Source organism: Phyllostomus hastatus, unplaced genomic scaffold, assembly GCF_019186645.2.
Source record: "Phyllostomus hastatus isolate PE091 unplaced genomic scaffold, TTU_PhHast_1.1 phas_scaffold_39, whole genome shotgun sequence".
In the NCBI taxonomy this organism is placed as follows: domain Eukaryota; kingdom Metazoa; phylum Chordata; class Mammalia; order Chiroptera; family Phyllostomidae; genus Phyllostomus; species Phyllostomus hastatus.
In genome coordinates, this window is record NW_025334028.1 from 25509634 (window position 1) to 25653812 (window position 144179).

General features: G+C 37.7%; 3 protein-coding genes across 11 annotated transcripts in view; all 3 read right to left on the minus strand.

Moving 5' to 3' along the window:
• Positions 1 to 247: 247 nt before the first annotated feature.
• Positions 248 to 47777, minus strand: SLC9B2 (solute carrier family 9 member B2). Of its 2 annotated transcripts, none has more exons than XM_045820183.1 (12): positions 47563 to 47777; positions 33613 to 33759; positions 32765 to 32945; positions 27651 to 27821; positions 23921 to 24063; positions 22962 to 23089; positions 21614 to 21789; positions 17258 to 17364; positions 12579 to 12728; positions 9303 to 9411; positions 5555 to 5691; positions 248 to 2541 (listed from the first exon to the last, which is right to left on the minus strand). In XM_045820183.1, exons 2-12 carry the CDS (start codon positions 33697 to 33699, stop codon positions 2320 to 2322), a joined length of 1611 nt encoding a protein of 536 aa, XP_045676139.1. In that variant the 5' UTR covers positions 33700 to 33759; positions 47563 to 47777; the 3' UTR covers positions 248 to 2319. The 2 variants fall into 2 exon arrangements, with proteins under 2 accessions (XP_045676139.1, XP_045676140.1); XM_045820184.1 differs by lacking the exon at positions 47563 to 47777 and adding an exon at positions 43519 to 43649.
• A 2151-nt stretch (positions 47778 to 49928) lies between these two features.
• Positions 49929 to 78769, minus strand: BDH2 (3-hydroxybutyrate dehydrogenase 2). 4 transcript variants are annotated; one of them, XM_045820193.1, is made up of 10 exons: positions 78685 to 78769; positions 75683 to 75762; positions 74737 to 74815; positions 72958 to 73054; positions 71172 to 71280; positions 66169 to 66229; positions 65431 to 65544; positions 61737 to 61795; positions 52964 to 53056; positions 49929 to 50707 (listed from the first exon to the last, which is right to left on the minus strand). In XM_045820193.1, the coding sequence occupies exons 2-10, from the start codon at positions 75752 to 75754 to the stop codon at positions 50654 to 50656; spliced, it is 738 nt and encodes a 245-aa protein (XP_045676149.1). In that variant the 5' UTR covers positions 75755 to 75762; positions 78685 to 78769; the 3' UTR covers positions 49929 to 50653. The 4 variants fall into 4 exon arrangements, with proteins under 4 accessions (XP_045676149.1, XP_045676148.1, XP_045676150.1 ...); XM_045820192.1 differs by lacking the exon at positions 78685 to 78769 and adding an exon at positions 78078 to 78203; XM_045820194.1 differs by lacking the exon at positions 78685 to 78769 and adding an exon at positions 76326 to 76401.
• A 4902-nt stretch (positions 78770 to 83671) lies between these two features.
• CENPE (centromere protein E) overlaps positions 83672 to 144179 on the minus strand; it is a 63185-nt gene continuing 2677 nt past the window's right edge. For 2 of the 5 annotated variants that reach the window (XM_045820411.1, XM_045820412.1), the window contains exons 3-44: positions 142786 to 142875; positions 142551 to 142669; positions 141706 to 141825; positions 140834 to 140915; positions 140593 to 140660; positions 140450 to 140515; positions 136711 to 136762; positions 135002 to 135089; positions 134510 to 134639; positions 133121 to 133240; positions 132112 to 132270; positions 128423 to 128567; positions 124942 to 125030; positions 123550 to 123717; positions 120196 to 120270; positions 119853 to 119972; positions 118429 to 118551; positions 118180 to 118345; positions 117525 to 117679; positions 116784 to 117308; positions 116468 to 116626; positions 114010 to 114300; positions 113694 to 113852; positions 112558 to 112845; positions 112314 to 112466; positions 111836 to 112123; positions 111083 to 111241; positions 110619 to 110900; positions 109054 to 109344; positions 108322 to 108480; positions 107859 to 108149; positions 106291 to 106395; positions 103881 to 104099; positions 101380 to 101577; positions 100344 to 100547; positions 97848 to 98066; positions 93412 to 93597; positions 92119 to 92231; positions 90072 to 90169; positions 88061 to 88244; positions 86578 to 86831; positions 83672 to 84140 (exon numbers count right to left, since the gene is read on the minus strand). In XM_045820411.1, the coding sequence (XP_045676367.1) occupies positions 84046 to 84140; positions 86578 to 86831; positions 88061 to 88244; positions 90072 to 90169; positions 92119 to 92231; positions 93412 to 93597; positions 97848 to 98066; positions 100344 to 100547; positions 101380 to 101577; positions 103881 to 104099; positions 106291 to 106395; positions 107859 to 108149; positions 108322 to 108480; positions 109054 to 109344; positions 110619 to 110900; positions 111083 to 111241; positions 111836 to 112123; positions 112314 to 112466; positions 112558 to 112845; positions 113694 to 113852; positions 114010 to 114300; positions 116468 to 116626; positions 116784 to 117308; positions 117525 to 117679; positions 118180 to 118345; positions 118429 to 118551; positions 119853 to 119972; positions 120196 to 120270; positions 123550 to 123717; positions 124942 to 125030; positions 128423 to 128567; positions 132112 to 132270; positions 133121 to 133240; positions 134510 to 134639; positions 135002 to 135089; positions 136711 to 136762; positions 140450 to 140515; positions 140593 to 140660; positions 140834 to 140915; positions 141706 to 141825; positions 142551 to 142669; positions 142786 to 142875 (7055 nt within the window). In that variant the 3' untranslated portion in view covers positions 83672 to 84045. Of the gene's footprint in view, positions 84141 to 86577; positions 86832 to 88060; positions 88245 to 90071; positions 90170 to 92118; positions 92232 to 93411; positions 93598 to 97847; positions 98067 to 100343; positions 100548 to 101379; positions 101578 to 103880; positions 104100 to 106290; positions 106399 to 107858; positions 108150 to 108321; positions 108481 to 109053; positions 109345 to 110618; positions 110901 to 111082; positions 111242 to 111835; positions 112124 to 112313; positions 112467 to 112557; positions 112846 to 113693; positions 113853 to 114009; positions 114301 to 116467; positions 116627 to 116783; positions 117309 to 117524; positions 117680 to 118179; positions 118346 to 118428; positions 118552 to 119852; positions 119973 to 120195; positions 120271 to 123549; positions 123718 to 124941; positions 125031 to 128422; positions 128568 to 132111; positions 132271 to 133120; positions 133241 to 134509; positions 134640 to 135001; positions 135090 to 136710; positions 136763 to 140449; positions 140516 to 140592; positions 140661 to 140833; positions 140916 to 141705; positions 141826 to 142550; positions 142670 to 142785; positions 142876 to 144179 lie in introns of all 5 variants that reach the window. The other 3 variants (XM_045820414.1, XM_045820413.1, XM_045820415.1) reach the window with 3 other exon arrangements.

Sequence of the window (144179 nt, forward strand, 5' to 3'; positions counted from 1 at the left end):
AGTGTACTTGAATGACTGAATGAATGGATTTTAAAACATAAGCTTCAGCCCTGGCTGGCGTAGCTCAGTGGATTGAGTGTGGGCTGTGAACCAAAGTGTCGGAGGTTCGATTCCCAGTCAGGCCACATAACTGGGTTGCAGGCCATGACCCCCAGCAACCGCACATTGATGTTTCTCTCTCTCTCTCTCCCTCCCTTCCCTCTCTAAAAATAAATAAGTAAAATCTTTAAAAAAAACATAAGCTTCATTATGGCAGGAATTTTTGTTTTATTCATTGTAAAATGACTATTTGAACATTACCATGTGAATAAATAATTTCGGGAAGGTTTAACATTGATTGTATAAAACAAAAATGCTTGAATCTATATATCTTCACAGAATTCAAACATATTTATGTTAACTTTCACCCAACTAATTCAGTAGAGGATATAGCTTTCTGAAAATAAGATATCCCTCAGAAATGCAAGAGTAAAATTTAAAAGAATCATAATAAAATGGGTGTTTACATTAAGAGTAGTTTCAGTTTTCTTCCTTGTATTTTTCTGTATTCTAAATTTTCTGTAATTAAAATATATTATTTTATAATCAGAAAAAATAATCAATACTGTCTTGAAAGACTGTAATGGATGAGACTGTTTGCAAATACAAGTGATTGGCTCAGGAAATTTTGAGGGCACCCAAGTCCAGTCAAGGTTATTTGGTATCAATACCAAAGAGAAAAATGCTGAAATGTGAAAATCACTTAGAGATCTGAAACCTATTCAGCCTATCTAAGAGAAAGAAAAAAAAACTTCTCACAGAGAATATGAATGGCACTGGTCGTAGGAATTAAAAGGGCACTGAAGAACAAGAACTTTCAGTGTTTGTTTAGTATCATCCTTAGAAATATGACATCCTGCTTTGGACTGAACTGTGTCCTCCTCTTTTCCCCACCCCCTTGCTAATTCAATATTTTGAAGCTCTAACCTCCAGTGTGATAGTATTTGGAGTTGGGGCCTTTGGGAGATAATTAGGTTTAGATGAGGTCAGAAGGGCAGGGCCCTGATGATGGGATGAGGACTCTAATAAGAAGAGAAACAAGAGAACTTGCATACTCTCCTCACCATCTCTTTCCTCACCCTGTGAGAACACAGTGAAGAGGAGGCAATGGGCAAGCCAGGAGGACCGCTCTCATCAGCAACCTCGTGTTAGTCTCTCAGCCTCTGAAACTGTGAGAAAATACTCATCTGTTGTTTAAGCTACTCAGTCTATGGTATTTTGTTAGACAGCCTGAGGTGAGTAAGTCAGACTAAGCAGACTAAGGTCTGAACTGTTATGTGCCAGGTAGTTTTCTACAGTGGAAGAAGATCCCCTCACTGATTAGGTCAATAAATGTTTATTAAACACCTACTATCTTCCATGCCCTATGCAAAATGCTGAAGACTCACAGATGACCAAGACAGTGCTCCCACCCATATCTGGCTGATTTAATAGGAGACAAACACATAAAAACAAATAACAAAAAGGGATTATGAGTGCTCTGACAGAAGTATGTGTAGGGTACATATACTCTTCTTTCAGGGACCTGAATGTAAGAAAAATTGTTTCCATCTGTGGTCGGGGTTGAGTAAATTTGGTTGGCCTGACCAATGCTCTGAATGAGGTTAACATCTAGATTCTAGATAGTTGCGAGGGGAAGAACCAAGGAAGATATTTTGTGCACTTTAACATTTTGGTGGGACCAATCAGACATAATAAGAAGAGTAGAAGTGGAGGTGAGGCATATTAGCAGTGAAAGTGAGGGTAGAAACTGATGAGGCACTGGATTATGGTATTTAAAAACAAACAAACAAACAAACAAACAAACAAACAAACAAAAACAGAGGAGCCAAAAAAAAAAGGAGCCAACTCAACACATGAGAGGCTAGGTGACCATGGATCATGAAGCTGTGAGAGTGACAGTTAAATCAGAGAAAGCTGTTGGCTAGCAAAACAGGATTCTGAACCTAGTCTTTCCCATGTGCTTTTTAAATTGTGGTAGTACATTAAAGTGTGTGTGTCCCTATGCAAATCAAGATGTATGATGAAGGGGTGTTTGAAAAAAAAGAGAAGGTAGAGGGGTTAGGTTGAAGATGCAGAACATCACCTCCCACTTATAAAGGATAATGGCTAAAAATGCTGTTTAAAGAAATAGCCACACTTTTGGTTTTATTACATTTTAAGACTAGACATTACATATTTCACTATCCACTTTGATAAAAGTAGTCTCTGCTAGTTGCCAAAAGTAGCCTCTGTTAGCAGCTTTGTAATCATTATATTCAGCATTCTTTCTTTTCACCTCTAAAGTCGTACAGAAATCTCCCCTTGAACTTCTTCATCTTTATGGTGATGTTCAGCTTTCTGGAGAAGTCTGGAGCCAAGCAAACCAATCAAGAGACTTCCAATTGGGGCCGTGATGAGGATGGCCAAAAATGCCACTGTCAACACATCCATTCCATATTCTTCTAACTGTTTGTCTTCATGTGATCTTGCTGTGTCCAAAGCAACAGATCCTATTGCAGCCTATAAGAGTTTAAAGGTAAATTTGGAAACATGCTACAATAAGCACATAGCCATAAGGTGAATTATTTTTAAACAAATTGCTTATTCTTTTCTCAACTAATAAAGTTCTATCAGTCTTCATTCAAAGTATACTGAAGTTGGTTCTGATTGTTTGGAAACTGTCCCTGCCCTCGCATAGGGAAAAATGATGATTCATGTGTACCTATTTGCATAAGATAAGGTTACAAAAATATCAGGCAAATATATTTCAAAACACAGATTCATAATATTAATTAACTACAACATGATTCCATATACTAAATTTCTCCTAAATAAAAATGAAAGTTACTGGTCATCTCATTCTTTCATGTTTAGGAATTTGCACTTAAGAAAGAGCAAGATGAGCCCTGGCCAGTGTGGCTCAGGTGGTTGGAGCATCACCAGGTGCACTGAAGGTTCACTGCTTTGATTCCTGGTCAGTGCACATGCCTCAGTTGTGGGTTTAGTTCTTGGTCAGGAGCATCTGAAAAGCAACCAATCACTGTTTCTCTCTCTCATATTAATGCTTCTCTTCCTTTCTTTCTTCCTCCCTTCCCCTCTCTCTAAAAATAAATAAACAAAATCTTAAAAAGAGAAAAAATAAGATGAGAAATGCAGTGATACTTACTGGAAGAGGGTACACTTTTAAATGAAAACAAAAAAAAGAATATGTATTGCTTTAGAGTCAAAACTAACTTTTAAACATCATGAAACTTGAAAGTGGTGAGAACCTTCAAAACCTGAAGTTAATTTCACTAAGTATTTGGTTTACTCTGTGCCTCTGGAGTTGGTGAAATGTTTCATTTAAAGGTTACCTACTGGGAAATCTTATGAAAATTCTCATTTTCTTTTAGAGGCAAAATACAATATTAGCGCACATGGGAAGATAACATATTAGTCACTTTGGTTATTCTCTTATTCCACAGAACACATTAGCCTCTGGGACAGTGAAACAGAGGAGCAGACATCAGTATGCACATGCTGAGCACAGTGGCCACCCCGCCAGCTCTGCAATGCCCCTGGCGGACTGCTGGTGAGAAGGTGAAGGCTGTCTAATTTAGTCCCTGCACTTAGGCTTCTTCGTTATTGTAGATTACCTGGTATCATAACTAACGGAACATTTCACAAATTCTTGGCAGGAATTGTACATATTACGATATATATTTGACCCTTAAACAACATGGGTTTGAACCATGAAGGTCTACTTATATATGATTTTTTTCAATAAATATACAGTGGACTCTCCCTGTCTCTAGGTTTTGCAGCCATGGATTCAACCAATAGTAGAGTGAAAACAGCATTTTCCATCTGTGACTGGGAATCTGTGCGTGCAGAGGGCTGAATGTATGCATTGTTCAACACCACCTTATAGAAGGGCCTTGAGCACCCTCAGATTTGGGTATCCACAGGTGGGTCCTGGAACCAATCCCCCACTGATACAGAGGGATGCCTGAGTTTGGGGGCAGTCTAAAGTTGTACACAGATTTTCAACTGTGTGGAGCTCAACATCCCTAACTCCTGCATTGTTCATGGGTCAGGCATACATTTCTCTTTTAGTTCTCTGTTATGTGTGTGTGTATATATATTTGGGGGTTTGTATGTATTCTGAGTTCTGATTTTAAAAGTATTTTTGTAGTATCATAGAAACAAAAATGTTTGAAAACAACTAATATAGAAAAATATATAAGAAGTCTTGTTTCTTATACTGTGACAAAAGGAGAAAAAAGAAAATTATATGTAATACTTGTTTCACAGAACATACATTCTTCAACACATCCTCAATAATTTGTCTTTATTTTAAAATTTGCTTTGCAGCAGGAAGGTGCCATTTTTCAAATTTTAATGTTTAGAAATAAATCTTTCATATAAAAGCTATTAGACTGATGCCTTTAATATTCAAAGTTACTAGAGTGATTCTTTTAATATTCACCTCCTAAAGTTACCAGACTTAGTATGGAAGCTGAAGACACTGTGAGGGAGAAACTCTTCCACCTGTTGTAATATATTAACCTCACAGTATTCTTAGTCATTATGTCTCAGGCATCTTTGAAAGTCTAATGGGAAAAAAAACCTTCTCTGGAATAATGTTCAAGTTCACAGCCACACAAAATCTGGCATATAATTACAGAGCATATACATCCTCCAAAGCTTCCTAAATTAAGAATATTTGATTTTCATTTCATGAAATTTGCATACTTAAATGATTGCAATACAATCAGGGATGAAAGAGTTAAATCTCATTTGCTATAATTACTTTAGAAAATATGCAAAACAATCAGGAATATATTACATTGGCAACAAATCATACTCTAAACAGTGCTAATTTAATGAGCAATTATAGGTATTCTACCAAATGTATGGTCAGTGATTTCAAGCACCTATCAGTCAGTGCCTTGTTCATTAGAGTGCACAAATGGTGGGTTACGTGGTAATAACTGTGAATGACAGTTCAGCTAGTCTGAAAAATTTAATATCAACTAATAATCTAGGAAATCAGTAAAGCATTTTCTGAATGTCAATAAATGTTTCTACTTTTTAATATAAAGACCATGATCAAGCATAACCAATCATGAATCATGTTGGCACTGAAGCATTTCTAAATACTAAGAAGAGCCACGCCTTTTGTTTCTCTCTCTTCTTGGAAGAGAATGAGATGAAAAGAATTAACAACTATCTCTCTGGGGGATTTAGAGAGCTCTGACTGATAAAAATTCAAACTCTTTCCTCTTCCTCCTACTGCTTCCCAGTAGTGTAGAGACTTATTGGAATTTTTGATGTACCTTGTTGATCTAAATACATTTAAATGAGCTGTCATATTTAAGAAATCAATATACCAAAAACTAAACTTTTAAGAGTAGATTAGTACAATCTCTTTTCACAGATCAAACTTCAATTACTTATTTTCACCAAATTTGAATAAGCCCTCTTATTTAAAATTTCCAGGTATCAAACAGAAATAGGAGTTAAAAGGCTGAGCCATCCTGGCCATCATTACCTGGACTGTAGCCTTTGGAAGCCATGCAAAAGAGATGAAGATCTTTTCCTTTATGTTAAAACCAGCAAAACACACCATCAGAAATGTAGTCAAAATTCGTATTAAAACTGCAATTCCCAGGGTGGCAACACAAAGGCCTGTTAAGAAATACTCATTTTTTAGACATAATGGAATACTTGGGGAGAAATTGAATCTCATAGTTATTGATTCAAAATACTATCAAAAATACTATCAACAGCAATAATCTAAACCTGTTAAAAATTTAAAAGCTAAAAATCGTTAGGCATAATTTGTCAAAACATCAATACAGCAACTGGCAAAAGTAGGTTTACAGTTGTGTGTGAAACACAGTTTATTGTTTTATTATTATTAATTATTGGTGTTTTGGGGGAGGGGCATATACACTTTACTGTTGTACGTAGCACTTAGAGCAGATGACTAATGAATGTGATGGTTGGTAAGTGTGCTGGTGTATCTCTTAACAACACAGCTCACAAACGCTTCTTACAATGTCATTAAACATTTCTCCTCTACACATCATTGGACTTTAGGTCACTTTGAGTTGCAGTGTGGGACTCTGTTACATAAAGCAGCAGATCATTTACTGTGTCTTTTTTAAACTGAACTAATTGGGGTGACATCGGTTAACAAAATTATATAGGTTTCAGGTGTACAATTCATTAATATTTATCAATTACTGTATTATTTATTTGTATTACATCAGTAAACCTATTTTGTCCATCCCTGTATTAGGATCAATCAGATAATTTATTTAAAGGAAAGTATTTTCCTTAGAATAAAATGAAAAATTAATTAAATGTTTGAATTTCTACAAAGGAGATTTAAATGTTATTTCTCTTATGCTTTAAAGTGAAAAGCATACTTTTTCCCATGTGTTTATTCAACAAGAATTTATTAAGTGCTAACAATGCCTAAGAGTATTTGGACTAGGTACTGGGTGTGCAAAATACATGCAGACTTTGCTTCTATAAACTTCAAAGTCAGAGGAAGACAGAAATATAAACAAGTAATTAATAGACTGTAAGGTAAGTGAAGTATAAACATATTGGTAAGAGAGCAAGAAGAGGGAAAAGTCAGTATTTTCATCAAAATCGGTGAGAAATCTTTTTTTTTTTAGATTTTATTTATTTATTTTTAGAGAGGGAAGGGAGGGAGGGAGAGGGAGAGAGAGAGAGAGAGAGAGAGAGAGAGAGAGAGAGAGAGAGAGAGAGAGAAACATCAATGTGCGGTTGCTGGGGGCCGCGGCCTGCAACCCAGGCATATGCCCTGACTGGGAATCGAACCTGCGACACTTTGGTTCGCAGCCCGCGCTCAGTCCACTGAGCTATGCCAGCCAGGGCGAGAAATCTTACAGAGCCTAAGACCACAAGTGATATACAAAATATTTACCTGCCAGTATGGAGATAAGCAGCCAATCAGAACAGAGCTGGCTGGGCACTGACCAATCAAAATAGACACTGTTAGTGAACCAGTATTTTACCACACTGGCGTTTACACGGACTGCCCATTAGCCCTGGTCCACATTCACAGTACTTCACTCAGTCCTTTAGAATCCTTTGCTGATAAAGATAAGTTCACCCTGATTTGCAAAATAAGGAACTGTGACAAGGGGTGCTGCAGGCTGCCGGACCTGAGAAGCGCACAGTTAAGGTGACTGGTAAATAATAGGGTGATTTTTTTAAAAAGTAACATTCGTTAGGTGTTTACTCTGTGCCACAGTCTGTATTGAGCCTTAAGTGAACTGCTTTACTTAATCTTGACAACCTGTGGGGTAACTGTTCTCATTTTACAGTTGAAAAAACTAAAATTCAGAAAGGATAAATAACTTGCCCACGTTCAAAGGCTGTAAAACCCCGGCAGACATTGCCGGGGGATCTATCGTGAACCTGCAATATGTTTTCTTTATAGAGAAGCCATGTGGCTCTTTGTTGAAGGGCATTCGTCCCTGGTTGGTAAATTTTCAGAAGTATTCATTGCCTAAAATACATGATACAAAAGATGATCTCATTCCCAGGAGGGAACATTAAAAGTTTTAGGAGAGGATGATGAGAAAGTTTCACACACACTGAGTCTGAAATTCTGTAGGAATTACATAAGTGGTGATATCCAATTAGCAATGGTGTGCAGGGTGGAGCAAAGGCAGGTTTACAGTTGTGAGTATGTACAACAGAGTTTATTCTTGTATTATTTATTAATTGTTGTATTATTTTCTACATAAACAACTGTAGATCTGCTTTTGTCCCACCCTGTATATTGAGAGAGGAAAATTTTGGAAGCATACAGTAGTTCATAATCAAAGACACTGAGTGTAGATGAGCTCAGAGATATTATGCAAACAAGTAAGTAGCATACGAGCTTTAGAAAAAACTTAGATGAAGGGCAGCATTTAAGACAATATGTGTGAGTGTAAAGAAGGACTCAGTAAGCTCTGGAAAAGAGAAAGATTCAGAATTCAATGTAGAGAGTGTTTTAAAGGTCTTCCAAATGCTGTTGAGGGCTCACATGAAATAAAGACCGATAGATATTCAGAGAACTCAGCAATATAACCTTCATCAGAGCAGTACTGGTGGTGTCATAGGGCAGGAACTGGGCTGAAATGTATTGGATAAAAGAATAAGAATAAGTTGAAATGGAAAAAGGGCATATGGTTACTTAGTTTTTTGGAAAAGTTTGGAAAGAGGAGAGAGTTAGATTAGCAGGTGAGGAAAGAAGTGAAATGGAGAAAGAATTTTTAATTGTGTTAAAATACACATAAAATTTACCATCTTAACACATTTTTAAGTATAGAGCTAAGTAGTATTAAGGTAAACATTCACATTTTTGTGCAATTAATCACTAGAATCTTTTCATCTTGCAAAACAAACTCTGTACCCATTAAATAAGAACTCTCCATTTCCCCCTCCCCCAAAGCCCTGGTAACTACCATTTTACTTTCTGTCTCTACGAATTTGACTACTCGGGATGTATCAGATAAGGGAAATCATAACAGTGTTCGTCTTTTTGTGACTGGCGGACTTCACTTAGTAGTGTCCTCAAGGTGCATCCATGTTGCCGCATTTATTAGAATGGAAGAATATTATTTTACGATAAGAGAGACTAGACTGTTTAAATTCTGAAGAGGAGAAAACTGACAAGTATGCACACAACAAGTGTATTTAAAGATGTATGAGAAGCATGAATGTGTCAGATGCAGAAGGAAGTGACAGGGGATCAGATCCTGGGATGAACAGAGATGATTGTGATGCCAAAAAAAGGAGGGAAAATAGAGAACATAGTTGCAAATTAACTTTGAGTACAGTGCTATGAGTCAAGAGAGTTTTAATATGATGGCTTTTAGATGCACAAACAAATAAAAGAATGAATGAACAAATATTTCTTTTCCGTGGGTACATATTATGGAATTAGTTAATTTTCTTTAAAATTCTGGCCCTTGATCAGAACAAGGCTAGATGAAAACTCTATTCTTGGAAAAAAATATTTTAAGGCCTGTATTTTTTTATAGTAGTAAACAGTATTTGTTTTCTTTACAAGGAACAGTTTTAAAGATATAAAATTTACTGTCGTAGACTGACAAACATTTTCTAACAAACTACTTAAAAAGACAGATCATTATTAAATTTTTATATGACGTGACAGTGGGAACCACTGAACATACACCTTCTAAAGATATTTCAACTGAATCTAAAAAGAGTTGACTTTAGCCAAAGCACTTCTTTTATGTTCTTACCTACAGTTTCTGGTCTGAGAGATGCAATTGATACCTCTGCCCCAATCAGTCCAAAGAGAAGGGGCTGAAAGATGTCCCAGGCAACGGAAACAATTTTTTCAACCTCTGCCTAAAAGAAACACACACATACATACACACATACACACATTTTTATTATGTCAAGTTACCAGTTCTGAATTTACTAATTTGAAATGGGAGTCAATTTGAGCTGAGATAGACTTTATTTCTGTGACATCTATAAATTAAGAGGTTAGCTGGAGAGAGCAAAGATACTGCATAAAGATATTTCTAACAAAGTTATTAATTATATGAGGTGCTTTAGTGTGGTTTGCAAATGGATCTTAATTATAGACAGTGTTATAATCCTAGGAGAACTTCTACTTCTGAATACACATTTGTGTGTATGTTTACATATTGTTAATACTTAGTTTTATTTCATAGTTTAAAATGTTATGTTCATTTTACCAGTACGATTTAGAGATCTTATAATATTAGTACACATATCCAGATATGCACCTCATTATTGCTGCACAGGAATCTATGGTGTGGAAGTACCACATATATTTAATAATTTCTTTATTGATGGGCCTTTAAGTTGTTTCTAATTTCATTTTATCTTTACAAAAATACTGTTTAAGGTCAATTCAAATTATGCACAAAAATAAAATTCAGGCATAGTAAAGTGCTGTTCCAGTTATTAATTTATCGCCTTGGCTTCTTTCACTACTGCTCTGAAGAAAATGGAGCCTGGCCCCTTAAATTTCTCCTTTGCTAGCTAGCACCATATTAAATCTTGTCAGCAGAGGGTGCAGAAGAGATGTTGCCAGAGGAAGGTGCTCTTCCTGGTTTCAGTGGCTTCTCCAGCTGAGTCCTACAGCACCAGGCTCCTGCAGCCCAAGGGGCTTCTCCAGTGCCAGGATCCTACCTGGTGGCTGGCAGCTTCCTCCAGCCTACTTCTGGGGTGGTTTCATAGCCTACTCCCTTGGCAAGATACCATCCCATGTACCCTAGGCAGTGAATTTCTTGGAAATTTGGAGGGTGGACTTTGAGCCAATTCTGCAGGCAGGGTACCATGGTAACTCCTCTGCCATCCAGTGAACCGAAGTTCTAAACAAGGTCTGGATTCTCAGCTCCTGGGCCAGGATAGGTGGAGTGGGTGGTGGGAAGGGGATGCTCTATTGAGCCCTAGAGGTTTACAGCTGCTATTCCTATATTCTTTAGGGGTCTCTTTACATCTTATAAAATAATATCTAGTTAACAATAAACTTGCCATATTCTAGTTACTATGTGATTTCTTTGTTGTGATAAAACCTGAAGTACTAACTTTATAACACATAATGCAAAAACCCTAGGAAAATATTGACATAATTGACTATAGTATAACTAAAATATCCGTGGCCAAAAAAAAAGGTGATAAACCAGGAGAAACATCTGTACTAAGTATAGCAGAATAAGGAGCAATATCCAGTCAACAAGAAAAAGACATGGATTTGATAGAAAAATGGGAAGTGCCTATGCACAAGTATTTCACAGAAGACACAGAAAGAAACAGAAGTGGCCAAAAAAATGTTAAAATGGAGTAATCAGAGAAACAGAAATTAAAATGATATACCAGATTTTTATGGGGGGGCAATCACATTGGGAAATATACTGAGAAGTTTTAATAATGTCAAGTACTTGTAATATTTTTAAGGAAATTTACTAATTGGTAGGAGAGCAAATTGATAATGCTTTTCTTGGTAGGCAATTTATCAGTACCTATTACAGTGTTAAAGAATTTACATTTAACAGATTTTTTCAATCAACTAATATAAACCCATATTTCTGGGTAACATTTTTTATACTTAAAATTACACATCTTTAAGGATCTGCACTTCCATATATATAGTATTAAGCAGTATGACAAGGAGGATTACATAGTTTCTCTATTTTCTTTGTTTTATTACCTGATATTTTATTAAGTCAAACCATTGTGAATCAGGGTCCCTTTGTAATCAAAACGTGTGTTCTCATCCTGGGTCTGCCACTCACTAGCTTTGCAACCTTGGGCAATCTGTCTGATATTGCCAAGTCTTCATGTCCTCATCTGTATAGCAGGTCAAATATATATATATTCATCAAGGTTATTGTAAAAATAAATGAGATAACATATGTAAGATGTTAAAGGTATTTTTCAGAAAAAAAATGAGTATTGAGGAAAGGTCATAAGAGTCTGCTAGACCTCACCACATGAAAATATAAGATATTTGTGTGTAAAAAATGAACAATATAAAAAGGCATGAAGGGCTAATATCATATATATGTGTATGTATCTGTCTGTATCTTACAGATCAATAATGCATTAAGCTTCAGAAGAAAATTGACAAAAGACAGATCAAAGAAAATGAAAAAATACAAGTAGCTAAATATATGAAAAAGTATTACATTTTGCTGCTAATCAAAGAAACAGAAATCAAGATACCACCTTTTACCTATCAGTATGGTACAGCCTTTTAAAAGGGAAAACTGATACTTACAGAACAACAGTCAATAATATTATAATAACTATGCATGTTGCCAGGTGTGTACTGGAAGTAATGAGGGGAGCACTTTGTGAAATATTGATAGGATTATCTAATCAATATGCTGTACACCTGGAACTAATACAAAATAATATTGAGTATAAACTGTAATTGAAAAATAAAATAAAAAATAATCAATGTGAAACCTCTTTCATAGAGCAATGTTATTTCTAGAAAATTCATCCTATAGATAAACTCAAAGATATGCTATACATTGTTGATTTTATGATATACATTTTCTCACATTTAAACATCTCTGAAATTATGAAGTCATGTCATAATTTGCAACATTCTTTTTCTTTCTTCTTAGTCTTGACAATGCTTAGAGTTTATGACACATGGTATATAAAAGGATATTTTATTGAAGCATCTTTTGTTCAGCAGAAAATGGAAAACAATCTAAATGTGTGTGAGTAGGAGACTGGTTTAATAAAGTACAGTATAGCCATAAAATGTAATACTCTGCAGCCCTTACAAAGAATAAGGAAGGCATCAGAGAACTATGATTATGATATATTTTAAGTGAAGACATCAAGTTACAGATTGGTATATAGTGGAGATAAGAAAGTGTGTCTTTGGGCATCCATTTGTATGTGCATAGAAAATAGCTTTTATGATAAAATAATTTTATTAATCTGATGTTAAGAAAACATCTGAAAGAAAAATTAATCTAATCAGAAAAGGAGTTATGAGAAGGGCTTAAAATGAAACTTACTTTTTGGCCGGCCCACCCCAGGCCTGCGAGAAAAGCCAGGACCAATGTGCACAGTCCTCCGGAGCCAGGGAAGCTGAAGTACGAGCTGCTGAACACTGCAAGCACGGACAGCCCCAAGACGAGGAAGGCTCGTTTCCACATTAGTTTGTCCTTGAGGGGGAAAGAAGTTTAATTACCTCAATTATTTCATATAATGGACCTTTAATTACTGGTGTTTCCATCTTCAAAACTTAGTGGAAAGTCAAAATGCCTGTACCTGTACACATAAATGCATGACACAACATTCCCTTTCCTTTACTCAGCAAAAGCGGAGATAACACAGGTGCAAATATAGCTGCCTCTTTCACGAATAAGAGTTAGCTTCCTGTGCAGTTATCAATGCAGAATTTTACAGGGTTGAATGGAATAGCAGAAAAAAGCACCATGGGCTTTGGAGCTAGACGAGCCAGGTTTATTCTAGCTCTTTCACATCACTGGTATACGTGTGGCACGTTCCTGTGCCTCTCCAAACTTCAGTTCCTCCTCCCTGAACACTGTTACATCACGGGCTTTTGTAAAGGATAAAGATGTGACACCTGTTAGTTTAAGGATCTCTGTTTACTCTTTAATGTTATGCACTTTGGGTTTTTCTTTCTAAATCCTTACATACCAAGAAGATTTAAGAGACTATTGACTGAGTAATTTTTGTTGTTTTATTTTTTTATGTTTTTGATTTTTAATGTCTTAAGAAATGTGTACCTCTTTCCCTTTACTTTTCACTGTTCTGCCTTTAAAAATTCTTGATAACTTTAGAAGGCAGGCATGTCTTTAAGAATGCTGGACTTAAAGGCAGGCAGGATCCGAAAGGGAAATAACTGAGTTCATTTCCAGCTCCACTGCATTCTAGCTATGTGACCTTGGTTCAAGTCACTTCCCTCACCCGAAGTTTGAATTTCCTTATCAGTAAAATGGTTGTGTGAATAGTACTCTCATCATGAGTTATTGTGTGAGTACTACTGGATCAGTGCTTCCCAATAGAAGGGTGAGTGACCATGGAAATTTCTGTATCTGCACTGCCTGTGGAAATGCTCCCTGCTATAGCCACATGTAGCCAGTGGTTGTCCTATTAAACAGAGTGGCACTTCTCTGAACTAACCATATCACTTTACACACATTTTTCTCTTCATTTTTTGTGTAGAAAGATCTTGTCACTTCTTTTATGCATTCAAAAAATTTACAATATATTTCACAATTTTCTTTTATAAGACAATTTTACCTTGAGTTTTATGGAGCATAATGAAAAGTCAAATCAACATACTGGTAATGGATATACTACTTTTCTTAAAGTTCTACTTAAGTTTCTTTCTTAAAGTATATTTTATTGATTATGCTGTTACAGTGGTCTCATTTTTTCTCCCCTTTACCCCCCTCAGCCCTGTGCACCCCCCACCAGCATTCCCCTACCTTAGTTCATGTCCATGGGTCATACACTTAAGTTCTTCAGCTTCTCCATTTCCCATATTATTCTTAACTTCCCCCTGTTTATTTTGTACCTACCATTTATGTTTCTTATTCCCTGTCCCTTTTGCCCCATTCTTCCTTCTCCTCCTCCCTACTGATAACCCTCCATGTGATCTCTATTTCTGTGATTCAGTTCCTGTTCTAGTTGTTTGTTTAGTTTGTTTTTGTTTTCATTGTTTTTTAGGTTCAGTTTGTTGAAAGTTGTGAGTTTGTTGTCATTTTGCTGTTAATAGTTTTGATCTTTTTCTGTTTCTTCAATAAGTCCCTTTAACATTTCATATAATAAGGGCTTGGTGATGATGAACTCCTTTAACTTGACCTTAACTGAGAAGCACTTTATCTGCCCTTCCATCTAAATGAAAGCTTTGCTGGATAGAGTAATTTTGGATGTAGGTCCTTGACTTTCATGACTTGGAATACTTCTTTCCAGCCCCTTCTTGCCTGCAAGATTTCTTTTGGGAAATCAGCTGATAGTCTTATGGGAACTCCTTTGTAGGTAACTGTCTCTTTTTCTCTTGCTGCTTTTAGTGTTCTCTCCTTATCTTTCATCTTGGGTAATGTAATTATGATGTGTCTTGGTGTGTGCTTTCTTGGGTCCAACTTCTTTAGGACTCTTTGGGCTTCCTGAACTTCCTGGAAGTCTATTTCTTTTGCCAGATTGGGGAAGTTCTCCTTCACTATTTTTTCAAGTAAGTTTTCAATTTCTTGCTGCTGTTCTTCTCACACCCCTATGATTTGGATGTTGGAACATTTGCAGTTGTCCCAAAGGTTCCTAAGTCTCTCTGCAGTTTTCAAATTCTTGTTTCTTCATTCTTTTCTGATTGAATGTTTATTTCTTCCTTCTGTTCCATATCATTTATTTGATTCCCAGTTTCCTTCCCTTCACTGTTGGTTCCCTGTATATTTTTCTTTATTTCACTGTGCATAGCCTTCACTTTTCCCTCTATTTAGTGACCATACTCAACCATTTCTGTGAGTATCCTGATTACCAGTGTTTTGAACTCTGCATCTGATAGATTAGCTGTCTCTTTCATCACTTAGTTCTTTTACTGGAGCTTTGATCTGTTCTTTCATTTGGGCCATATTTCTTTGTCTTGTAACATCTGTTATATTGTAAGGGGTAGAGCCTTAGGTATTCACGAGGGCTGGGGCAACCCATGTTGCTGCATTGTGGTGCTGTATATGGGGAGGGGTCAGAGAGGGAACAGCCACTTGCTAGGCTCTTGGCCGGCTTTTAGTCACTTTCCCTGCTTCCCATAAGCACACTGGGCCCTTCGGGTGCTGATTCCTTGGTAGGTGTGTTTGTGTATATCCTAGGACACTGGTTCTCTCCCATGAACTTTCCTGTGAGCCTGGGAGTTTCTCTCGCCACTGCAACCCCTTCCCCCAACTTTTTACTGCCAGAGGTTTTGAGGCTTTCTTTTCTCACTCTGGAACCCTGGGTTGCACCATCTGTCTTGTTTCCGGGTTGTCTGTCCTTGTTTATCCACAGGCAAATGTGGAACCACCAGCCACCAGCTGTCACCTCGCCCACCCAGTCTGCCAGCCACTGCCTTGGCATGCATCCTGTCCACTCTGGCTGTCTCCTCCCCTTCTACCGGTCTGGATGAATTTTTCACCTTTAACTCCTTGGTTGTTGGACTTCCATACAGTTTGATTTTCTGGCAATTCTGGTTGTTTTTTGTTTTTAAAATTTGTTGTTGTCCTTCTTTTGGTTATGCAAAGAGGCAAAGTGTGTCTATCTGTGTCTCCATCATGGCCAGAAATCCCTCTACTTAAGTTTCTAGTCCATTCAAAATGCTCTGAAATCTTCATTATGCCAATTCTTATAGAAAAAAAAACATTTTTATGTTGAGAAAGCATTGTGAACCATGAATAACTTTGATCTTCTGTGGTTAGAAATATTGAACAATATTATAATAAAATATTAAGATGTATGTATAGTATTAGAAAGTATTAGAATCTAAGGTATTTTGATACTAAATAAAAGGCACACAGTCATTTTACATCTTGATTTAGTTGACTATTATGTCTCTGATATTAGTAACATTGAGCATCTTTTCATACGTCTATTGGCCATCTGTCTGTCCTCTTTGGAGTAGTGTCTGTTTAGGTCATTTGCCCATTTTTTAATTGGGTTACTTAGTTATTTGGTGTTGAGTTTTATAAGTGCTTTATAAGTGCTTTGGAGATTAAATCCTTATTAGATGTATTGGTGAATATGTTCTCCCATTCTGTGGGTTGTCTTTTTAGTTTGTTGATGTTTTCCTTTGCTGTGCAAAAACTTTTTAGTTTGATGTAGTCTCATATTTTTATTTTTTCTTTTGTTTCCCTTGCCTGCGAAAATATCTCTGATAAAAAAATTTCTGTGAGAAGTACCTGAGACTTTGCTGCCTATGTTTTCTTCCAGGATTTTTACGATTTCAGGTCTAACATTTAAGTCTTCAATCCATTTTGAATTTATTCTTGTGTGTGATGTAAGAAAGTGGTCTAGCTTCATTTTTCTGCACATACCTGTCCAATTTTCCCAACACCATTTATTCAATAAATTATCGTTAGCCCATTGTATGTGCTTGCTTCCTCTGTTGAATATTAATTGATTATAAAGGTGTGGGTTTATTTCTGGGCTCTCTATTCCGTTCAATTGATCTATGTGCCTGTTTTCATGACAGTACCAGGCTGTTTTGATTACTAATGCCTTGCAGTATAGTTTGATATTAGGTAGAGTGATTCCTACAACTTTGTTCTTTCTCAGGATTGCTGTTGTGTTGTGTTGTGTTGCAGGGCCTTTTGTGATTCCATATAAATTTTTGAAATATTTATTCTAGTTATGTATTATGAATGATTAATAAAAATAAGTAGAAATAATGGAATAAAAATTAATTTAAAAATTTAAAACTTGCATATTGTATTATTTTGTAATCGTTGTTATTCATTTTACAGAGAAATTTGAACTATACAGAATACAAATCAGAGAAAAAACCTTTAGGACTGCATTGAAATCTTATGCATTTAGTTCTCTTCCTACATCTCATAGACAGCACTGTTAGATACGCAGTTCGGACATGGGGTGCCGTTTTCTAAGTTATGTCCCTCACACTGGCTTTGGAGGAAGTGCTCCAGAATGCTTTTCCAGTAACAACGCAGAGCATAACTTTCCCACAGATTATTTCTTTTACCTGGTCACTGCTTGGAAAGTACCGAACAAAAAGTCCAAGAAGAGATCCAGTTGCCACACCAATTACCACCTCCAAAACTCCTTTGAAGACATTAAAAACTGTGGAGCCTTACAAATATACGAAAAAGAAAAACTTTAGACAGAACTCTAAATCCATAAACAAACTTGACTTTAAACATCAACATAAAGCATCAAATTACACTGAAGGAAGAGTTTATAGATGTTGTCTGAGCTCTACATTCTTGAACTTATGACTTAAAATGTCTAATAGACCTATCTTATAAGAAAAGCACATATATATGGGCTATATATTTCAAAACAGACATAAGCTATGACTAGTGTACTCTGTTGTATGTCTACTTCCATAAATATTTACTTAAAGAGCCCAAGAAAACATGAAAGGTAAAAATCATGATTCAGAGATAATTTTTTTTCTGTTATATTCAGAGGCTGGGTACATAGGCAGATCTAGCCTTTAAATTGCCATTTTTAAGTAATAAATGCACACTGATATTGAGTAGCTGTGATATAGATAGAATACAGTAATTTAAGAATTTGGCAATTAAAATCAAGAATCTCTTCTTAGCACAGTGAGTATAGGGGTAAGTCCTAATGTTTATTCTAAAAGTAAATCTGAAAAAAACATTATTTTTGAATAGGGATGTACAGTCACAGGGATGTAAAGTACAGCATAGGGAATACAGTTAGTATTGTAATAACTACATATGGTGCCAGGTGGGTACTTGAAATAATGGGAGGATCACTTTGTGTATTATATCATTGACTAACCACTGGGCTATACACCTGAAACTAATGTAGTTTCTAGTAAAGTGACTAATGAAACTAATAAAGTAACACTGAAAGTCAGTGGTAATTTAAAAAAATTAAATTATTTTTGAAATTGCTCTTGGAAGTCTAGCTTCTTTGAAATATTATAATATAGAGAGGTAAGAAGAACCAGTATATTCCACCTAAGCATAAAAGATTTAGAACACTTGAATGAAGAAAATCTTTGTTAGCACATTGTGCAGAAAATTGTATTAAAATTGTTCAACACATAAAGCCTTTTTATACACTATTGTAAGAGTAAATGTACTAACAAATTATTGTGGTTTCTTCTTATTGTGATGAAGGATGCAGACTATGCCACCTCAAAATATGCTCCTTTGGCATAAGGATTACTTTGAGCTGAAGGCACTTGAGGAAAACAGATACACAAAAAGTTCCCTGCACCCCCTCTGTTTGTTTAAAAGTTGGCTACAAATTTGTAAAGGTGTCCCTATTCTCTCTGGACCAGGAAGGCCAGAAGTTAACCACTGAGACCACCAGGGACCCTCACAGGCTCAGAGATGGCACCAGAAGAATTGACATAGCAGTTTTTCCTAAGACCAGCCATTATCTACCATTAGTTTCTCATATATTTGCCTTGCCAAAATTTGTTGGCCTAAAAGCTCGAAGTCCTTATCCTTTGTCTGGCAATTCTCTACAAAATTACCGTTCTTTGCTAAGATGCCACATAAGCCCAAATTCTAACCACTCCTTTCAGTCACTCCTCCCTGAGTACTTCTTCCATTTGAGTGTGGCACAACACACGTGCTAATAAACTGTTGTTCTGTTAATCTGTCGTTGGTCAGTCTGACTTACAGAGCCCCAGCCAAAGAACCTAAAATGGGTAGAGGTAAACCAGTTTTTCTTGCCCTACAGTTTCAATCATCTCTCTGATTTAAAAGTATAATACCCTTGTAGTCATTTTATTTAATTCAGACAACTCTCTGTTAGACAGAGTATGACTGTCAAAAGTATGTTATAATAGCATATGTCTTGACCTATTATAGTGAATAATTTGCTATAAACATGTAGAAAGTACTAATTACTTTCAGTCTCTTCTATAGTAAGGTATTTTTTGTTTGTTTGTTTGTTTGTTTAAGACTTCTTGGACTCCATCTCTGAAATTCTAATTCAGTAAGTCTGGCAGGGCTTGGGATCCACATTTTTAAGAGGCCCCAGACAGTGCCCATCCAAAGGATGAAGGACCACACGTAGAGGAACAGGCAGAGTGAATGTAGCATTGTCAACAAGGAAGGTTTTTTAACCTATCCATAGCCTTCTCCCCCCTCACCCCACCCCTGATTATGAAAACCGGAGCAAACCTTCCCCACTGCCCTCCCTGCCCCTGCTCTTCCCCCTCCCCCATGATTTTCATGCAAACTCTGATGCCCTTGTTAAAAACAAAACTATGGGACCACAATGGTGTCACTTGTGCTAAAGCCCATGATACCAAACCTAGATTTAATACCTGATTTAACTGCAGTTTCAACATGTCTCAGAAATACAATCTTATTCAAAGTCTTGAATTTCCTGGTCAACATCAAGGAAACATCTTGTCATGTGGACCTTCTCTACCTACCACCCCCCTAGAAAGAAGAGGCATTCTGCATAATACAAATCCTTGTCTTCCCTTCCTGCCTCAAAAGAAAAATACAGTCTGGTCTAAAAATAATCCTTTTTTTTTCTTTTGTCAATGGCTCCCTTGCCTTTCCCTTCTTCCCATAACAATATTCCATTTTTTCCTACCCTTAGAGCAGGGGTGTGAAACTCATTTTCCCCAGGGGCCACATCAGCCTCAAGGTTGCCTTCAAAGGGCCGAATGTATTTTAGGACTGTGTAAATGTAACTACTCCTTAACTGTTATGGAGTTGAAATTACATTTGGCCCTTTGAAGGCAACTTCGAGGCTGATGTGGCCCCCGGTGAAAATGAGTTTGATGCTCCTGCCTTAGAGAGCCCTTCTAGTTGCTAAATGAATGTTGCCCAATTCATGAATCACATAATAAAGCCAATTAGATCTTCAAGTTTACTTGGTTATCTTTTTCAACACTCTATAGCTGTGTTTTCAGTTCCTAAAGGTTTGGCTTTAATTAGTCTAAGGTGGGGCCATATATATATATTTTTTAACCTCCCCACTAGGTAATTCTAGTGTGGACAAAAAAGGACCACATACTAAACCCAACAAGCTCAGGGGTGGCCTGCATGGTGGGCTTTACAAACACAGAGGCTGAAAGTAGCCACATAGGATGGTCTGAATCATAAAAATTCCTAACTAAAAGTGGGTCACTGTGGGTACTCATATCCCCGGCCTGCGGCTTCCTTGGCAGAACCCCTCATTGTTATCTTGTTCTCTGCACACCATCCCTGTATGCTGTAAATGTTAATTGTTAACTACCTTGGATCCACCAATGTAAAAGAAGTATGTGTCTCTCCATTTTACTCTTTATTCGATCTCAGATATTTTGCCTCTTTGTTTTCTCTTGCATCCCTAATCTATCACCAATGAATTTCATGTAACCTCCTGTCTTACAGTTCCTCCTATGATTCTAATGCATAAAATAAGCTGTAAAACTGCTATTCTCCAGAGCAGTTTCCCAATTTGTTCAATTTTGCTTCCCAGACATTATTGTGAGTTTGGCTCATATAAATACATAAAAATTCTCTGCAGGTTTGGATGTTTCTTACCTTGACACTAGAGTGCATCTGAGGCTGAGAATCATTGTTTTAAAGGTGTGGGCCAGGAAAGCAGCGAGAACATAAGTTTGGATAGATACAGTACAGTTAAGACAAAGGCAACAAAGTAGATTTGATTTAATAGGTAATAGGGAATCCTCATTGTTCTTGAAAAGGAAAGTAACATTATGAGAGCCATGCTTTGATAAGATTAATTTACTAGTGAGATACGGAAGGGACTGGATGTTAAGGAAACTGGGGCAATAAGAAGAGATGAGGTTCTAGGTAATCACTATAAATCATATATAACCACAAAATGGTTAAGACAACTACAGGGAACTGTACAGAGAATACATAACCTTCTAAAGTGTTTCTTCTTTATTACTACTTAAAACAAAATATACCCAAATCAGACAATTATCAAGTATTAATAAGACACTCATCTAAATCATTGTTTGTAACCATAAAATATAAAAATGAGAGAACGGAAATTGTTCCTTCCACTCGAACTCTTCTCTGTCATTTTGCTCATTGAAAAATCTACTCAACCTTTGTGTGAGGTCTCCAGATTAAACTTTCCTAGATGGCTCCATGCAAAAGCTGTTCTCCTTTAAATGTTGCTACTTTGCATTCCCCCTTCATTCACTTCCCACACTACTTGAGCAGTGTGTCTAGACAATGAAGGGAGGGAGGGTAGGAAGCTACTAGTTCCCCCTTAGGTAAGGAACTAACTCTTGAGTTGCTTTCTCTATTTGAATTTACCTTAATCAGTCATCAAACAAATATGCCACACTTATTTCATCATAATCTCTCTCTTGAGCTCAAGAGGTCAGCACACTGTGAACTGATCAGTTTACCTGTGGAAAAGGCCATGCCCAAGCATGTGTTGAAGCCAGTGATGGCCAGAATGTCATCAAAGCTGCCAGCAGCCATGAGTAAGGTTGGGACACCCTTTTCAACACCATAGCCTCGTTCCTGCAAAAGGAGCATTGAAGGCACCACGACAGCTGGAGACACAGCACCTAAAACAAAGCTAAGCAGGTAGCACTTTAAACATTTATGATACTATCTTACCCACCCACCATCATCACCATCATTACTAAAATTACAACAACCTCTACTTTTTTTAGAGGATACCCTTTAGATAGTCTTTTAAATGGCAGTGATGCCTCAAACCAGAAACACACATATACAAGTTCTATGGAACACTTTTTTTTTTAAACAAACTGTGGCCATGAACAAGCTGCATTGCAAGCACTTTGCTTGCGTATATATATTTAGGTATGGATGGTCTAGAACAGGGGTCCCTGACCCCTGGGACAAGGACAGGTACTGGTCCTTGGCCTGTTAGGAACTGGGCTGCACAGCAGGAAATAATGGCAGGCAAGTGAGCTTCCCCCCATCTGTGGAAAAATTGTCTTTCATGAAACCGGTCTCTTGTGCCAAAAAGGTTGGGGACTGCTGGTCTAGAAGACCTATGGGGTTAGGACCCAGGCACCTACCTTTAAAAAAAAACATTCACGGCATAAGTTTTAAAAAACACGGCCATGGATTTTTGGATTGGGATCCAGTGATTCTTCTCTCAGGGCTTAGTATGTCAAATGAGACAACAGATCAGAAGGGGAAGGCCACACTGACGGTGATGGTGATACGAAGAATAGAAGCAGTAATAACAGCAAAAGCCTTTATAGTACTTAACACGTGCCAAACACCACTTTAAGCACTTCATATATATTAAATAATTTAATCCCCATAACAACCCATGAGGCAGCTACAGTCATCCTGTTCGTTTTGCAGATGAGGACACTGAGGTACAGAGAGATGGGGTAACTGCCAGAGACCACATCCTGGAGAGTCCCAAGCTAGGACTTGAGTCCAGGCAGTGTAGCTCCAGAGTCTTAACCATGAGAACTCACAACTAACTTCTTGCCTACTTATTAGCCCTAAATTTCTACTAAGCAATTTATATTTATTTTCCTCTCTTGGTCCTTAGCCATTTGAAATAAGAACTGACAGTGGAAGGAAGAGACAGCAGGATCACCTAATCATATGTTGGAATATTAATAGTCATAACACTATGCTGGAATATCCATGTTATATTTTCTGATGTCCTTAAGAAAGTGCTATTATGCATTCTCTTGTATAGAATCAGAGAAAGCCCTAAATGACCATGCATATTTTCACATAACAAGGCAAAATCATTACCCCAGTATAAATGCCCATTGCCACGGTAAACCCATTAGGAAGTGGGCAAGAAGGGCGGACGTGCATGCTTCGACAAGACAAGGACCCATGGATAATCGTACACAGACACCCTTCAACTTCTTCAGGGCCTGAAATATAAAAATAGACATATTAAAATAAGCCTCTGAACACCAACAGAGAAAATGACATTAAATGCTTTTTCTTCAGTATTCAGGCCATGTCTGGATCATCATGAAGTTTGCAGGTACTGAGTCTTACTTCACAAACATTTCAGTGTTCTAAGTGTTTTGGAGATAACTTATTTAGGCCTCATAACAACCTGTAATGTAGGTAATATTATTACCACCATTTTTAGATGTCCTCATCTGAAAAGGTGTAAGTTAGAGTCATTTGCCCAAGATCATGAAACTGGTGAATGGTGGAGTTAGGTTTGAACCCAAGCAGGTTTAATCTTCTCAGTGTTGGCTTTATGCATGATTTGTGGCCCCAGAATGAACCCAGGTTAACGACCTTCATCCCCCCAAATATTCACTCCCATCTTCAAAATCATACATGACTAAAATCATTTTAGAAAAGTATACTTGAGACTCATTCTGTATTCTAGGCAGTTTCCTAAGCTAGTATAGTTAGCCCTGAACCCCTATTTTGGGCTTTGGGCTTCAAATACAGGATGGCTCTCTCATGATCATTATCTATAACTATGGCCTATATCTCTGACAGAGAAAGGGGAGTGCTTTATTCTTGGTGCTGTCCCCAAACAGACAATAACTGTACTTTTCTCCATAAAAAAACATGGGGACATCTCCTGGGGATAGTCCTGCATGAAATAAATTCCACTGCCTTCTTGAGAATGCCATGAAAAGTGTCCATACCCATTTTCTAAAGCTGTGATTCTGATACTTGCAGCATTGGAGGAACAAAATTCATGGTCAAGAGTTAGAATTTTACAACTTCAATACCTTTGAATCCAGCCCAAGGCCAGCACGAACCAATATAATAGACAGGGCTAGGCTTCTCAAAGCAGAAGACCACTTGTGCTTGATCTGCACGTTCTCACTGATGACAGGGATATTTCTTATGAGAAACCCAGCAAGCAGCATGCCTGGAATGGAGGAGTCAAACAACTCTTTAGTTTTCAAACACAGAAAATCTTTTTTGGCATTTTAGATGTGAACGAGATTATTCTATAATCCCAGAAACTACTTCCTTTATGCTTAGTCCTTAGTCCTCATTAAACTTTAATTTAAAAATTAATATGATAAAGAAGCTAACAAAAGGCTTTAATATGCAATAAAAATGATAGACTAAAATAATCATTAGAGTAACTGAAACTGAGAGAAATAGGACAGTATTGTAAAGTGTGATCAAATTCTAAATATGAAATGTTTTAATAAAATATCCAATTCAGTCATCTGTGTGCAAGCAGCAAACAGCTCCTGAAATTACTTGCTATGTCAGATTACCTGAAATATCAATAAATACCTATGTGGGGCTCTATTTTACCTTCAAACCAGATAATTTAATTAAAAAAACACAACCTGCTTTACAAAGGCTTAGAAGTGCCTCCTTTCATTCAACAATTCAACACATACCAACACCTTCAGTATCTGAGACACTAGGGTAGGTATTTGAGATAATAATGGACGAAGACTTGGCATCACACCTCAACAAGCTTGCAGACTGTAGGGGGGCAAGACAACTGGACAGACGCAATATTATAAAACCATAAGCATAAGCTGAGACAGGAGGATGAGTCACAGCAGTTCAAAGGCAGGGAAGGGGGAAGGAGAGGAGATTGGGGGAGTTGAGAAGTTTATGGAAGACACTGAAGTTTCTTCCAAGGTATGACGAGAAAGGGCGACATAATCTGGAATTTGCAAGTAGTTGAGTGTGACTGAGAAAGCTGAGTGGTCGTGAGAGAATTCTGCCCTTGCTGATGTCACACATTCATACCAAGGGGAAGACTGCTCCACCAGGCACTGTGAGGCTCCTGCCCTCCTCTCACTATGTCCTCATAGGCACCACATGTTAAAGGACTAAACACATTTACTGAGGTTGAGATGCTTTGTATGTAAGCTGTGAGAACAGAGACGAATTATAAGCACAGCTTTTAGTAACTTGCTCCAGATACCTCCAGGCAAGAAAGCTGAATTCACCTCTAGGCATCTCTTATCACTGCCATTTAATCTAGAATAAGGTCTCAAAGTCCTGAATTCTGCAGTCATGGTCTTTCTAGAATTTTTGAAAGTATGCAGTAGGGTATAATAGCTCTTTCAAAGATTAGTGATAAGAACATGGTAAAAATTAACACATTACAGGCAGGAGTGAAGTAACAAGTGTATGTCCAACCCCACTGTAACTTTCCACCTTCATTCCCCAAAAGTTTCCACTGTGAAGTGTTTTCTGTGCTCTTCCAGAACGTTTCATTACCTACTTAAGCACAACGTGTGTTTGCATGCATGTGTACTCTGTGTTGGACTCAAATGGGAGCATGTTTTTACACCACTGTGCAATTTAGGTTTTTTTACACTTAACCCATATTCTGAACATATTCCCAATGATGCACATCTATATTTGCCTTATTCTTTTAAAAAGTCATAATAGTACCTCATTGTTTGAAAATATCATAATTTTGGGGCCAATTCATGGACCAGTTCATATATCAGGTACTTATTAAGTGCCTACTACATGCCAGCCTTACGGTACTCTTACGGTTCCCTGGTAACACCGAGGTGAGCTGGACCAACATGGTCCCTGTTCATATGGAGCTTATAGCTTTGCAGGTTTGTGCAAGTATATCCACAGGATAATTCACAGCAGTGGAAATGTTAGGCTCTAGGGTCCAGGTATGTATATCATTTTTATAGATATTGATGAATTACCAGCCAAAAGTGCTACACTAAACTTATATTTCATTAGTATGTCAATAGTTTCTTATTGAAACTTAAAATGTGGATCTAAACCAGTCCTAGATTGATTATAGCACATAATTACCTGAAATCCAGAGAAATAATAATCTTACAAGAACTCAAAAATATGTCAAGAGTTTCTTTAGGAGTTTTAGAGGGGATAAGGGAGCACTTTTTATTCTCCTGATGAACGTAAAAACAATTTCCCTGGGGCCGTGTTTCCTTCGCCAGTGGTCCGGGTTGGTGTGGCCAACTGACTGCCACTCGGCAGGCATCCCCTTCTTGCCTCCATGCCCGCAGGAGCCTCTCCTTGGTTGTGCAGGAAAGAACACCTACTTTCAAAAGGTGTATTCTTTTTTTAAAAATTTGTATTATAAATTTTTAAAAATATTTAAAAACTATCAACAAAAGTCCAGTTTATTTCAAATACTGCCAAGTTATTTTTGAAGCAAGTCCTTAGTGAAAAAGCTTAGCAAAGAAGTCACTCACATCACTGACAAGCGAGTATTGGTGTCACGATAAATGCTGGTGTTTACTTTTGTTTATGTTAATGTTAATGAATAATGAAATTCATAATGAATGAATGTTATGTTAATACAAATGAAAATATGTATGGGAACTTCACTTGTTTGTCAAAGATGTGAGAGACTTAGAGTATATCAAGTCCTTATTTGTAGCATTTGCTGATTTCTGTATTATAAATACTTCCATCCTGGCCCATGTTAAACTATGAACTTGGTGTCACTGAATGTGGAGCTGGAAAGAGATGGGCACTGCCACACCATGATATGGTATTTCCACAATCTCAAGAGCAGAGATAAGGGGAAATGTCATAAAATACTTAGGATCAGTTTTAAGTATTTATTGTTCATGTTTTTAATGCAAGTTACTCAACTCTAAGTACAGTATTCGAGGTCTGTCCAGAAGGTATCCAGCCATGTAATATGAAAAATAGAGACAATAACTGAAGATGCAAGATACAAGAAACACTGTACATAGGACAATGATACCTTAGTCCCCTTCAAAGTAGGGGAGTACCTTGGGACCCCACACAGTTTTCCCAATTGCCATCAGCTGCCCCATCATATTCTTGAGTCTCATCGATTGTCTGAAATCTCTTCCTTTTCAAAGGCGATTTTAGTTTTGGGAAAAGCCGTAAGTTGCAGGGCACCAAATCTGGGCTGTAGCAGGGCTGAGTTACCTGGGTGATTTGATGTTTCTCCAAAAACCTCTGCATGAGACGTGATGCATGAGCAGGTTTGTTGTCTTGATGAAGCTGTCAATCACCAGTTGCCCATAGCTGCATCCTGCTGAATCATCCCAATAGTTTCCACATGGGAATGTTCAAGCTTAATGCAACATTTAATACAGATTCGTTGCTCTACTCAGTCATTTTGAATACGATGGCCACACTGTACACATGCTCACTTAATGGTGTCTACCACCCCCACTGACTAGTACCGTGAAGTCGTCATTGTTCATGCATATGCATTCCAGTCCACTGTCCTCGGCTGCCAGGTTACATCCATGTCACACAAACTGTTCTCCTTATATTAATAATGGCTGGACTTTTTCTGGACAGACCTCGTATATAACTTAATTTTTTGAAATCACCTTTTTCACAAGTGACTCACAAAAATCCTCAAAGTTAAACTATCAGTTTTTAGCTCTAGCACAGAAAATCCAGAAATAGTTTATTCCTTTATTTCCCAAGGTTTCCAAAGTACTACTCCTAAAACATAATTCACTCTGAAGAAGACAGGATGTGTTTAGCACTTACCAAGAAGAGGAGGCAGTGGAGGCAACGTAGGCAACTTAATGAGCCCCATAATTTTACCTCCAATGACGGCACATATGAAAAGGATTATAATTCCAAACAGGTTTCCTCCAGGAAGACATTCGATGCCAGTAATTGACCAAACTACAGCCCATAGAAGAACAACCATGGTAACTGAAACAAACCAGGAAAACTAGTTTCTATTAATAAGTTGTTATATATAGATTTTAATATAATCTAATTTTTAAAATAGACAATATATGCAAGTACTTACAACCATGTGTAAGTTTGAAGACCATTAGTAATATGAACAACCAGGTAATTACCAACATCTCAGGGAGTTGAATGTCACCAAGAGTGGTTTTGAATCCACCTGTGTGACCCCTCCTAATTCCTTCCCAATTTCCTTTCACACTGCTGACAGGAGCTGTTCTGACATTTTTTTTAACATTTCCTTATTTTTCCTTAAAATTTTACAATAAATATCTCACTAGTTAATATTAAAAAGAGAAACAATCACTACCTTTACCCTCTTCGCAGGAACATGAAAACACTTGAACAATCCCATTCCAGTATTTAGTTCTGCCTTGATTTAAACATTACTATTGTTTCTTTCCTACTGTCAATGTTTGTTCAGAATTACCCACATACTTACCTATTTTTTAATCATCATTCATTATGCTATATCATAACCCTCACCTGAGACAACTATCTTGTTGCCTGAAGTATTCCCTTTAGTAGAGGCATTTGTTAAAATGTGAAATGCTTCTGTATTTGAGAACCTTGTGTTCTACACAACTGTACACTGGAAATAGAAAGGCTCATGGGAAAAACAGAGTGATTGATTTTGAGAGAGAGCAAAACATCAATTTGCTATTCCACTTACTTATGCATTTATTGCTTAATTCTTGTAGGTACCCTGACCGGGGATCAAACCCGTAACCCTGGCATATCAGGACCATGTGCTAACCAACTGAGCTACCTGGCCAGGGCCTCGATTCAATTTGTATTCACTTTTACTGCTTGATGATGCAAAGTATTAACGTGCCAGGAAAAATTATGTACAAAAATGCAAATTGCATATTACACTGACACAAGTTCCTACTTACCATTGCAAATGAGTTAATTCATGACACAGAAACACCCTGCAGCCAAGTATGCCATATTTCTTATTAGGATCTGTTGGCAGTCAATTCTGCTTTACTTGTGTGTAATTATTTTTATTTTCATTTTTAAAAGATAGTTCTTCTGGGGGTATACAATCCTAAGTTCAGAGTTCCTTGGAAATATTATTCCTTGTTTTTTCAGGCTTTCACTGGTGCTAATTTTCATTTTAAGTTTAATTTTAGCTCTTTTAGAGAATTTTTCTTTGGCTGTTTTTAAGTATGTTATGTTTAGGTATGGCTTCCTTTGGTTTCCTTAGTTTTTGTTTTTCATTAATTCTTGAAAATTCCCAGTCTTTATTTCTTTAAATACTTCCTCTTCACCATTCTTCCTGTTCTCTTTTTCTGGAACTATGATTAGATAGTCACACTCTTTTCTCCATGTTGCTAACCTAATTTCCATATTATCCATTTTTTCTGTGTGTACTACATTCTAGATAATCTCTTCAGACTTATTTGCTAGTTTACCAATTTTCTTTTTATTACCCTGCTGCCTAATCTAGCCACTAAGTTTTCAATTCCAATTACTGTTCTATATCTTTCATTTCTAGAAATTCAATTTGGTTCTTTATTAAAATAAATTTGTTCATTTTTAAAAGTAGTTACTTATTTTGTACTTATATTTGTATCTCAACTTCAGATATCAAAATATTTTATATTCTATATTTTTAGATAATGCAATGTTTTGAAATGCTTCCTCATGCATGTTGTGATTTTTCTTGTTTGTTTTTGCAATAGTAACCTATTTCTTGAAACTTTATCTTTTAGAATTGTTGAAGCCTTAGGTAGAATGTGAGTTTTTCCAGAAAGGATCTGAATTCACTTCTCCCACATACTCAGAAGCTCATAATCCAGGACCAGTTTTAGACATATTTTCACCTTGATTTTCTTCAGTGACTTTGAAGCATAAATGAGCATGAAGTTATGCATTTTTAGGGGAGACTACTCGCCCTGGCCAGCACCACAATTGAGACTGATAGATTTAGTTGCAGCCCCCATCTGCAGGGCAGGCTTATGTCGAATCAACTATCACACTGAGTCCCAGCTTTGTATGGGTAAGGGAGAATGATTTTTCCTACTATATTTCTTCCAACCCGGGCAGGCTCTAGTGTAGCCTCCCATACTCACGGTTCTTAAAATAAACCTCAGATTCATTGGTGTTTTGCAGAAGCCTCTGGGGTAAAAGTCAGACTGAGTACTTATTTATTTCTTTTACTTATACTTTGTTTTGGTGTATGATGATTTCTTGTTTCCTTGATGGATAAATGGTACATTTAAAAAGACAATATATTTTTTTCAGATGTTTTCATTGGTATTAGTAAAAAGATTGTTGAGGCTTGTCTACCATATTGCTAGAGATTGAATCCAATATTCCATTTTTTAAATCATAACAGAATTGTTCAGAATTTTCTAGGCTTGTGATGCTATTGTAGTGAAATAACTGAGGGGCTTTGGTATTTTCCAATGGCTATATGAGCTGAAATTTCTATGCAGTATTGGGGGTATAATAGGAAAGCAGGAATTGCCAGCTACTAAATTTTACTTTATCACAGCATAAACCCAATTTTATACTAAATTTAGCAAGGTAGAATTAAGAGTTTTCCATTCAATGGAACTTTAATGTCTCATATATCAGATCTGGTTACCCAGTTATTGATGGAAACAAATAACTACTGTATTAATAAGTATATATTGGCAATATACTTGACCAAAAATACACTGGTAACATAAATTATATAATGATGGAAATAAACAAACACTGTCAATAATTAAATTTTTTTCCACTTTAAGACCACTTTTTTAAACCTCTAATTTTCCATATTCAGAATGCAGTTATAGATACATAGCAAATGTACATTTATAAGGTTTCCTTAAATCACATTTAATTTAGTTAATAATTTGCTTCTCATTTTTTATTTTGGAAAATTGAATATTCACATGTAATATTGATATTTACTTATTAATAAGGATAATTATATATACTGAATGGTCACAGGAAATAGTATAGGAAAAACACAATCTTGCAAGCCTCAGGAATAGAAGTAAAGGAAAACAGGTGAAGAGATGTTTATACACTGAGTTAAATTTCTCTGGCACTTTATGGACAGTGATTATAGAATTAAAACATAATGAGTCTTGCCCTGAATGGTGTGGCTCAGTGGGTTGAGCACTAGCTTGCAAACTGAAAGGTTACTGGTTCAATCCCCAGTCAAGGCACATGCCAGTGTTGTGGGCCAGGTCCCCCCACTTGAAGGGATGCGAGAGGCAAACTATTGATGTGTCTTTTGCACATTAATGTATCTCTCCCTCTCCTTCTCCCTCCCTTCTCCTCTCTCTAAAAGTAAATACATTTGTTTAAAAAAATTTAAAATAAAAATACTAAGTCTCAAAATCACAACATTCATCATACCCTTTCCTTATATCAATCTCTATCTGTTTTACTGTACACATTTTAACTAGAAACGTGCCATAATTTGAATGATACAAATTCAGAAAAATAATAATAAGGACAGAAATGATATTAAATTATCTGTAGTCATATAAACTAGTATATATTTTGGAACATGGTTTTTTTCTATGTGTTTTAAATCAAGATTTTTTTCTTATGCTAATTTGGAAACATACCTAATTTCATTGAAAACATGTCTAGAGCCTAAAGCATAATGTATTATACTTGGTGTCCATTGTCGCAACTGAGAATGGTAAAAATGTCTTTTAGAGCTCCCAAATAAAAAAACAACTATAAAGTGAGCCTGACTTCAATAAAGATTACTTCTAGATTAAGTATGTTACATTCTACAACAAACATGTTATATATTTACTCTGGGAGGCAATATATTTATTTCAATGATGCTGTCATTCCTCAATACAATTTTTGAAATTGTCTTTCAATCTGCCTTTATAGATAATTTGCAAACCCCTTCTCCTTTTTCCTGTTATACTGCACATCCTCCAACATGCATAACAAGCCCACACACATTCACACTAACACGTGCACTTCCTTTCTGAACAACAAAAAAGCGTTATTCAATTTGAACGCCCATATATGCACCAAATTGGTATAGGAATAATGTTTGGCTGCTTCGAAAAACCAAATCCGTTCTTCAAAGACAAAAATATCTCAAACCTAACAATATTTAAAATCATGCTGAGATAAATTCCCAAAGTAATATATCCCAAATATTTTAAGTAATAACAGCTTTACTGGAATAAGTTGAACTGCAAACCAAAATCCTTACTCATAAAATGATGTGATTCATTTGGAAGTATAGACTGAGCTGAGTTCGCTCAAACATTAATTGCACTAACTAATGGTAATGACAACCAGCACTTACGTAGTGCTTTTCTATTTTCCAAGTGATTTCTGACACTTTTCTCATTGGAGTCCTAACATAATCCTGCGAAATAACTCAGATACAGAAAAGGAAAAGGTCCTTGGTTCTTGGTCTTTTCCTGGCAGCTGGAATGGTGACCACAGTACTCTTGGAAGTCTGCTGTCCGAGATGGTAGAGCCCTTCAGCCTGGGCCCTTAAATGACTATGTGGATCAGAGCAACTTACCATTGTGAATTGTTTACCTAGTAGTTTTTATTTTACTTTTATAAAGGTTTTATTTATTTATTTTTAGAGGCAGTAGATGAAAGGGAAGAGAGAGGGAGAGAAACATTGATGTGCAAGAGAAACATCAATCAGTTGCCTCTTGGACTTGCCCAACTGGGAACCTGGCCCACAACCCAGTCACGGGCCCTGACAAGAATCAAACAGGCGACCTTTCAGTTTGCAGGGCCATACCCAACCCACTGAGCTACACCAGCCAGAGCTCACCTAGTAGTTTTGATGTGAGAGAGAATTAAACTTCCTTTTGTTCTTTAAACTGTTATTTTAGGATTTCCCATTATATAACAACTCTGTCTTTTGTACTCTGTTTCTGAACTCATCCTTACCATTTACATACCATTCGTTATTACTCTATCCAGTAAGCCATGTGGAGGGCAAGTGAATGTTTGCTTCAGTCTTTGCAAACAATTTGATTCAGATGGTGTTTCCTGCAGGCTTCTTTCACTGGTATTCACAATGCTACTTCCTTCTGTTGGTTCATTTCCATTTATACCTTTGAGGTTCATAACTGTTTCCTCCTATGTTTAAGGCAATTAAAAAAAATCTTTAAAGTTGCATATTTGCTATACATTTTTTTAGTTACTGAGTTATCACATCAAAAATCAAATTTCCATTACTAGAATCAAGGCTAACACCGGGGAAGTACACAGCTTTATTATTAGTTAATTAGCTAATACCTGTAACAAGAATTATCTTGGGCATATTTACCATTGAGTCACTATTTGTATCATTATAAATGCTTAAGTCACATAAAATTTCATTATGTTTTACTATACTGGGCATAAAATTAAGTTATTTAAGATATAATTGAAGGCAATAGTTGGTAAATGTATAAAAGTGGTTCAGGAAAATGTAACTATCTGTGGCAAAAACCAATTCACATTCATTCATTTACTTAAATTTAAGCAATGAAAGAACCATACTAAGGGTTAGGCTGGGAACACAGTGAATTTCACAGGGTTCTTATTTGTCTAGCCTCATATTGGGCCAGCTGCTAATGACCATCTGGGAAAACTGGTAGTCACACCTACCCTGGACTATATGAGTTTGGGGATCAAGAATAGGGAGAATTGTTAACTGAGTGATAGGGAATAAAGAGAGAACACTTGTATCATGGATTTGGAAACATGTAGTCCTTTCCTTAAGGAAAAACTTGGGATGTACTTCATCCAATTACAGGTTTACCTGTGTTTCTTGATACATGCAAGCTGTGTGATTCACCCCTGTTGGTTCCAAATCTTCATGTTCAATTGTTTTATTTTCATCCTCCATGATTTATAATTAAGAATAAGATGATAGAGGAACAACAAACAAGATCCGTTTTTCGGCAAACTGAGATTTAAACAAATAAACAGCAATTTGAGCAATTTAAAAGAATGAATTGTACTTAGTTTTTCCCCCTTAGAACTCTGAATGGTTAAAATATTTGAAATTAGAGTATTCTTAGTTTTCAATTGCTAATCTTTTCTTTGATTACAATAACTTATCCTAATTCCTATTTACCTTTTACTGCTCTTGAAAAAGCCCTTGTTGACCAATATACTTCTTTTAGGGTGCAGCACTTTAAAGATATTATTTACTTACTTTTAGAGAGAGGGGTAGGGAGGGAGAAAGAGAGGGAAACATCTTTGTGAGAGAGAAACATCAGTCGGTTGCCTCTCATACCTGCCTTGACCAGGGACTGAACTCTCAACCAGGCATGTGCACTGACCAAGAATGGAACCGTGACCTTTTGCTTTATAGGACAACTCCCAACCAACTGAACCACACCTGTCCGGTCTGACCAATGTACATTTATATGATTTCTTTCCCACCCTGCTTTTGGAATTTATACTTAAAATATTCCAAGTAATACTACCATTAACTTTTCTTATCTAATGGGCCAACTTGATGAAGCAGAAACGCTGGGTAATTTTCCAATGTTCATACAAGGAAATGAGTCACTAGATAGAAATCTATGGATTCTATCATTTTCAGAGAAACTAGAGTCACTAATTCTTTCCTGGTTGTAATTTCTAAATTAAAGTTAAAAAAATACAACAACAATGATCTGAGTAGCCAAAATGTCTTAGACATTGTAATAAGTATTATGGCATGCTCTTGTTCATTAGTGTGGGCAATTCAAAGATACAAAAACACATTCTTTGTTCTCTGTAGGTTTCCATTATGTCAGAAAAAGTAAACGTATACAAAATAACTGAAAAACCTATAAGGCAGACTTTCCTAAACACTAATTTCAGTCCCTTCACCCGAAGCTTCCTGTGCTATACACATATAGGCTGTGAGCCAAGTACTCCAATGCTTAGCCATTTTGCAGCCAGAGGTGGTCACGTGTCCCAGTTCTTTGTAATGAGATATAAGTGGGGGTCCTTGTGGGGGACTTCCATTCTCAAACAATAAGGCAAGGCTTTCAAGGATCATGCTGCTTACTCTTTGCCCTCTCACATTTCCTTTTCTTTTTCCCCAAAATGTAGGTACACTACATAGAGGGCTAGCAGCCATTTTCAACCACGAGACTAAAAGGTCCTACACCAGAGACAGCAGATAAGTAAAACAGGAGGAGCTGGCTCTTTGGTGGCATCCTTGAGTTGCTACGTCAGTTTTGGGCTGCCAAACTTTGAAGTAATTGTTTACACCACTATTAGAGGTCTGCTGGCTCTGGAGGTGGACAAACCCAGGCCCACAGTTCAGCTCCATCATACAGCAAATTGCTTAGCCCCTTTGTAACTACAGTAATTCCTTATCCATACAGTGGAGGCTAGAGTAGTTCCAACCAGGCATATGGTGATAGTGTTGGTTATCAGCCACTCATACGCCTTCTTTCTAATTATCATAATTCTCTAAGAATCTTTTTGCTTTTCTTATTAAGCTGGACAAGGCCTCAGGAGTCTTCAAGAATTTACAACTTAATCCCACTGATTTCATTTATTATGCTTTCTACCTCTTTCTTTCAAGGCTAACTTCTTGATTAGCATAATTTAATAACACCACTGTCATTTCTTCATCTTTCTCATTAGAACAATTACATAGAACTCTTAGGCAGCATCACTGCAATCACCTCCTTTATGAAATTCCCAATATCACGTAACTCTCACTTATGAAGAATGTTTTTATTTATTTATTTATTTCCTTAAAAAATTATTTTTGTTCAGTTACAGTTGTCCCACCTTTTTCCCCATTGCTCTCCCCTTCTTTGCCCTCCCTCCCACATTCAATCCCAGCCCCATTGTCTGTGCACGTGAGTCCTTATTCATGTTCCTTGACTTGCCCCTTTCCCTTCTTCCCCCCATTATTCACCCCTTCGCCTCGGATCACTGTCAGTTTGTTCTTTATCTCCATGTCTCTGGTGTGAGTAGAAGAAAGGGAACAAGATTAGAGCAGATTTTAATTGACTTAGAGACTAAAAGAATAATTCAAAGGATCAATAAATCCTGAAGACTATTTTTAAATGACCAAAAAGTATAAATGATTATTTCTAACAGACATAAACTATTGGCTAATATGAAGCTTTTACAAATTTATTTGATTAATATTACTGTGGTGTTTTTAATTGAATTTATTGGGGTGACACTGGTTCACTAAACCATGCAGGTTTCAAGTGTACATCTCAATAAAACATCATCTGCACACTGCTTTGTCTACCCATTACCTCAAGCAAAGTCTCTGTCCTCATTTCCACTACTTTTTCCACTTTCAACTATACTCCTCCCTGCCTTTTCCTCTGGCTATCACCACTCTGTTGTCTGTGTCTATGTGTTATGTACAGTATATATGTTTTTTGATTAATCCCTTCATCTTTCATCCAGTTCCCCAACCTCCCTCCATGCTGATAGCTGCCAGTCTTTTCTCTGTGTCCATGAGTGTATCTCCACTATGTTTGTTTATTTTGTTCATTAAATTCCACATATAAGTGAAATCATGTGGTATTAGTCTTTCTCTGACAGGCTTATTTCACTTAGCATAATAATTTCCAGGTCCATCCACACTGTCACAAAAGGTAAGATTTCTTTTTTTATGACTATGTAGTATTCCATTGTATAAATGTACCACAGTTTTTCTTATCCACTCATCTACTGATGGGCACTTGGGCTATTTCCAGATCTTGGCCATTGTAAACAATGAACAGTGAACATAGGGGTGCTTATATTCTTTTGAATTAGTGTTTAAGGTTTCTTAGGATATATTCCGAGAAGTGGAATCACTGGGTCATAAGGCAGTTCCATTTTTAACTTTTGGAGGAAACTCCATATTTTTTCCCACACTGGCTGCACCAGTCTGCATTCTTACCAACAATGCACAAGCGTTCCCTTTTCCCCACATCCTTGCCAGCACTTGTTGTTTGTAGATTTATTAATAATGGCCGTTCTGACCAGTGTGAGGTGATAACTTGTGGTTTTAATTTGCATCTCTCTGATGATGAGTGCAGTTGATCATTTTTTCCTATGTTTATTGGCCATCTGTACATCCTCTTTGGAAAAGTGTCTATTTAGGTCCTTCGCCCATTTTTAAATTGCATTGTTTGTCTTCCTGGTGTTGAGTTGTATGAGTTCTTTATATATTTTGGAAATTAACATCTTATCAGATGTATCACTGGCAAATATGTTCTCCCATTCAGTGGATTCTCTTTTCATTTGTTGGTGATTTTGTTTGCTGTGCAAACCTTTTTAGTTTGATTTACATTGTGGTTCTTTGTAACATAAACAATCAAAACTTGGAACGTTGCACAGTACATGTTACCTGTGGGTGTTTACACAGCTTTGTATTCCAAAAATTTTTTTCCTATTTCCCTACAGTCTCCACTATGGGAGCCAAAGTACTTATTAGAGATCAGAGAGGTATTACAGGGAAAAAACTAAAATAAAATACCAGCATTTTAATAAGCCCAGGAAAAGAACTTAAAACTAACTAGTTAACTCTGTTTATTTTCTATTATGTTTTCATTTCCAAAAGAACACACACCACCATTCTCACTTCAGAAAACCACTTAAATTTAGTAAAATTACAAAATGTAACCTTTACTTAAAGCAACCATGTTCATAATATTTACTATTCATAGTCACTGGGTCTTGATATTACAACAGTACATCCTGTATTAAGGAGGTACTTTTGGCAAAGAGAGAGAGAGAGAGAGAGAGATAGATAGACAGAGAGAGAGAGAGACAGAAAGGGAGAGAATATGTAAAAATGACCTTTGAAGGGTTCTAAGAAATGTCATGAAATCCATTGTAAAGTAGAAAATTTATACTCCTTACTCATAGGTAAACACTTGAGGTCTCACCGCAAAGCCCATTAACTTTTATAGCGACAGCATGGATGGAACTGGAGAGCATTATACTAAGTGAAATAAGACAGGTAGTGGAAGACAAATACCATATGATCTCACCTGTAAGTGGAACCTAATGAACAAAACAAACAAACAAGCCAAACAGAACCAGAGACATGGAAATAAAAAGCAAATTGGCAGTCACCAGAGGGGAGCAAGTAGAGGGATAATGGGGGGAATAACGGGAAGGGTCTAGCCAAAGAACATGTGTAAAGGACCCATGGACAAGGACATCAGGGTGGGGACTGCCTGTGGGAGTGCAGGATGGGTGGGTTGGGGTAGAGCAAAGGGGGAATAATTGGGGCAACTGTAACTGAACCACAATTAAAAAAAAGAAAACAATTCTGATGACTTTGCCCATCTATCTGGTTTCCAAACCTTTGGAAAATAAGATGTTATAAATTAAAATGTAGAAAGAGATTGTGACAGACGCAAACTGACAGCAATGTGAGTGAGAGCCACCAGTGAAAGACACAGAAAAGATAGCAACCTCAGGCTGTAAGTATCTTTTTCCGTAGGGAATCGTTGTAGTTTGGGCCTGCCCTTTTTTGGACTCTGCATCTCCCTGATTCCCTATTGATGTGGTTCATGTGAGACTGTTATCCTCAATCTCCCCAAACCTCATGCTCCACCAATGCCCCAGAGATGAGGACAGGCCTGGCCAATGAGGGAGCTCCTTGCCAATCAAATGATTGTTCCAGTTATGAGAACCTGGCCCATAACTCACCAGAGAGTCAGCTTTAAAGTATTTACTAGAACCACTGGAAGAGCTTTCTTTCTATTGGGGTTGCTGAACTCCAGAGTTGTTAATAATCCTTGTGACATACAAGGAAAGCCCTCCAAAGAGCAAAATGACCACAGAGCAAAGCCGATTCCTAATATAGAAAGGGAGAAAGAGAAAACTCTAAATTAATAACCACACTGTTGGTACACCTGGGAGCATCTCCCCTTCAGTTAGGTGAGCCAATACCTTCCTTACCAGTTTCAGTTCGGTTTCTGCCACTTGCTACCAAATGAATCCTTAGTAATAACCTTTATACCTGAATGGGTCCTGAAAGATGCCCTGCATCATAACAGATGTTTACAAAGGTGATTTTACATCTTCAATAAAATGAGAAGAAAAAAATGATATGGAAATGTTTTGTTTTAAAGGGCATTAAAATATAAAATATAGTTTATAGCCCATTAAAGAGAATGTTAAAATTAAAAAAATTCCATATTCAATATTTTGGCTCCAGAGTGACATCTACTCACAGACTCTTGATCAAGAGAGTCTCCAACTCCATCAAACTGCAGAAGGTCTGGGAAACATAGGAGACCACACACAATATTTCATAGCATTACTTTCTCTGCTACACTAGCACATTATAGGTTGTCAGTAAATATTTTTATTGAATATATGAATGAATAAGTAAGTGATTGCTCATGGCAAACTCTAAAAACTCTACAATGACTCCTGGTCTGTTTCTAGTCCCACCTCACAAGTCTGGTTTCATCAGATTCCTTCTCTAAGCCCCAAGTCATTTGCTTAAGCTTCTATTCAATGCTCATAGTGCCCATGCACACATGAGAACTGACTCTACCAGAGTCTTTGGTATTTACTTGAGAGGTTCTTTAATGGGCTGGGTTACTTTGCTCAAAATTTCCAGTGAGTAAGGTCCTGAAACAAACAAACAAAATCTCAGGTCCAGAATTTGCCAAGGACTTTCAGGCCATGAAAAAAGCAAAGGGTTGAGAAAGTCATTTTCTCCAAGAAAATTCTTCATTATGAAAAATAGCCACAATTATATCTAAAGGCATAAGAGACAGGCAAAAACAGAGAGCAAACCTATTAAACTTGGTTGTCACAATGCACAGTCTAAAGTCCCAAAGAGGTCACTTAAGGACTGAAGCACAGGACATTTCTTGTATAACAGGTGCAAACACATGAAACTACCCTTCTCTGCTTCAGTTTACTAACTTGCCATTTCTGGGGAAATGGTTTTCATTGCCTCTGATTTCTTTAAGAAAATGGTTTTCATTAATCCTCACCTGAGGATATGTTTATTGATTTCAAAGAGAGAAGAAGGGAGAGAAAGAGCGAGAGAGAAACACTGATGTGAGAGAGAAACATAGAATGGTTGCTTCCTGTACGCCCCCGACAGGGGATTAGGTCTGCAACCTAGCTATGTGCTGTGACTGGTAATTGAACCTGAAACATTTTGGTGTATACTCCAACCAACTGAACCACCTGGCTGGGACCATCAGCTCTGATTCTTAATTTTCAAATTTGTTTCCCTCACTAATCCAATTAAGTTAATAGCTGTGCCAACTTGTTGAAGAATGGGTTGAAGGACAGGGAGAGAGAAAATAGAAAATTCTGAAACACACTGAAAGAAATAATCCAAATTCCTGTTCTAGACCTATGTGGCTGCTCACCTCACCCACAGCACTTCAGAGAGAGCTGACTGCCAGAGCAGAGAAAGAACCCATCCAACCTAGTCCACAGTCCCCAGACTGAAGAGGCTCATCCATTGGCTGATCTTCACCTAATGAGATGATATCTCATTTTAAAAAATTGATATTCAGTAAAATAGGTGTCAGTTATCCAGAAAATTAATTTCAGTGAAATTCTTTGTTTTTCAATAATGTTAATTTAGAAATACTGTACTTTATGAACCTTAGTTATTTTTTCCATGGTGTTTATGGAAGTCTTTTAAAATCTTTGCTCCCAGAGATGCTTCAAGAGAACTGTTAAGAATTGATTTGACTTAAAAGTTCTCACCACAAGAAAAAATATTGCAACTATGTGAGATGATAGATATCAACTAAACTTATTGTGTTAATCATTTAACAGTGTATACATGTATCAAATTATTGTGCGTACACCTTAAACTAATACAATGTTATATGTCAATTATATCTCAATAAAACCATGGGGGGAGAGTCAATCTGAGATGTGGGTGTCTGGGATGGAAAAATTAAAAAATGAGAAATATGGAAAAAACAGATGGTTTCAAAATACCTAATAAACACCATTTAATGGAATAATAAAAATTGAAAAGGTCCTATAGGGCCAAGTGGTACAACTTCCTGGTCACCCTGTCTTGGCATCATAGGTGCACCTGCCCCCTCCCCCTGCCCCCTGTGTGAGCTGTGTGTACCCTCTTATCCTAGTTGAGCCTTTTTGGTTTTCCTCTTTTTTAAAATTATATTTTATCAATGATGCTATTACATTGTCCCAATTTTTCCCTCTCTGCCCCCTCTACCCACACCCCTAACACGCTCGGGCAGTCCCCACACCATTCTAACAAAAAGACGTGCAAACACTATGAACCACTTGTGCTTCTTTCTCTTCAGCATTCCCAGTAAACAGAATTTCCCAAAGGATTCCACACACTTAGCAACCATGTTGGCTTAATGTGAGCTTTATTTGCCAGTATTAGGGACATATGCCACCAAAGCCAAAGACCTGTGGACCTCCAAGGAACAGTCTCCTTAGCCTTTCCTCCCAACTTAAAACTACAGATCAAGAACATGAGCAGTGTATATGTGTGTGTGTGTATATATATGTGTGTGTGTGTGTGTGTGCATGTATATGTATATGTATGTACATAGAAAAAAAGTCTGTTAACAGTATTTGCCTTTAGGGAAGAAATGAAATTGGCATGATTTTTATTCTCTATATTCTCATTTTTATTCTCTGTATTTCTGTATTAGGATTTGTATGATAAGATTTTATGTATTAAATAATTTTAAATATATTAAAAAGAATTGTACAATTCTTAAAGTTTTAGAGAATATAAAATGATACAGCTTTCTTTGGCAGTGGTATTTTCCACACGAGATCGGGAGCGTTCAGGGTGGTACGGCCGTAGACAGCGATGGTACTTTCCATGGACAGAATCTGGTAATTGGATTTTAGGTAACTTAATCCCACCAGACACAATTTAAGATCATTTTCTGTTTTGGTGGTTTTCAAAGAAGATGGGGAATGACCTAGAATCTTCAATAGTAGTAATTTTCAAATATTTTTAAGTCAAAAATCTTTTATCAAGTAAAACTTTACCCTGAAATCCAACAAGTGGGACAGATGAAGGTGAATCTCAGCAGCCCTGGCCACTCACCCGTTTCTCCCAGCAAGTGAAGCACACTTGGGAAACCGCCTCTGTGAATAGGCGTTCATATACAGAGTGATGTTTGTGAAACCAGCCTTCTCGTTTTCAGGTTATCTTAGTGATCTAAATGTTTAAAAGCACTTTCTATGATGTTTCAGAGGAAATAAACGAACTATCAATTTGCAAATGTCCATAGGCTTTTGCTCAAGTAAAATATGCTTACTGCTATCAATGGAACTCCTGCTAAGAGGTCATTACATCGATAAAGACTAGTTATTTCTGTTATCTTCTGTTTGTCACAAGGACAAGCTGACATTTAATGGGGAGCTCTTACTGAGAATTCACATGGATTATTGGAGTACTCTATGGGACGGATTCGTGCATTGGAAGGGGGACCTGCCCAACTGTTTATTAAGTGCTCTATAATGATTATAATAACAGACTCTACTGTCTTTGGTGTTCATCCAGTCATGTACTGAAAGTGTAGGTTCTTAGTCTCATACAGTATTTCTATGCAGAACATACAGAAACCTTCCAGGTTCTGGACTCTGTTGATAAACTCTGTTCTAGTGTTCATTTCCCAAGTGGAACCCTGAGTGGTGGGGCTCAGTTGGTTTAACGTCATACCTCCCCAGTAGTGAGGAATTCAGATGAAGCAAAGAGTAGGGCCTTAAAAGTTCCCTGACAATGAAATTACTGAAATGATTAGGAATGTTTTCCTAAATAAGAATAACCTTATTTGTAAGTGTTAGGTATGCCAACCACATGAGACCACATTATCAAGAGCAAACTACTATTCTATTTGTTTAATTGATATAGTAATTTGGTTGAATCATCATGTAGTAAAACACTATGTAATGAGATGTGAATAAAAGAATGCTGCCCTTTGGTGTGGTTCAGTGGATTGAGTCCTGGCCTGTAAACCAAAGGTTTGCCAATTTGGTTCCCAGTGAGGGCGCACGCCTGGGTTGTGGGCCAGGTCCCAAGTAGGGGGCGTGTGAGAGGCAACCACACACTGATGTTTCTCACCCTCTCTTCTTCCTCGCATTCCCCTCTGTCTAAAAATAAATAAATAAAACCTTAAAAAAAAAAAAAGAACACTATACCTAGGTAAGAAAGACGTGATACTGGCTTCTTTCTAATCTCTCTCCTTATGAAGGGCAAGTATTTAATTTTAAGTTTAAAATATTATTTCTTGGTCTACTAAAATCATAATCTCTAGAGATTGAATCTCCCCAAGCATGGCAGACAAGATTTACTGCCTAAATGCCACTGCCCATTTATGCCAGTGGGTCCCTGCTCCAGTACCAACACCAACATCAATCTTTGTAGCACCATTCCTCTTTGCCAGCAGTTGGTTTAGGGCTAAGTGTGATTCATTTCTTGCCAGTGAAATTTGTGGGTAAGGCTATTGAGGCCACTGGGTAAGACTTTATTTACTTCATAATAAAAAGAGGCAAGGGGAAATTTCTCTCTTCTTTTGGTCCTTAAAGGCCCTTGTGTTTGCGTGTGGGGGAGGTGGGGAAAGGTGGAGTTGTGGATGGGGACTGTGTTCTTTGGAACTCTAGCAGCCATCATCTACCCATGAAGAAAAAGTCAAAATTAGCTCATAGTAAGCAACATAGACTCTGATATCATTGGGCTACTGATACAAATCTTGGGTCCACTTACTTTCAGACATATTGTTGTATGAGAAGAGCAGGCTTGTATTTCTAAAGGCAATTTTGGGCAAACGTCCTGTTACTTGCTGCCAAAAGCAACCCAACCAATACAAGAAATGATTTTGATGTGAAGCCAACTCTGCAAAGTTAGGATGAGGAATAATGATGAGGAACCTTTGGCTTACCCAGTACCCCTAGCTTTTTGACGTGGTGAAAATCTTCATAGAAGATGAATGATCAGAACACTGCCTTTGTATTGATAATTCTCAAATATGTTCACAAAATAACATTTTAGTGCCAAGCATTTTAGTGTCATTCTTTTAGTCAACAGAGATGATACAGATTGTAAAGTTATACATTTTCTCTCCCCTACCCTCGAAGTTCAGTTGTGGTATTGGAATACTGAATGAAAAGGAAGTTGAGCTCATGAGCATTTGATTGTTTTCCAAATGTTGTTACTCAAATAACAAACAAAACAACAATAACAACAAAACACCATTACCATTGCTGCCTGTAATTTCATTTTTTTTCCCACTTGGTAAAATTCTACCAGTCATTCAAGATCTAATTCAAATGCCATCATCTCAATTAGTATTTCCAACTATTTTGTAACTCTACATAAACTAACTCTGGTCCTCTTTTCTTTTCTGAGGACTCATTCATTCATTTACTCATTCATTCAACAAACACCTATTAAGTTCTTGCCAAGTTCTAGTCCTTTTGCTGGAATTCAAAAGTGAACAGCTTGCAATGTAATCAAAGAATAATAGATCATTCCTTAAGCAACCATAGTGAAGGGTGGGAACCTTCAATTTCAGGCACATGAGATAGCAACCTCACCCCTTCACAATCAGTGAAGTTCATCAGACTTTTACTGGTTTACTATGGTGTATAAGGAACGAGAGATACAAAGACGACTGAGATGTAGTCTCTCTTCTTCAAGAATGATAGAGATTAATATGTCTTTGCCAAACTAGTTTCCTCTGCTGCCTGGGCACATAGAGAGTTGACATTTCCCAGCCCCCCTTGCAGGTCAGTGTGGCATGTGACTGAGGTGTGGCCAATGGGACATGGGCATAAATAATATATAGCACTTCCATCACCTATAAGAAACCTCTCATGCAACCTGCCACATAGCCTCTCTTTTCCTGATGATTGCCTGGAAACCAAGGACTGCAAGGTCTTAGGGATGGCAAAGCCCTAATGTACGAAAAGTTTGAGTTCCTGCATCACTGAATAGAAGGCCACCAGCTAAACATCATTACATAAGTGAGAAATAGGCTTTACCTGAGAAAGAAATAAGCTTCCACTGCATTGTTACTGATTTTGGAGTTCACCTGTTACAGCTGTTAGTGTTACCTTTAGGTAATATAATCGCAATGTGGGAAGTGTAGGTATAGAGTTAAACAAGGGAAAGGAAGTATTGCCTTGCTTGGCTGGGGTCAAGTGATACTTGAATAAAGCCTTGAAAGATGATGTAGTCTTGCAAAGAAAATCAAGACCATTACAGGCAGAGGACCACATGATTACAGGATGTGAGGTGAAAAGACCATGTAGGGAATTCTGTGCATGGCTATATTAATTAGAGTATTGTGCTCAGGAAGTGTCGTGGTGAGACGAAATGGAGATGAAAACCCTGAGTGTAAATCCTGTGACACCGCGTCCCACTGGGGCGATTTTGGGCAAGTTAACCAGTCTGGTTAAGTTTCTTCATCTGTAAAGCAGTGACAGTGCCTATGTCATAGAAAACCTTAAAAGCAGTACAGGGTACATATTAGCGTCCCTATGGAGTCCTCCCAATGCCTTATCTTCCTTTTATAAGATTTTCCCTGAGAAAGAAGCATGTATCTACTCTACCGAAGAGCACAGATAAGCACAGGTAATTTTGAAACTTCCAGTCCTTCAAATAAACCACAGAAAAGTAAATAAAAGAATAGATTTCTAAAAAGACAAAGAACTTTTATTATGTTGACAAGATGTACTTAATAACTTTATAAGGCTGTTAAACACTCTTTAGAACTTATCATGAGCACCCTCTCATTTAGCAAGTGCACATGTAGGCAGCTCCACTTGCTCCCAGACGTTGTGAAAAATGGATGTAAACCCCTTTCCACAGAGGAAAAATCTCTTATTATTGGGGTCCGGGTGTGGACCAAAGAGTCAGTGGCCTATTGATTATCAGAAGGACTAGCAAATAATTGGTCATGAACCAGATATTCAACAATCTCTTGTGATAGGATATTCTGTAAATGTTTTAAACAAAGAAACATTTTACATTATACTTGTAGAGTAGACTTCACAGATAATCTGGTCTATAGGTAACAAACTGAAGCGCTTTCAGGGCCAAACTCAAACATGGGGTCTGTGGCAATTGGAGAAGGCACAGCCCCACTGAAGGCATTCAAGTCACTGCCAGTCTCTGGATCTACCCTCATGGTTTCATTTCTCATCTAAAAAAAACTAAAGAGATTTAGGTGTAATGCCTCTTAGAGGCTACATACCAAACGTATTAATCGAGTCAAGGAAAGCAGAAAACCAAAACCACTCCTGGTGTTTTAAGCAGAAGGAGATTTTACAGGGAATTAACTGAACCGATGAAAGGGCTAGAAGCACAGGGTCTAGGCTTGGCCTCCAGGAATGATTTCTAGAATATCAGTAACTGAATAACCAAAGTATGTACTATTTTGGTACCATCAGGAGGTCCCTCAGGGACTGCATGGTTCAAGAACACCACTTGTAGCTGTGACCCTGAGAAGCTGCGATCTGGGACCTGCCTGGACAGGGAGCACCGAATATGTTCACACCTCCCTCAACTGCCTTTTGATAGCTACAGAGCTGGTGATTCAACACAACAGTGCGGAACCTGGAAGTCCTAGCCAACACCCACAACTCTGGAGACTGGACACTGGCATCTCCTGGACCTTCCTTGCCCCCAGAGAACAGCCAAAAGTAGCAGGGAGATGGCCTCACCCTTGTCTTCGAAATCTCAGACAAGTCATCTATTTGCCTGACCCTAATTTCACACCCAGAGCGCTAGCTGGAAGGCAGTATGGGAAGTGTGTTTGGCTTCTCAGTGCCTCCAGTACAAGAGCGCACACTAGAAGCAGGCAGAAAAGGATCTGAGTGCCAAACCTCCATACCTGGCACAGTAGATTTAAGTGTAGGCCCCGTACTCAGCCCTACATTACCGACTTCCCCCCCACTTATTCTATAGTGCCTTCTATGGAAACCCTAAAAAATAAAAATAAAAAAGGGCCCCAAACTTAGTCAATAGGATTATAATTCTAAAGATCTTAATAGGCTAGAAAATGTATTGTGTGAATAAGTCACTTTGCTCATATTATTAGTATAGCAGGAATTATACTACCTAATGATTTTTGGTATGGTCAGATCCTTTGGATTCTGAGCTACTGAAAGACAGAAACTGTCTTTGATTCATATTTGTGTCTCCTGTCCCCATGCCTGCCTGTCCCAGAGAAGACACACAGGTATTTGCTGAATTGAAATGTTTCACTCTTGATTTGGAGAGAAACAGTAAGCCAGAATTTTATGAGTACTGTGTAGCAGCAATAATGTCCAGTGGAGACCCCATTACAGGCAGTTTTAGTCTTTCAGTGAAAACAGAGGTTGACCTGGGTAAGAAAGGTCTCTATCTGGGTGCTATCAAAAAATGGTGCCTTTCTGCTATCAATTATTAGGGCCACAAGTTTTACCATAGTCCAGAGAGACAACAAGGATGAGATAACAAGCTGATGCCTGGTATTAAAGTTAAAGGAGCCACAGACATACTCAGCGTGCGCTTTGACAGGTGGTTCTTTTTTCCAGTCAGTACGACCTGACGGTACTTAGCACCTCCGAGTGCTAACCTAGCCCACAACAGCTGCACCCTCTGGTTGATTTCAGACCTAAAACAAAACCAAGAGAAACCCAGCCTAACAACAACACAACAGAAACAGCTGGAGGCTCGCTCCCAGTTCTGGCCTGGCAAAGCCACCAAGGTTCCCGCGGCTGGCGGGTTTTCTTTGCACCCTTTGCGTTCTCCAGGGACACTCACCTCGCAGTCTCTGGTACGGGCAGCCGGCTCTGCCCCGCAACTAGGAAACTGGCTAAAAAGCTCTGCCCGGGAGCCTAGTCCAGCAGCGGCGCGCCGGGCCGCTGGCTCGCACTTCGCGGCAGGCGGAGCGCGGAGCGGTGTCGACTGCGGCGAGCCCGAGGCGCGCCACGTGACAGCGGCCCGGCCTTTTCGAAAGAGCGGTGCGCGGCCTCGCCTCGGGGCTACCGTCTGGGAAGCTGCAGCAGACCCGAGCAACCCGGGGCTGAGGTCCACTATGCGTCTCTGCTGATTTGGGGGTTAGGCGGCGGGGAAGCGGGGCTCGCACTGCAGACCACCGGGAGGCCACTTCCCGGGGACTTCGGAGCGGCCCTGTGTACGTTCCAGTCGTTTGTTCCCGCTGGGCCGCCTGCCACCCCTGGTGCCCCGATGAACGCGGCGTTCCCGGGAGCTTCCTGGAAAGGCCACCCTCAGAGCGCAGAGCCCGGCGCGGACGGCCGTGGCTGGTTGGTGGTTCCCTACACCAACCTCTTTATTCTCGCTGTTAATGCCGCCTTTCAGTTGTATTTTGTAAAGGAGTCTTCCGTGCGCGATGGGAAGACTAAGATTCTTCCATTGATCAGTTAAGCAGGATAAAAGACCGCTTCTTGAGCACGTGCCCTTCTAATTGTTTTAGGTTTTAACCTTTCCATCAGCTATTTTGACTCTTTTTCCCTGCCTTCCCTGCTCTGTATTTTGCTCCTCCAACTAAGTATGTGCATGTGCCCACATGTCCCTTTCGGGGTAATTTTCATTTCCATCTGAAATAAATTTCTTACCTGTTTTTCACTCCTGTAAGCAAGTCCCAGTTTTATCACCTCGTTTCAGGCAAGAACAATGTCAAGTAACAGTGTTCTCCACCAAGCACACGCCTCCACCAGCCAGAAACCACTCATGGCTCAGGTCCTCCTTTGTGGAAAGAATGGATAAACCTACGTTCTGTCTAATAAGCTTTTTCAGAGCATCTAAAATGATGATTTTCCTAAAATGAACCCTTCCTCTTCTAAAGCTCGCTCAAGTTTCTAGTGACATTCAGCTTCCTCTTATTGCAGGAATGAAACATAGTTTTCCATTTCTTTCAGTCATATGAGCTTTATTGATACATCACCTGATTTGATTAGCATGACTTTGGAGAACTTTGAACTACTGGGCTAGATTTTACTTTGCTTTTAATGCTTATAATGTTTTATACCTTATAGTTAACTCTGAGAGAACTATGAGGGAACATTTGTTAAAGTTAGAATGCATTTTGTAGAATCGTCACGTTTTTATTTAGAATTCATTTGTTCACAGCTATACAAATACATGTGTACTCTCTCACAGCGTAAAATACTCCATAACATAAACTTTAGGATTCCGTGCCTCACTTTATAAGAAGTTACAGCATTTTGGTTATGATACACCCAAAAGAAATGCAGGTCATTTGGCCCAATTCCCTAATTTCACAAAGTGGAAAACTAAAATCCAACATAAATTCAGTGACTTGTTCTAGGTGAACCGGTAGAGTAGTACCTGCTCCAGACCCCAAATTGAATCTTATCATCAATGGACTCTGGGAATACCATTCAAAATATCCTTTGCTGTCAGTTTTAACTCACTTTCATCAACTGCAAAATATTCTTCCTGATTCATAAATTATCTGTTCATTGTCCATTTTAATAGTTCCTTTGTTATTATTAAAAGAGAAAAGGCTAAGTATAACCACTTATTTAGAGTAGCTGCTACATATGTGCATCATACCACTTGATCTTTTGAAATAGTAACAAGTAAAATAAAAATAAAACTCTGTAACCGAGAGAACAAGAAAAAACTTCTAATAATCTCTGATAATCATGCATAGATTTACTTAGCATTTTCTCAAAATTTTTATTTTCTTCTTTATTTCTGTTACATGGTTCATTTATATTTATTTGTCTAGAGATTATTTCCAAATTCCACGTCCTCTCATCTGTTATCCTGGAACTTCATGAAGAAAATCTATAATTAATTAAAGAAAATATTTCCCAAACTGACAATACTGCCAAGTTAGTTAACTATATTTATTTAGGCCCATGTCAAATATCGTTGCTTACCGCTTGGACGGAGCTGGAAAGCATTATGCTAAGCGAAACAAGCCAGGCATTGAAAGACAAATACCATATGATCTCACCTTTAACAGAAACCTAAACAACAAAACAAAGAAACAAGCAAAATATAACCAAAGACACTGAAATAGAGGACAGGCTGACAGTGACCACAGGGGAGAGAAGAGGGAATTTCAGGGGACAATGGGAAGGGTTTACAGGAACAAATTTAAAGGACACATGGACAAAAGCTAGAGGGAGGGTGGTAATGGGAGGGAAGAGGGGAGGGTTGGTGGGTGGGCTGGATTGGGAGTAAAAGGGAGAAAACTGTACTTGAACAATGATTAAAATAAAATAAAAAAATATATATCGTTGCTTATTTTAATAAGGATTTTTTAGTTAGAGCAAGAAGTTAAATTGTAAGAAAACAGTACTTAACTGTAAGTGATGATATCCGGTAAGTATAAATACCTGCTCATTATTTTTGTTTTATGTAACAGATCACAATAGTTCTGACTAAACTCCTTTTAATGTAAGTTATTGAAGTCAAACTACTTCTTACCCTTGGTATTCATTTACAAAGGTATAAGATTTTAAACTTAGTTCCCATATACTAACAAATGCAAAACTGTATAAAATACTTGAATATTGGGAAATAGAGGTAAAATAGAAATGAATACCTTTTTTAAAAAAACCCTCCTTTTCCTTCATAGTGACATTTTATGTTATATGCTTATAACTTGCAGTTTATTTTTAAAACTACCCATTTGCAGTGAGTTCATTATCTTTTAGGTCATCTACAATGATTGTAGAGGAGATTAGAAAGAGATTAATATATTTAAAGAACTGGACTTGTGAGCCATGACATCATTAGAAAGGGCTTGTTTTCATTCCTATATGATTAACAAGAAGGACATAATGGTGAGTTTTCTGCACAACCAGCTTCACCGTGGGTAGGAAGGGCCTGCCTTCCCAGTGAGGAGATCCTGAAATCACAAGCTCCAGCCTCCATCGATGATGACAGGATTGCCTGTCATGTAGGCAGACTGTGGTGATAAACACAAGGGGACACAACAATTAACCAGGTTTAACACAGGTTGTGTTTCTTCAATTCTTCTATGACACTTAACAAAGAGAATTTACGTAACTCTGAATTAAATTTTGGATGATTTAAAACTGCCAAGTGTTCTTTTGGTCTGGCTTCTGGCTGGTATTTTAGCACGTGTCACATTCTAAGCAAGGTCTGTCAGGTGTTTGGTCTCAGAATCAGGAAATTAAAAAGTTAGGTGACATATGGTCATTCCCCAAATTAGAATAAAATATAGGCTAGAATAGTACATTTTCATTTTGAAACTCAGAACTATTCTAAAATAGCTGAATTTTATGCCACTAATAAACTTTTTTAATATAACCAAGTGTGTCCGTTATAAAGTGGTCATGTCAATTACCAAACAAAATTGGTTTAAAAAGATACTGTATATACAGTTGATCAATATACACAGGCAATTACAGGAACTGAAACATTTTAAAAATGTGTGTATTTAAAAAATTTGTATGGCCCTGGCCAGTGTGGCTCAGTTGGTTGGAGCATCGTCCTGTGGACCAAAACGTCACAGGTTTGATTTCTGGTCAGGGTGCGTGCCCAAGTTGTAGTTCCAGACCCCATTTGGGGCCTGCCCAAGAAGGCAACCAATCAAAGTTTCTCTCTCTCCTTCTCCCCTCTCTTCTCTTTAAAAGCAATGGAAAGATGTCCTGGGGTGAGGATAAAAATTTTATTTTAAATTTGTATTAAAATAATGATTATAATCTATTAAACTATGAAAAAATTTATACTTGTTTTGGATATAAATCTGTGTTAAACTAAAGGAGTTAAAACAAATAACTTTTTTCCACATAATTTTTTCATTTTCCAAGGAATTAAAGCTAAAATGATTTCTTGTAGTATGGGTTGAAAAATCTCTTTTCACTTAAACATGGATAATAAAGAGTCAAATTTGTGTTTCTAGTTTTAAATTTATCCAAAGCCTGAGACAATGGAAGAGGGAGCAAGGAAAAATATCATAATATAAGCACAGAAATTTAAAAAGTTTATTCTGTGAAAACCAATCGTATAATGTAGATGAACTAGGGCCTTACCAATCATTTTACCAAAAAATGACCCCAATTCTCCCAAGTGTTTTTACAAGGCAAGCTGTCGGTTATACTTATGGACTCCTCGGGGCCCCTTTAAAAGCCCAAAGTTCCTTTCCTTGCACATTTCAAGCCAAACATTTCCAAATATTTGGTAACCTAAGCTCTGGATAAACAAGGGCAATTCAACTAATCAGCTGTATCCTAAAATCAAATGAGCTCTTCTGAAGATATGCATTCAGAGAAATCACAAAGGCCAACATACTTGCTTAATTGATAATTTGTCTAACAAGTTCCCCAGCTATTAACAACTGTTGTTAATAGTTCTCTGAAGTAGTAATTACTTTGTCATTAAAACATTTTAAACCCTATATTTGTCACATTCACCAGCCACCTGGAGTGCAACAAGTTCCTGTAAAGAGGAACTAACTGATTAGTAACACCTCCTCAATCCCACCTACTTACTTCCCTTTCTGTCTCTTTACATACATTGTAGTTCCCCCATCATGTAACATTCAAAGACAAAACAAAGAGGGATGTTCTTGTGCTCTATGCCTTATAAACATAGTTTCTGCTTTTGCACTAGTTTACCATTTTAATGCTGCTGTTAAAGAAGAAACTGGTTCCTAAATAGGTGCAAAGTGGAAAGAGGCAGAATTTGGAATATTCATACACGATGACACGCAAGTAAGAGTTCATAGAAAAAAAAGAGCCAGTGGGAGTCTTTTAAACAAGGGACCAGTAGAATGAAAATGACCAAATGCCAATTTTGTTTCCTACACCTAAACACAATTAAATCTGGTTAACTCTCACTCCATTTCACCTGAAAACTCTCATAATTTTGGATGCTCATTTGTTTGACTTACCCTGAACCAGGGTAGCCCAAGCTGCAATTTTTTTGAAAGCAATTGTCTTTTATAAATTGAGCAATTTTTTTCACTCTATTTATTTGCTACAAGATTTACTGACATGTAAAGTTGAATGAGGAAAAGTTGGCAGCTCAGGTCAAAGTGGCCTTCTTTGAGCAAATTAAATCAGAACAGATCTGTCTAAGTAACTGCAGCATCTTAGCAATATATATGTCATAACTCTCTAAGGCAACATTTTTTGATGAGCAAATAGTGGCTGAATATGATTAAGATAATGAACTCCCTGGGAGGAGGAATGCTTACTTCATCAGAAGCCAAATACACACAAAGCAGGGCTATTTCTTCTGCAGTTGCAAATCTTCCAGTCTTCTGTCTCTTCAGAAAATCACTCAGTGCCTGTGACCAGAAACCATACCAGACATCAGTGACCTGAGCTGAAGTATTATGCACTCACCTGCAATTCCTTCTGAGGGTAAAAAGCAAGGTGAGTCTACAGAGGTACCACTGCTTTGGAACCATAATCATGCATGATACAAAATATGTGAGAATATCATTACTATCATTAATTGTGGACTAAGCAGATCAAGCAGGGCTACGGTGACTACCTATCCACTGAAACTATTTTGTTATACTGTGACCTACAGACATTGTGAAAGATCAGAAAGTTGATATTAAAGAAGAAGGCTTTTTAAAAGTTGTAGTAAAATACACCTAATGTGAACTTTACCAACTCAACCATTTTTATTTATTTATTTATTTTTGTTCAAGTACAATTGTGTCCCTTTCCTCCTACCTCTTCCCAACACCCCACCCACCCCCACCTCCTGCCCTCAATACTACCCTCCTTTGGCTTTGTTCATGGGTCCCTTATACATGTTCCTTGATGACCCTTCTCCAATTTTCTCCCATTATCCCTCTCTCACCTCAACTCTGGTTACTGTCAATTTGTCCTTTACTTCAATGTCTCTGGTTATATTTTGCTTGCTTGTTTGTTTTGTTGATTAGGTTTCATTTATAGGTGAGATCATACAGTATTTGTCTTTCACTGCCTGGCTTATTTCACTTAGCATAATGCTCTCCAGTTCCATCCACGCTGTTGTGAAGGGTAGGAGCTCCTTCTTTCTTTCTGCTGCATGGTATTCCATTGTGTACATGTACCATAGTTTTTTGATCCATTCATTTACTGATGGACACCTTAGGTTGCTTCCAGCACTTGGCTATTGTAAATTGTGCTGCTATGAACATTGGGGTGCATAGGTTCTTTTGAATTGATGTTTCAGTATTCTTAGGGGATAATCCTAGCAGTGGAATTGCTGGTTCAAAAAGCAGTTCTATATTTAATTTTCTGAGAAAATTGCATACTGTTTTCCACAGTGGCTGTCCCAGTCTGCATACTAGGGTTCCCTTTTCTCCACAACCTCACCAGCACTTGTTGTTTGTTGATTTGTTTATGATGGCCATTCTCACTGGCATGAAGTGGTATCTCATTGTGGTTTTAATCTGCATCTCTCTGATGGCCAGTGATGCTGAGCATCCTTTCATATGTTTCTGGTCCCTCTGTACATCCTCCTTGGAGAAATGTCTGTTCAGGTTCTTTGCTCATATTTTAATTGGATTGTTTGTTTTCCTGGAGTGGAATCATGTGAGTTGTTTACGTATTTTGGAGATCACACCCTTTTCTAAGGTATCATTGGCAAATATATTTTCCCATATGGTTGGTTCACTTTTCATTGTGCTGATGTTTTCTTTAGCAGTGCAGAAGCTTTTTATTTTGATGAAGCCCCATTTTATTCTTTCCTTTATGTCCCTTGCTCTAGGGGACACATCAGTGAAAATATTGCTGCATGGAATATCTGAGATTTTCCTCCCAATGTTCTCCTCCAGGACTTTTATGGTGTTGTGACTTATGTTCAAGTCTTTTATCCACCTTGAGTTTATTTTTGTGTATAGTGTAAGTTAGTGGTCGAGTTTCATACTTGTGCGTGTAGCTATCCAGATCTCCCAACACCATTTGTAGAAGAGGCTATTATTACTCCACTTTATGCTTCTGCCTCCTTTGTCAAATATTACTTGACCATAGAGACTTGGGTTTATTTATGGGCTCTCTATTCTGTTCCAGTGATCTATGCGTCTGTTCTTATGCCAGTACTAGGCAGTTTTGATTACAGTGGCCTTGCAATATAGTTTGAAATCAGTTATTGTGATCCCTCCTGCTTTGTTCTCCTTTCTCAAAATTGCTGTGGCTATTCGGGGTCATTTACAGTTCCATATACATTTTTGAAATGTTTGTTCATTATCTGTGAAATACGTCATCAGTATTTTAATAGGAATAGGAATTTAATAGGTATTTTAATAGGAATTGCACTGAATCTATAAATTGCTTTGGGTAGAATGGACATTTTGATGATGTTAATTCTTCCAATCCATGAACATCGTATATGTTTCCATTTGTGTTTTCCTTAATTTCTTTCTTCATTGTTGTGTAGTTTTCTGAGTACAAGTCTTTTACCTCCTTAGTTAGGTTTATTCCTAGGTACTTTATTTTTCTTGTTGCTATATGAAATGGAATTGTTTTTCCTGATTTTTGTTTCTGATATTTCATTGTTAGCATACAAACATGCCTTTGATTTCTGAATATTGACTTTGTATCCCACTGTTTTGCCAAATTCACTTAGTATGTTGACTAGTTTTTTGGTGGAGTCTATAGGGTTTTCTATGTACACTCTTATGTCATCTGCAAACAGTGACAATTTTACTTCCTCCTTTCCAATTTGGATGCCTTTTACTTCTTTTTCTTGTCTGATTGCTGTGGCTAGGACTTTCAACAATATGTTGAATAGAAATGATACAGGCAGATATACTTGTCTTGTTCCTGCTCTTAGTGGGAAAGCTTTTAGTTTTTGCCCATTGAGTATGATGTTGGCTGTAGGTTCCTCATATATGGCCTTTATTATGTTGAGGTATGCTCCCTCTACTCCTACTTTGCTGAGTGTTTTTATCATAAATGGGTGCTGTACCTTATCAAATGTATTTTCTGCATATATTGATATGATCATGTGATTTTTTCTTTCCTTTTGTTTATGTGATGTATTACATTTATTGATTTGCTAATATTGTACCATCCTCACATCCATGTGATGAATCCCACTTGATCATGGTATATGATCTTTTTGATGTACTGCTGGATGTGGTTTGCCAATACTTTGTTGAGGATTTTAACATCTATGTTCATCAGTAATATTGGCCTGTAGTTTTCTTTCTTTGTTATGTCTTTATCTAGTTTTGGGATTAGGATGATGCTGGCCTCATAAAAAGAGTTTGGGAGGCTTCCTTCTTCTTGGATTTTTTGGAATAGTTTGAGAAGGGTAGGGGTTAGTGCTTCCTTAAATGTTTTGTAAAATTCTCCTGTGAAACCATGCAGTCTAGGGTTTGTCTTTGCTGGGAGTTTTTTGATTACTGTTTTGATTTCACTAGGTGTTATTAGTCTGTTCAGGCTTTCTGCTTCTTCTTGATTCAGTTTTGGAAGATTATGTGTTTCTAGAAATTTATCCATTCACCCAGGTTTTCAAATTTCTTGGCGTAGAGTTGTTTGTAGTAATTTCTTACAATCTTTTGTATTTCTGTGGGATCAGTTGTAATCTCTCCCCTTTCATTTCTGACTTTATTTATTTGGGTCCTCTCTCTTTTTGTCTTGATGAACCTGCTTAAAGGCTTGTCAATTTTGTTTATCTTTTCAAAGAACAGCTCCTGGATTTACTGATCCTTTAAATTGTTCTTTTAATCTCTATGTCATTTAATTCTGCTCTGATCTTGGTTATTTCCTTCCTTCTATTCACTCTAGGCTGTCTTTGTTGTTGTTCCTCCAGTTCTTGTAGATGTAGGGTTAGCCTGTTTATTTGAAATGTTTCTACCTTTTCAAGGTAGGCCTGTGTCACTATGAACTTCCCTCCCAGGACTGCCTTTGCTGTGTCCCATAAGTTTTGGACTTTTGTGTGTTTATTTTCATTTGTTTCCAGAAACTTTTTGATTTCTTCCTTGATCTCATTATTAACCCATTCATTGCTTAATAGCATGCTATTCAATCTCCATGAATTTGAGTGTTTTTGAGTTTTTTCCTTGAGGTTGGTTTCTAGTTTCAGGCCCTTGTGGTCTGAGTAAATGCTTGATATAATTTCAATTTTCTTGAATTTGTTGCGACTTTTTTTTGTGTGTTCTAGCATGTTGTCTATCTTTGCAAGTGTTCCGTGTGCATTTGAAAAGAATGTGTATTGTGCTTCTTTGGGATGAAAGGCTCTCTATATATCAGTTAAGTCCATTTGGTCTAGGGCATTGTTTAATGTCACAATATCCTTGATATTTTGTTTGGAAGATGTATCCATTATTGACAGTGGGGTGTTAAACTGCCCTAGTAGAACTGTGTGGCTGTCTTTCTTGAAGTCCTCCAAGATTTTCCTTATGTATTTGGGTGCTCCTATGTTGGGTACATATATGCTTATAATCTTTGTGTATTCTTGATAAATTCTTCCCTTGAGTATTATGAAGCATTTGTTTTAAAATCTATTTTGTTTGATACAGGTATTGCTACACCAGCTTTTTTTTTTTTCCTGTCCATTTGCTTGTAATAATGTTTCTTTCTTCATTTTCAGGTTGTGTGGGTATTCTTTCTTCATTTTCAGGCTGTGTGGGTATTTTTTTCTGAGCTGGGTCTCTTGTAGGCAGCATATGTGTGGGTCATATTTTCTTATCCATTCAGCTTCCCCATGTCTTTGGATGGGAGCATTCAATCCACTAACATTTAAGGTTATTATTGAGAGGTACTTATACATTTTTCTCCCTTCATACCTGTGCTCCTCTATTTCATGCTCTTTTTTCCCTCTTCTTAAAGCAGTCCCTTTAACATATCTTGCAGTGCCAGTTTCATGGAGGTGTGTCCTTTCAGCCTTCTTTTGTCTGAGAAGCTCCTTATTTGGCCTTCCATTTTAATTGAGAGCCTTGCTGGGTACAGTAATAGTCTCAGTTTCAGCCCTTTGATTTTCATGATTTGGAATATTTGATGCCATTCCCTTCCGGCTTGGAGCATTTCCATTGAGAAGTCAGCTGCTAGCCTTATTGGGCCTCCCTTGTATTTTACCTCCTATTTCTCCCCTGCTGCCTTTAATATTCTCTCTTTGTCTTTAAAACTTGGCATTTTAATTATGATGTGTCTTGGAGTGGTCTCTTTGTGTTCATCTTAATTGGGACTCTCTGTGCTTCCTGAATTTGTGTAGCTTTTCTCCTCTTCAGGTTCAGGAAGTTTCTTGTCATTATTTTTTTTCATACAAGTTTTCTATCCCTTGCTCCTTTTCTTCTCCTTCTGGTATTCTTATGATTCAAATGTTGTTGTGTTTCATGTTGCCCTGAAGTTCCCTTAAGCTATCTTCATATTTTTTGAGTCTTTCTTTGTGCAGCTGCTATACCTGGGTATTTCTTTGTACTTTGTCTTCCAGCTCACTAATTCATTCCTCTTCCTCATCCGGCCTGCTTATAATTCCTCCTAGTATATTTTTTATTTCAGAAAATTTATTCTTCATTTTTTCTGGGTTCTTGTTCATACTTTCTACTTCCTTTTTCATGTTGTTGTAGTTCCCACTCAATTCTTTGTCTTTGTCTTTGAGTTCATTGAGTACCCTTATAACCATTCTTTTGAATTCTGTATCTGATAGTTTTCTTCTTCAATTTCACTTAGCTCTTTTACTGAGGAGTCTTCCATTCCTTTTGACTGCAGGTTCTTTCCTTGCCTCCCCATATTAGGTGACTCTTTCTGTTTGTTTCTGAGATTCCACATGCCCTGCTTTGCCAGCTGGCTTTGTTGGGAAAACTTTTGTGGTAGGGTTTCTGTGGGACTCAGTGGTGTGGTCTCTTTGATCTCCTTGTCTGGATGCTCTAGGGTTGCTCTTCCTTCTGTTTGTGTGGGCTCTCTTGCTGTACTTGGGCTTTACCTGTTGGTGGCTCTTTTGTTGGTGGGTTCTCCTTTCCGGCAGGTTTACTGGTGTTCGCAACTCCCACCTTGTCTTGTATGCTTTTGTACAGGCTTTGGTTAACAAAGCAATATTACAAGACCGCCAAACCTACGCCAGCAAACAAAACAAAACAAAAACCCTCTACCACATCAGCAGTCTCTACTGCAATAGAACTAATATTAATAAATGTGAAGAGGGATTACAAATACTATATGATATGACAAAAGGAACATGAGATGACTAGAAGAGAAGAAAATGTGTGGTAAGAGGGAGGAGCATCGACAAGAGTTGGGATAGAACTAAGGTGAAGAAAGGGAGACAGGAAAATTTACAACATAAGTTAAACACAAAAGGGTGTGGGAACAATAGGGTAAGAAGAGGGCAGGGTATACTATGAATTTTGAAGTAAAATTGAAAAGGTACCGGCCAATGGGAGCAAAATTGCAGAAAACCCACAGTAGGGTCCACAGCAATGCCAGTTGAACAAAATTAATAAAGGTGGAATGGGTATAAGAATATTGGAGAAAAGTGAAAAGTGAATTATGAGAGGTTTGCAATAAAGAAAAATGATTTTGAGAGGGTGGGGCAGCAAACTAATAAGGGTGAGGAGTAAAGTCCAGGTTGAGAGAGGGAAAAAAAGAAAGAATAAAAAGGGGGAGAGAGAAAATAATAATGAGATAAAATTTCTTACTCAAGTGGTCAGGGGCAGGGTGAAGGCTAAATGGAGTAAGACAGTAGGAGAGCATTCTGTAGGATTTAAAGTACTAACAAGTAGATAACCGATAGGAGATCCTTTGGAGAAGTATAGCAATAACTGTGATATTGCACCCAACTAGCCACTTTTTATAAAAGGTAAAAAATACATAAGACTCTTATTAGAAGGGAAAAGAATGTGAGCTGACTTTGGAAAGCAGAACACTTATGCGAGGTCAGATAGTGAAATACAGTGAGGGTAAGGAAAAGAAACTTGGCATAGTGTATGAGGGAGCAAAGTTAACCACAACAATAATAAAGCTAAGGAAGATAGTGAAATGGATAAAGACCAGGGAAGGGTACTGTGTGGGATTTGGGGTAACAATAATATGATAAGAAATATATAATCTGAATAAGAATAATAAAAAGTAAAAGCCCAAGAGTAGTGTGTTACTGGAATATGAGTGAAGTGAAAGAAGAAACATTTAAATGCAGTATGAGAGGAAGAATAAAGAAAACCAATCAAACAATGAAATCAAATAAACAAAACAAAAAAATTAATTAAATGGAAAGAAGAGAAATGAAAAATAAAAAGAAAAAAGAAAAGAAAATGCAAGTTCTGAAAGATAGTAAAGTGAAATTTGTTTCAGCTGTTGGTATTCACCTTCTGACTTTTTTCTGGATCTGTCTCTGGTCTTCTCTCAGCTCCAGGTCTTTTTGTTTTACACTTGGAAAAACAAAAAATTCTCCTGCTGACTTTCAACCTGCTAAGCGGGTTTTGCTGGTCTTCCCAGATGCTGCAGGCAGAGTAGGGCTGGGCTTGTATTTTTCCTTTCCTGTGGTTCCCCCAGGATGGGGGCTCAGTCTGGTCCACAATAATCCCAGGTGTCCAGTTTCCAGCCCACACCCTCAGAGCACGGTGTGGCCCATACTGTCCACTCTGCATACATGTGCCAGGCCAGAGCCTCTAACCCACCTCATTGTGCAACCCTTTGATTAGTTTGTGAGGTGCACTGAGTGGGGGCAAATTGCACTCCTCCACCTCCCTCTTTGTTGGCCTGGGCGCTCTGCATATGAAGTCCCTTCGGCTCAGTTCAGTTCTGTTGAATTAAGTCTCTCTGGGCTCTGTTACCTCTCTGAGCCCCTGCTGCTCCCCTTTGATCAATCTGTGTGGTGTCTTGAGTGGGAGCAAATCATGCCCCACTCCTCCCTCTTCACTGACCCGGCTGCTGAGCTCAAGAGTTCCTAGCACAGTGGCTGAGAGCCTCTTTTGAATGAATTCCCCTTGGTTGTGGATGGCCATTCCTAACAAGCACCTGGCTTTCCACACAGACCAACTCCCTTACTAATGCACAGATTATCTGGGTCACAGCCAGTCAAAGCCCATCTCTTCTCTCATCTCCAGATGTCACCTGGCTCCCTGATTTCTCTGGCACTGTCCTGGCCAACAACCACTGTCCCAGCTGGGGTATGCTGCTGGCTGGTACTGTGTCTTTATCCCCTCAGCAACTTTAAGCATCAGGTCTCTCCTGGCTTGGGTCTGTGACTTCCCCACTCTAGGAAGGGAGGGAGCTGTTAAGTTACAATCCCTGACCTGGCTCTCCTCCAAAGCTCCTGCAACAGCCTCGGTCTCCAGCGCAGGGCCTGGGGACCTTCCCGTTGGCCTACAAAATCCCCTTACCGTCTGTTTCCAAGCGTCCTCCTCTACAATGTTTGGCTTCCAAGTTTCATATCCTGAACTATTATTCTTAACAGCACTGCATATAGGAGTTATTCACTTCATGCTTCTGATTATTGGCCAAATTGCCATAGTACAGAAGAAAGAGTATAACTCTGGAGTTGAATGGTCCAAGGACATCCTGTTTCTGTTATACGTTAGCTATGTAGCCTTGGGCATGTTGCATCTCAACCATTTTTAAACATGAAAAAAAAACCCTCACCTGAGGATATGTTCACTTATTTTAAAGGGAGAAGGGAGAAACAGGGAGGGAGGGAGAGACATTGATCAGTTGCCTCCCTTATGCTCCCAGACTGGGGATCAAACCTGCAACCTAGGTACGTGCACTGACCAGGGATCAAACATGCAACCTTTTGGTGCACAGAATGATGCTCTAAACACCGGAGTCACCTGGCCAATGTTCATCTTAACCATTTTTAAATGTGCAGTTCAGTGGTGTTAAGTACAGTACCCTGTTGTGAAACCAATCTCCAGATCTCTCTTCATCTTGCCAAACTCATTGAACGGCAACTCCCCAGTCCCACCCACTCAGCCCCTGGCACGCACCATTCTACTTTCTGACTCTGAATCTGCCTACTTTAGGTAAGGAAGAGGGCATTTTCTCACCAGAAGATTTAAACACACTTAAAAGAATAGATATACCTACCGCTTCAGGATTTGGCCTGGCTTGTATTCTTTCTTGTAGAGATGGGGTATCAACTGTTCCTAAATCAAAGGGAGACATTCAGCTTCATTACTTACTTTAACTGAAAAAAGAAATTGACAATTAAACTTCCTTTCCATGTGATATGACAGTCAGTGAAATCCTTCTCCATGACTTCCTGCACCTGCCTACCTTTTTTATTTAATAGGCTTATAACCTCTTTAATAACATTCCTATGACTTTTTAAAAAAGATTTTATTTATTTATTTCTAGAGAGGGAAGGGAAGGAGAAAGAGAGAGAGAGAGAAACATCAATGTGCGGTTGCTGGGGGCCATGGCCTGCAACCTGGGCATGTGCCCTGACTGGGAATTGAACCTGCGATACCTGGTTCGCAGCCCGCGCTCAATCCATTGAGCTATGCCAGCCAGGGCACATTCCTATGACTTTTAAAACACAGACTATAGTTCTTTGTGATGCTAGGCAAAGACTCTGGGTGAAGAGCCCAGCATTCCCAATATATACGAGTATATACAGGATCCAGCAGAAGTAATGCCTGTTTGAGTGTGGTTGGTAGGGTAATAAAATGGGTGCAATAATTTATAGTTGTAATTTGAACATTTTGCCTAAAATGTCATGTGTTGTGCTTGAGCGTGATATTGTTTTGTTACAGAATTATATGCTTATGACTTTGTAATAAAAAGGGGGCATTATTTGTGCTGGACCCTGTATTTTAGTCACATTGTGTTAACACAATACTTTCTGGATTTTAAGCACTTTTGCATGTATTATCTCAATTAATCCTCACAATCATCCTGAGATGTAGATACAATTGTAGAAGTCCTTCACCAGTACACGGATCCAGACTGCCTTGGTGCTGTCAGAGCCATTCTTGCTGTCAAGTTCACTCTGGAGATCCCAAGGGACAGCTGCATGACTGTCCCAGTACTCCAGAATTCAGGTGTTCTAAATTTTGCTCCTCATCTTGCCTATTTTTATTGGTTTCAAATTCCTATTTTTATCGGGTTCAAATTCCTATTTTTATCACTACCTCATGTTTCTCATCAAAAATATAATTTGAAATTGTTTCACTTAAAAAAATGAATGACAATAAAAAGTTTTAAATTCCACTCAGTTCAAGTTCCTACAGAGCAAGTCTCCCAGACTTTTTTGTTTACTTATGTGTCTGTAAATTCTCTTTGGAGGGCAGTTTTTTTCCCTGCCTGACAGTACTCCAGGGATCACATGATCTAAGATCATAATAAATGATTTTGCAGTAGTATCCTCAGCTTCATCTTTAGACCATGCTCCTGAGAATGCCACAGATTTGATATTTGCCTGGAAACCACTTCTTAATCTTATCATTATTTGCCATTTCTCTGGAGAGGCATCATTTGTCATTTCTTCAAAATCAGCAAATCCTGGCTGTTATTGGTTAACAGCCCCTATTTTAGTTTCTCTTTCTCCTCCCATTTTACTATAAGTGGGCAGCACTTTTGAATACCCTGGGTGGAAATTGCCTTAGCTGGATAACCCAGTTCATTGGAGTGTTTTCTACCTTCCATGTTACTACAGGGAATATTTAATAAACTTTCTGAAATCCGATACCAAAGATCTCCTTGTATCAGTTTTCAATAATATTTCCTCACTTCTCTCATCAATAGCCTCTTTAAAGTATATTCTTCCAACATGTGCTCAAGGCACCTGCATCTTTCACTTAAAGGATTAAACAAAAACAAACAAACAAACAAACAGACAAACAAGCAAACAAACAGCAATTCATGGACACAGACAACAGATTAGTGGTTACCAGAGAGGAGGATGGGGGGTGGCGGGAGGAGGAGGAGGGTGTAGCGGGGATAAATGGTGATGGAAGGAGGCCTGACTTGGGGTGGTGAACACACAGTGCAATATACAGATGATGCATCGTAGCATTGCATGCCTGAAACCCATTTAATTTTATTTGCTGTGTCCATGGCACAGACTGACACACCGTGCCATAGTCTGCATGAGTCCGGTGTTGGAGAGTTGTGACTGCACCGCCTCCGGCGCCATCCCAGACACAACTGTTTCCAGTCAGGTTTTCTTGTGTGACTGGCTCAGTGAGTCACACTGGTTCCTTGTTCCAGAGAGTTTGAAACATATTTTCCAAGCTCCTGGAAAGTCCAGCTGCTAAAACAACCATATTTTCCAAACCATTTTGCCATTTATTCCATTTGGTAAATAGCACCAAAAATAGCTGAAGTCCACATATCAGCAGTATGTAAAACCCAGTGAAACTGTCTCCCGTGTGTACCTGCTTTTATTAGTGTTACCTATTTTTACCTCTCTAGTCCAAGGAAAAGTAAGCAGGACACCTCAATCATGGAAATGCTATAGCTTGCAGGGTATTTGGTAGTTTCACCTCTTTCACCAGTAAGTCGGTGGTGTTCACCCTGAGGGGAGACCTTGACATGTTACATCAGAGTCTCCTGTGGGGCCAGCCAAATCACAGGCATACCTAATTTTATTGCACTTCACTTTAATGTGTTTCACACCTGTTAAGTCTTTTACAAATTGACTGTAAGACCCTCCAGCAAAAAAGATTATGAGTTGCTTTACTGCCATGGTCTGGAACGTACCCACAGTACCTCCGAGGTATGTCGGTACAGTACACAGTTTTCTCCATCAACTGCCTCCCCAAATTCTGGCATGCCCTTTGGGTTTTGAAAGGTACCACAGGTAATTGTGAAACTATATCCCTCTCCAACTCATCAGTACCAGTTTCGAACTACTGAGAGAGACTTTGATCCTGGATATGCAGTGTTTAATTTCTTTTCAGAAAGGAAGTAAATAATTGTTCTTAGGCACCTTGTATTCATTTGGGGTGGGTGGATCCAGGTAAAAGGGCATATCTACTTAATAGACATGCCCATAGTTACTAAGAGGAGAAGTTATTCCCATAAAATGTTATTGAATGCTTTTGTTTAGATAAATTGAATGTCCTTACTACAAATAATGAATTTTGCTTTTCTCCTTTCCTTTATATGAGAGGTCAGCATACTTTTTGGTAAGCAGCCAGATGGGAAACCTTTTTAGCTTTGAGAAACATTTGGTGTGTTACAACCACTCAGCTCTGCCTGAGCATGAGGCTGTCCGGCCAACACGCAGCAGACTGGGTGTGGATGTGCTCCCACAGAACTGTATTTACAAAGCAGGTGGCCACCAGATTTGGCCTACAGGCCTTGTTTGCTGGCCCCCCTTTCTTATAGCACAAAGGAAGGTATTAATCCCTCCCTTTAATTTATGGGCCACCCCAGGTGATTTACAGGACTCAGCGGCTCTCTGTCATCTGGAGGCTCCTCCTACTTTTTTCCCACTGTCCTAACAGTGTGTCTACTTTCCCTCTTTCCCCTGAAAAGGTCATCCTTGCCTGCTTCCAAGACACCAAGACCTGGCCTGTGCTGTCTCTTAACCATGTGGTTTGGAGTTGCCTCATGCACAGAAGTAACTTTAAGCCCTTTGCATCTGTGGCTTATTCCTAACGACTTAGCCTCTCTATCCCAATTATCTTAATAAGCCTATGCTCTTTTCTTTTGAACTTTTCCCGATGACAGGGTACAATAAAACATGGAGTAAACAAGCTTATGTAGATATCTTTCACAGTGGCAACCAGATGTCAGCAAGGACAAGGTCACAGCCCTACAGGGTAGAACTCACCTGGACACACGCAGTTGCACCTGATGCCCTGCTGGATGAAGTCTGCAGCCACGGCCTTGGTGAGGCCAATCACGGCTGCCTTGGTTGTGCTGTACACACATCTGTTCACCACTCCTGGGGCAGGGGGGAGGGTTCGACAATGGAAGGAATAAAAAAAAACAACAGTCTCCTTTAGACAGGGAGCACAGAGAAGTGTCCCAGTAACCATTGTCAGGTTTTCTTCCCCTAGTAGGGCCCAGATCCAGTGTCTGTGAGGCAGTCCCCATAGCCACAGGCAGTCACCTCCCGGCACTGTGATGGCACTTTGGCACTTCGCACGAAGCTCTGTCAGGAGACTGTCACACTGTGGAAGGCATGTGTTTACCTGACACTCGCTCCCATTAGAACTGGGAATTCTTTGGGAGCAGAGGTACTTAGTGGGTGATGCATACAACCTTTTCTGATTAATTGAATGGGTAAATGTTTCCTTCCCCCTCTTGATTCCTTCTTCCCGCTCTTGATTTTCACCTCCATATTCATTAGAAGAAATAAAAGGAGGACAAAGCAAAAATCCTCTAATTTTATTTTATGACTGGTTCACATCTCAGGCAAAAGGACTAGTAATTAAGGAATGCAATACCAATTTTTAAGAAGCGGTGTTGGAGTTAGGTGTTGGGTTTGTGACTTGGACTGTGCTTGCTCCCTTAGCTCTGGATGGTGTGTGGGTGTGTGCATCATCACCCCAGGAGACAGGCCTACCTTTGATGCTGGAAGCCACAGAGGACATGTTGATAATGTTGCCAGATTTCTGAGCAAGCATCTGCCAAAAGAAAACCATTTTTTAAGGAATGCCACTCTGCAGGCTAAAAATACTACCTCGTTTAAAGATCTGCATTTACTTAGGGTTTGTAGAACCATCCTGTTAGCTATTAACACTGAGTGCTTTAAGCAGTTGTAACGCTCTCACCCTATCATTGCTGGGAGCTTATGGCTCAAGCTGCCGTCTCTGGCAGGAACAGTTCCCAGGGGGTTACCACCTTCCTGGGGCATAAGAGCATCAGCAAGACCAAGAATGAACTGTGAGCTAAGTGGAAGGACGGTAATCCTTTCTATGTGTTCCTGATGTCGGAATACTCTCATTTCCATTCAACACAGTATTTGTTGAATTCCCACTGTGGTTGGGCATTGTGCTAGGTCCAGGAGATGCAAAGGCAAATGACACGGTGCCTGCCTGTAGGCAGCTGCCAGTCTGATTGGAGTGGCTGATTTAACCAGCCTCCAGCGACAGCAGAGACCTTCACAGAGAAGAGGGTGGTGGTGGGAAGGGACCACTGATCCAGGCTGCGGGACACCCAGAACTGGCTCTTCAGGAGGAAATATGTGGGTTGATTTTTGGAAACTAGAGTGTTAGAAAAATAAAAGAGAAGTGTGTTTGAAGGAGAGGGAACCCTAAAGGGCTCTGTGGAGGAACTGGGAGGCAGGGATGGGTCTGGCTGCAGTGCAGGGTCAGAGGAACGAAGCTGCAGGGGCCACCAGGGCGAACTGTAGGCATTTGGGCTTCACCCGGAAGGCGAAGCAGTGGTGAGAATGAAGGGTTCAAGGCAGGGGAGGAGCAGTATGTTCAGACTTGGGGTTATAAAGATGGCTCTGGTATCCTGTAGAGGAGACCCCTGGGACCTGAGGCAGTGATTTAGGAAAGGGGCGATAAAAGCAGAAATGTAGAAATGTCTGGACAACAGAGGAGGAGGTGGCTGAGGCAGCAAGGGAAGGACTTGGTGAGTGGTTACGTGCAGCCTGCCCCAACTACAGAAGTGTTTCCTAGGAACACCTCCCTCAGAACTCTTCTGCTAATGCTAACGTTTGCACTTCCTGAAAGGAGGGTCCCTGGCTGTTTTGTTCTTCTAGACAGAGCACACAGTAGGTGGTCAATACAATGATGAACCAAAATAAAGCGCAGACTACTGGGCCCTGACCTAACCCTAAAGGAATATGTAATGAAATAGCTGCTCCAAGTTAAAAAGTTTTCAAATGAACTTTGTATGTTATTAATTATAACACATATGTATGTTTTCAAGATAATACATGTATGGGCAAGGACAGGAGTACCCAAGAATGTTTTGGGGGGAGAAGTAAGATGTGGGGAGAATTCCTGCCTCGTGGGCGCTAACTTCTCACTAAATCAGAGGCTGAGGAAATGACCATAAGGAACCAGGGCAGACAGTGGACAGGAATGTGGTGAAGAGTTCAAATTGGGGGAAATGAAAGAACCAGTGAAAGGCTAGAAGAAAAAACTGCATGTTCTGTATCATGAAAACCAGGAGAAAAGCTTCTAAAAGAAGTCTTCACCGAACACAAACAACTTCCGTGGGGGTGTGTGAATTTCTGCAGCAGCTCTCAGACAAAGAGGTGCAGGCTCAGGGCAGGCGGACGACTGGCTGGGCCCGGGGTGAGGCTGCAAGACTGTGCTTCCTTATGGCATTCTTCCTACGTGGGTACGTAGCTACTGACTGCACCTCAAAGCAGATTCTAAAGCAACCCTAAGGCATTGTGCTGGGTGGACTAACAGGACCCACGGAGAGCCTGAAGTCAAGAAAAATGGCAGAGAGAAAATATTCACCCCAACTTGTCTGTCTATATAATAAAGAATGTAATAATGCAATGAGGTTCACACCAAACGAAATGAAACAAAACAAAACAAAACAAAAACAAACCAAACAAACCTGGACAGTTAGTACAGTACAATGATGTTGAAAACCAAGCCTTGAAGCTATTCTTATCAAAATTAGTAAATAGCATAACCCATTTTTATTCATTTTATTATGCAGTTTTATTGAGCTATCATTGTCTTATAGAACCCATTTTTAATACACATATAATACATACAGCCCAATTTAATATATAAAGATGGGCTATTAAGTAAGTTCACTGTCCAATCCTCTGAAATGCAGTAACTCGGGTAAAACTTTAGGACATGTGGTGCTGCCTCTTGTCCCCTGTATTATCCATTCAACCCAGGTCTCTCTGCTGACTCTGGAGCCCTCAGTCCTTGTCTCCTTCCATTCTGCCTTCTCAGCCAGCTCAGTACCTGCCGCCATTGTTGAACGCTCCTCTCAGCTCCCCATGCATGCAACAGTCCTCTCTGGCAAGGACAGCTCTAACATGAAATGCCTGGTACATACTGATGCCACAATACGTAGGACGGATGTCCCAGAAACTCAGGCAGAAGCTGGAAAGATCTCTAAAGATTCCCTATAGCTTCATCCCACTCTGGCCCAGCCCTTTTCTTCCCCTTGACCAGAGCTCAGCTCCTAAACTAGGCAGATGTTGGCTTTTGGATCTTCAGTGATTCCACGCCTGACTTCCAACTGGACTGACAAGCCAGATTTGTATATTCATTCAACAAAGTCTTCTAAGCACCTCTACCTGCTGGGAGCCCTTCTAAGGTACAGCAAAGGGTTAAAAATTCCACATATGCAAATTATTGCCATAACAGATTTTCCCTTCCATTCCATAGTGGACCTTGGATTGTATATGACCTCTTCTTACAGTATTTTCAGCTTGCTCTCTGCCTTTTGATTGATCTTCCAGTTTTGGAATGGTTTTCTGTCTGTCTATCCATGAACAAGCATTTCCTACAAGAGTTCCTATGTTTTGTCCATCTGATGTTTCAGATCTGCCTAAGCTCCCATCCTGGCCTCCCCTGGAAAGTCCCAACCAGTTCATGTGCCCCGTGGTTACCAAACACAGAGCATCCTAGACAATGAGGTCTGGAAGGGGCTGCCTAATCTATCACCCTCATTAAAAAAAAAAAAAGATGCTGAGAGGGCACAAGTGCTGTATCCCAGTTTACAGAGCGAGTTAGGGGCAAAGGTCAGGCAATACCTAAGGTCTTCTGAGGACAGGGCCAGATTTGACCAGTGGCACTGACTCCTGATTCCCCATTCCTGTCATTAATGTCTCGTGGGATTTTTATTTAAACAAATGAGTGTTACTGGCTCGTGTGGATTATTAAGATGCTTTAAATCATAGACAAACTCATTAATGTACAAGTCAGTATTTGACATTTTAAGTTAACACTTATGTACATGTTTGTATTTCAGCATCACTGCATCTACTCCTGCTTCTTTCACTGACATTTGTCAAGCCTTCCAGACCTTGGGCTGGTTGTACAAACGAGCCCCACCCATGTGGCACAGCCACGCCACGGCTGCCTGAGCTTCCCCCTTGACCACACCTCTGCCTCTCTCCCTATCCAATGCTAAGGATCCAGCTTCCAAAAACACATTCAACTTCCAAATAACACAGATTCTCATGAACTCTAAATGAACAAAACAGGTAATTTATATATATATTTTTAAAAAATTGCTACTTCAACATTCTGTGGATTTAAGCAAAGATCCTGTTCAGGCACTAAATAAGTAGATTAAAAAAATTCCTTTGTTACTAAGTCAATTTTCCTAATTTTCTTTTTAACATTCATCCGGGAAGGAGAAAGAGGGAGAGAAACATCAATGTGTGGTTGCCTCTCACGTGCCTCCTCCTGGGGACCTGACCCACAACCCAGGCATGTGCCCTGACTAGGAATTGAACCAGCAACTGTTTGCATTGCAGACTGGTGCTCAATCCACTGAGCCACACCAGCCAGGGCCATCTGGATCCTTCTTGACATCAGGTGGAATTGTTAGAGCAAAATATCAGCCTCACCGTGTCACTGTAAAGCTCTCTCCGGCCCTGGGTTGGGAAGCTGCAGTATGCCCATTTTCTCATCCAGTGGCGAGGAAGAGAGTGGCTCTCCTCCCTTCACTGTAAGGGTTCAACTTACAGTCCTGAACTGAGCAGGCTCTGCACCCGGTCAGTCCCTTCCACTGTCTGGGCCTCTGACGCCTGCTACTGTGGGCTTAGAAGCTCATTTGAAATTCACGCCTCCCTCTCCCAGAGCACCTAGTGTGGTGCTTTTTGTCAAAAGGTACTTAATGATGGTAAAATAAAATTTAAAATATTGCTGAGTTGTGAAGGCTGGAGAATTCAAGGGTAGCTGACTCAGGAGGAATACTATCTCTTCAGCACACACTGTGTCTTCCCTGTTTGGGGTCTCTGTAGCTTAGCTAAAAACAGGAGTGTTGGCAGAAATCTCAGGGTACAGAGCAGCAATGGGGCACATCCACCTTGAGGATATGTGCCTAGACACCAAAATTCAAGAAGGGGCACAGATTCCAGGGTTCAAACCCTGGCTCCAACCACTTGCTAGTTCTATGACCTTGGCAAGCCACACAGCCCCTCTTCACTCTCCGCACTGCGATGTGGTAGGGTAGTGCCTGCCACGTCAGTGTGCCGCCCCTCGGCCTGCCGGCTGCCCCTGTTCCAGGAACCCCCTTCCCAGGCACTCAGCTGGGCCAACTGATATCCTAGCCTCTGTTTCTTCATGGTACTTACAACCACCCATGATACGTATTTGTTTGATTACATATTATTCTGTCTCACCCCTCAAAAAAGGGGACTCCCTGATGGAGGGACTTTGTCCTGTTCTCTTCTGCACCTAGGATGGAGCCTGGCGTGTAGAACGTGCTTAATATTCCTTGAATGGATAAACCAGAAGGCTCAATGAGTTAATTTATATTAAATGCCTCGATGTAAATGTTCAATACAGGTTAGACATTATGTCAGCTGTCGTCACTCTCTGGCATGTGTGGGGATCCTTTCTAGGTGTTCAGTGAGGAGCCCTAAGTACTCGGCGGGGCTCAGCCTCCTGGAGACGGTCTTACTTTGGGAAGAAATGCCTTGATCATCAGGTACATGCTGCGGACATTGAGGTTCATCGAGAAGTCCCAGTCCTTCTCTTCGCAGTCCAGGATGGTTCCATGGTGGACAAACCTGGAGCAGTGAGCAAACAATGGGGGAATGATCACTTAGCGAGATTTCGAGTCAATTTTCTCATCATTTTTATTACCACATATTAACTGAGACCACTGTCTCATCCCTTACCAAGATTTTTAACAATTCAAACATAAGTATCACTTAGTATATTAGTAACTAGCCCAATAACTTAAACTAAATAAATTTATTCAAAAACAGTATCCTTCTTTTAAAAGAAGAAGGTGAGAGTTTGGGGTCACCAAACCTAAGAAGCTCTATACCAAGTGCACAGGGAACATTGAAAACAAATTTAAATCAGAACAGCACACCTGCCCTGACTCCTATTTCAAGAGCAACAGCGCCCCCACGTGGCAAAGATTTAACATTCTCTGGGGAAAAGAAGAGGTGAGGAAAATAGCATCTCCTGGTAGCAAAGTAACATTGCTACTGTACCCTTCTAACATATGGAGAAAACAGAACAAAATAACACAAAAACCTTAAAATAAACTTCACAAAAGATTCCTTCAGGAATCTTTCTAAAGACTGGAGTCCTAAGTAATTTCACTCTCCCCTGGACCAAAATGATGTAATTAATGATACAATATGACTGGTTATGACTATACTTCCAATTCAATCGAATGACAGAAAGAACCACAAGCTCCATTTCTATACTCTTAGCTGAAAATTTAATAAATGCTCAAAAACTAATTTTTTTCTAGCTGATTTTGTCATGGTTCTGCATATATTCTTATAAGAGGGATGAGCAGGTTGTTTATAAAATAGATCGTCACAAAATGTCACTTTGACTTAATTCCTATACCTTGTAACACATGGTAAACTACATGGTAATACATGATAAACTATGGCCAGATTGAGGCTTCCCCCAGCCCCCCAGGCTCTGAAGCATGGTTAGGAAAAAACACAAATATATATTAGAAGGTTCTAGGATTTTTCTATCAATCCAGCGGCACAAATATAACACTACATGAGAAGAGTGGAATTTCATAATGTATCAACTTAGCTTCTGTGTCAGCCTCAATTGTACTCTTTGCTACTGTCGTGCCCGAGAGGGCACAGTATTAGCTAGCAGTCACTGCATCTACAGGTAGCTGCTCCAGTTCCAGTCTCATCATTCACGTCTAGTGCCACCCTAGGAAGTTTAATGGAGCCATGCCTTTTGTGCTGCATACAAAGGAACAATACGAAACTGCTTGCTGGGATTCATTGTCCTAGTAAGAAACGCTGAGCTTGGAACAGTGTAAAGGACTTGGTGGAATGTTATGCCAAAACTTGGGAACATCTGCATTTCAATAAACTGAGTTCTTGGCTTATAATAAATATGCTTAGTTTTAAAGACTCTCTGCTGGAAAACAGTCTTGCACTTTATTTTATATGTCCTGGTGGAACATCAGTGGCAAGCCCATTGGTGTGAGCTTGTCACCAGACTTAACGATCAACACCTTTCCGTCAGCACCAGCTATCTCGAACAGGCCTCCCTGCCTTCAGTCCCCGAACCCGCGTCTCTTCTCCGGCAGTCTACTTGAAGTAAAAATTCTGTTCCAAAATTAAGCCATGTTTCCCAAGGACTATATTATCGTTCATGATGAATAATTTGGCCATATTATCAAAATTCTTTTAATGAAAGTCACAGAAAACTTTCTGTAAGGACAGTGAAATAAAAAAGTTCTGAATTACCCAGCAACATTAAAGAGAACATCAAGTTTCTCAACTTCTTTGGCAAACTGATCAATTTGTTTTTTCTTCGTGACATCAAGAGCCCGCGTTTGAATACCTGAAAAATAAAACAAGAGGTACTATTTCCCTATACCCAGAAAAAACATCTAGCCTTGGAGACTCAGCTGCTTGGGAGTGTGGAAACCGCGGGCCTGTCCAGTTAGGCTACACGGGGCTGCTGACCATTAGTAGGGTCTGAAGAATCTCAGCAGTCAAAGCCTTAAAGTCTTCCCCACTGGGCCTCCCAGTAACACACCTCTCCCTTCGTTTCTCTCCATTCTCCGAATTGATTAATGAATGTCCTGAGTAAAGACTTTCCAGGGAGGTATAAATGATCCGCCCTAGATGCTTCTCAGTAAGCAAGCAGTAACAACTGCACGTGGGCTCTTCCAGCTTGCTCTATCCTCCAGGGGTTGAGTCGCACGTACAGAAATTCTGAGTTCTGTCTGTGTGTGCAAGGGCAGCGTGGTGGGAAAAGAGATGATTTCTATGTGTGAGTTTAATGTTTATTGCAATCCCATTATTCATTGACCTGACTTTGTTGGTCAAGGGTCTCTTCACATATTTCTGGCCTAAAATGCAGGAGGAAATGAGGCCAGAAGGAGGGATAAAACGTCCGAGGCCTTGAAAGATCTGCCCGGCGGCTGGGAGAGGTGCGCTGTGCTAGTGACTAGAAAATTCCAGACGTTCTCTAATGAGAGCCACCCCATTATTGTTATGTTTTTTTAAACCGACATGGTCTGTTATTCTCTTTTGGATATAAGGAAAAACTATGCATAAACAAAGAAAGGGAAGACTGAAATTGAGGGTCAGGAAGACTCCTTTCCTTTCCCCTTCGTACTTTCCAGTGTAACAGCTAGCTCTGCTTCAAGCTGGAGGAACGGTAACAACGTTCGGAGGCCTTGTTTGTGTTGGTGCGTGTAGCCTTTTTTGTTCTGAGGAGCAGCTAACTGAGGAATGAGGTCTCTGTTCGATTTCTTTCAGAGTGACTCCGATTGGAGTTATTCAATCCAATTGAATTGGGTTGGATTTGGGCTCAGTGAGCTGCAGTAAGGGCTGACAAACACATAAATACTTTGGGCGATCTCTCTGGGTTTCAAATCATGACATGTGATTTAGGGCAGAGCTGTCTCCCATGTGGTAACCACTAGCCAGAGTGGCCGCTGAGCAAGGCAGGTAGCCTGAACTGAAATGTGCTGCCAGAGTGAAATACACGTGGACAGTGAAAGTTTAGTATGAAAAATAAAAGAATGTAAACTATTCCATTAATAATTCTTGACTGAGTATATGGAGTTTAATAAAGTACATTTGTGTAAATGAATTTTCACCTGTCTCATTTTCCTGTTTTAAATGTAGCCACTGGAAAACTTAAAATAACACGTGCAGCCCACGTGGTGTCGCTGAGGGGGCGCCGCTGCTAGAAGGGGCGGGTGCAGAAGTGAATGCAGTCCTAAAGAGTAAACAACTGTTACACTTCCACATACAATTTTCTTATTAGGTACTGAATCCTTCAACATGTTGGATAACTGAAACACTATCTAAACGTTTGTTTACACCTTTAAGTATGCAGATTTTGTCTGTAGGTTCATGGAATCTAAACTTGGTTACCAGAGAGTCAGCTCTAAAAAGCAGGCCAGTGGAGCTGAGCAGCTAAGGAATTCTCTTTCAGAACCTGAGTAGTGTTCCTTGATAATACCCTGTGGACTCTGAATCCCAAGTTCAAGCGGCTGAGTTGCTTACCTGGGTACTTTTCCAGTTCCTGCAGTTTGGACTCATTGATATCTGTGGCTATGACTTTGGCACCTTCTCTTGCAAAAGCCTGGTAGACACAATGCACAAATAAATGCTTTGTTTACTTGGTTAAACTGCTCTCATGAATGGAGAGTCATTCAGCCTTTTCCCTTTTACCCTATTTTCATTGCTACCCCCTCCCCATAAAATATGTGGAATTTTAAACTAACTAGTCTCACCTCACCTTCCCATTGTTGTTTTTATCATTAATTAGAATAGCACAAAATATACTGTGTTTGTCATCTAGCTTTGTCCCCTTAAGTAATGTAAAATCTATGTGTTTTAATAAAACTACACTTCTGTTATTAATACCACTCAAAATACTGCTCTGTGACTTGATAGCCCATTTTTAGCAGGTTTTTATTATATCCCCATTTCTTAGTATGTTCCAAATAATAAGAGAAAAATGGGTCATTTTAACACTTTTCCCCTTGAAAGTATACTTCTATTTTCATAAATGGCAAACCATACCCTGCCATTATCCTTAATGTGTAGGATATTAGCTCAGGTGTGGGGTATGATGTATGACAGTCGCAGTGACTGGACAGGCTGAACTCTGAAGTCCTTTATCTGAACTGGCATAATTTCAGAAAGCTGTGCACTCCTGTAAGGCCCCACAGTGAATTCCCATGGTGCACACTGAGAGAAGTCTGTTTCTCAGAATCAAAGGTTATCTGTAGCGTCACATAACAAACACATGAGGTGTTTATTCTTTCATCTACCTGGGGTCGGGAGTAGCGACATTTTCTTTTTGTAAGTTTAGACAACAGAAGCACAAGAGTCAATAAAACAAAAACAAAAACAAAACAGTAGAGCAGAATTAGCCAACCATGGAATCTGTCTACACACTTCAACACTTCAACAGGGAGCGAGGAAACAAGAGATGGTGACTTACTAAGGCAGCCGCCCGGCCGATCCCCTGAGCAGCGGCTGTGAGGATGATGACTTTCCCATGAAGTCGCTCCATAACGGAACCTGTGGTTTAATCTAAAGTCAGGTTTATTTAATGGCTTACACAATAGCACACGGTTGTGTGCCAGCAGTAACATCCAGAGTGGATAGTTCAATGTACACCTTTAAGAACTTGAAGGCAGTACCTCTGTACAAACAGTCCCATCATCTGATACTTACTCTAAATACTTAGATTTGTATATAAAAAACATTTAGCAGAATCCACTGAAGTGGTAACTGAGGCTGACATTGGACTTGAACCTACCTTTCATTTCTTCAGGACCTGAAGAAGAGGGCCTCTGATGCTGATCGAGCAGGAGTGGAGTCCATCCCCTCACCACCGCCACCATCCTCCCTACTGCTGTGGCTCTGTGTGTGTGTGTGTGTGTGCATGCACGCACCCTGACTACGCAGGAGCTTCTTGCTTTCTCATGTGAGCTCTGGTCAGGGATTGCACTATTAATCGTCTACGGTTTTTCCTTGTCCCTTACAAAGATGTCATGATTGGCCTCAGGGACTCATTGAGCACAAGAGCTGGAAAACCAAATCATGAGCAATACCCTGATTCTGCAGAGGAGGAAACTGACCTGGCCCACTCAGAGTCCTGGAGCAGGTCAACAGCACAGCCGGAGCCAAACTCAGGCCTCCTGGCTCTTCTGCTGTGTGAACTTTCCACCCACAAGGCTGCCAGTCCTCTTTTAAAGTTTAAGCCTACAGCAGTGACACTTTAATGGACACAATCAATCATTTTTAAAAGGCAGGACTGAGAAGTTCTGACATAGGGGAAAGAGAATGTGCATGAGGTATTTGGCCTGTGCTCAGCTTATCGATTTTATGGTGAGGAATGGTTAGTGATGAGGTTGGGGTGGTAAAGAGTCAAATGATGAAATGACACTGTCTTCAGGGAACCAGGTGGCTTCTCTTATGCTGCTGTCTTTAATGTGTGCCTCTGACCTCACACCAAGTCACAGAAAAGCTGCACTGCTTCGTCCCAGTGCATCAGATAGGCATCCAGGCAAAAAAAGGGGCAGGTGGTGGTGAGTTAGGTGGGTGTTGAGTGAACCAACCCAAACAGTGCACGTACAACTAACCTAAACAACCCCTCTGCTCAATTACCTGCTTGATAAAGTACAGGTAGCTAGCTAGTCCGTGTAGAGGGCACACATGATCTATTCCTTTTTTTTAAAAAAAGGATTTTATTTATTTATTTTTAGAGAGAGGGGAAGGGAAGGAGAGAGGGAATGAAACATCAATGTGTAGTTGCCTCTTGTGTGCCCCCTACTGGGGACCTGGCCCGTAACCCAGGCATGTACCCTGACTGTGAATCAAACCAGTGACCCTTTGGCTCACAGGCCAGCACTCAATCCACTGAGCCACAGCAGCCAGGGCTGTTCCTTTCTTTTTGAACTTATCTCTGTTCTCTTCAGCTCTACTTGACTTTTTGCTGTAGTCAGTGGGTGTTTCCATTTCAGGCCTCTACATTAAGAGGGGCTAGTTCCTCCTGTGGGCAGTCAGCACTGAAGGATTTATGGGAGAGTGCGATGGGATCAGAAATGTACTTTAGAAAGATCACTGTGGAGAACAGACCTGGGCAGCGAGAAGGGGTGCATGATGAGACCTAGCCTGGTTACCAATGCACTAACTTCAAAGAGATTATGTGCTTTGCCCAGGGTTTCCCAGCTATGAATTCAAACCCAGGCCTGACTGCAGGTACAAGGGAACCTAGTTTGGGTTGCTCTTCTCAGGAGGACCTCACACACACAGTGGACCCCATGTGGGGCCAGGGCCCTGAGCCTCCTGGACCTGGGTACTGGTGGCTGACCAACAGGCTGCCTGTGCTCTCAAGCCCATGCTGAATCAGTGCTGAAGCCACCTTTCTGTGGGCCAGTGCCTGAGAGTGGCGTGAACACAAAGGCAGACACATTTCTAATAGACACAAGGCTCCTCCCATGGGCCTCGGTGACCCTCCTGCAAAGGCTCCCACACAGCCTGGCGTTTCGCCCCCTCCCCGTTGGTGCTGGCTCTTCCGGCCTTACCTAGCTGTCTCCTCAGATTCTCTCACACCACCATTTCCCCTAATAAAACCCACGCCTGTTCTCTGGTTAAGTGCACATTTGTTATTAGACGGAGAAGCTGAGCTTTTGTGGTACCTGACCTCTGATGCAATGAATTTGCATTGTTGCTTTTCCTTCCTACAGAAGTGATACACTTTCATTTTAAAGACGAAAAGAGTTCAGAGATATATTCAATATATACTTTAGAAAGTAAGAGATTCCAATAATCATTACCCTCCTACAAACCCGGGCTGTCAGTTCACACGGTTGTCATTAGTGACTTACGGCACATGTCGCTGTGAAGGCGACCGAAGTTTCCCGTTGACACCCTGAGAAGCACTTACGGAGCACCTGTTGAAGCACAAGCAGGCCTTCTGCTCCCTGCCTAAACCTTTCCCTGGCTGCCCTCCCTGTCTGTCTGTGACCGGACTTTGGAGTCAAAGCCTCACTGTTAGATAAAACTGCACAATCAAACTGAAACAGATTTATCTGGGAGAATGAGAGCAAACATGGCCCGCGGTGGAGAATGAGGCAACTTTCAATACATCCAACGGGAAAACCACACATCATACCTTTCCTACTGTAAATACTAAAGTCAAAATGTTAATTTCTGACTCACAGAGACACAAACAGAATTTTCAAAAACTCTATCTTGATGAACCAGAAAGAAAAAAGTTCACCTAAGACACTGTGAAATTCCCTCTTCTTTGACTATTTGGGAAAACTTACTAGTACACCAGAGTTTCAAACTCTTTAAAAACCCACACTTATCCAGATCTAACTGCTAAAATTAATCCTGAAATAGATAAGGTACAGAACAAAGCAACATGTAAAAATTCAACCTTCTGTTTCCCAGTCCAAAGTTTCATTAAAATACTTTAGGAACTCTTACTTTACAGCAGCAATGGATGGCGTCCTCCTGCTCACTCAGCCAGCAACAAACTTGAGAACTTCGTGCAGAAGAAAGTCAGGCGCTTAACAGTGCATGCTGGGATTGTAGTTCAGGTTCCTTCAGTTTTTAAGAGGAGTCTCCCATTCATACACTGTATTTGTGTAAGTGCTGCCATCTAGTGGAGATCAGGTAGAATTGTGAAGTCCAGGTACAACAGAAGGTGCAAAGTGGAAAAGCACCTTACAGCTTACTCAGAATGGGGAAATCATTTCCTTCACTGTAATCACTCTTAGTCCTTGTCATTTGTTTGCACCTACTATGTGCTGTGCTGGGGGTACTCAAGATTGAATTAGCCAGGAATCACCTGTGGAAGATAGCAGAGCAACAAAATAGAAGGAACTCAAGTCATTGAAGATACTGGAGCCTCCCTTCCTGGCCTTTAACCTAGATTGTTCTGAGGGAGGGAAATAAAAATTCTCTCATGTTGAATGTATAGTTGTGGTTATTTTGTCACACTCAGTCTATTCTAACACTAATACATGTTTAGTGGCAGAAGGCAGCCATCCCGACTACACTGAGGGGCTGGGTGGGGGAATTTGGATGAGAAAAAAATCAAGGCTGGCTACAGAGAACAGATTGAAACGAAAGTACCCTTTCTTTTCATGTCATATGAACCCTCTATGCTAGGCTCAATAACTTGCATTTCATTGGGCATGTAGTTGGGCAGGGTGTCACGCATGTAGCACTTAAGTTGGCTTACTCAGCATTCAGCCAACACACTCTCCCCTGCCTTTCACTTTAGAAAAGCCAGAGAGCGCAACTCTGAATTCCTAGTATACAGTGTCTGAATTCCTAGCCTCCTTCGCTGCCAGAGCTGGCTGCCAGTGAAACGTTATCTGGAATTTCGGAGGGCTTTTCTCTTGCAAAGCTGAGGCCTCTCTGAAGGGCTTTTGACTTTTGCTCTATCCCTTCTTTTCTCCCGGGTTGTGGATACGCTGCCTTGGGACAGAGCCGTGAGACTTGGAATGAGGTCAGAGGCATACATTAGTGACAGTGGAGTAAGAAAAGGGACCTGGTTTTTGAAGATGGCCCCAAGATAGTAGCCCTAGATTAACTCCCCTGGACTTCTTATGTGAGAAAAATAAACTTCAGAGTACTTTTTTCTTTAGTTTTTTTTTTTTGTTGTTGTTCTTCTTAGTGCTAAGTGTATTCACAACCATCACAGTGGTGAAGAACAAACACTGTGGGGTCAGGGGGATGAAGGTAGGTCCCGTATCTTTCCCTCACTAGTTAAGTCACTTAACTTCCCAAACCTGTCTTCTCATCTGTGACATAAAGGTAAGTTTCTCATCTCTGACATCTACCTCGGGGATGTTTCAAGGAGGAAGGACTGAGCATGTGGGACCATCAGCACAATGTGTTACTAAATGTCAATAAAGATCACAAATTCAATTATAATGGATAGCAAAATTGTACTTAAAAAACTTTTTAAAACCCTGACCTTAGTTTGTGCATGTGCCCACGTGAGGTCTTTGCTAAAACTGAACCTCGTTACCATACTGTAGTCTCTAGTGTTGGGTGCAGTGAACTGGAGTGATATTCAGCTGTGCCCCTTGCTTCAACAATGCTTTCCTTTTTGACTTTTGAGAATTTTTAAAAATTTAATCTTTATATTTTTTCCATTCCCATTTAGTCTCCTTATACCCCCATCTCCCCAGCAATCATCACACTGTTGTCCATGACCATGAGTCCTTATTACATTTTACTCAATCCTCCCATCCTCTAACATTGCACTAGCTGTCACCCTGCTCTCCATCTATGAGTCTGTCCCCATTTTTGCTAGTTCAGTTTGTTCATTAGATTCCACATATGAGTGAAATTGTATGGTATTTGTTTTTCTCCGGCTTATTGCACTTAGCATAATGTTCTCCAGGTCCACCCATACTGTCGCAAAGGGTAAAATATTCCTTTTTTATGGCCGAGTAGTATTCCATTGTGTAAATGGAACAGACATATAATGGGTATGAGAATTTTCTAATCCAGGGCAAGTCTGACACTTTTTTGGATGCAGTTTTCTTCAGCCTCCTTTCGTCCACTGATCTTCAACACTAAGGCTGACTCTCCAGCAGCCTAAGCCACGTGGTACTGCAGATATTTGCTTACCCGTCTATACTGTCAGTGGACTACATTTCTTCAAGGCTAAGGTCCGTGTCTTTTTCACCGTTACATTTTATCAGCTCCAATTAAAAGTACATCATTGGTTTGTTTTCTAAACACAGTATGATTTCCACAAAGGCAGTGCCTTTTGGTGCTTAGACTGATGATCTGCACCCCAGTAGGTGGTCACTTAATATTGCTGAGTATGAATGGCAGCCTCTTAAAAAGTTTCCTGAATATAATTCTGTCAGACTCTCAAGAAAATGTTTCCTATGAATAAATATATTTTGTCTTTTCTGGGCCTGACTTTACTTTCAAGGCCATTTAATATTGTCTGACCATATCCTTTTCAATACTTTTGACAGTTTCCATTGCTGATGTTCATCATCGTTCCTTCACAATCATATGTCACGGTATTAAAACTCAGATCATAAGACTTAAGAAACATTCTGAGGGAGATGGCAACAAGATGGAGGCATAAGAAGTTCCAGCTCTTTCCCCCACAGAGACACCAGCTTAACAATACATGGACTGAAAGACCTTTCTGAGAACTTCAGAATCAGGTAAGAAGTTGCAGCACCCCAGGCACGGGCAAAGCTGAGAACAGGCACACTGAAACAGGTAAGGGCTGATTCACTGTACCTGCCACCACCCCTGCCCCAAACTAGCACAGCTCAGCCCCTGTGCCATGATTTCTCCACTGTGGGAAGTAAGGGGAGGGGAAGGGAAAGTTCACCCAAAGTCCAACAGTTTGGGAGGCTGCCCAGTGACTGGTTTCCGTCTTGCCTCACTTGGAGCACCGCTGGGACTGGCAGTTTGACAGCCAGAGGGTCTGTAGTGCTCCAGGCCAAGGCTGGTGTGGCTTGGCACAGTCAGGAGGAAGTGCTCAACTCGGAGCGTCATCCTCAGTGGGGAGAGAGCAGAGCGTGTCTCTGCTGTTTCAGCTTTTTGGAGGGTTGCCCAAGGGACTGGTACCCGCCTTGCTTTACTTGGGGTGCTGGCGCGAAGCAGGTGTACTTTGGATGCCTGGGGCCAATGAGAACAAAGGAAAGTAGGGTGGCTTCCTTGTGCAGCACCAGAGAACCAGCAGAACTGCTGAGACCACAGAGGGAGCAGGAGCTTATGAGCCCCTGAAAAATAATTGGCAAAACTCTCTAAATAGCAAATTACACACTCAAGCCCAGACAAGTCACATCCTCCCAAAAAGGTTTCAGACGCCCCCAGAATCTCTAACTAGGCTGACGGTGCAGGTCTTCCCCTCCACTAAACTGACCATATAGATTGAAGAGAAAGCTAATTTTTTGAATGCATAAAACTCAGCAAAAACTCAGAAGGCACACAAAGAAACAGAGAAACATGGCCCAATAAGAGGAAAAAAATAAATCTCCAGAAACAAACTCCAAAGAAATGGTGATCTCTGAATTGCCTGAAGAATTCAAAATAAGTGTTAAAGAAGCTCAATAACATACACAAGAACACAAACGACTCAGTGAAACCAGGCAAATAAAGCATGAACAAAGTCAGAGCAGCAACAAAGAGACAGAAACTATAAAAAAGAACTGAATAGAAATTCTGGAGCTGTGGAAACTGAAAAAATACACTAGAGGGGCTCACAGCAGACTTGATCAAGCAGAAGAATCAACAAAGTTGAAGACAGGTCATTTGAAATGATTCAGAGAAGAAAAAAAGTGAAAAGCTGAAGGTACTTAGATGACACCAGCAAGTGGACCATATCATGCACAATAGTGCTCTGAGGGAGAAAATGGACATTCAAATCCGAGTTAAGCAACTTTCTACTAGACTGGGTACCTGATGACTGATTATATTTTTAATGGCCTTAAGGTAGTTTTATTACCCAGATGTACTTTCCTATTACTTTGCATCACTTTCATTCAGTAGAGGGGTGGATATTGTAAAGAATCAGATCTGCAGCTCTGTTACAGTGTCTTGTTTGGGTAGGCGTGGAAAGGAGAAACAACACTTCTAAGGTACAGATCTGCGGGGGGAGGATTTTAGGAAGAGACAATTTCTCCTTAGCCCTAGGGAATTCCTATGACAGTATGCTAAGGGAAAACATCCAATACATAAGCTAAAAATGAAAGCTATGATGCCATTCATAATTTCTTCTTAAATGAATCTTATCAACAAGCCAAGAGAATGCCTTGAAATGACCAACCCCGTTCTGAACTTTATGTAACTTCCTGTTTTATGTAATTTTTCAGGCATGTGATATAAAATATCAGATTCTCTCTAAAAACAGTTCTTGACCCCTTATAGAGTCACAGAACCCTTTGAGAATGTGATAAAAGAAAGTATGAACCTGAGTATCCTGGAAAAACGAGTCCACGCAGAAGGTAACATAATTTTTTCAGGGGCTATAGACTGCATGAAGCCCGTTCACAGATGCCTTATTTATGTGGGGTCCCAGGTTTAGAACACTTTATTTTGATAGAAACTCTGGTGCTGTTTCCTCACGTCTAAAATGAAAGGGTAGAATAAATGATATATGAAGATGTTTTGGCTGAGCGTGAAGTTCCAGAGAGTACAAGTTTCAATAACAAACCAACCAACTTAGAGTGCTTGTACAGTAAGTAGGGTGGGTGGGAAACAGAAAAGAACTTGTGTAGTTACTACAGCAAAAGGAAGATTAAGACTAGAAAATGAAAGGTCATAGTACTTGTCATCCCATAACAACTTAAATCCAGAAAGCATGTGTATATTTTCAGAGCAAAACTCTACGTGTCAACAAACAAGAGAGGAGAACCAACTACATCGTGGGTACCCCACTGAAGGACTATTAATATCACAGGAGTTGTGATTCAGTACTAATGAAATATTTATTGAATGTTTAAGGTACTAAACAAGGAGTTATAATTCTCTTAAGTCACATGTTGATAACTTTACAGTAATAAAAATGGATACAATTTAGATTAGATATTTCCTTCAATAACTTTATTCTTTAAAAAATATATAAATAAATATGACAGTTCAACTTCTGAAGTATTACCACATTCAAGATGACATTGCTATCGCCATTCTAAATGATGAGAACGCATTAATCTCCTGTCCTTTCACCTTCTAATTCTAGTGGCAAAATTAAAACTGCATTGAAATTAAGTTGGACTGTGACATAATTGCCAGGGTTAGACACATAAAGGAACAACCAAGGAATGCTGGGCCTCAGGAAAGTGACAGAGTAGGATCCTACTGAATCTTGCACTCGGGCAGGTCTTTTCCCGAAAAGGTCTGACAAGAACCTGACCGAGGATCCACATTCTCTGCTCCAGCAGGTGGCTCTTCTGCGGAGAGAAAAAACAAACAAAAGCCATCTTATTAAAAAAACATACGAAAACCAAATACGGCTGGAAGTGCAAAGGGTGTTAAGATAGTAGAGACATGAAAAATGAAATATGGCAATGTGACCACTAACTTCCTCATTCTGGTCATTAAGAAGGTGCATGCCACTGCATCAGAGACGGAGAAGTTTATACCCCATGTTCTCGTAAAATGAATTGTGTGAGGAACTAAGTTGTCCATAAAACCAAGAAGTGACGAAGTCTTATTTGAATTCATAAATTTAAGATACAAATTAAAGCAAATGTGGAGTTTGGCTTCTGTCTCATTTTTAGAAAAAAAAAAAGGTATGCTAAAATAGTATGCATTTTAGAGAATATTTAGACATCTTTGGAAAACGTCTAGCCTTTAAAAGGACTTTAGATGCATCTATTTCTTTATTAACAATACACATTCAAATTATATTTATAAAAGTATAGGTGACCCCTGAACAACGGGTTTGAACTGCACAGGAACACTTACACGTGAATTTTTTTTTCAATAAATACGATAAATTATTTTCTCTTCCTTATGGTTTTCTTAACATTTGCTTTTCTCTAGCTTACTTTCTTATAAGAATTCAGTATATAATACATATGAAATATGTGTCAACTGACTCTACGTTATCAGCAAGGCTTCCAGTCTACACCGGCTATTAGCAGCTGAGTCTCTGGGGCGTCTAAAGGTGCCTGAGCATTTCCGCACGTGCAGAGCCGTCAGCACTCCTGCCCCCACCACACTGGTCAAGGGTTGACGGGAAATCTAGCATAACTGGTCTTGCCAATTATCCGAAGTTCTTAAGATAATTTAGATTCCCTTCTACATTAAAATTAAAGACTGACAGGTTTTTTAAGACTGATATTTTTACTAATTTAAGTTGGGAGTATGTCCTTTAATTGTGAATTGGTCAGTTTATTGATTTATGTACTCCTCCAGCCTACTCATTTGTTCATTTCACCGAAAAGTAGTACCAGAGAGATCCACATATCGATAAACAGACTTAAACAGTTATATTTGTGGTTGGATTAATTCATATTATGCCTGTGCTAAGAGTTTGTCAGTTTTTCAAAACTCTTGTAAAATGGCGTGTATGTATACAGCAATACTAGCTAATTGCAGGTCCTTAAGTATTTGTTAAATAGTGTTCCATGAAGGGGATGGTTACAAAAAGTTTCCCAATGGTTTTGTGCCTTGTAATACGTCCAAGAGCACTTTTCAGATGGCTGGCTTGATCAAATTTTAATGTGTAGTTGATGAGAACAGACTGATTTCTTCTTTGTCACAAAGTAGAGCTCTCAGAAACCCTGGTGACCTTTGGTTAGGGCTTTAAGATGACTTGGCAGGTGCCTTTCTTAGTATACAATTTTGTTGCCTTAGATGTCTACAGCTGAGTGTGTAACAGGGTATTTCAGACAGGCAGACACTGTCACCAAGAGCGCCGCCGTGCACACCTGGAGTGTTTGGAGGGAAAGACTGCAAGCCACGCAACACTACAGAGCTTTCCTCACGATGACCCCGCCTGTGTGCAGCACCCTGCGGGCCTGGGCTGACCACTGACACTGCCCACCGCCTCACTTCGTCCAGTCAGGCACCAGCACTGCTGACTTCACTCCCACAACTCTCCCAGCTACTTCTCTCTCCATCTCTGCTGCACCCGCCCAAGTCTACCCTACTATCACTCTTGTTTCGATAATTGCTATAAACTCTTGCTCTATAAAATCTTGTTGGTTACCTCACACAGAAGGTAATGTTTTCAAACTGTATACCGTGGTTTTTTTTTTCGGACGATAAGACGCACACAGGTTTTAGAGGAAAATAGGAAAAAAAATTTTTTTTGAAGCAAAAAATGTGGTAAAATATTTAGTAACATAAACAACATAATATTTCACCAATGTAAATGCAAAGCTACGTTCGGACTTTAAGGCGCACCCCCATTTCCTCCCAAATTTGTGGGGGGGCAGGGAAGAGAAAGTGTGTCTTATAGTCTGAAAAATATGGTAACTCGTTATGTTCCCCTGCTATTGTTTAAAATCTTTCAAAAATGATACAAGTCTATAATACCATTGGGAATACTGGCCCACTGAACCGATGAGAACTAATCTTTTTTCAGTAAAAGTTTTGTTTAGAGAGGGTAGTGTCTTTATGTCCTGGGGAGAGCTGCTTGTCTCTCCTTGGGAAAAGCTTGAGGGTTTAAAAGCCAGAGTGAAGCCTTCACTTGGGGTGGGAAGTGCCTGGACCTCAGTGCCATGCTTTGGAGAAACTCGCAGAGAGAGACAGCAGACGAAGTCTGTGCCCTGTCACTAGCTCACTTACTTCTCTGGTCTAAACCTGCCCTTTGGGGCCACATATTAACTTCCTGTTGTCTACCCCTGATTTCCAAGTAACCAGGACATATCCACTCACCTGGACAAAGGCCTAAACCCGAGTTGTCAAAATAGCGAACTGGATGTGGGGATGGGAAAGACTTCGATCGGCTGTCAAAAAACCAAGATTTTGGTGATTCCTTCGGCATGGGGTCTTGTACATTCCGCTCCCTGCACTGAGAGGGTGTGCGCTGTCTCTTTTCCGGAGCTGCTCCAGGCGCTTCCGGAGACTTTGGAGAATTCTCACAGGTTACTTCTTTGAGAACCTCACTGGAAAGATGACTATTGCTTGAACTGGGCAGGTGAGGGGAAGAAAGGACACTGTAAGACTTCTCATTTCCTGAAATATATGCCGTAAAACACTTTAAAAAATTATGGTAAGATAAACATAACACATAATCACTATTTTATCATATTTATATGCTGATGTCAACCCACTGCCTCGTTTGGTGTATCTCTACAGCTAAGAGAATGAAACGAGGTCCCTATAAATAGAGTCAATCCTGTGAGCATGGAGTCCTGAAAAGAAAGCTCAGGGTGTGACACCAGGTTTTCAAATAAACTCGATATCTAGAGTGACTTATCTGCTGATGAATTAGTCTTCTGGGCCAATGACCCTACTTATCTTCCAAGTTCATGTCCATATTTTTATTTCCCCTCATCACCATTCTTCATTTTATTTATTGGCCTGAACTATAACAAATAAGATTCCTAAGCTGGGTTCCCTTATACCGCTCTGGTAGCCAGATGTGTTATCTGATCCCACAAGGCCCTTTCTCAAAACCCTCCAGGGTAGGCGACACTCCTGCAGTGTCAGGGCACCACCCAAACTTGTTCAGATTGATCTATAAGGGCCTGTGGAACTTGGACCAGTTACCTGTGGTTCCTTATCTTGCATTTGTCTCATTCTCCACACCCTAGCCACAGTGGATGTCTTTTAGTGCTCTACTGGTTCTTCTTCCTGACTCCTGGCCCGTGCACATGCTGCTCCCTGGCCCATAAAGCTGACCTGTCTCTCCTTTCATCTGGCCTAATTTGCACTCATTTTTCAGATCTCATAGATTAGTCTTTTGATCGCCACCCTTCCCCACATTTAGATAAGGTCTGGTCCTTCTGTATACCTTTTCATAATGTTTCACTTGTTTCTGTTGTTTAATAGCACTCATTATGAAGACTTGGTTATTTGTATAATTATTTGTTTAATGCCTATTTTTCTTCTGCAGTATCATTAGTGGAGATTAGCATAATATTCTAATCTTCAGCAGAAGCCAAATAAGTTTGTTAGAACTGTTTATAAAGTAAAAGGAAATAGGCTACAATAATGGACCTACGAAGTTCTCTTTTGAGCAGACGTGATGACTTTGGTGTATGGACTTACACAATAGATGAGCTCTGAAAATTACTTTCCCCACATATGTAAAGGGCTGCAAACTGCAAAAAAACCCCATATGTATGTGCATATTATCATCCTCCCCCACAGGTACCAGCCATAAGCATTTTTGTATCATGTAAGCAGATCTTACCTTGACAGTTTACTCTTTTGCTTTATTAGCTGTTCATTTTGCTGCTTCAACTTAGAAATTTCCTTTTTTAGTCGTGCATATTCACTTTTCAAGATAAGAGCTTTTGTGCTTTGTACAATGCCACTGCCACCTCCACAGGTTAGGGGCTTATTGGGAGGTTGAGAATCATGATCTTCTGATACCACTGTGGGGATCAAACACACGGACAGGTGACAATTTTAATTACCTCTGAAGTTCAAAATAAAGGAAACAATCCTAAGGGCAATAAGTCACCATAAATCCCAACGCATCTCAACTACCATCTCCCTGGAAATCATCCTTGAATTCCTCCTTCTACTGACTTCTAATCCTATTCCATCATCAATTCTAAATATTGCTAGAACCCTTTCCGCTATTTTCCACCCACCATTTCCACTACCATAATCCTGCTAAGATTGTTCACTATGGATGCAGCAGCAGCAACGCTCTCTAGTTAGTTTTCTTCCACTAACCAAACCTTCTACGTCAGTGGAATCCCCTGAAGCGCTTCTTCCAACAGAGAGTGTGTGGGGGCCGCACCCCAGCCAGTTAGACTGCACTCAACATGTACTTGTTAACTAAACAAACCTTAGGATAGCATTAAAGCATATATTATCACATATCTTACACTATGTGCATGGAAAGTATTATAAGGAACTGTTTTGTACATTTTAGGTAAAATTACATAGAAAAGTGAGGAGCTTCTAAAGTTGAATAGTCCACCAAATCACTGACAATTTACAAAACAGAAAGGTGTGGTGAGATACTCAATGTCCATTTTCTTTTGAATTCAGGTACACTGTGTACCTGAAAGTTACTTACAAATCAAGAACCATTATCAAGCCCTAATGTAACAACAAGAGTCCTTGGTTCTATTTTCATTCCTCGAAGTTTTCCAGGGAGGAGCTGCAACAGACACCGGGGATGTTCAAACTAAGTATGTACTTGAGAATATCTTTAATGCTATCTCTAATTTCTGTTTTAAATAAGTGGACAACAATACACATAAATATCATCTTATGTTCGCTTGACATTTAGAATTTTAAGTGTGCTTTCACACACTGCTTTTAGTGTGATTCTTACAACAAGCACAAATTTGCCCGGAGGTGAAGTGTGGTCCCCACGATTTCTCAGTCTTTCAGGGAGGGCAACCAGTTGAGAGACCTGACCCTGACTTGCAGATCAATGCTTGTTCTGTGATGCGAAACTGCCCCAAGTAGTGTTCAGCACTCTCTCTTGGAAGATGAAACACAGGAAATAGAGATATGGAAAAATATATAGTTTAAGGAATGTATTTGCAGAAATTTGGACATTATATTTGAAAACTATACCTAAGATAAATTTTAAAGAGTTTACAAGTAAGCATCAACTCTGTATTTTCAGTATTAAGAACAAGTAGGATGTTTACTTATTTGTATTGTGCACTGATTACCATATTTTGCTGTGTATAACCCACACCTTTTTTTTGCCCAAATTTTTGAGGAAGAAATAAGGATGTGCATTATACATGGGTGTAATGATTACGTACTATGGCTATAATAATGGGTATAATAATCCCATGTATAATACTCACAAAAATATGGGTGTGTATTATACATGGCTAAACATGGTATGTTTTACTACCATATCATTAAAATTCTATTAAGATGTGTTTGGGTTTTTATTGAGAAGGGTACTTCTACTTTGACAGCTATGTCATTCTTTTATAGTACTATGGGTATCTTCACTATGTAAAGATCTGATAATTCAAAGGTAAAATTCATATTTTTCAAGAATCTATAATGGTTAAATGGCTGACATTACAGTAAAACTAAGGAGCGGTCACAGGATAAATACAGTTGCTATGAATTCATTTTAGAAATAGTTTTTATAAATTAGTGATTAACCTAAGTTCATTCTTGACTGTCACATGTATCAAGTAGTCCTCAAAATACAGAAGTGCAGTGAGAAGCAAAATGGATAGGATCTGGAAATACCAACATTTGCCACTTACTTGAGATGTCTTGGGCTTGTTGATTTCTTCTAAGATTTTCTCTCAATGCCCTTATAACTTCTTTTTGATATTCTACAGTGGCTTTTGTAGAAGCAATTCTAATAAAAACAACAATAGAAATATGTAAAAGCCCAGCAACTAACTTTTAAAGGAAGAATACACAAGGCTGTTGTCAAGAATTCTCTAGTAAGATACATCACACAGACATAATACCCATAAGTAGCAGCAGGTAAGTAGCAGTCTGTATGACACCCTCCCTTGTACCATGCACTTCATAGCTATAACAACATCACATTTGAAGTATGTTTGGCTGTGGTGTCAACATTAACACTGAGAAACCAATTCTTCTGAAATTTCTGGAAGCTCCATAGCTATTAACTGGACATTGAGCAAAATCATGTTTGAAGGCACCATAAAATAATTGGGCTGTTACCAAAAGGTTTCAGAAAAATCTCGAAGGTACAACAATTACCAGAACCTGAAAGTGAAAGGCAGCTTCCTTTCTACACCGTCAGGAGAGCCAGCCGTGGTTTAAGGTGATACAGTAAAATGTAAAATTCTGCTCATTGTTCCCCTGTAGAAAGATGCACTATGAACTGTGGACTTAAGCATTAATCAGTAATGATAAACTATAAGACTTTCTGCCTTTCTTAGGGATGGAAAGTATCTGCTGATTCTATTTTATAAGTAAAATTGTTTTTATAATAAAGAACTCAGTATGTATTATGTTTCGTTAAAACCAATAGTCTTATCAATGGAAGCCTGGTTAGAATGCATAAAGATTCACAGGGCTTACTTTTTGAGCAAAACTGGGCATCACCATTAAATGTTTATTAAAGATTTATAGGATGAATAAAGTGTTGGAACCAGAAGGAATCTTAAGAAATCCTCTAATATAAACTTACCCTTTTATTGATTATGACTGTGAGGAGCAGAGAGATTAAACAACTTGCACATGTGATATATTAATAAGGAGCAACACTGTATTTCTAAATCAGTTTCCCAAACTCTGTTTAATGTTCTTTTCATTATGGTATACAGTCGTCTCTTGCTATATTATAGTTCACTTATTGCGGCTTCACTGTATCGCGGGTTTTAAAAGATCCACGATACAGTGAAGCCGTAATAAGTGAACCGCGATATAGTGAGGGATGACTGTATACTTCACTGCTGAGTACCCATATAGAATTTTATGTGTTAAAATTATATAGGTTTAAGAGTGTATAAAGTGTTTGTAAGAGCATATGAAGTGTTTATAAGAGTGTGGGAAAGGCTAATGAGAGTGGGAAAGGTTTATAGGAACATGGGAAGGGTTTATAAAGCCTTAAAATATATATAAATAGTAAAATAAATATAACACTGCTACTTCGTGAATTTTCATCTATCGTGGGGGTCTCTGGAATGTAACTCCCGAGATAGGTGAGGGATCACTGTACCACAAAAAACTTTAGGCATGCTATTATGTATAGTGGTATATATAGATAAATCAATGAAAAATATGCTCTTGGGCATGAGGTACTACAATTTCAAAGGAATTATAGGGTGTGGCAAAAGTAGGTTTACAGTTGTATGGGAAACAGCTTATTCTTGTTTTTAATTAATTATTATATTATTTTCCACATAAACAACTGTAAACCTACTTTTGCTCTACCCTATACAATCTTTACACAAAAACACAATAGGAAGAAGAAACAAAATTAAGAGAAGCAACAAAACCTTAGTCAAACTGCTAAGTGCACACACACAGTTTCTTAATTTTTAATTTCGAGCATAAAAAGGCCAATGTAAACTTTTATATATGATTAAACAAGAAGCATCCAAAGACATAGTGTGTTATTAATTGATCAGAATTGTGCTTATTTTTAAAAATCTTTGCATCTGTAATGAGAGTTTAATAAATTTAAAATCTGTGGCTGTTTGTTCTTACTTTAAGAAAGCAGTAACAATATTTTTAGATATTTTCAAAACTTAACCAATGAAAAGAAATATATTATTAGTAAGAAAATTTAAGCTATTAAACTCATATTCAGTTAAGGCAAACACATACGCCTTTTCAAATTCCTTGGCAGTTTTCATCTTCTCTAGGTCTATTTTCACCAGCTTCATTTTGAGATCTTCAATTTCTTCTTTATAGGGTTTCGTTCCTAAAGCAACTTTGTCCTAAATTTTTAGAGAAAAAAATAATTTTAGAGCAGTTTCAAAGAATTGTGACTGTTTTTATTTGGTAGAGACATTTCAAAATAGTAAACTCTAGATATAGAAAAAGTAGGAAAGGCACAAATTTTAATTCTAAAGTAAATAAATAGATATTTGATGTGAAGTATATTTGAAGCTGTAAGAAACTAACATGTAATTAGAGAACATATGAATTTTATTTTTTAAAACAAATTCTTTTCCCAATTAAAAAATGATAATGAAACACAAGGTTGAAGATAATGGAATGGGCAGATAAAGGTAATCAGAAAAATAAAACAAAAAGATGTCAGAACAACAACATAAAGTTAGAACTAAAGTTAAGGCATAAAGCATTATACAGCATATTGGGGATATTTTATATTCAAAGATGGTTCAATCCAGTGACATAAATATATCTACTTTCCACTCAGAAAAAAATTATTCACATATAAATACATACACACATAATTCTTATTTTAATGAGTAATGTCTCATTGAATAAATGTTAAATAATGAAAAGAGAAGACATTCTTGACTTTTTTCTAATTTTAACAGGAAGGACAAGACACTGGAGCTGGAATAGCAAACTTAAAATGTCTATTAGGGTCAGATTCAAGTAGCAGAAACATGAGAAATGGCTGGGGCTAAATCAAAAGGGAGTGGTAAGGATGAGAAGCATGAGAGTGTGATGTGCAATAACATTCAAGTTGAAAAACACTCAAATGCATGTTATTTCTATAAGGAAACAGGCCAGATTCGGCCCAAAGGCTACCACCTACAAGGGGGGACTCAATAACGAGGGCACCAAATAGAAAAAAAGGAAAGAAGAATTTTAAAATATACTTATCTAATAAGGAGTGTTAAACATTTAGATAAGAAGTATTTAAAAAATGAACATACATCTTAAACTATAAATAATAATATCTCTATGTGTTTTAAAAATTATTTTTCTAGAAAGATAAAAAATCATTATTGTGCATGATAATATACTCCTGCATTTCACTTCTAAGTTGTCACTTGCTTTTTCAAAGCTTGAATACTGAACAGGACACATACATAGCTAATAGAAAGTTGGGTAAAAGATTAGATTTCCAAATGATCTGCTAAATTCAGCAGTAAAAGGAAAAAAACAACCCCTTTTATTTATATAAGTTTGTGAAGTTACCTCAAGTACTTGGATCATTTCTTTTGATTTTTCAAGACACTTATTTGATTCGCTAACTTGAGCTTGAAGTTTTGCTATTATGTCATTAGTCATCTCCAGTTCTTTCTGCATCTTTACAATCTTGACTTCCTTATGCATAGCACTTTCTTTAGCTTCACGTAATGAAGTTTCCAGCTCTTGAATTTTCTGTCAAAAAAAAAAGGACAGATATATAAGTTCTGCCATGAAGACAGAATCATATTATATAGGTTTAAGACAACGATGATCATACAGAGATACTAATTTTTCACAAATTTCATTAGCAAAGGGTAGAAGAGAAGCCAAATGTCACACAATTTACACATGCATTATTTCTTTATTTAGAAGCTGATGATTTTTGGACTAAAATGCCCAGATTTTACATTATATTTAGTGTTTATTTTCTTTACTGGTTGGCACAGTAAAGTCCTAAGTATTTTAAATTTTCACTCACATTTTAAATTAACACTAAATAAAGTACATTTGTTAATTGCCCCTTTAAAGTAATACATGTATCTTTCCCTTTATTGTCATTACCTGGATTTCCAACTGAAAAACATAAGCATGTGGAAAAATTCAACTGCATAAAATGCAGGGTGTTTCCCCACCACAGACCCCAAGCAATGACTATGAAACACTTTCAAGGGTATCCTCCCAGAAACTTTCTATGTGTATCTACGCATACAGAAAGTCACAATTTATAAAAATAGCCAGTCATACATATAATAGGAACATACTAAACATATACTACTACATCTTTTTTATAACTTGATAATATATTTTCCTGAAGTTTCCATTACCAACACATACAGACCTTACAGTTTTGTTTTCATAGATATATGTGTCCTGTTTCATGGAAATACCATAAATTAGTTAATCCATCAACTACTGGTGAACATTTAGGTTATTTTGTTTTTGTTTATTTTTTTTTGCAAGTACAAAATACCTGAATTTGTTCACATTTATAAGATTATCTTCATCTACACACATGCAGATTTTCCTGGAGAATGTCTGTTTCTTTTGGCCCACCCAGAATTTATTGTTTAATGAGTAAGGTAGGAATCCAGACCTATGTTCTGCCAGGTGGCTATCTGGTTGATCTGAACCAAGTAATGAGCAGATCATCCCCTCCCCACTGAGTTGAAGGTTACCGTCACTATGTATTAAATGTACTGCAGAATGCTCTATGCTGTTCCACTGCTCTATTTGCATACTCCTGCATCATCACCAAAACACTCTACACTGCTCTAATTTGGCTTAAGTATAAACTAAAAGCCTATATTTTATTACTGGTAGAGTATTTTTCCTGGGGTAACTGAAGATGGAATTTCCTTCTGCTTCTTTATCTTATGTTTTGGTAGATGAGTTTCATATTTTCACTATTTTTATGTATACCAGTTGACTGAAGTCTGTTGTGATCAGCAAATCAATAAACTGTATACTCAGGTTCTTCTTAGTTTCCAGTGGTAATTATTAAACTAAAGTGACTGAATAGCCCTGGCCGGTGTGACGCAGGTTGGGCACTGGCCCGCAGAGCTCTCACTGGTCTGATTCCTGGTCAGGGCACGTGACTGGGTTGTGGGTTCGGTCCTGGGTCGGGGCACGTGTGAGAGACAATCTCTCCCACATTGATGTTTCCCACCCTCTCTCTCTTCCTCTCAACCCCTTTCTCCAAAAATAAATAAATAAAATCTTTAATATGAATAAAGTAATTGGATTATTCAAATAAGAACAAATTTTTGGACACACGTTAATCTGTGTAACAAATCTATTATATTTTTAGCCTCTTATATATATTTTAAAGACTTTATTTATTTATTTTTAGAGAGGGAAGGGAGGGAGCAAGAGAGAGAGGGAGAGAGAAACATCAATGTGTGGTTGCTGCGGCCTGCAACCCAGGAATGTGCCCTGACTGGGAATCGAACCTGCGACGCTTTGGTTCTCAGCCCACGCTCAATCCACTGAGCTACACCAGCCTGGGCGCCTCTTATATTTTTTATTATAATATTAACCAATATTAAAAGCGTAGATACTAATTGGAAAAAGCGAAGTTGGTCTTTCCCTCTAAGCTAGTTCTATACACAGACACAGATTATAGTTTAATAAAAAGTCACACACTTGAGGAAATTTATAATGTAGGGTAATAACACCTTACATGGATCATATAGTCATTATTTAAATTAAGCTATGAGAACTTCCAGACAAGATGGAGGCATAGGTAGACACGTTTTCCCTCCTCATGCAACCGCAAAAAGGAATTATAACTAAATCTCAAAACAAATAACAGCCGTAACTCTCAGAAAATTGAGCTGTATGAAGTCTGATACCTAAGGATTCAAAGAAGCCACACTCATCCAGATGGGTAAAAGGGGTGGAGATGAGGCGGAGAGGTGAGGAAAAGAAGCATGGTGCATAGAGGCAGAGCGGGCAGAGCAGTACTACACTCACGTGTGGTGGGAGTGAGTGATTCCCACCCCAAGCCAGATTGCGCAGGGTTCTAGCGCCAGGAAGATAAATCCCCAAAACTTCTGGATGTAAAAACTAGTGGGAGTTGGGAAGGTGGCAGAAACTCCTGGATTTTCAGGAAACCTCACTCTAAGGGCCCCCAAAGTCTTAAAGCGTACACAAAGCCACTCACTCTGGGATTCAACACCAGGGCAACAGCTGGAAGGACGCCAGTTGCATACAGGGAGTGGGTCAAGTGAATGGAAATGGGGCGAGTGCTGGGAAAACCTCCAGAAGCCAGGTAGTGGCACAGTCCTCTCTGTGAGTCCTCCCTCCGCACAGAGCCACAAAACGGTTAAGTGCGTTGCCCAGCCCTGGAGATTACCTAAGACTCTGACCCACACGATTTATAGTGTGTTTTCTACAACAGGACACTCTGCTAAGAAGGAGTTGAAGCAGTTCTACCTAATACACAGAAACAAACACAGGGAGGCCACCAAATTGAGGAGACAAAGAAATATGGGCTTAATGAAAGAATAGAACAAGACCCCAGAAAAAGAACTAAACAAAACAGAGATAGTCAACCTATCAGATGCAGAATTCAAAACACTGGTGATCAGGATGCTCAAATAACTCATAGAGTATGGCAACAACATAAATGAAGACATGAAGGTTACACTAAGTGAAATAAAGAAAAATCTACAGGGAACCAACAATGAAGAGAAGGAAGGTGGGATGCAAATCAATGATTTGGAACACAAGGAAGAAATAAACATTCAACCAGAACAGCAAGAGGAAACAAGAATTTCAAAAAATGGGGATAGTAGAAGATGACTCTGGGGCATCTCCAAATGTGCCAATATCCAAATGATAGGGATGCCAGAAGGAGAAGAGGAAAAGCAAGAAATTGAAAACTCATTTGAAAAAATAATGAAAGAAAACTTCCCTAATTTGGTGAAAGAAATAGACATATACATCCAGGAAGCATAGAGAGTCCCAAACAAGTTGGACCCAAAGAGGACCACACCAAGACTCATCATGACTCAAGCTGACAAAGATTAAAGATAAAGAGGTAATCTTAAAAAAGCAGTAAGAGAAAAGAGAGTTACGTACAAAGGAGTTGATTTCTCCAAAGAAACTTTGCAGGCAAGAAGGGATTGGTAAGAAGTATTCAAAGTCATGAAAGGCAAGGACCTATATCCGATATTACTCTATCCAGCAAAGCTATAATTTAGAGTGGAAGGGCAGATAAAGTGCTTCCCAGACAAGGTCAAGTTAAAGGAGTTCATCATCACTAAGCCCTTATAATATGAAATGTTAAAGGGACTTATCAAAGAAAAAGAAGATCAAAAGTATGAACATTAAAAAGAACAACAAATTCACAACAACTGAATCTAAACAAACAGACTAACTAAACAAACAATAAGAACAAGAACAGAATTATAAGTATGGAGATCATTTGGAGGGTTATCAGCTGGGAGGGGGAAGGGAAGAAATGGGGGAAAAGGTACAAGGATTAAAAAGCATAATTGGTAGGTACAAAATAGACAGGGCTATGTTAAGAACAGTACAGGAAATAAAGAAGCAAGAGAACTTATATGTATGACTCATGACTAAGGGGGTATAGCCAAAGGCAATGGGAGTACCGGGTGAGAGGGCCAAAGGAGGAAAAATTGGGATAATTATAATAACATAATCAATAAAATACACTTAAAAAATTAAGCTATGAGTTACTTGTTTTACAGTCTGAAGAGAAGACCTTATACAATGTCTAGCTTAATCTAATTGAGTGATAGTCACAGTAGAACTATATTTAAAAAACAAGCCCCTCACACAGACACACACACACACACAGATGGTCCATGTTCCTCAGTTAATACATTCAATACGATAATTCTGCTCTGAATGTTATATAAGATACATCTTTAACTCCATTATGAAAGAAATTGAAAAAATATTAAAAAATCACATACACCTGTGATTTGTTGTTTGGCTGTTGATGTAACATGAAGATTCTTATCGTCTTGTGTAGTAGGATTAGCAAGGGCACCGGGTGTCTGAGAGATCTTCAAAGTTTGGTAGTTTTTGAACAGTTTTTCATTTTCTTCTTTCATTGATTTCAGGTCATGCTCCCATTCTTTGGCTAAGCTAGCACTTCTTTGCTCAAACTCTGTTGATTCATTCACTATAGCCTATTGAATAGTAAAACCACAAATACATACTTAAAAAGACTATGAAAAGCACTAAAACTCTAGGACAAGGTATACATTGAAATTCAGTTTCAGAACATTCTGGAATAGTATGTGAACAACATAAAAGAATGTGAACATTCTTTATGGTGCATTGGTTCCTGAAATTTCAGATGATGTTGGATGTTGATGAGGAGAGTAAAGGAGAATAAGGTCTGGAGAGGATTCAAACTGATTTGGAAGATGATAATCTTGTTACTAGATCAGTACAAACATATGAAAAGGAATTTAAAGATTTGTGTAGGTTAAAGTCTTTACATGTTATGGCTCATTATAAAACATTAACTGACATCTAATAGCAGAGCAATCCAGTATATTTAAAAACAAACAATTTTCCTGTTTCATTCCATTAAAGAAAAAAGAATTTTTCCTATACACTGAATTCTAATAATTAATTTGAAAATTTTATATATCTGTGCAGGGAATAACAATCAATACCATCTTTTACATCAAAGGATAACTAACTCAGAAATTATGCTTCCTAATTCCTGTAGGATATTCTTTTTGTTCGCATCATAAATGGCTTATTGGTCTTATCTTTAACTTGCTTTCTGGCTTTATGGTCATTCTATCAGACTTGGACCCTAAATTAGTTGTATTCTTGCTGGCACCTTAGACTCTCCTTGTTTCTGGACCAATTTTAACAGCGACTAAAATAAACATAATATACTAATCAGGTGGTAATTACAGAATATAGGTTGTACCAACTAACTCACAGAAGATGCATGTATTAAAAGTTTCCTTACAAGTATTTTATAGACATCAGTAGTTGCAGTTCCCTTAACCAAGGCATGACCCTGACCATAAGAATTGGGTATCATTGGCTCATATCAGAATCAGCAGAAATGCTGTCTGCACGTCCTCTTCCCAGATATCAGCAGAACTGTAGATGGAGTGAGGAAACTATCTGATGATGCTCGCAGGAAGTAACATTGAAACCACCCCAGGGCTGAGCTGAGAAACTTCACATCACCAGAAATTCATTAGTCCCCTCTTTCCGTGGTTCCTTATATGAACTAGCCAGGACACCTGAGATGCTAAGATGGGCTTTGAAATGAGAGTCCCCCAACTTCCAGGGGGCTGGTACCAGAATAAAACCACTTTCCTTTATATCAGCACCCGCCTCTCGAGTATTGGCTTTCAAAGCATTTTGTTACCTATTGACCTCACACCATAGTTACCAATTCTTACTGCCAGAGTGCTGAAAGAAGCTAAGTACCCATGCTGATCCACATGGTAGAAACCCCTGCTTTCTAGATACAGCTAGACTCTCAATACTACAAGAAAATTACATGGCGTTTACCTGAACTATGTGGACTTCACCTTATCTAAACATGGTTTTTATTCTTTTCTCTATTGATTATAGACTTATTTTTTAAAGTTCATTTACTATTTTGCTTGCTCCAGGTATTCAACAAATTAGATTAACTATCCATTAAACATGATCTATATTTCAGTGTGATTTAGGTATAGTTTCCAGATGAAATCAAAGTATTAGGAAAGAACTACCCAAATACATGAGATAAACCAATCTTACAAACTGTATACTTCAGCTCCCTTTGTTCCAACTGTATATACAAGAAGCAACTTTCTGAATACTACATATTTTATCAGATATATAAAGTAGACATTACTTCAGAAAGCAGAATTAATATTCTGATCAGTGAAAAGTACAATACATTAATAAACTGATCTTAAGCAATACTTCTTCTCATGAATCTGTCTACTAGGGCCAATCACCTTGGGAACAATGATACAAACCACATTTTTGAACCTCAGGTTGAAGGATAGTGCATACGATAGTGACCCACTGAGATGAAAAGCATACGAGGCCTTACTAAAGTAGCTTGCCAGGCCTGTCTGTGGCTGTACCATGACTCCTGTGTCACCTTGTTTAAGGCTGCTCTTAGGGAAAAGGCTCAATTACTGAAGAAGCAGTGGAAAATGAAAAAGGAGAGTGGTAAGATTCAAGATTTCACAAGTGGAAATTGATTATTACACAGCCATGTTTTTGTTATCTTCTTTACAAGTATAAATTGATATATTTAAGTGTCTTAAGGAAGCATAACATGTTAGAGGAAGTTGTTAATTTTTTTCACAAAGCACATGTGAAATAAAGGAAACAGTTAAAATCCAGTTGCTCTAAGTCCCTTTAAGAATGAAGTAGAAAAATTAAAACAACAAAAAGAAGGAAGTAGCATAATAAAAATTACTACTTACAATTATTCTGTTATTATAGAACTTATTCACTTGAAAAACCCTATCATTTTCTTTCTGGATGCCACTTTTAAGCTCTTCTATATCAAAATGTGTCTTTAACCACTCTTCCAAAAACTGGGTCATTTCTTTCCTATTACACAGTACTTGTTGAAATTCAGTCTTTATGCTGTGGAAGTCACTTTCTGAGAAATCTTTGAGAATTTCCTGTGTTAAAAAATAAGCATTGAATTGTATGAACATAGAGAAGTTTTTATCTAAATATCATACAAATATCATAAAAAGGGGAAAATACCTTACTGAACTCTCATTCTTAATATTTTTGAAGTAAATATAGATCTAGTTATTCTAATTATATTAGAGATAAAATTATAATTTAAAGCTTCATTCTAGTTATTTGAATAATAAAGTTTTGGCAGTATAGGCTATGTAACAGAGGCCTACAAATTCTGCCTGTTAGATTTAAAATCTAAAAAACTATAAACCGGACTAATAATTACAATATATGACATGATTCTGGATGTAACTTTTCTGTGCATATAGCAGACCTTTCAGGACTGTTAGGAATGAGATGCTAACCTCACACTTCTGGTTGAGAACAGAACACTACATGTGGAATGGTTGCAATAAAAATGTTTCTGACTCTTAGTCACAAGTCTAAGTTTTCGAAGGCATTCAGAAACTTATTCTGGGGTTCCATGAATTCCCACTTGCTGATATTAAGTATATTTTTCTGTATCCATGGATCCTGAAAGAAGGTTACTCTATTACTTGGCACTCTTTACATCTGGCCAGCTGTTACTCTACAGCTTATTATTTATTTGTTTACTTATTTATGTACGTATCTATGTTTATTGGGGTTACACTGGTTAATAAAATTAAATAGGTTTCAGGTGTATAAGTCTATAATATGTCATCTGTATGCAGTTTATTTTTAATGTTTGGTAGATGAAAATGCCTCTAACCACAGGAAAAGGTACCTTTCTACTTGATAAAAAAGGCTTAAAATCTAATTAAGTTCATTTAAAATAAATTATACCTCAATATGTAGATCCACCTTCTGGCTCAATCTGAGGTCCCTTAGTTCTCCGGATGGTACATCATAATCTTGTGGAAGGTGCTGAAGATTCATCAGCAGTTCATTTTGCTTTTCCACTTCATCAATAAAAACCATTTCAAATTTATTTATGGATTCATGTTGTTCTTTCTTTATCATTATAACATTGCTTAACACATACTTGCAGAGAAACAAACAAATTGGGAAATTAAACTTGTATCACATTTAGAGGACATTTTAAACATTTAAGACTAGGACTAACGGGATGGCATGTCATTTATCTAAATCCTCTGATGAGTGAGGAAAAAGGAAAGAGCCTCTCTCTATTCCCAACTCAGCATCTTGGAAGAGTAATTTCTGGTTCCTGATTTCTGGCATCCTACAGGATGAATATCCTCACGGATATACTAAAAATACCTCCTTCAATGTTTAAAATGTGACATGATCTCCCCCCGCTAAAAATCCAACTTTCTTTATTGTCCTAAATCATCCAGGTCTCTCAGCTACATACCTGATGCTCATTTTCAACATCCTCTTCTGCCTGTCTTGGTTCAGTAACCAATATGGGTGTGCCATGCCTCAAGACTATTTGTCAAGCATGTTTAGATGTTTGTCTTCAAGGTGACAATAATTTGAATGCCATATGTTCCATGGACTTCATTAATAAATTCTGGGTATCTGATTGTCAGGATTTGTGAAAGACTGTCAGAACCTGAGGGGAAATTTAACTAGGTAGAGCAGAAAACCCGCTCCCTATTTCCTCAACTTCCACTACTCCTTAACCTCTTATTACTTGGCCACTTCCTTAACCACTCAACTAAAACTGCTCTAACAAAGGTCACCAATGAGCTCTTTTATTAACAAATTGAGATCTCTTCAGTCCATATTCTGGAAGTCTAAATTATTTGATATTTTAATAAACAGAGCCTAGCAGCCATTTCTGCACAGGGGCCTCTCATATAAACTGCACTTTTCACAAAGAAGCCTGCACTGAACTGCCTGCCTTAACTGTTTCTGCCGGCTGAGCCAGTCCTTATAAAGTTATTTCTGGAATCCTATTTCAACCAATAGGACTTAGGCTTTCCCCATCCAATCAGAACCGTGCAACTCTGGTCCATCAGAGCAGCTGTAATCTGAGCAATCAGGACAGTGCTTTTTGTACTAATCAAGCTGCAGATTTGGAGCCCTCATTTGCATGAGGATGGACCAATCAGGGTCCAGGAACAGGGACTTCTGCCCATATAAACCAGCTCCCCTCTAAGAGCATGCTTTCCCTTTCCACTTAAGACCGAAGTCGGTGTCTTCCTGGCTGAGCTGAAACACTGTAGATGTCTCAGCAAAGCAGAACACAGCAGACCACTTAAGAGCAGAGTTGTCTAGCTGGAGAGGGGACTGGCTCCAAGGCCGCCTGGCCTCAGAGCTTTTCTACAACCATTGTGTTTTCACAGTTGTGCTATATCACAATTGAGCTATTCACAGCTGTGCTGTTTTAATCACTAAGTTATATCACAATTGAGCTTTTCTGTACTGGATAATGTTTCCTTCACCACACTCCAAATTGGAGATTCCTGTTGGTGTTGAATTGGCACCAGTGACCATCAGTTGACAAAGCCTTCTGAGTTTCTCTTCTTGGATGTTCCATCGTAGGTATTTCTGCCTCAAAACATCTCACAGTAAACACCTGATTTTTCCTCCTGCTTCATCACTCTTCCTTTTTTCCACAAATTTCTATCTCCATTACCCAGAAACTTGGCCAAGGCTCAAATCCTGGGAAACAATCTAAACTTCTCTACCTTACTTCCACTATCAATCACATGGACTGATTATTTTAAGTTTCTAAATACTTCTTTAATCTCTTTCATCCTTTCCTGGTAATATAGTCACCCACATGATTTCATCCGGACAATTGTAACTGCCTCTTCTCTATCTGTCACTAGGTTTGTCCTATGCAAACTCATTTGTTCTTTATCTGAGGTGAAGTATCAAAAATGGCAATCTGATCACGTTACTGCCACAACCTAAAACAACTATCCAGTGGCTCCCCTCCATTTGCAAAATGAACTCCATTCAAGCTTTATTGCCTGAGTCTGTCTTCAACTACATTCTCATCTTCTTTAACTTTTTTTCTAGTCTGTCATATGACCTGCATATACTTCTATCACTGCACTTACTATTATCTGTCTTTATGTCTAGCTCACCCACTAGACTATGAAATATTTGAGATGTTATCCACACCTGTGTGCCAAGTACCTTAACACAGTATCTAGGCCCATAGGCAGAGCTCAGGTTTTGTCGAATTATCAGGTCCTGGGTGCATTGAAAATGTTGCACATGCAATTCTTAGACCCACATAATCTTTAATTCAGTTGGTAGTGCATACACTAAGCAACAACTATGCCAACTTGCAAAGCAGCACGTTACACTGAAGTTTGTAAGCAAAATTTATTGCAATATTTACAAAGATATTAGTAAAAAGGTGTTACCTTAAGATTCTTCATGACTCGGTAGAATTCCATGGAACACCTTTGGTTTACAGTGAGAAGTTTATGAATCTGTTTGGTTTGTGGATATGGAAGTGATAGGTTTGCTTTTATTTTAACTGAAAGCACTTTTTGGGTTTCAATCTCCTTCTCCAAGTCAAGACACAATCTATTTAGGAATTCATATTGATTATCCATCTCTGAGTATTTCTTCAGAAGATCCTAAAGAACATTAGAATTCATTCAATTTTACAAATGATTCTAATTTAACAACAAATATTTCTATTCTTAGAATTGTAAAAATACTTATGCTTTAACAATTCTGTTGGAGAATAATAAATTAAGACCATTATATTAAAAAAGGGAAACATATTATTGATTTCAGATTATAGAAATGATATATAATCATTGTGAAAATTTAAAAAATTAAACAAATATAAAAAAACCATAAATAACCATTTTTATCATTTTGATATTTTCTTTCAGTCTTTTGAACATCCATGATTTGAATGAGCATTTACAAAGTCTGAAGGAAAATTTGAGTGAATTCAACCTAGTATGTACTGTAGTTCATGGCTGAATGCTGCCTTATGTTTACAAGAGGCAACGTGAGTTAGCAGATAATACAACTAAGTAAGGATCAAAATGCTATTTGCTAGACAAATAGAAAGGTATGAAGAGGCTATATCTATTTGTCTATTTGTCTATTTGTTAGAAAATCTGAGTTTTCTAACTTTTTACAGAGTTCAAGGTCTAGCTCTGCTACTTCCTGACTGGGGAAATCGAGACATTTCCTCAACCACAAAATAAGAAGACCACTATAACTGCCACAAAGTCTACAAGGTGAATCAAGTAAAATATTTCATACTATCTATATCTATGTAACCTATAAAATATACACACATTGTATGTTAAAGGAAGTAAAATTATATTCATAAAATACTTCTATATCCAAGTTTTAAACTCAGATTTGGTTTAAAATCCTGATTCTACCAACTTACTAGCTATGGACCTTGGAAAACTACTAAACTTCCTCTCTCAATGTTAGTTTGCTTATAAATGGAACAATAAACCCCATCTCATAAAATGAAGCACCAAATATAGTGCCTGACATGTGGCAGACACTCAGTAAGCCTGGATCCATCAGCTCAAACGACTAGAAGCAACACAGGTGACACAGTGGTCTGAGTATAAGTGGAGGAACATGTTAGGTTCAAGTTGATAGAATCATATAATAAATAACATGTTTAGTTTAGGCTGTTTTGATATTAATGAGCTTTTTCATAATTTAAAGAAAAGCTAGTTAGATGTTCATTAATTTGGGATGTTACAGAGGAGATTCCTGCCTTTGACCTTAGATAAATCACATTATGGCAGGAAGAAATCATTCACTTGTGCTTTTAATAGATATGGATAGAAAGTTGACTTCCATCAGGAATGTGTTAAACACAGAAGTCTTTAGGGATCTTGCATTTTAATGGGGGTGACAGTGAATCTTGCTGGTTTTACCCTCAACATACAGACTCCACACACCTCTCACCACTTCCTCTGCTACCCATCTGGGCTGAGCCACCATCCTTTTGCCTGGATTACAAATGGTCTTCCTGCTTTCCACTCTATCTTCAATACAACAGTTAGAATCATCCCTTTAAAATGTAAGTCAGATCATGTTCTGATCACGAAAATGGTCATAACCCTGCAATGAATCTCCATCTCTTTCTGAGTAAAATCCAAAGTCTTTTTAAGGCCCCACCACTGCCTCCTCCCAATTAGCTCTCTGACCTCATTTCTTACTAGCTTTCTCCCTTTACGATGTTCCTGGAACCCATACAACAAGCTCCCCACAGGAGCTTTGTATGTTTCCCCTGCCAATGCTACCTGTCCTGCAGACACCTGTATGGCTCAAACCTTCACGTCTTTCAGGTATTTGCTCAAATATCATCTTTCCAGTGAGGCCTTAAAATCACAAGCCCCAACTGTTCTGTTTGTGTGTACAAACACACACACAAATGCATACCTGCACTAGGAAGTTTAGAAACATATTGAGTATTATCATTTTATTCCACGGAGGTTCCTCTGATTCCAAAGACCAACTTTTTTAGCCTTTTTCATCTCATGGCACTTATAAACTAACTACTAAAATTCTGCAGCACACCAAAAAGTGTTTTACATTTTTTGCTGATCTGACAAAACAAATAGATATAATTTTGATTCATTCACACCCGGTGGCTATTGTGTTGGCTGTTGTCACCTTTTTATTTGACAATCTAAGGGAAAAGAGGTCCCTGCCCCTGACTAAACAGTCAGGTATCGCATGTTTTAAAAATTCTTGTGGCACACCAGGTGACTGTTGCTGCTCATAGACCTTTGGCAGGCACAATATTGATTTGTAATTTTAACAGGGGGCACTTACTTTTATCCGAAAGCACTTTTCTCTCAGGCTTTCTGTAAGGTGCTGTTTTTCATCACACAGTAACTTTTTTTCATATTTTACCAACTCTTTGTTGTTCTGTTGATCCTGCTTTGACACAAAGAAAAAAATAAGGCTTCAGCCATAACTACATTCACAGGTAATGTCTACTTATACTTTTTCAATTATATACTATATATAAAGTTTTAATAGTGGAATTAAATATTATACTTGTAATTCAAAAGCAATGTTAAAAATGGTCAGAAAAAGAATAATAGTACCATTAAGTCTTGTAGTGAGAGACCTCAACTCATTAGGAAATAAAAATGAGAGAACTACATACTTTTTGGAGATAGAATTTGTTCCTGTAAGCTTCATAGTGTCAAATTAGATTTTAGATTTCTCTGGTGCCTACCTTTCCAAATCTCTGAATAAGAATCATTGCTGCCAACTAAACATGCTAGCAAAACCATGTGTACTATCTGTGGTGTTCCAAGCCCTACTAACATATTCTTCCCAGTGCTTTGAAACAGAAAACTCATATCCTGTTTACATTTTTATTTCTGTAAAATACAAAATATTTTCTCCCTTTATCTTGTTAATTAGAGTACCTAAAAGAATGATTAATTGTTCAGTAAAGTATTTTTTAGTGATTTAAATCTCTTTGTAAATTTAGTTAGGTCAAGTCAACATAAAAATGATTCTCAAGTGTCTGATATTTCTACTGAGATTACAAATGATGTTATTATTTTTTTAAAAGATTTTATTTATTTATTTTCAGAGAGGGAAGGGAGGGAGAAAGAGAGAGAGAGAAACATCAATGTGCGGTTGCTGGGGGCCGTGGCCTGCAACCCAGGCATGTGCCCTGACTGGAAATCGAACCTGCGACCTTTTGGTTCGCAGCCTGTGCTCAATCCACTGAGCTATGCCAGCCAGGGCAAATGATGTTATTTTCCACTTTATTCTTTATTATTGAAATATGAGAACAAAAAAGATTTTTTGTAGATTTCATGTAATTGCTTGACTGGTTTTTTAGATATTCAAATTAAACAGTATACTAGAACAACATCCTGTTTTTATATTTATCTTGCCTGTTTCCTTCTAACTCCATTAACAGGAGACCATGTCTAAAACTGTCATGTAGAGGCAGTGAAATGGGATATTTAACATTTTACAAATCAAATCCTTCAAATATTTCTCCATTGAGAATAATACTATTTCTTGGTTTTAAATCCCTTTATAAACATTTTGGTTTTTAAAAGAAAACTGTATTTCCTATTTGTGTAAAAAATTATGTAAGTTTCCCCATTATACTTTATTGTCGGTAGGTATTTGAAGAAAAACAACAAAACAAACCATTGTTACCATTAAAAAAATCAACAAAAAAGAAAAAAAAGAGAATGAACTCATGGACAGTGTGGTGACTGCAGGGGTGAGGGGGTAGAGGCAGAAGAGGATATGGGGGGATAAATGATGATGGAAATAAAAACTAAAAACAACAACAACAAGAACAACAAAACAAAGCTGGTTCTTACAAATAGTTACTAGATGGGGGAAGATTCTGAACTCACTCTAGCTATCATTTTTCTTAAGGTTTCTCTGAATTGGTCTCTTTCCATTTTGAGAGACTCTTTTATTCTCTTTAGCTCATCTCTTTCCTTAGCTACAATTCTTATTTCTTCAAGGCTTTCATGAAGTTTCTTAGTCATGTATGAGTTATCCATTTCCACACTTTGTATAGATAAAATTTGAGCCTCAAATTTCTTCTTCAATCGTTCCATTTCATTCATTTTTTTATGAGTTTTATTGATAACTTCTTTCATTTTGAGAAGTTGAAGCTCTTTTTTCTGAAGCTCTTGGATCTTGAGATAATTATAAAACAAATTAGAATATAAACAGAGCTCCTTCAAAGAAGTTAACTAGTGTCTATTTGTTATATATGTACATATATATTCTATGTCTACATATCTGTATCTATATCCTCTTATTTCACAAATAATTTTGGACACTCCCAAAAGAACAAACAACACATACCTTTTCCTGTAAATCATCTTTTGATTTATTTAAATCCTTTTTCATATTTGAAATCTGAGTTGTTTTCTCTGAAACTGTTTCTTTAAATTTATCAATAGTTTCTTGGTGCTGTTTCAAATGCATATAAGCAATTTTTAGTTCCTGTTGTGTTTCCAGATCCTTTATTATTAGAAATTGAGAAATGATAAAATAAAGAAACACTGCCTTTCTTAATCATGAGCTAAATAAAATCTTAAAAAATGCATGCTTATAGTTAAAACAACCACTATTCCACCACTAAATTAGAACAGTGCAGAAGGCTATAAAGTAAAAGTTTCCATGCTGAGCCAAACCCACCCCAGTCTTGCTCCCTTTGAACTCTGCCATTTACTTTTCACCTCTCATACCATGTGGACATTGTTCTCAATCAGTATCACACGCCTCATTCTCACACGTACTATTACAGTACTCAGAGGAGCCAGTGCTTTCTTGGACATTTGGATTGCAATGTTGTAGTAAACACTGCTGTATTTCTACCCAAATGTGTGAATATACTCATAGGATAAACTTCTAGAAGTAAAATTGCTATAATAAATGTACATGCTGATAAATTGTTAATAAGATGTATCAAACCATCTTCCTAAAAGATTATGTAACATTTACATTTCAACAACAGTATCATTTATTTTGAAAGAAGGAAGCCTCTTGTATTAAAAACATGTTTACTGGATAGAAAGAAGGAGAACAACTCACTCTAGCTATGGTTTCTTGCAGGTCTGCCTTGAGTTGGTCTCTTTCCAGTTTGAGAATCTCTTCTACTCTTCTTAGATTATCTCTTTCTTTCATTACAGATTTCATTTCCTCCAGGTTTTCATGAAGTTTCTGAGCCAAATTTAAGTTCTCCATTTCTATTTTATCCAGAGTTAAACTTTGGGCTTTGATTTGTTTCTTTAATAGCTCCATTTCAGACACTTTTTTCTGTGTCTCACTGACCTCTTCTTTTAACTTCAAGAATTGATGTTCATTTGCCTTAAGTTCATGGATCTTAGGTTGATCATAAGATAACATGTTAGGATACAGATGGTTTTAACGGGAAGGATAAAGAATAGTTTCTAAATTGGTTAAGACAACAGTTTTCCCATGTCACTCTTACGAATACTCTACAGAGTTCCACACAGAAATTACTTTCTTTTGAGTTATAATATACATAAGTGCTCTAAGGTGTATAGTTCCATTATTCTTCACATATGTATACATCTATGTACTTACAACCCAAATTAAAATACACAACCTTTCTAACACCCTATAAAGTGCCTACATTTCCTATGCTACAACTATTATCTGACTTTCTCATCCTAGAGTTTTGCCTGCTTTTGATCTTACAAATCACAACGTATTTTATTCATTCTCTTGTCAGTAGGCATTTGAGTTGTTTTCATTTTTTCTATTATGATTAGCAGTGTTATGAATATTCTTTTACATATCGTTATGTTGAAGTATGCACTCTTTTCTCTTAGGTACATACCCAAGGAGTAGTTGTACTGAGCCAGAGGCGACTGAATATTTAGAGTTAGTTAAAAACTGCAAAGCTGTTTTCCAGCTAAACCATTTGACATCCCTAATGGATTTTAGGTACAAAGAAAACATATCTAATCAAAGCCCTCCCTGTCAAACCCCATCTTTTCTTATAATAGTGTTTACATTTTCTAAAGTTATGTGCTTGTTTGATATTTCATCTGTCTTCTCAGAAATAACCTTTCTGAGTTCATCCTAGTTTCCTGGTGCTTCTCCAGATGCCTGTGAGCAGTTCCTAGTTCCTCTTTTCCCAGATTCTTTATCATTAGAGAAATTTTAAGAACAGTGACTTATCTTAATGTTAACTAGTACTTATTAATGACAGTAATACATTTTCTTAGTAAAAAATAATAAAACTAGTACTTCTTAGTCTACATTTTTATTGCTAGAAAGTTATAAGCTTTTCCCTCTCCTGTCTTCTCCCCGCAACAACCTTTTCCTCCTACTTTCCAGAGGCAAAGACATACATCTACGATTTTACAGCTTGCTTTTCCCACTAAGGGTTATTTTGAGTTCCAAATTAGGACACCCAAATCTATTTAATTTTTTTTTTCTACCATAGTATTCTGACATATTGTTTATCTTTATCCAGTTTCCTTCTGAAGGACACTTAGGTTGTTTCCCAATTTTTGTTACAAATTGTTACAATGAACAGCTGTGGTTTACCTGTGTGTTTGTGTATGTTTATATCAAAGGGTTAACTGCTGTCAGAAAAACATGCAAGAGGTAGGAGTGTAACTTACCTTAGCTTCTGTTTCTCTGAGGCTTTCTCTGAGCTGGTCTCCCTCCATTTTGAGGGTTCCTTCCATTTGTCTTAGGCTATCTCTTTCCGCAGTAACACATCTTACTTCTTCAAGGTTTTCATGAAGTTGCTTAGTCAACCTTAACTTCTCTGCTTCTGTACTTTCCAAGATTGAATTCTGGGCCTCCAATTGCTTCTTCAATTGCTCTGTTTGATACATATTTTCCTTCAGATCATTTTTTAACATCAGAAGTTGATGTTCTTTCTCCTGAAGTTCTTGGCTCTTGAAATAATCACATAATAAATTAATATATAAACAGTTATTGATAAAAAGCTAAATAACAATTCTAAATTATGTACACAAATCTCTACCTATCCCCAATATTAGGCTAATTCATATCCTGTTTCATTACACAAAAGTCCTGATTCAAAACTGTTACTTAGGTAACAACTTAAAAGAAATACCTGTGCTTTTAAGGCACTATTTTTGTTTTCTAAATCCATTTGTGCATTTGATATTTCATCTGTCTTCTCAGAAATAATCCTTCTGAGTTCATCAATAATTTCCTGGTGCTCCTTCAGATCTAAGTTTGTAATCCTTAATTCTTCTTGTTTTTCCAGGTCCTTTGTTATTAGAGAAAGGAAAATAATATATTCAGAGTAATACAATTCAAACTATATGTAGAAAAGTACAAGTAAGCAGTAAAAATTCCCCTCCCTCCTTATCCTCCTAGTGCACATACTCTAAGTGACTTTCGGATGTTAATACATGCCAGATATACTACTCTACAATTTCCCTATTAGACGCACCTGAAACAGCACCATAGCTTTACTTCACTCTTTATCTGTGGCCTAGTATTCCATGCTCTGAATGTGCTGCACTTATTTAACCAGTACCCTACTAACGGGCAGTTAGAATTTTCGTGATGTTTTTGTTTGTTTTATTTTGTTATTGCAACTTGCTGCAATGACTATTCTTCTACAAATCTTTGCACAAGTGTGCTAACTTATGCAGGATAAATAGCCACAATTGAACTTTTTGGATCAGCGAATAAACTTATTAAAATATTTGGAAGATATTAGCAAATACACCCTCCTTTCCTCCTTCAACCTTCCCCAGCATTGGGCTTATTTTACATTCCCAACAACCCTACTGTCCATGGTTCTTTTGGGACACAATGTCATATTTAGCACAAGGGGAAAAAGAAGGTCACTCACTCTAATTATAGTTTCTCTTAGGTTTTCCTTGAGCTGGTCTCTCTCTACTTTGAGAGTCTCCTCTACACTTCTAAGGTCATCTCTTTCTTTTGTAACAGATTGTATTTCTTCAAGGTTGTCCTGGAGTCTCTGAGTTAACCTTATGTTCTCCATTTCTAGGTTTTCCAGAGTTGACTTTTGGGTTTCAAGTTGCTTCTTCAAGTATTCCATTTCACACATTTTTTCCTGAGTCTCATTTAAAGCTTTCATCTCAAGAAGCTGATGTTCTTTTTCTTGAGATTCTTGAATCTGAGAAAATCACAAAACACATTGGGACATAAGCAGAGATTCTAGGAAAAAGGAGATTTGTTTCTAAATTAAATCAATCATCTTTACATTTGGTTTAATGTATGTATTATTTTCTTCCATAGGGATATGAGGAACAGATATTTGAGGGATAAGAGAATCAGATGCCATTTTCCAACTCAGTAAGACCTACCTTTCCCCATAATTCGTTATCTGAATTTTCTAAATCTCTCTGAATATTTGCTTCTTGATCTGTCTTTTCTGATATATCCCTTGTATTAATTGTTTCTTGGTACTCCTTCAGAATGGTATAAGTACTTTTTAGTTCCTCTTTGATTTTCTGTCCCTTGAAGCAAATGAATAAAACAATAGTGAGCATCACTGTTATTATAATATTTTTTTATCCCCCCAAAAAAAATCAAAAGAGGGAAACTTACTTCAGCTACAAGTTCTTTATTATCTTCTTTGATTTGGTCTCTTTCCATTTGAAGGGTCTCTTGCATCCTTTTCAGTTCATCTCTTTCTTTAATTATAATTTTTATTTCTTCTTGACTTTCCTGAAGTCTCTTCGTTAACTCAAGCCTCTCGCTTTCTATGCTTCCTAATGAAAAATCTTTGGCCTTGAGTTGTTCCTTTAATTGTGCCAGTTCACTCATTTTTTCCTGAGTCTCACTGATTTCTTTGAGGCAAATAAATTGTTCTTGTTTTTCATGAAGCTCTTGCATCTTAAAATAATGATAAGGGCCCAAAATTACATACACATATTAATAAAATGTGTTTATATGTGTGTATATGTATATACATGTATGGATATGTGTGTTTTGTGTGTATACATGTGCATATAATTGAGGGGAAACTGAAAGAAACCCCCAGAACTTATCTATAAAAAATAGTGTATTCTTACAAGTTTAATTTTCAGTCACCTTAAAAAAGCATTTCCCATTTGATGCAATACACCTATTGAGACAATTTTTCCACTGCTCAAAATAGTTTTTAAACTCATCGTTTTGATGCCTTTTAGTGCTTCTACTGTTTTTTGTTTCACCTCTTCCATGGAGGCAAAATGTTTCCCTTTGAGGACTTTTTCATCCAGGACAACAACAAAAAAATTGCCTGGGGTGAGATCAGGTGAATAGGGAGGGTAGACATGGGGGTCATGCTGTTTTTGGTCAAAAACTGCTGAGCACTCAGTACGTGTGGGCACTCATGAATCATCCATTATGAAATGGGCAAATGCAATGTAAGAGTCTTCAAAAAATATTCACTGAAGCTGAATGCAGCCTCTCACAACAATGCCAGCTGTATACTGACACAGATGGGTTTCCAGAACACTCATCTAGCAGGGGTAGCCTGTACTATAAGGGGCCCACCCTCCAAAAGGTAATTCTAGTTATAGAATTTTAATATATATATAATATATTAAAATATATTATATTTTTAAATATATAGATATATATAAAATAATGCTATGCTCTCCAAAAATATTTAGTAGGTAAACAGTAAGTAGTCTTAGTAATTCAGTTAGTTACCTCCATGAGGTTTTCCCTCCACTGTTCCTTTACCCCCGATTTACCTTCTTCTGTGATCCGTCATTGGTTGTTTCTAATTCCTTTTGGAAGCTTGACAGTTCAGTTTCCCTCTCTGAAAGGTTCACTCTCAGCTTATCAATAGTTTCCTCCTGTTCTGCCAGGTGACAATGGGCAACTTTAAGCTCCTCTTCAGTTTCTAGATGCTTTATTAAATAGAAGAAATTGTAAGAACTTTATAGAAAAATGATAACCATTACATTCTGATTCCTTCTTCCAAAGGGCTTAGTTTCCACAAAAAATTTTGCTTATAAAATATTTAAAAGGAAATCACACATATGTAGGGAAAAGAATTCAACCTACTTTAGCTACAATTTCTTCCATATTTTCTTTGAGTTGGTCATTTTCAGACTGAAGAACTTTCTGTAGCCTCTGTAGATCATCTCTCTCCTTAGCTATAGATTCCATTTCTTCATGACTTTCTTGAAGTCGCTCAGACAACTCATGCTTTTCCATTTCTAATCTTAGCAGAATTGACTCTTTAGTTTTCAGTTGCTCCTTCAATTGCTCCATCTCACTGATTATTTTCTTAGTCTCATTGTCTTTTTCCTTCTTATTAAAGGACTGTTCTTGTATGTCTTGAGCTTCTTGGATCTTAAGACAATCATAAAATAACACAGTTGATATCCAAAAGTACTTTATTTTATCTTAGGGGAAAAGATATGAGGATACTTTCTAAAACAACTAAGCCAGGATTTAAGGGTTCATTTACAGACCAGTCTTCCCACTTCCCCACTCTTCCATTTTTCAGGTATTTAGCACTTATTTATAGAGGGCTCACTGTGATGTCAGTGTGCTATTATAGGCTGGAGATAAAACAGGAAACAAGACTTACAGGGTCTCTGCTGTTTTGAGACACTTTAGGGGGCAAGTAGACATTATGTCAAATCTTACCAAACTGATTTCTCTTAAGGTATTAGTGGAAAAGCTAAACCACAGTGAGTGCTTTGGGGGTGGGATATGGTAAAACTGGTAATCCTGCAGGTAGGGAGACCAGAACATCTGAAAGCCACGAAATGAGGAAGAGCAACAGAGTAGAGTTGCTGGAGCACTAAGAATAGCAGGAAGAGAGAACTGAAATAACACTAGATACCAGCAGGGTCTGGGATCCAGGGCCTCCTAGGCCTTGCAAAGGATTCTGATCTTTATGACAAGAGTAACAATTCACTATTAAAGTGTTTTAAGGAGAAACGATTTCCTGGGCTTAGAATGAAGGATAAATCAGAAAAGTGTAAGAATGAATGTAGGGAGATTGGTTAGGAGGCTATTGCAGACACTCAGAGAAAGAAAGAAACAATGGCAGTTTGAGTTACAGTGCTAGCAAAGTACAGAGAAAGTGGGAGGATTTCACACACACTCACCTCAAAATCCACAAGGTTTAGTGTGTGCATTATAGAGTGGGTGGGGAGGGAGAGATGGTAGTGAGATAATCCTCTAATTTCTGACTGAATCAGTAAGGAAGATAGTAGTGCCTTATGAGATGCTGAAGGAATAGATTTAAAGAAGGAAAAGAAATAGTATTTTGGCTTCATCCTTTCCTATAATATGGCACTGCTTTTTCTAAATAATTTTGAATATTTAAGAAAAAAGTTATCTTCTCTGAAACTGCTTCAATAGTGTCTAAGTATTTATGACCAATTTTCAGTTGTTTCCACTTACTTCATTATGGACAGAATTTTATACTCCTAAAATTTATTGAAGCCCTAACCCCCAATGTAACTAATGGAGATACGGCACTTAAAGAGGGTAATTAAGGTTAACTGAGGTCATAAGAGTGGGACCGTTATCCAACAGGACTGGTATATTTTAAGAGACAGAGATGTCAGACACTTTCTCAGCTCAAGTGCACAGAAGAAAGACCATGAGACCATGCAGAAAAAAGGCACCATCTGCAATCCAGAACAAGAGGCCTCTCCAAAAACAGAATTTTCAGGTACCTTAACCTTGGATTTCTAGAATCCATAATTAGGAGAAAATAAATTTCTGTTGTTTTAGCCACCTAGTCTACATCTTGTTATGGTAGCCCTAGCACACTATAATATACTACCCCTTTATTTTTTTATCCTCACTTGAGGACATGCTCACTGATTTTTAGAGAGAGGAAGGGGAGGAGAGAGACAGAGAGAGAAACATTGATCGGCTGCCTCCTGCATGCATCCCAAACAGGGACTGAACTAACACCCAGGGCACAAGCTCAGACTGGGAATTGAACCCATGACCTTTAGGTTTGCGGGATGATGCCCAACCAACTGAGACACACTGGCCAGGGCATACCTCCCTTAAAAAAGAAAAAATCATCATTAGCATCCTAGCTGTTCTCGTGTATTAATTAAATAACTAGTAAAGCACTTATTCTCCTAAGGTCTAAGAAAAAAAAATGAATCATACTACTTAGAATAAATTAAGGTGAGATTTAAGCACTCAGTAGTAAAATTATGGCTGAAGAACTAGAAATAGACAAAAACATGATACACACATTGATTTTATAGTAAACTCTAGACAAGTTTAGTACATAAAGTCTGACATAAATATTTTAGCTATAATTAATAGTTTTTGCCTTTTCATTTTCAAATTGATTATAAGCAGTTATATTTCAAGTTATCTCAAAGATATCAGCATGAAGTTTATAAATTATTGTTAGTTATAATAACCACTGTGAGTAATAAATAGGACTGAAATTACCATCATGAACTTAAGTGCTTGAGGTTAAGAAGAAAGCTCATATATAAATATATGAAAACTTGGAACAGAAACTCTTTACCTCTTCCTGAAATTCATCCTTAGTTTCTTCTACGTTTCCCTCTATATGTGAATTCTTGGAGCTTTCCTCAGAAATTCTCATTTTTAGTGCGTTAATAGTTTCTTGGTATTGCTTCAAAGACTCAAGAGCACTTCGTAATTGTTCTTGGGTGTCTATGTTCTTTGTCAGAGAAATAAGAAACCATTTCCATTAGAATAAGGTGAAAAAATGAAAATAATTTTGTAGTTTCTACTTGATCATAAATAATAAATGATGGCTCCTATAATATTTTTAAGGAGGCTCTGAGTTTTCAACATTGAATCAGTGAAAAGCTTACCATGTGCACAGTATCCTCAATGTCGCTTTTGAGTTGGTCTCTCTCAATTTGCAGGCTCTCTTGGAGCTGTCTGAAGGTATCCCTTTCTAGGGTTAAGGTTCTTACTTCTTCTAAGGTTTGTTGAAGCTTCTCAGTAATCAGTGTCTTCTCGCTTTCTACAGTTTGCAGACTAGAGTCTCTACTTGCTAATTGTTCCTTCAGCTCTTCTACTTCATTTAACCTCTCTTGATTCTGCTGAAGTTCTTGAGTTCTGTGTTTAGAGAGATTTTCTATTTCCTGATTTACTCTTGCATTCTCTTCAAGGACCATGTTATACTTTTGTTCAAATTCACTATGACAATTTTTAAAATCTTCAAATTCTTGATCTATCCTTTTATAATTCAAATGGGTAGATGCTAGGTCATCTTTAGTTTTCTTTATTTCTTCAAGTAAATCTTGAATTCTACTCTCCTTATGAGTTAATTCAGAAAATAATTTATCCTTTTCTGATGTCATGAGATATAGCTCTTCAGATTTATCATTTATCTATGGGGAAAAAAAGGAACACTTAGTTATGTTAACAATGTATGACCTAATGAAGCAGTTTCAGAAAAGAACTTTTTCTGCAAAAGAGACATTGAAATGAAGTGAAGATTTGACTGAGAAATGGCAAAATTTTAATTGTCACATTCCTTTAACACTATATTGTCTGGTTTAATTTTACCATCAAAATAAGAGTTATTTGCTTAAAAATGTTTCTACCTCTTTCCTTAGCATTTCTACTTCTGACGGTAAAGATGTCAAATCTGAGAGCAAGTTAACTTTTTTATGCAAGGTTTCATTTACTTCAACTTCTTTCTTCAGTTCTTTCTGGAGATCTGTAATCTTTCTTTCCAATTCCAAGTTACAGAGCAAATCTAGGAAATTGTTGGTAAATTAAATAAAGAGTCTGCGGTTATTGGGTCAACTTAAACTATATAGTTAAATTTTTAATCAGATTATATAAATTTATTTTAAAAAGAACCAATGTTGACAAATAGCTAATCTAATTATTAATCTGTAGTTTTTAAAAAATGTAAGTTATAGGTGTACATTATAATTTAACACTTGTAAGCACTACAGAGTGATCGTTCCCCTCAAATCTATCCACCACCCTAGATATTAATAGCTCCTGAATCACCATTTTCTCCAGATCAGGTCCAATTTATCCGAGAAGTAATTTTTAACCCTTATGATTTGAAGTCCATGGAAACATTTATACATACTGATACAAATAATATATGAAAGTTAATATTAAGTTATTTAAAAATCAGAGAACAATGGATTTTTGATCATTGGAATATAATTGCAAAATCCTTCGGGTACATTTTTACAGAAAATCAGATTTGCGAAAGGGTAGTCTGAAATTACAAAATACCTTTTGGAACTTTGCCATCTATAAGGGAGGTGAGCCTTGTTATTTCATTAAAAGAAGATTGTAATTCTTTCTCCAGATCAATTTGTATTTTCTTTTTTGCCTCCAACCGGCTTTGATGTAACTGAATATCATTTTCCATTTGTTTGCAAATACTTTCAAGTTCTTTCTATTGAGAGAAATATTGCAAATTTACAAAAATATACTGATCATTACAAATGCTTTATTATAAATACTGCAAAAACCACTTACCATTTTCTCTTTCAACTCCAGATTTTCACTTCTAAGAAAGGCTGATTCTCTCTTTGCATCTAGGGCTACAGTTTCAGCATCGAGCAGAGTCTGTTTCTTTTGTTTTAGGTCTTCAGTGTCTTCCTAAACACACAACAAAAGTTGTTAGTGAAATCTAACTTTCTCAGAGTTAGAAAACATACACACACAGCTAGCATGCTAAAGTTCCCTACGCATTTTTATTTTAAGTTATCCTCTCCAAAACACTACAGGTGAGTAGTTAATAATTAAAACTAAGGATATTAATTCATAGATATAAAAGAAAAACAATTCAATAGGGAAATAAAGAAAAAAATATAAACAGGTAACCCAAGGAAGAGGAAATGCAAATGACCTATAAGTATATGAAAAAAAATCAAAGTCCCATTTGTAGAGAGAACGGGCAGTTAACAAGACTTTAGCTTACCTAAATTCAACCATATGTCCTTGGAAAAATACTAATACATAAATGAATGCATGCATGCATGAATGAAAATGAATAAAAAGAGATAAACAATTTTTAAAGAGAAGAATTCTGCTTGCTACTATCAATCCTATTCCAAGATTATATAAAAGCGCCCTTCTTACCCATGGCCTCAGAATAGTGAGAATACTTTTAAAAAGAGTCATTTGCCATGACTAGAAGGAGCAAAAAAGTACTAACAGAAGGTAACAAAAGACTACTCTGAAAAACTCAAACAAAAACAAAAGAATAGAAAATATTTAAAAATTCAAGCTAGAAACTGTTACCTTTTAAAAAGGGATGTTAAAAACTAAAATTGAAATGATACTTTCTTGAAGTAATCAAGTGGACTGATAGCAAATAGAAAAAAACCCAACAATCTCACCATAAAATTCAATTTACTTAATGCCACCATCTAACCAAAGTCATCAAAACAGTTTCTGAAAAACACTCAAACTGTTAAAAAGTTACTTAAATAATCATGAGAATGTGTTCCTATCAGTGAAATGAAATTAATGACATTTATGAATACATGCTCAATTACATGTTTTATAGTTCTAGATACTTAACAACAATATAAATGCTCACTTGAGGATACTGACTATGCATTTCTGCCTGCATTTATATAAAAGAAATTCAAAAACTTAAAACATTTTTAATTACTAATTTTGAATGGAAGCTCTTCACTAACTTGTTTACGTTCATTCAAAGGATGACATCCTCAGCTCCCTATGAATGGGTCTTTATCAGTAAAAATGGTAATGTTCTTAATTTAGTCTCATTGTCTGACAGGGTTATTGCCAAGATTGAATACTATACCTAAAACAATTAAGACAATGCTCAGCACACAGTTGGCTCAATTAAGCATTTGCTATGATGATAATAATGATGGTATACTATAAACATTAATATGATCACACAACAAAATAATCCTGATTTTTACCGATGAGTATGACAAATCCATTTTCATACTTTCTGACTTCTGAGAGTCTATGTATTCCTGTAGCTTCTTAATCTGGTTTTCCTTTTCTTTAAGCAGATCTACTTTTGAATTTAGTTCATTCTAAAAAAATTAAAAGTGAGTAAAACAATTTAATTGTATTTGATTTCTAAGAGATTAAAAAGAACTTATATTTAACAGTTTAAACTGCTACACAGCAATATTAAAAAAGCTGATATTTAAAAAATATAATTCCTTTTTATTTTCAGAAATCATGTTCAATTACATATGATTTGTTTTATACTTCTAGTTCCTTATCGGTAGAAATACCAACATTAATGCTCACCTCAAGATCTTGATTATAAACTTCTGCATGCTTAACTAAATTCTTTAAGTTCGAAATTTCATGAATTAGTTGCATCTGTAAGAGCATGTGAACAGGCAACAGAGCAAACCAATAGTTAATAAAGCAAAAAAAAAAAAAAAGTATTGAATTACTACTTCAGAATCACCCAACACAGTAAGAAGGGACTGAGAGATCAGTTATTTAAGCTACTGTTAACAGAACCTCATTATTTAAAAGTATAAAACAAAAAACCCAAAACCCAAATAAAACACCAAGCCCAATCGACCAAACAAAAAAATATGAAAATACCATATGAAAATCCCAGGAAGCCAGCAAACAAGAGACTTTAGCATGACCCAAATGATAGATTTGTCATCTGTTAATAAAGCTACAATAACTTCAAAAGTAAATTAGTATGCACCACTTGGAGGAGATAAAGTAGTAATCAAACTTTAAAAATATATACTTCTAATAGACTTCTGTTTTGGGTAAGTACAAAAAATGTATATATCCTAAAGTATTTTTTTCTTCCCATAAATTATACTTGGCTTTACACTGGCATAGTTTTTAATGTGTCATGATTTAGAATTTAGGTTTGGGTTAGAGTAGCTTCATGGTACCTTTACAATATTACTGTTCACCAAAGCCATAATGATATAAATGGGATTATCGACTATTACCTTGTTGGTTTATTCTAGAGGAAATACTGTAAAGTTAATGCTTTTGTTTTATATTTTTCAACAGTCTAAAGAATAAATGCAAATTCCAATAGAATGTAAGGGACTTACAAAAATAGCACCTTATTTAAAGAAATTTTATCATTGTTTCATGTAACCAATAATAATTAAGAAAATATTTAAAATTCTTTTTTTCCTACTAAGTCAATTCAAACTGGTCTCATTTCAAGTGCTCAAGTGGCATATGTAATCAGTGGCTACCCTCTTGTTCAGCAAAATTTTAGACATTTGTATTGGTTATAATTTAAATTTGCTCTTTTACTTTTTCTTCTGTTTCTAACTTGTGCAAGAAAATCACATCTACTGATAAGAAACTAAATAATCAATCTTAATTTTTAAAAGCATTCAGAAACAAAAATTCTCCCACTTTTATGTGAAATGGCACTTCATTTTAAGTATTCGAAACAGGAAAAGATTAAGTGATTTTTGGAATGATGAATGTCACTGGTAAATGATATATTGTTTTAAGATGCTGAGCATGAAGAGAAAATGTACAATATGATCAAAAGTTAATCCATTGCTACATAGGAAACTGCAGATTTCAACTATATATAATTTGCTGCAAGTGAAATGAAATTTAACTTCTTAAGACAAAAACCTCCAAGTTGTGAAAATTATAAGATTAAATAGATCAAGTTAAAATAGGTAGAGGATTGAAATTTCTCTTGTTCTCAGCATGATGATCCTTGTCCTGGTTTATTTTCCCTGCTAACATATAGGATATTTACTGTTTAAATATGCTATATTACATTATTCCCACTTGAAAATTATCCACAACTTTGGTGATTTTTCATGAAACCCTTAGGCAAACCAGGGTACGTATCCTAAGGCCATAATTGGACTGTTACTCCTTTTTTTGTTAAACTTTTCCCCCAAATGCACATTTTGGAACATATTTTACTGTATACACATAACATTATTATGCACATAGACTTGTGGTTTTGGTATAACATGGAATAGATATTGTAAAATGGACTTTGACTAGAGTAAGTTTTTATTACTTAATCTTTTAGCTTACCTTACAGAGCTGAGAATTTCAGTTTGTGTTCAAGTAAAACTAAAGAGAATAGTATTATTTTCCCCCTTGATAGTGGTTAAAAGAGAAAAAAATCAAAGATGTGAATTTTAAGTCATAGATTCTGTGTTATTTTGTGATCTTTTTGTGTGTGATTCAATTCAGTGAGCTTCAGTTTTTGTTATTAATTGCATGTATAAATGGTATATGAAGAAATTAGAGAAATCATTGCTACATGTATGTCCAAAGTTAATTTTATGTCATATTATTTATAACAAAAAATATATACAAAATTAGATGAAAATCTGGAGTCAGAAAGGATCATAGCAAGCCCCTGAACTATCCTTAAGGACGGAGATATACATGAAGTAAGCCCTGTGAGATTCAACGACTTGTTCAAGACCATGCCAATAATATACACCAGGTCTGAATCTGTGAGCTAGCCAGTAGCAAAACTAGGGCTTAAATCCAGGTAGTTTGGCGCTTAACCATGACACTAGACCATCTCCTCTCAATGAAACAGGTTTTATTGACTGAAGTCTAGTATTCTTTTCATGACATCTTACATTTTGTTAATACGTAAATTTTAAAACAAGTTAATTGAAACTCTTAAGAACTTATCGACTCTTACTTCCCTGGATAAAATGCCTGTGAAATATAGGAGTAACTTTAATTTGTAGGTAGAATAGAAATAATAGTTTTGGCACAGAAGCCTTTTTTTCCCTTTTAAAAGGTAAAGAGGGTGAGAAACTAAACTGATATTGAGGAAAAATAACTGTGTCCCTTTGGGATTATCTATATAGAAATTGGAGAAGTATCTGCAAATGAACTCATATTTTAATGAACTATACCAAAACACTGACTCTTATTTTTTCAGGGGATTCATAGATCACTTCATAAGGATAATACCAGCTATGGATTCTTGTTCCAGAAAAATAAATTCACATTCAAAAATTCTGCAAAAGAATTTATAGTGTCTGTGAACTCAAAGGACTCTCTGCATTATGAGATTTCTTGAATCTTTAAGACAATTTAAGTACCCAAAGTTTCATGGTTTTTGAGTTAGGTAGGTTCTATTAACACGAGCCTAATATACATTAAGGAAATGTAAATGATTTTCATTTCTAAAAATTCCATTAAAACTATTTGGTATTAGTTATACTAATTTTTATAACTTTCTTATATGAAAAAAGAAATGTAGAAAATTAGCTTCCTCAGCTACTCTAATAATGTTCTAACTATTGATTTAGTACTATACTTTCTGAAGAAAACAAATCCATTAACATGTAGTATACATACATAAAACATTCAGCTGGGTATTAAAATTTCTTCAATGCAAATCCATTAATAAGAAGATTTGCTAAACTTTCACAAAGATGTTTTGAATTCCTTCTTCTTGTTGTGTATAAGCACAAGTGAAACAAATATGATTTAATTATTTTAAAAACAATATAAATGAATTTTTTTTTAATTCTCTAAATTGTGTATGCATGTGGAAAATGGCTGGATCCTCAAGCTCAACTTCACAAATAAATCTTTAGGAGAATGATACTTCTTTAAAAAATGTTGTTTTAGTTTCGTTTCATGTTTCTGCATCCTTACCTCTTGATCTTTTTCTGCTTTTCTTTCAAGAACCTCAAATTCATCCAAATCATTCTTTTCTTTTAATTTCAATTCCATTTCTTCATTTTCTTTTCTTAGTCTTTCATAGTCTAATACTAGATTATCATAATCAGCACGAAGTGAATTCAACTCACTTTCTAAGTTTTCCTATTATGAACAAAATCAGAATTTGAGGTTAGAAAGAATTCAGATTATGTTTGTTTCCTTAATTAAAATTGCATTAGTCAATAATTTAACCTTAATTATTTGGTAGTTTAGGCTATTCTCCTTTTCAATATCGTCCTAATAGTTTAGCTTCATTTACAGTAAAATAAAGGGTTCGCATTTTCGTAAACTAGCTAACTTAAAATTAGAAGACTATTTTGAAAGGGGAAGAATTGAAAAACAAACAAACAAAAAAAGACCATGTAAACAAATGCTTTGCCTGTGCCTGACTGGAAAAGTTTGGTCAGGAGTAGGAGGTAGGGTGCATAATGCGAAGTCCATTTTACCACAGATCCTTAAGGATCTTTAGGAATAAAGCTGATGATTTACTTCTCCACATGTCTGATTCCTGTTTTATTTTTCAGATGGTTCTGAATTTAGGAAGTGAAATGGAAGTATTATTTATTGATCTCTAAAACTCTAATGGTTACTAGGTTTTACCATACTCAACAGAGAAAACAAAAACTAATACCACCAAGAATTTTACAAAAACAACAAATTTCTAAAGTACACTTTAAGGACACAAAAGTACTTTACCAATAATACTTAACTAATAATAATAACTAATTATGATTAAATTACAGTAGTTAGCTAACAATAATTCCCCAAAATGGCTGAGATTTTATTCTAAAATTAAAATGAAACTTTTTAAAACAGATACTATAAATATTTCTTTGAACATTAGCAGCCTTGAAAGCTAACATGGAATCTAAATTTACTACGGTATTTACCTTAGTGAATACTGTAGGAGTCTTTATTTCTAAATTTGTGATAAGGCCATATATTACATTTACTTTTATTTTTCATTATTATTTGGCAATATTACCAAATATATGCTATACCTGAGAATTTTGACGCTTTTAATATCTGTTCTTTTTCACCCTCGGTATTTTCCAAGGCAAAACAGAAAAAATAAATCACAGTTACCAAGATCTGCTGGTAATCAACAGAAGCAAAGTTTACCTACTACCATATACATATTTGATAGTTTTTAGCTTCCCTTGGGGTGGCCATTATCAACTGAGAGTCTAACAAGTGGGGAGGCCTTAATTAGAAACAAAACAGATACTGAAATTAAGTCAGAGCTGTGAAAACAGTAAACACCAATAACAAATGAATTTTAAAAGGAGTAAAAGGATGACGTTCAGTAAAATACATTTAAGTTACCTGACTTAGCAGCTTTGTTGCTGGATTCCACTCTATGTCAGTTACTATATCCAGGGTGTTACTGAAAACATCAGCCTCTGAGCAGATGGCTATAATTAGGGGGAAAAGAAATTTATCCATAAATATGTCAGTAAATTTCCAAAAACTCAAAATGAAAATTATCTTTAAAATTCTAATCAGGCTCTGGCTGGGTAACCCAGTTGGGTGGAATGTCGCCCCAATATGCCAAGGTCATGAGTTAGATCCCCAGGCAGGGCATGTATAAAAATCAACCAATGAACATATGAATAAGTAGAACAACAAATTCATGTTTCTCTCTCTCCTTTCCTCTAAAGTCAATAAATAAACATTTAAAAAAATTCTGATCAAATGTAATACACTCAAATTAGTTAATATGTGTTCATAGTATGACTACCAAAATATATTAACAGATGAGATCATTTGTATTATGTTGTGAATTAAGATAATTTAATTAAGATAATTAACTCATCCTTAATATAATATAGGTAAAAAGAAATTCTGTATTTGAGATTTGATCACTGTAAGTATTAACAGTTTTTTTTTAAGGGAAGCACTTCTTTTTTTTAAAGATTTTATTTGTTTGTTTTTAGAGAGGGAAGGGAGGGAGAAAGAGAAACATCAATGTGCGGTTGCTGGGGGTCATGGCCTGCAACCCAGGCATGTACCATGACTGGGAATCGAACCTGTGACACTTTGGTTCGCAGCCTGCACTCAATCTACTGAGCTACACCAGCCAGGGCTAGTATTAACAGTTTTTAAAATGCTGCTTAAAATACTTAAAATGTTAGACACAATTTTGAAAGTTCCTTGTGTCAATTCCACCTTTTCAAGATTAGCAAAGTTTAAGGCAAATGTTATGTGAACACTAATTTAATTGGATAATGACTAGAACAGAAAAAAAAACAATAAAAATGTATGTCTTATGTGCTTTAATGACAGTGAATCGTTCTTAAGATATATGGAAAAAGGGAGACTTCCGGCAAGATGGAGGCATAGGTGGACGCACCGTACCTCCACACACAACCAAGATTGGAACAACAACAATTTAGAGACAGAATAACACCCAGAACTGACACAGAATTTATCTGAATGGAAGTTGGACAGCCAAGAAGTTGAAGTAGACCCATCCATCCAGACCGATAAGGAGGCTGAGAGGAGGAGCAGGTGCAGGTCGCGGCGCGCGGAGATCAGGGAGAACTGGGCGCATAAGGCAACCGGGAGCGCATAAGCCTTCCGAAATGCAGCGGTGGGCCCTGAGTACGCAAGCGGCTGGCGGACCCAGTGAGGCGGCATTGTGGACCAGGGCAGAGCACGCAACCCAGGATCCCAGGGGGGTTACTGAGGCCCCAGGAGAGCGGAGCTACCGCCATTGTTCCCTCCCACCCCCACCCCCACCCTGTAACGGGAGCGACCACACCGGGAAAAAAAAAAAAGGAGAGAGAGAGACATATCTCCAACAGAAGAAAAGCTCAATCCCCCAGGACTCATCCCGTTGAGCAACCAAGAGATAGCCAATCTATCAGATGCACAGTTCAAAACACTGGTGATCAGGAAGCTCATAGAATTGGTAGATTTGGGTCGCAAATTACATGAAAAAATGCAGGTTACCATAAAAGAGATGAAGGAAGATGCACGGAGAATCAATAGTGAAGGGAAGGAAACTGGGACTCAAAACAATAGAGTGGACCAGAAGGAAGAAGAAAACAACCAAACAGGAAAGAATGAAGAAATAAGAATTCAAAAAAACTAGGAGAAGCTTAGGAACCTCCAGGACATCTTTAAATGTTCCAACATCCGAATTATAGGGGTACCAGAAGGGGAAGAGGTAGATCAACAGATCGAGCACGTATTTGAACAAATAATAAGGGAGAACTTCCCCATTCTGGCAAAGGAAATAGACTTCCAGGAAGTCCAGGAAGCTCAGAGAGCCCCAAAGAAGTTGGACCCAAGAAGAAACACACCAAGGCACATCATAATTACATTAGCCAAGGTAAAAATGCAGGAGAGAATCCTAGAAGCAGCAAGAGATAAGGGGACAGTCACCTACAAAGGAGTGCCCATGAGACTGTCAGCTGATTTCTCAAAAGAGACGTTACAGGCAAGAAGGGGCTGGAAAGAAATATTCCAAGTCATGAAAGACAAGGACCTACATCCCAGATTGCTCTATCTACCAAAGCTCTCATTTAGAATGGAAGGGCAGATAAAGTGCTTCTCAGATAAGGTCAAGTTAAAGGAGTTCATCATCACCAAGCCCTTATTTTATGAAATGTTAAAGGGACTTATCTAAGAAAAGAAGATAAAGAAAAAAACATGTATAGTAAAAGGACAGCAAACTCACAATTATTAACAACCACACCTAAAGCAAAACCAAAAGAAACTAAGCAAACAACTAGAACAGGAACAGAACCACAGAAATGGAGATCACATGGAGGGTTAGCAACAGGGGAGTGAGAGGAGGAGAGGGGGGAAAAGGTACAGAGAATAAGTAGCATAGAATGTAGGTTGAAAATAGATAGGGGGAGGTAAGAATAGTATGGGAAATGTAGAAGCTGAAGAACTTATAACACATGGACATGACTAAAGCAGGGGATACGGATGGGAGAGGGTTTACAGGGTGGAGGGGAGTGAAGGGGGGAAAATGGGACAACTGTAATAGCATAATCAATAAAATATATTAAACAAAAACAAAACAAAACAAAAAGATACATGAAAAAAGAAAGCTTAAATGTTCACTTTCTTATTTATTTTTATCATCATTTCCATTGTAATCACATCTAAATTACATACATTTTATTTATTTTTGATTTTTTAACTTTATTTTAATTGTTGACACTATTACAGGTGTCCCCATTTACCCCACTTTGCCCCCCGCCCCCAGCCATCACCACTGTTGTCTATGTCTATGGGCTATGCCTGTATGTTCTTTGGCTAATCCTTTCACCTTCTTTTATCAGTTCCCCGTTCTGCTCTTCCCCCTGACAGCTGTCAGTCTTTTCCTTGTGTCCATGCCTCTGTTTTTATTTTGTTTGTGTATCTGTTTGTGTATTGTCTGTTTTATCTGTCTGTATTTTGTTCATTAGATGCCACATATAAATAAGATCATATGGCATAAAATACATATACTTTATTTAAATGTGTTTAAATGTGTTTGCACATTTACTGAGTTATAAGTAAAGTCTCCCATTGTAGGGAACTTTTATAATTAAAAAAGAGAAGAAACTCATGAACATGGACAATGTTGTGGTGATTGCTGGGGGCAGGCAGTTTGAGGAGAGGTGGAGGAGGGTATAAGATGGGGGATAAATGGTGATGGATGGTGACTTGACTTGGGCTGGTGAACACACAGTACAGTATATAGAGATGGTGTGTTTAGAACTGTGTACCCGAAACCTGTGTAATTTTGTTAACCAGTGTCACCCCAATAAAATCAATAAAAAGGAAATAAAATAAGAACACTCACATTCATCAATTTCTCCTCCTAAAGTTACAGAACTCTTAAGGCTTTTTGGTGTATTTGTTGGCATATTAAATTCATTTACATAGTTTGAGTCCTTCATTTTGTTAATTTTGCCAGGGCACCAAGTGACTCTTCGTTTTATTTTAGCCTACAGAAGAAAAATATCAAAATTACCTTACCCAGATAATAACAAGGGAACTAGTTTCCATTTTTAAACACAATTGACTTGGTAGAATTGCTATTATTTTCAAATCAGTGTATAAGCCCATAGTAAATTTGATGAAATGATTTAAACTTTATTTTTTAATTTGAATCTTTACTTACAAGCTTCTCTGGGACTTAACTAACTGAAAAACTGGCTCCCTTACAACCCTTAAAATAAGTACTCTGGAATTGTGCAGGACAGACAGTGCAGCAGTCTCCACCAGAGCTGCCAAAGCACGTTTGGGAACCCAGCTCGAACTGGGAAGGAACAGACAGGTAGCTCATCTGAATCTTCTTCAGCTGTGAAGTCTTTCACAGGGCTCTTCACAACACCAGTTCTCTTCCAGTTCGGTAAAGCTGATGCTGCCACCAGTGCTCCTGGTTGCATGTGTTCCTTTCTCACTTGGGACCTTGCTTCCTCAATAATCTGTTCATATGTCATTTTTACTAGGCTCCTTTCTCTCAGCTTTACAAATCCTCAAGCCTGTTTGTTTTTGAGTAAAGAAAAACAAAACCAAACCAAACCTCTCAACTCCTTCCCTTTAGCTACCATTCTCTTTCAGTTTCTACACTGCCTTTTCCCTCATTCCTCAGAGACATCTCTGTCTCCTGGTTTTTATCCCACTCAGCTAGCTGTCCTCATCACTCACTCTGATTTGCTGGGTTCTCTTCCTCTGTCCATCTCCTGTTTGTGTTTTTCCATATTTCGTGGCTACCATTTTCCCCCTGTCCCTTTATTTGTTACAAGCATTGTCTCATTGTATGTGATCCTCTCAGTCCTCTCTTAGCACATCCATTTTATGGAGAAGATGGCGGGGCGGGGTGGGGGGTGTCTAAAAAGTGTGGAGACCTCATGGACAATCTCATACCCAATCAGTGGCTGAGCCCATGCCTGTAACTTCAGAGCCTATCCACTAACCACTCCACTGCATTGCCTCTTGATTTTCTGTGTACTACAGATATTTGTATAATGCAGATATATATCTGTATAACTACACGCTTTCATGCTCCTACCATGTAAGACCTTTTTGCTTGAAATGGCCAGCTCTTTCCACAGCCTGCTCTGCAAAAGCCTAGTCATATAAATCCTCGACTCTAGTGACCTTCAACTCAACTCCAGTCACTCCTATACTCACTCTTGGACCTTGTCATTATCAGAAAGTCATAAAGCTAGACTTTCTGCTCTATCTACAGTTCCCATTCTCCCACTCCACTGTTTCAGTCTGTCTCATTTTAGCTATTTAGATTAAGAAGGACCTCTATTCCCTTGATTCACTACTTTCTTCTTGCTGGTTTCCTTTTGGTTCTCATCCCATCATCTTTGATTCCATAGATGATCACTTCAATGAAGTTTTTGGGTCAAAAGCCTCAAATTATATGACCATTCTGTTCCATACACCTATCTCAAAGCAGCGTACACTCACACGAATTACACTACCACCTGAGCCTTTATCAGTCTCCTGAACACTGTCAGAACTACAGAGCCGCAAGGCTGGCTGCCAACATCATCTGGGTCCTTAATGCTGCTGGCCAGACTTTCTGTATGTGGGCTTTTTTTTCCATTCCTTACAAAGGCTAAACTATTTCAAATACTTATTAGCATGTCTGCAAATTTGTCTCTACTATCTTCTGCCACCATAGAAGAAAAAGTAAACCTCCTATTTCACAAAGAAAATATAAGCCCAAATTTATGAAAGCATTACTTGTACTGATGCCTACCCTTTTCTGTGCTCGTTGTAGTGAACAGGTGTTCCTCCCTTTATCTAAGGCCAGACCCTTCTGCTGTATTTAAGATTCCATCCCTTTAGGACATCTCAACCCATTGCAAAGTGGCTTTCACTCCCAACGCATAATACAAATTGCTTTTTCAAATGAGCTTCTTGTTTCTAAAACAAAAAAATTTTGTCTATATATATCTTATTTAACTTTTCGGCAGAATGTGACACACCGCTTCTCTGAAATAGTCTCTGCCTCTTGTTATCACATGCATCTGGTTTCCTTAATTCTAGAGCTAACCTGGGGTGCTTTATGGATTCTTCTTTTCTGCCTTTACCTACAAAGTTGTTGTTTCTTGAAGTTTTGTCTTTGACCATCTGTTCTTTGCATTCTCAATATGCTCCCAAAGCAAGCTCATCCATTCCCAAGACTTTAATTTGGATCTGTAGTAGCTAACGCCCAAATGGTATCTTCATCTCAGATATTTCACCTTACTTTAGCACATTTTTATTTTCAACTGACACCTCAAACTGGAGATGTCCCAAGTCAAACACTGAGCAGTTCCACTGCTCTTCATTCAGTGTTCCATAGCTCAACAAATACTGCTTATTAGCTACCCAGTAAGCCCAGCAATGCCTGTGAGTCATTCTGGAAAATGCCTTATCCCTTCCCCTGCCTCCCATATCAACACAATCACAAAGTCCTGTTGAATCTACCTCCCAATAACTCTTCAATCTATCCAATATTTTCCATCTCTAGGGCCACTATCCTTATAAAGCCCCAGTCAACGTGATATGCATAGCAGCTACACCTTTCTAAAATGCAGTTATGATCATGTTACCTACAAGGCTTTTTCCTGTCCATAGCATAACACAACGTTCAAAATCTTCAATGTGGTTTAAAATGTCCCTGCCACCAGAACACTTTAAGTCCAAGAAATATATTTTTTTTCACAAATTCTGTACACATAGATGTCTTCCTGAACCGCTCATCCCTATACCTTCCACTGGGCTACTTCCTACTCATCACTGAGTCAACACGTAGTTCTTGAGTGTCTTCTGTTATACCTAGCATGGTGATTTGAACATAATGTCTATGAATAATAATCTTAATAGCACACATTTATTGAGTATTTGCTCTGTGGAATATTAAGCACATTCTATATTACTTCCTACATCAGTCCTAGGAGGTGGGGATCAAGCTGCCTCCCAGATTAGGAAGCTGCAGCAAAGTACATTTCAGAAATTGCTCAGCAGTTAGGAACTGATAGAACAGGGATTCAAATACAGGCAGTCCAGCTCCAGAGGCTGTTCTTAGTCATGACACTTACCCAAAACATCTCCTGGATAATAGATATACAGCAGAATTTTGATCAAATATGTTGACTTATATTCTAGATCAATTTTCCTGAGATTAGTATTTGTCTAAATAGAAAATATGCCCACATACACTAGACATCTGTGGTTCCCAATCACCTAATCAATTTCATTAGAATTTCTTAAGAAGAAAATTTCAAATAGATTCCTTGACTGTATTCCTGACTTCTTGAATTTGGGTCTTTACATGTGGGAATCAGGAGTCAGTATTTTCCATGAATCTCTTAGGTGTTGTTGATGTATAGGCAAATACACAAAAAGTTCTGAGTTTCTTGAATATACTGTATTAAGGATAAGAAATACATAACTATGGAAGAAACATATAGGAATGCCAACTCTATTCTCTATATGCTGAGTTTAAGCTGTCTACTTTAAAAGTATTTTACAGTATCTTACCTTTAATTCCTGTCGTGATGTGAGGGAAGAAGAGGTCACCAGCATCCGTGTTAAGTTTTGAATTTTCTCAATCTGCACTTTTTGGAGCAAATCCTTTTCTTCCAAAAGTTGGGCTAATTGGTCTTTTTCCATTGCCTGGGCCCGAGTCTCTAAAGAAACCTATAGAATGTAATATTTGGTTATGTTAATAATAAATATAGGTAGGTTTTTAAAACCTTGAAAGTAGCTTAAAAATAGAATATAAATTTTGGGGGAACCATAAAGATTTTAATGTTATTGAAATAAAATACCCTATCTACAGAACACCAATATGTAGTTACTATAATATTTTCTGAATTTTATAATAAAGTAAAATATACAGTTCTTCTCATGTGCATACTCCATATGCCATGTGTAAGATTATAAAAATGCTGTCAGAGCAATTCTATTAATTGTCTTAAAATATATAAATAACAGGCAGAGAAGTCAGAAAAGCAGAGACCTAAATACCTATAGCAAAGGAAGAAATGTTCTTATAAGTCTACCATATGATGTTTAAATTCATTTTTAAAAAGATCACTAGGGGACCATAATGATTAAAACAAATAAATTACAGTGACAAGTGATTATGCTTTTTATTAGATTGCCCTTGCAAGGTTAGAAGAGGAATTCAAGATAACATGGAACTACAGAAAATAGTTTTAAGTAACCATACATAATCTCTCTTTTTAACCTACTTCCCTATATTGTGACACTTCTGAAAAAGTATCTCTACTTTGCCCATTTTGAAACCTTAAATTTTGCCCTTTGGAAATGAAAAGTAAAATCTAGAATAATTCCAAGAAACTAAATCTTTCAGTTTATAGTAAATTAAACTAAAACTTTTGAGTTGATTTCTTTTTAGCTGAAAAGTGTTTTAAAATTAGGTTGCATAACTTAGATATGATGATGTAAGAGTTTCTGAGCATTTAGGCAGATCTCAATTCTGTTTTTCTCCCACTCTTCACTGAAATACATGGTTCATACATACCTCCTCTAGCTGTTTTTTAAGATCCATTATTTCTTTTCTATATCTCTTCAGGAGAGCTTCATCACTTGATACCTCATTAACATAAGGAGTATTCTTCATATATTTAGCAGTACTGGCAAACTGGAAAAAATACAAGAGTGTTCAGTGCTTGACACTAAAAAACTATTTTAGTCAATAATATTTAGGTTATTTGTAATTAAGTTCTACAGAGAAAAATCAATGCTCTTTTCAGGTGGCTTAATACTTTTGAACACAAATGCCTGTAATTTACCCTGGCTGTTAGTCTTTAGGAGTCAAAGAAATATCTGAAAGACAGGTGCTGACAGAAAACCTACAAGAACTAGAATCTCATCTGCCCCTCAAAGTCCAGTGCAAATACTCCCCCTACCTGAAGCTTTGCTTCCAGTCAAAAGCATCTGTCCTTCCTTTGAACTCTATCCTACTTATTAGCCACATAACTATTAACTATGGCAATCATCTTGAAAGTCAGTCTAATCTTCCCTATTAGACTATAAGCTCTGTGAAGCCAGGGACTCTATTTTCTATGTTTTTCTGACAGGACCTTGATTCAGTGCTCAGCAGCTATTTAAAGCAATGTTTCTTAGAGTATGAGTATTGGAAGTAACTTTAAGTGGGAAAGTGAAGGTGACCATTACATACACCAAATCCTTCACTGAGAAAGCTGTTTTCTTGACATTTTTCATTTTCCCTTAAAAAAACAAAGCAAAACAATAACAAGAAAACAGAAAATGCAGGACTTAAGTTCAGAGTCAAGGTAAGAAACAATTAGCTAGCAGGAATTTAAGAATTATTGTTATAAAAACACACTTTTTTGAGTCACCTTCCACTTGTTGCAAGTGATACTAATTTTCATTTATAGGACTGATATAAAGTTTCCTTCTATAGTAAATTATATAAAAAGTGAGTTATTTAAAGAAAAATATCGTGTCAGTTTCAATAAAAGTGTTGGTTGTGGTAAAAATTGTGGAGGTGAGGTATGAATGACTGAAGTTTGGGAAAAATTTTAAAATGCTATTTAGTAGACAACACATTAATTTATGTCAATTAAAAAAAACTCCAGTTAATCTTAGTAGGTATGTTTTTAAGCCTAATAGGTGCCCAGGTCTCAGGAATGTTCTAGTATGCCCATACTCTATTCAGGACCAAATGTTACCTCCTCAATGTAGCCTTGCCAGTTTTATCTTTCATTTCCCCACACCTTGAATGAATTGCTCTTTTAACTGTGTACCAAGAGGTGTTTATAGATAATGGCTCATCTTACGGTGTTGAGCTAGTCATTTGTGTCTGAATAATCTGTAGCATCTTCTTTTTCACGATGGTTTCCCTCCTATATTGAGTTGAAATTTAAAAAAAAAAAATCAAACTTACCTGGAGAGTAGTAAGAGTTTCATCAAAAGACACTGGAGTAATTGTGCAAATAATACGCGTTTTGGCATTTCCTCCCAAGGAATTCTGGAGAATTCGTGTTAATTTGCTATCTCGATAATTTATGAAACCACTTCGTGAAAAATGAGTTTGGGAAGAAAAGGGAAAAGAATTTTTATATAACAAAACTGGTTGGTTTATTAACGTAGAAGCTTACACTAGCTATAGTTTTAAAAATAAATTCTTTACAGAGTAAAGAAGGCAGATAAAATTACTAACAAAAATATTTAAAATAAGAATATTGAATATTAAAATATTTAAAATAAGAATAGTTGGTCACAGGAATATGTATAAGAAGTCATGCATGCTCATAGAATTCCAAAAGCTTTTGAATACACGGAAGAAATCAGTACTATTGTCACTGAACTGTTACAACTTTCAGACTAATGAAGAACGTGAGCATTAATAGGTAAATGTACAATGGGATAAGCTTACCCAACTTGCTCGTCACTCAGTTTCTTGATCACTTGTCCCAAAATAAATAAACTTCGATTTATATTACATCCTTCCTTAAGTCGCATGCCTGAATTTATTAAACAAATATGAAAACTAAAATCAATCTAAAATTCATGAACTTATTTACCAGTAAGTTATAAGAGAAATTAGAATTTAAAAGGTCAGATGCTAAAGTCTATGCTTTGGCATATAACAGTAGAAGGAACTCTCTCTGTATTCCTCCCCTATCACATGAGTCAGCAAAGTTGTCACCTGAGAGATATAGCAAAAAGAAAAAGATGACTAAGAATCAGAGGGAGGAAAAGTCCATTTCCTAAAAGAGCGTCTCTAACTCAATTCAAATTTATTTTTTCCAAACCTCCAAATACAAGCAATTATAGACTTAAAATCAAATCAATTCCTACAGGCTCACAACTAAAAAAAGTTTTCATTTTAAAGTTGTTAATAAGTTCAAATGCTCATTTTAAAAAAGTACACAATGAAAAGTTCTTTCACTTTTATGCTTCATTGCACATATTCTTGTTCCTATACCAGGAATCCACTTTTATTAGTTTATTCTTCTAGAGATTTTTAGAAATACAAGTCCATATATATTAATTTCTTCCCTTTCCTTTTTACACAACTGATAGCACACTACATATATGACTTTTGCACTTTGCTTTCTTAACTTGGCGACATATTATATCAGTAATCACTGATCTTTTTCATTGCCTAGAATTCCATTGTATGAATGAATCAGAACTGATATACCTAGCACCCTGTTGAGGGACATGTAAGTTTCCAATCTACCACATATCAAAGGTGCATTATTCACTATGGCTGTAATATTGTTGCTTAATAAGCCAGCTTAAAACAATAAACATTTATTTTTTGTCCCCAGGTCTGAGGATTCACTGGTTTGGCGGATGTAGGCCACCCTCAGCTGAGTGTCTCTATGTCAGACTGCAAGAAATTAACACAGAGAGGCCTGACATCTTTATGATTTTGAACCTTCCCATCTAAATATGGTCTTCCATTTGTTTATGTATTTGGTTATATCCTTCAGGTCTGTTTTAAAGTTTTGTTTTCTTTTTTAATCCTCACCTGAGGATTTGTTTATTGATTTTAGAGAGAGGGGAAGGGAGAGTGAGAGAGGGAGACCCACTGATATGAGAGAGTAACCTCAACTGGTTGCCTCCTGTACATGCCCTGACCAGGGATTGAACCTACAACCTAGTAATGTGCCCTCACTAGGAATTGAACATGCAACCTTTTTGGTGAATGGAATGATGCTCCAATCAACTGAGCCACCCAGCGAGGGCTAGTTTCCTTTATTTTGATCTTGTGAAATTTTTGAGTTTCTTCCTAGGTATTACATCATTTAAGTCAGTGTTGTAAATGAGGTCTTTTTGTACACTTAATATTCTAACTGGTTGTATTATGAAAATTATTAATGTCAGCATATTAATTCTGTACCCCACTACCTTTCTGAATTCCCTTACTGATTATGAAAATTTAGTTTTCATGGTACTCTCATGAGCTTTCCAGCTAGACAATCCTATCAACTGCATAGTTTTAGTTTTTAAATTGATGCTATAGTAGCCTGAAGTAATAGCTAAATACAGAAGCAGATATTTACATTAAAGATGTTTATTCTGTAAAAGAACAGGAAACCATTCAGACCAACATACTGCATGAGTTTTCATTACCTTCAGCACCTGTTTGAGCAGCTCTTTCACTGCCGGCAAGATCAACCAAATTCTGAAAGGTAGATGAAAATAAACCTTTAGAAATGGCAACTTGAAATGATAAAATCCGAATGGTTGAAAGACTGTTTTAATGCATGGTTTATCTAAATACCACTCTGAACTCCTGGCTCCACTGTTTAGGCCTCCCCTTTTCTGAGTAGAACTGATCTCCATATCTCATTCCTTATCTACAATGTATCTTCCATAATGCTGCCAGAAGAGGTTCTCTATTTCCTACACACAATTCAAAGCCTTACCATGGTGAACTTGATTCTTTATAATCTGGCACATGTGTTGCTCCAGCCTTATATCTACCCATCATTTACTCTTAACTACGCACTATGCTGAACTGTACTCTGCATGCCCTCATGTGCTTCTGCATTTGCAAGTGCTATCTTTTGCCACTCCCTTTTAGTTTGAATGTTCTAGTATGCCCCTACTCTTTATTCAGAACCCGATGTGAACTCCTCAATGTAGTCCTGCCAGTTTTATCCTTCATCCCCCACACCTTGAATGAATTGCTCTCTTAACTGTGTACTGAGAGGTGTTTATAGATAATGGCTTATTCTTACAGTGTTGAGCTAGTCATTTCTGTAGCATCTTTGAAAGCACTGGCCTCTTTCATTTCTCAAATGTTGTTGAAAAAATATGACTGCCTGTCATGCTGCAGGCAGTATGTTAGGTACTAGAGATATAGCAGTTAACTGGACAAATCAGGTCCCTGCTCTCACAGAGCTTATATTCCACATGGGGTGGGATGAGGATAGGAGGAAGTTGGTAAGAAGAGAGTAATGTTAGTGTAATGCAGGTAATTTAAAGAGAGTACAGGAAGAGAAAAAGAGGAAGAGACAGAGAAGGTTCCTTGGACTGGGTATTTGGGGAAGGTCTTCCATTACACTAAGATAAATGACAGAGAATAGGAAGCCAGCCATGCAAAGACCAAAGGAACCACGCTCCAGAATAAAAAATAGTACTCTCAGTCACAAAGCAATGAGCTTAGTGCATTCAAAACATAGAAGGGCAGCATGGCAGAGTGAAGTAGAGATAGGACAAAATAGGGTAAGCAAAGGTAAGAACTGCAATGGGAAACCATGAGGGCTTTATGCAAGAGTGACGTGCCTTGATTTAACTTTCTGAAGGATCAACTGTGAACCCTAGGTGGAGAAAGGATTGGGGAGGGGCAAGAGTAGCAGCAGGGAGCCCAGTCAGAAGCCTGGTGCAGAAATCTGAATGTAAGATGATGGTGGCCTGAGCTAGGCTGGTAGCAGTGGAGACAGTAAGTAGTGGAGGGGTGTCTTCTTTATTCTTCTGATCTTAGGAACCCAGTACTGTGCTTACAACATGATAAAGGCTCAGTAAATATTCTTAATGCATTTAAAGTCAGATATTTAAAATATTTCTTCCTGTGGAGCCTTGCAGGAATGGCAAGTAGTTCTGTACCCTTACCTTACAGTTCTATTTCAGATTCTTCTTTCTCCCCTAAAATAATCAGAGAAGTCTAATCTTCCTTCTTGAGTATCTACCACAGTTGACCTAGATACATAATAACAGGGCAAAGTGGTGATGATAATAACAGGGCAAAGTGGTGATGAAGGCAGCATGAAATAAGTACAAAGATGGGAACAAGCATTACTGTTCACAGACACTAAGGGATCCAAGCAATGAGAGGAGCTCATGTGGAATGGAAGAAAGTAAAGTTAGATGAGTTAAGAGCGGCCAGATTTTGTCTAAGGAAGCGACACAACAAAAGCAGTGCTTAATAACATTCGAAATCTGCACAATAGACTGGGGAGAGGAAGACTGGAGTCATGGAGGCCAGGTGCAGGAGAATGATGTAGTAATTCAAGAGAGATGAGAACCTAAGTGACTACGACACTCATGAGGATATTGAAAGATGGAATCAATAAGAAATGGCAATAACTGGACAAAGGGGAAAGCAGAAAAAGTCAAAATGACTTGGGTTTCCAGCCTAGGTGATCAGGATAATGCAGGTACTACTGGAGAAAAGGAATATTTATTTGCTATAATAGGAAAAAATAATTTGGTTTTATTTTATTTTTTTAAAGATTTTATTTATTTATTTTTAGAGGGAAGGGAGGGAGATAGAGAGAAACATCAATGTGTGGTTGCTGGGGGTCATGGCCTGCAACCCAGGCATGTACCCTGACTGGGAATCGAACCTGCGACACTTTGGTTTGCAGCCCACAGTCAATCCACAGAGCTACACCAGCCGGGGCAATTAATTTGGTTTTAGACACACTGAAGTTTGAGACAACAGTGGGACACACAATTATAATTATCTTTAAGACATGTATTAGAACTCAGAGACTCTATATAAAATACACATAACACAGAAATGATAGCAATGCCTGAGGGCAAGCACGGGAAGTAAGAAAGGCCACAGAGCAGCCTGTGTTTTTGTTAGAAGAGCCACAAAAGAGAACAGAGAAGAAGCACGGCTAAGAGAACCTGGATACTATCACAGAAAGGCCAGGAGACAGTCAAAGACCACTTACGAAGAGCCAGAAAATGACTCTTTGGGGAAGACTTTTTCTGAAGAAGATACTTCAGAGTAAGTAAGAGGGCTGGAAGGTTGTTGGACCAGATGGCATCTATGGTCCCTAGATGACAGAGCATCAAACAATATGAGAAAAGTCACCAAATAGATCACTGAATATACCAAGAATATCAAAGCTAAATTATGAAGAGAAAAGTTGGAATTGTGTTGAAATATCACAAGATAGGTTTGGAAAACAAAACAGAAAGTTAGGTTTTGTGGGTTTTTTTGCTGTTGTTAAATTAAAGAAAGATTAATCTTGCTAAAGATTAAAGGACTAAAATTTTGTTCTTATACAGTAAAGTGAGGCAAACTAGAATTAGATATTTAATTAAAACTAATTTTTCCAAAATCTAAAAATGAACTATATTATAGATTTATTACATTTTCCCCTGAAGTTTTCAAATCAAATAGAGTAATCTTGAAATCACATCCCACATCAAGCTAAAAATCTAGGCCCTGAAGACAGAGAATAAAGTGAAAATGATAAGGAAGAGGAAGGAAACATGACAAGAGACAGAAATGATACAGTGCAGCAATATGAGGTTTATTTATGTGAAAAAAACAAATGTGTGCTTGTAGTCACTTATTCAACAGGTATTGAACATAAGCTATGCGTAATGTGTTGAGGCTACAAGATGAATGATATATCACTTTTCCCTTCAAGGGATTTATAGTCCAAACATTGTGTTTATAATATAAAATGCATTTTCTTATTGTACATAAGAATGAACTTGAATAATGTGATTTATTTTTAAACCATCCCACTTAGGTTTCTGCTTATCTCACAAGCCTCAATTCTATTGGCTGAGACTAAAAAGCCAAAAAACAAAGACCTTCCCTCCACCCCAATTCCAAGATTACTTTAACCCTTAAATATGTATAGGGGGGAAAAAAACAAACTCCTAAACACTTCTTCATTACTGAAGAAAAAGCCTCAAATCCTATAGTCCTAACAGCTAAATTTTAGGAGGTAGAAGTTGTAATTTCATGCTACATATGACACTAGTTAACCTATCAATTTATAGATGGTTTTAACTGTTTGGTTCAGTTAACAGTTCCTATGAAACCAAACATCCAGCAGCTGAATTTAATTTTGCTTTGGCCTAAATGGTACGTTTATCATGGGTCATTAGTACTCACCAAATGGGACACCTTGACAGATCCTTCACAGTTAGAAGGTTCACCTTTCTCTCTACTTTCCAAAATCTAAATGGAAAAGGCAACTTGTAGAAAAATTAGTGCATTCTTAATTGGAAAGAGCAAATAGAGAAAGAATTACCTACCATCCTAAAAATGGTATGAGAACGACTGCTCCTTTGATTCATTTTTGTAATTCCATAATGCCTGTTCTCTGTAAAAAAAAAAAAAAAAAAAACAAGTCACATTTCAGCTGTGTATATTAAAATCCAAAGAAAAACATTGACTTTTATTTTAGCTTTAAAGGAAAAGTGAGGTTTGAAGCCTAAATACATTCAATTGAATAGTTTTTACAATGTTTTGAAGAAATAAAGCATCAAGTCTTACTTTCTCCCTTTGTGATCCACTTCAAAGCCATTTCTGATGTATAAACAACTTCTTCTGTGAGGTCAGACACATATACATTCCTCTGAAACAGTTTAATTATGGGAAGAATAAAGAAATAGAAGTCACTTAAAAGTTTGCATATCAAAAAGGTACAACTAAGAGAATTCATTTGTAGGAGTTAAAAATGCAAAATGGAAATTATAGTATAAAAATAACAGGTAAACCTGTAATATTTTCAATTTATTTCCTATTTCAAAGCACACCAAATTCTAATCTGAATCTTCCATCTTGCTCTTTTTAGGCACTTATAGCACCAAAGTATTTTTTAAAAGATTTTATTTATTTATTTTTAGAGTGAGGGAAAGGGAGGGAGAAAGAGAGGGAGAGAAACACCGATGTGAAAAACATGGACTGGCTGTCTTTCACATACCCACAACTAAGGTCCTGGCCCACAACCCTGGTATGTGCCCTGAGTGGGAATTGAACTGGTGACCTTTCATTTTGCAGGACAACGCCCAACCCACTAAGCCACACCAGTCAGGGCTACACCAATATATTACAGCTCTCAATATTTAAAAACTACACACACAGGGGTGGGCAAAGGTGGGTTTACAGTTGTGAGTTTGCAAAACAAGTTTATACTTGTATTATTTTTTACTATATTATTTGTATTACAATAGTAAACCTACTTTTGCCCATCTCTGTATTGCTTAAAAGACGATCTCTACAAACGCTTAACAAGGAAAATAAGAAACAAACCATATATACAGGAAACACTTAAAAATATACAGAAATTAAAGGTAAATGTACAAGAACAATTATCCCCAAAATAAGTTTCTTTTTTGAGCCACTTTGTGAACTCTGCTACTCACATTGAAGTCTTCCCGAATTATTAAAGGCTTCATTTTTCGTGTGTCACAAAGTAAGTCTGTAATGGTTTCATTGTATATCTCCATGTAAGACACACGTAAGAGAAATTCCCTATCAGGAAGCTAGAGGAAAAAATTCATAAAAACATCAGAGATCAGCCAATTATGAAAACCTAGCACTACATGCTTATGTGCTAACATTAAAATATTGTTTGAGAAATTATCTTTGTAAAACAACCACCCTCCCCAAGATGCCCTTACAGTTCTGTATTAACAATGATAAACACAAAAATATAAAAGCAAAAACCCTCTTTCAGAAAAGTATAGTATCATAGAAAGAAGAGTGCCCAGTTCAACTTTATAAGCTTAAAATAAAATCCTACTCACAGATGTTCAAGTAAGAACATTAAAAATCATTACAATAATAATGAAAAACTAGTTTAAATAAATCAACTCAATTACTTAGGTTGCCTCATCTGGCCCTGCTTCCCTTGCCTTTTACCTACCTCTATTATTTTTTACTGCTCCTGGATAATCACTGGTAGTTAAACAAAGGCAAAGGAGCTAATAATAATTTTGACAAGACTTTCCTGCTCCTTAATGCCCATTTTGTCGAGGGGAGTATCACTGTTTCAGAATTTAAGTCAAAGAATGAAGAACTTTAAGATCTGAAGTAAGTTTGTGAGGAAACAAGTGAATCTATGTCATGCCTTTCTTCTCTCCCTGAGGATAATTAAGAGACACCTGTGAATCTACTTCTTTTCATCATTACAAGAGAACACTGAAGTTGCTGTTCTATTACTACTACTTTTCCCTGTACAAACTAGAAATTTAGCTAAGTTATTTACCTTCTCAATTTTTTGGAAAATGTCATGAATTGCCCTGGGTATTACTCCCAAATAATCTTCCGAGCCCATCATAGTGTACGTTTTTCCTGAAGCAGTCTGTCCGTAGGCAAATATAGTACCTGCAAAGACAAAACACAAACATGTGCAGAGAAAAAAAGGAGACTATAATGTGTAAAACTACCAATATTGGTTGAACAGATACCCAGGACAAAAATTTTCTACAGTGAACACAAACCATTGTAGCCTTGTATAGCAGAATCTATGATTGGCACAGCTATTTCTTCATAAACATTTTTAGTGGTTTCATTACTATGAAAGACACGATCTGAAAAATAAAACAATACAAAACACATGTAAGTTAAAACAAACAAATAAACTGGATTTTCATTTGGAATTCATAGTTAGCCAAAGAAATAAAATTGTCAGGATATGGTATAAAATACTTAAGACACATTATTTTTTTCAAATTTTTGGTCCTCTAAGAAATATACTTCTCTCTTAGGTAAAAGGTGTCAGTCCTCACCCAGAAAAAGTACATGTCATCTATGTCATGTGCTTTCAAGGGGGGTAGGGCAGAGAGGCTGAACACGGGGTCTAGAATCAGACTGTCTGCAAACCCTGGTTCTGAGACTTACAAGCTATGTCACTTTGGGAAAAGGAGTTGATGGCTTTTTGCCTCATTTTTGATTTGTAAAATCAATATATTATGTTATCTTCCTCAGAGAATTATTATAAACATTTGGTTAATACTTAGGGAATGAAAACTATTGATACCACTATTCTCTGAGAAATTTCAATGTTTATAACATATCTCACCAGAAGGCTTAGCTCAAACGAAACCAACAAATGAAGACATTTGTAAGAAAAGTACTAAAAAGAGCTGAATTTAGAGGGAATGACCAATTTGCTGGTTGCTAAATGCTGGGTTTTGGATGGCATTTGCCCTAAGGAATTCACTAGTCCAGGAAGTGGTCCCCTGCTTTTGTCAGCACACTAACAATGGGCCATTCTTGCAGTGGTAGCCTCACAAGAATGGATTTGTGATTCAGGAGGGAACGTTATCAACCTGTGATGAGAAATTCGGTGATCACACTGCTCGCTTCACGCCCACACATCTGTCCTGTTGGCAGAACTACATGGAAAACCTAAGTGCTAGCTGAAGGCTGCTTAGGCATCATGATTTGTGAGCATGATTTGTCAAATCTTAATGTCATTTGCTTCAGATAGGTGAGTGGGTCAAATGCTCTGCAAGCACATGTGGCTACTAAGAACCTGTAGTACCTGAGCCAAAATGTTTGTGTACCCCTTACTTTTGGTTTTATAATCTCTGGAGCATACTGTTTTATCTTTTAAAAAAATACGGTAACACCCTCAAATAGTCCTTCACCAGGAATCATTTTCTCTACTATACATCTTTGCTCTACTATACATCTTTTATGTTGGCCTTCTACTTTAACATTAATTTGACAACCTAATCACTCTGACTCCTAAGACTGTTGAGAGGACTCCATTCCACTGTTGCTCTTCAGTGCCTAAGGTACAGCATGGCGGTGTGGCTGGAGTGTAGATCTGGAGCCTGACTCCCGCTTGCTGGCTATGTGACTCTGGGCCTCTCTGTTCTAATTCCAC

What these genes read in the sequence shown, in the direction of transcription:
- SLC9B2 (XM_045820183.1), bottom strand. Translation starts at nt 33,699, where the DNA reads ATGGAGGATGAAAATAAAACAATTGAACATGAAGATTTGGAACCAACA. An exon ending in GGATAGAGTAATAACGAATG is followed by an intron (nt 27,822 to 32,764) that starts GTATGTAAATGG and finishes GGTTTGTTTCAG; the next exon opens with TTACCATGGTTGTTCTTCTA. An exon ending in ACTTTCCAAGCAGTGACCAG is followed by an intron (nt 12,729 to 17,257) that starts GTAAAAGAAATA and finishes TTCCCCCTCAAG; the next exon opens with GACAAACTAATGTGGAAACG.
- BDH2 (XM_045820191.1), bottom strand. Translation starts at nt 76,088, where the DNA reads ATGGTGGCGGTGGTGAGGGGATGGACTCCACTCCTGCTCGATCAGCAT. An exon ending in AGGTCCTGAAGAAATGAAAG is followed by an intron (nt 75,763 to 76,003) that starts GTAGGTTCAAGT and finishes ATTAAACCACAG; the next exon opens with GTTCCGTTATGGAGCGACTT. An exon ending in GTGCAACTGCGTGTGTCCAG is followed by an intron (nt 61,796 to 65,430) that starts GTGAGTTCTACC and finishes CCTTTGATTTAG; the next exon opens with GAACAGTTGATACCCCATCT.